The sequence below is a fragment of the Serinus canaria genome, chromosome 20, assembly GCF_022539315.1.
Source record: "Serinus canaria isolate serCan28SL12 chromosome 20, serCan2020, whole genome shotgun sequence".
In the NCBI taxonomy this organism is placed as follows: Eukaryota; Metazoa; Chordata; class Aves; order Passeriformes; family Fringillidae; genus Serinus; species Serinus canaria.
The window spans coordinates 1,411,306-1,553,859 of record NC_066333.1 but is presented as its reverse complement, the minus strand read 5'-3'; the positions used below and the strand labels follow the sequence as shown (position 1 = coordinate 1,553,859).

The following is a 142,554-nucleotide window of genomic DNA, read 5'->3' as shown; positions in this document are numbered from 1 at the left end:
GGATAGGTAGCAGTGGGAGAGTGAGGAGAGCTACTCACACTAACACCCTTCCCTTCCCTTCCTCCCTGTAGTCACAACACTGTTACACCTGGAAGAAGCCATGGGCTCCTGAGATACCCAACAAATGGATGGGAAAATGGTGGATGCTGACAGTGGTGAAGGAAACACTATCACTTGACTAAACATTTCCTTTGTTCTTAAAGGGATCCCTTCCAGGCAGGTGGGAAGCCACAGCAGACCACAGCCTGGAGAATGCACTGCTTCAGGGGGAAGAGGAGCAGCAAAGGTACAAGGAAGAATCATTTCTTCATACTTGGTATCCTGGATGCTCATGGAAGTGAGGGAAAATCTGTCGGTGCTACCTGGTCTCCCCAAGGGAAGCGGTTGGCCAAGCTACTTTGACAGGAGAAAGGTCCACAATCTGCTTTCTGTGGTGCAGTAATAGTGCTGTGTGCTGAGTGGCTCTGCTTTGAGTGGGGAAGTGGGGTCTGTATTCTGGGTGAAAGGTCCATTTCCAGCTGAAATTATTCTGTGGTTCAGCAGGTGAACAACTCTGGATAGTGCTATAGAAAAGTGATACATCCAGTGACCATCATCATGAAGAGGGGGCAAATTGTTACTTGTGGGCATCATCAAGGTTGAAGGGGAAACCAAAATCATGGATGGAAACTGAAGGCTCAAAGCACAAAGAAGCAAATGAGGTTTTCATGAGAGAGAGATCTTAGTTAACCCTTGAAGTGCTTTTACTGCCTCTCAGACACCAAAGTCAGTGTTAAGGGAGCTGGAAAATCTCAGGGATGCTGGAGAGGCTGTTGTTCATTGACCTCGTTGTTTCTCTTTCTTTCCAAGGCGTGAGAATCTGGCAGAAGTGAACACTCTCCTGCGGGAGCACCTCGATAAAGCCAGTGAGGTAAATTCTGCCCTCAAGGAAGATGTTGGGAAACTGACGGTGGATTGGATGAGAGCCCGGGAGGAGCTGGAGATGAAGGAGAGTGAATGGCGCAGTGAACGGGAGGTGAGGATGGGCCAAGGGAATTCCAGCGGGGAATGGGGATGCCTTTTGTTCCTGGCACAGAGAACTTGCTGTGTGAAGGCTGTGGCTCTGCTGAGGATGCACTGGTGCTGGTTAGGGGTGTAGGAGGGAGGAGTGTCATTAGAGGGTGCTGGGGGAGATGCCCACCTTCTGTGACTGCACTGCTTGGTCGAGAAGATAGAGCTGGGCACTGTAGGACAGTCACAGGAACACTTGTCTCTTTAATAGTTCCTTAATCCTTGTTTTGAACAATTGAGACTAGAGAGGTCTGTGTGTGTTTATATTCAAAGTGGCCAACACAGGAACAAGACAGGCCTCTTGTACTGTTGTAAGCCAACCTGGCACTGGGCTTGAAGGAGCTTGTGTTTGTGTTCCTCTGCTGGGACTTTGAGGTGGTGAATCACAATCAGCTTGCTTTGCTGCTACCCACTGCCACGGGAGAAGTGTGGGTGTTCCCTTCTGGGCAGGTGGGTTCCTTCTGTAGGCCTCTGTGGTGCCTCTTCAGTCCTTGATGGCCCTGGTGCAGAAGTTATTAAAAGTCACATGGTAATGGTGATTTACTCTCTCCTGTCTGAGAGATGTTACAGTGACAGTGAAGGCTGAATTGGCATTTCTTTTTGTCTTTGCACATTTAGCTTTATGACAGCTACTTACGGGGGGAGCACGCCCGCCTGCTGGGTCTGTGGCGGCAGGTGGTGACCTTCCGCCGCCACTTCCTGGAGATGAAAACTGCCACGGACCGGTGAGTGGGGGCTGAGCAGAGATCTGCTGCAGCAAACATGTGCCTTCCTTGCTTCTGGGTCCTGCCTTTTGAACCTCCATGTTGCATTAGTTACAGCAGAGGCAGGATTTCTCCTTAGGCAGTCAGAAGCAATGCCATTCAGCGTGCTTTGGGCTGGTCTCGGAAGAGTTGCTGGCTACTGGTCTTCAGATAAAGCTGAAGGGCTTGGGCCATGAGGGCAGCAGTGGTTCTGAGCAAGCAGTGACTGTGGTGATGTGTGGGCATGTGAGCACAGGCACAGAAATGCATGGACACCTGGGAAGAGACTCACTGAAGCTGTGCATGCAGCATATAGAGTGGTCCCTTTTATGAAATTATAAAAACCTGCCTTTAAAAAATCTTACCAGATTTCTTTTCCCACTGCTCCTAAGAGAAAGATGATTAATGTGTATTTTTTCCTTTTTCATTTCCAGGATACATTTATTCTGTTCAGTTTGTATCCACTTACTCCTCTTCCAGCATTACTGAGAGGAAGAATAGCTTCTCTACCCTGTTGCTGCATTTGTCAAATTTATTTTGTTTAGTTTGATACCTCTTTTTATGATTGTCTTCTTGTTCTTGGGCTCTCTGAAGTTCTTTTCTCCCAAGAAAAATAGTGTAGCCATAATAGTAACTTCTGGTGTCAACATGCACTTTCAAACTCTGGGTTACTGTAAGCCATTTGTCTTAATTGATTATAAGCCTTGCCTATTTTGTAGAATCTGCCTGACCTGCTATTTAGTCCTTGTGTTGTTTGTGCTTTTATGTTACAGCATTTCAGGCTGATTCTTGCACCACCTTTCTGAAATGTTTTATTATATAGGTGTAGTCTTGAGCTTCTTAGCAGCCCAAGTGGGGATCACAGAGCACTTAAGAGCAGAGTATATTAAAGCTGGGGATCTTGGTAAAATTCCTAATGTCTAGTGATAATACTGTACTTATCTAATGATAATCTAATTACAGTATGTTAACAAGAGTAATTAGAGGTGTTTCAGGCTTTCTGGCCTGTGCCATATCTTACTTCTTATATCTGAGAAGAAAATAGACTCCACACTTGGCTACCTGGTAAAGTCATTGCTCAGCTGTCAAGATGTTCCTGGTTCCCAAGTGTCAGATGAATAATTTGTCCCCAGCGAAGAAGTCACCTTGCCTGCCAGCTCTTCCTGATGCATGATTGCATGCTTCAGAAGTGAATCAGCTGATAAAGATGGTGGATTGAACATTGGCTCTTTCTTGGTTCCTCTTCAGAGATTTGTCCGAGCTGAAGGCAGAACAAATGAGGCTTTCTGGATCTATTCTTGTGAGCTGCTCTCGCCTGAACTCCTGTGTGCAGCTCAGGGAGTCCATCCCTCTGGGTAAACCTGTCCTGAAGGATCAGACAGAGCAGCAAGTGGAACCAAAAATAAACCAGACAGCTCAGGAAGTGATAGCCTTACAAGTCATGTGTGACATGGAGAAGAAAGAGCTTCAAGACAGGTAAAGGTGTTTTAACTTTGCTGTTACCAGCATTGTCTTTTGTGGCAGCTTCTTGGGTTCACAGATGGGCTGTGCTCACATTTAGAAGAGCCCTGCACAGCCCTGTGTCTGTTCCCAGTCAAACTCTTGCCTTCAACAGAAAGGATGGAAATAAGTATCTGCCTAACAGAAATTCTTCCAAATAAGACAAGACAGAAAAAGAGATAGTCTCTGTTAGTGGTTTTGCTGTTAACTGATTCTTGGTGAAAAACTGAATTCAGCATAAAGAGAGTTGTGTTTCTTGTACAGCCCTTTTACTTCTCCGGGCTGTGCTGAAGGAGTTGAGAGGAATTTGCCCAGGACCACCCTAAGCACTGCAGCACCTGTGTGCTGACAGTTTCTTGCAAGACTGAGTGCAGGCTTCTTGCAGAGGCCTTTGGGGCAAGAAGTGCCATTTTGCAACATCAAGCCTATTAACCTGTAGAGTTGAATGCTGCCTTTGCTGTGTTTCCTGGGTTGAACTTTGCTGTGCTATGCTTTGGGGAGCTGCTTGGCTCTTTAACAGGTGCTGGTGTGCAAAGCTTTTGGAATGGCACGTAGACCTTCTCTTCTCAGGGTGATGGAGCTCTCAGCCTTGCTTGTACAGTCTCAGAAGCAGAATGAGGAGAAGGAGAAGACCATGAAAACACTTAACGACACAGTGGAGATTCTAGTATGTTTTACCTTTACCTGGGAGATAGCCCAGTGTTTGCTCTCCAGCCTGAACACAGAGGTGTGGCTTCCTCAGGAGAAACAGTGGTAAAGATGCCCAGTGTATGGGAACATCAGGCACCTGGCCAAAATAAATATTCCTTGTGTGTTCAGCAGATGTGGAGTCAGTCCAGATGCAGGCAGTTCCAGAGGAGCTGCAGACAGTTCAGGTGTCTTCCTCTGAGAAGTGGCACCAATGCTCTTCTGCCTGTGATTTTAGATCGCTGGGGATCAGAGTTCCTTGGAACTGACCTTTTTATAGGAGTCTATAAAAACTAGCTTTTGGTCTTCCTAGTAGTTTTAGTAGAGAAGAAATGGAATAGTTGTGGACAGGAATATACTGGAATCACTAGAGCTGAGACTTAGCAATGTGACTGCTACTGAGGATGGGAATGCTACAGATGGGAGCAGCTCTTCCGTGCCCACCCTTTATTTATTCTGTTCTCAGGAATCAAGTTGGATAGAGAAAGAATTTGCAGCTTCAATGACTAACAGTGCCAAAGAAGAGAATCTTTTCCTTCAAAAGCTCATTAAAAATATCACTGAGGTGAGTACTGACCTGGTAGAGGGACCACATTCCTGTAAATTTGATTTTGAAGTATTTGAGGAAGGCAACAGACTGGCCTAAGGATTAGAGATACCTGTTGTGTATTATCTGTGTTAACTGCCATTGCCTGTTTAATTTTTAGACCACTTTTCTGACACAGAACCTGTTCTAGCTTGTGAGTTGCTGTACTGTGGCAATTCAGTGAGCCAGTAGAAGTTTCAGTACCTTTGCCTTCACCACCCCACTAAGGTCTCTCTTGGACTATGTTTTTGGAGTGTGCTACTTGACATTTGTGTTCCCATGTTTCTTGGGCAATTCCCTCACCCTCTTTGAGCAATGAGTCTGTTGTTCTTCAGATCTTTGTGAAAGGTCACTGACTCAGTTGATGCACTTGACAGCTCTGCTCCTTCCCTCAGTATTCACTGACCATTATAATCTCCCCAGAATCACAACTTTCAGGGGTAACCTTAACTTAGTCCTAAAGTTCTCTTAACAGAGAAGGGTTGAGTTGTCAGCTCTTCTACACAGCTGCAAGAAAAAGTGAGTGTTCAGGCAGCCTCCAGCCACTTCGCACTCATGAAGAGGAGCTGTATTCAGAAATCCCAGGAGTACATGTAGCCACAGGGACAAACCTTTGTGGACTGAAGAAACCAGAAAATTGAGTTTTTAATGACTCAGGGGTAAGGTGGGAGGAAAATGAGAACAAGATAAAGAAAACCAAGTAAAATGAGCAAAGACTAACAGCTGGATGTGGGCTTTCAGATGGTGTTAGATGACAGTGACAGCATGGTCAGCATTATCTGCACTGGCAGTTCCCAGCATGCAGACTCTGGGCACATCTTCTCAGCTCCGAGATCTGTTGATACAGGGCGTGCCTTTGGACTGGTTCTGGAAGCTCTGGCAAGGATGCGAGGGGCAACACAGGTGAGAGCTTTGTGTCTTCCCCAGTGGCCACAGGCTCAGTGCTGAGGCCTTGCTCAGCTCAACACCTTTCCATTTGCTCAGCCACTTGAGGCACTTCTTCGCACCTTCATACTCCTGCTCCTGCACTGCTTTGCTAGTCTTCCCAGCTCTGTGTTCTACTGCTTTTCTCTCCTTGATGTCCACCCTCTCAGCACAGCTTTTGCCTGCAGGGGAGCTGTCTCTGCTAGCTGTTTCTTCCAGCTCTCTGGAGCCACCTTCCCTGCTCCTTATTGCTCATTTGTGCTCCTTCCCTGCCTGTTCCTGCAGGCCCTGAGAGAAGAGCTTTCTGCTAGGCAGGACTCAAACAAATTACTGCTGCAGCAGCAAAGACATCAGGAAGAGAAGTGCAGGGAGGTGCAGCAAAGGCTTGAGCAACTGGAGGAGAAATGCAAAAAGTCCAGCAGCCACCAACAGCATCTTCAGTCTTTAGTAGAAACACTCAGAAGGTGAGTGTCTCCTTCTCCTCCTGCATTCCAGAGGCAATCTGCTTCCAGGTCTGGGAGGTCAGAGGTGAAGAAATCACCTGCCTACCATGTGTAGGCCTCAGTGTGACTCTTGAGCATCGTCCTCTCTGGGTTTTTCATGCTCTGCTGTGCCTCCCAAGGCTGTCTGGGAGATACAGAGCCATGCTGGAATAGAAGACTCCTTCTTCTTGCCGGGCTGCTTCCCTGAATTCTGTTCTTTGAGTGCCCCTGCCCAGCCACTGCTTCTCATTGAAGGCAGGCAAAATCCTGCTTTCCTTTCCCTTTCCCTCTGCAGGATTTCCTTGGGAGGGAAAGAGCAAGGTCTTCCTTAGCCCACTGCCCCCAGCTCCATCCTGGAGTGCTGAAAATGTCACTGCTGACTCTTCAGGCCTCTTGCTTCTTCTGACTGAGACTTGTCTCTGCAGTGACTGTGCAAACCTCGAGAAGTCCAGGGAAGAGCTACAGGAACAGCTTGGATTATGGGAGCAAGAAGCCTCATGTCTGCGTCAGAGTAACGCTGAGCTGCAGATGAAGGAAGAGTCAGCCCAGGCAGAAAAGGCAGAGCAGCAGGACAGGCTGGAGAGAGCACGCCATGAGCAGGAGCTCCTGTGAGTGTTAAAGCTTCCTCTGGCAGTGCTGGGCTTGAGGAGGCCCAGTGTGAAGGAACGAATGGTGCCTGCTTCTCTCTTGTAGCATAGACTGTTTTTCTATAAAAACCTCTTTCCCCTCCTCATAGAGTGAAGGACTTGGCTGCACTTGAGGAAAAATGCTCATTGCTGCAGAGTGAGTTGGTAGTCAAGAGACAGACACTGGAGAAATTGCAGCTTCAGAAGGATCTGCTGGAGCAAGAGAAGGATGAGTTTGCCATGGCTCTGGAGAAGGTATGGACACCTTACTTTTAGGCAGCACTTGTGGGAGTGGGAGCTGTGCCACCAAGATCACCTGAGATGCTGTTTCTGGCAGTAGAAGAGAGGGACATTATTATTCTTGGAAAATGGTGATCCAACCAGACAGGCTCTTTGGGATCATTGGTCCCCATGATCTTACTGAGAGCTCTGCCCTAGGAATAAGTCAAAGACACCCAGGGGTGATGGAGTGGCTGCCTGCAGTCTGGGATTTTGCTACCCTTGTTGTCCCATTGTTCTTTTGCCTCTCCAGGCAGAGCGGTCAGTGGCAGAGCTGACAGGGGCTCAGAACAAGCTGAATGCTGAGAGAGCTGATCTGCAGGCTGCAGCAGCGAAGATGAGCAGCATCAATGAAGCTCTTGCATTGGACAAAGTGCAGCTAAACAAATATGTGTGGCAGGTGAGCGGAGTTGCCAGAGATGTGCCAGATGTTTGTCTCCAGCTGCTGCTGCTTCTCAGTCTTCTTAGCTTGGCACAGTCTGCCCAAATGACTGTGGCAGTGTTCCTTTTGTGTCTGAGCCCATCTTTCATAGTAATTCTTCCTCTACTTTATTTCACTATGTTTCTGTCACTCCAGCTGGAGCAAGAGAAGGAAGTTTTGTCTGCTAAACTGGATGAGATGGAGAGAGCAAAGATCTGTGAGCAAGAGAAGTTGAACTTCTGTGAAAGAGCAAACAAAGAGCTCTGTGCAGAGAAAGCCCGGCTAGAGCAGCTACTAAAGGAAGCAGAGGAGCAACGGGAGGAGTTGTGGCTGGAGCTTAGGACACTGGGAGAGGAGAAAGCAGAAACCCAGGAGAAATTCCATCAGGTGACCAAAAGTATGGTGCATCCATGTGGGCACTGGGCTGCTTGGATGAGGGAAGCTTTACCTGGTGGGTTCTGCAGTGGTTTTGTCAAGGGCACACGTGATAGTGCTAGAGGTCACAAGGCTTTGCTTGCTCCTTTTTGGAAATGTGTGGGTGGCTTGCAGAGCTGTTCCACAGTTCTCGGAGTTGTCCTCTGCATCTACAGAGTCTTTCAGTTCTCCTGTCTTTGTTGGGCTCTTTTTTTGGCTCTTGATAAGTTGCAAAGAGATAATTGTGTTGTCCATGAATATGAGTGGGTGGCAGAAGAATCAAATTGTGGCAAAAGGATCAAAGTCCAGCTCTGAATCCTTTTTCTGAAAAAATACCAGGTCTGCACGTTTCTGTTGATGCTTTTTCTCATGAAGTTGGAGCACGTCCAGAGAAGGAAACAGAGCTGGGGAAGGGTTTGGGGCACAGTTGTGACCAGGAGAGGCTGAGGGAGCTGGGGGGGGCTCAGCCTGGAGAAAAGGAGGCTCAGGGGGCACCTTCTTGCTCTCCACAACTCCCTGGGACAGGAAACTGCAGCCAGGTGAGGGTCAGGCTCTCCTTGCAGGGAACAAGGGACAGGAGAAGAGGAAAGAGCCCCAGGGAAGGTTTGGATTGGGTGTTACAGGATGGCTGCAAGAGAAGGCTTTGTTTCAGAGTGGCTCTGTCAGACAGTCTCAGTTCTGGGGAATGTGGTAGGTTTAGCAAATGCACAGCAGAGGTTTTGCTTTGGCCACATCAGCCAGATGTCCACCAGTCACTAAATGTCTTCTCAGCACAAGAGCTGTTTCTGTGCCAAGCATCCTCTCTTTGTAGAGGGTCCAATATGTGAGGAGGGGACACTTGAATGTGGGTTTTGTTTTAGAAGGGGGAAATCCTGTATATCTTTCCTTGATTCAGCAAGCAAAATTGTTTTCCCAAACCTTCCTGAAAATGTCCAGCAGTGGAATAGATCCAGATAGAAATTTTGCTAGCCAAGTGGCTGTTGTGGAAGATGCAGTGGTTTAGGGTGACAACGCAGAGTTTGGAGTAGGGATGTTTATAGGGAAGGAGCTATCTGGTTCCAGACAAGGCAGTAGGGCCTGACACAGCACTTCCAAGGTAACAGTGCCAGAGGCTTTTGGCAGCCCAGGCTATCAGGGCTGCATAGGGCAGATGCTGTGAAACTTTGAGCCCAGGGCACAGGTGCTCCTTCTCCTCTGGCTGCCTGCAAGGTGGCACTGGCTGGCTCTGCACAGGGCTCCTGAGGAAGGGCTTGAGCTGTACCTTGTCCCATTTGCAGGTTTCCCAGGAGCAAGAGTCATTGAGCAGGGCTCTGGAGCAGCTGAGCCAGGAATCCTCTAACCAAGGGCATGAACTGGCCCAGGTGGGCAGAGAGAAGGAGCTGCTGGGCCGGGAGAAGGCTGCCCTTGAGGGCCGACTGGCAGCCACTGAGCGCCACCAACATGAACTTTCCAAGCAGCTGGCAGAGACCAGGTAAAGGCAGGAAGGAGGCCCTGGACAGGACAGGGCTGAAGAGCTGTAGTGATAAAAGTGGTAAACACTACACAGGGGTTTATTGTATCCTCTGTGCTTTTCAGATGTGGATTTGGCTTTTGAGGCCAGGTTGGGCTGGGCAGTCTGTGCTATGCCAGGCCATAAGGAAGGCCTGGGCAGTCCCTCAGAGGGCCCTGCTCTGCTCTTGAAATGGCCCAGATGTGCCTTCTCTGGACGAGTTTCCAGGTGACCCATTTCCCATACTCAGGTGTGGGGATCATGAGCCATGTCATCCTGGAATAATGGGCTGTGGGTGATTGGAGCAAGCAACTCATGTCTGTCTGTATTTGACACTTGTAGGTCAGCAAAGGAGAGCCTGCAATCCAGGCTGTTTGCTGCTGAGCAGCAGATATCACAGCTGGAGATCACCAGGAACCATCTGGAAGCTCAAGTGCTCATAGTCACACAGGCCAAGGAGGTGATAGAAGGTGAGAACCTCGTGTGCTTTGTTTGTAGTGCTGCCCCTGCCTAGAGAGGCTAAGCAGCCTGTAAAGCCCTCTCTGTCCACAGAGCTTCTGAGGAGTGGTGGGGCTGGAGGCACTGAAAGGGCCTGAGGTCAGTAAAGTCAGTAAAGACTCTGCCTCTTGCTCTTGATCATGTTTGCAGGAGAAGTGAAGTGCCTGCAACATGAGCTGGAAGCAGAGAGAGCTCTCAGGAGGCAGGAACAGGAAGACACAGCTCAACAGCTCCTGCAGGCAGAGCAGCAGCATTATGAAAGCCTCAGGCTTCAGGGAACTGCTCAGCAAGTGGAAATAAAGAAGCTCCTGGACGACCTGGTAGGGGACAATATGCTTCTGAATTGTCCAAGCCAACCCCGTGGGTTGTTTTAGCACAAGCAGAGGCTGAGGGTGTGAAAGGGCAGCAATCCTCTGCCAGAGGCCTCCTGCTGCTGGGCCGGGCAGCAGAGCCAGCAGCTTGGACTTGGAGGAGCGGGAAGGTGCCCAGGATGGTGCTGGGACAGTGAATGCAGCCACAGCTTCAGTGGGGGTGTAAGAGGAGTTCCAGAGCAGGTTGGGCAGTGCCCACCCAAAGCGTGGCAGCCCAAGGCAGGATCATCCCTGAATCCCACCTGCCACAGAGCAGATGCCAGCGTGGAGCAGATGCCAACAGTGCTGCTGGCTGCAGGCGTGGGAACTCGGTTCCTTTCTTGCTGTGCTTCCATGGTGGACAGAGGGATTCACTTTGGGCTGGAAGCAAATGGAACAGGCCCCTTGTCCCTGGTCCATCAGTGCTTGGGGCATCAGAGAGGGGAAGGTGACACCTCCTTTTCTGAGTGCTTGGACTCAATGCTTGGGAAGGTCTTTGCCAGCAGAGATTCCACACGTCTGTGATTCTTGCACCTGCTGAGCCTCCTTTTGAATTCCCTGACAGGACACAGTTCCTGGAGTGCAGAAAGCCAGTGCTGTTGTCTTTTCCAGCTGGGGGTTGTGGGAGGGATGGAGCTTCACATCTTTCAGCAAGGAGCTTCCCTGGGACTTCATCTTGCAAATTTTTCCTCCCCTCCTCAGGCAAGTGAGCGCAAAAGGCACCGTGCAGAGATGCAGGAGACGCTGGAGCAAGGGGAAAAAGAGAAAGCAGAGAGAGAGCAGGAGCACAAGAAGGTGCTGTTTGAGATGAGGCAGAAAGTTGCCACCCTGCTGGCCCAACAAGAAGAACTAAAGAGATCTGAAAGTGCCAAGCAAGAGGTAATGATTGTGAGAGGAGAACTGGTGTGATTTTTTGCAAGGCTGGAGCTGTGGGAGATGGCAGCCTATGGGACTGTGTGGAGCATGCTCTCCATGTCTTCTACATTGAATTAGGGGAGGTGAAAGCTGAACGGGGCTGTCTTTGGCACCAGGAATGAGCTCTCTCATAGGAAGCCAGGCAGAAAAATTTCAGCTTTCAGCTGAGATTTCTGTGCTACTCTTGTGCTCTGTTGTTCTAAGATGTACCTCAGGGTATCTTCACTGTTCTCTTTCTGCTCCCCTTTTGGTGTGTACTGGTAGATGTTCATGACCGAGGTGAGTTTGTAGGACTTTTTTTTTGTGGGCATGGGTAGGGTACAGCAGGAATGCTGACAAAAGAAAAATCTTTTTAAAGGCTTGCCTGGAGTATTTCTGAACAGTGACCCAGAGATATACTCTGGGCTGTGTTTAAGTCACTTCCTGGGAAGCTGTGTCTCCCCCAGGGCAGGCAGTGGCCCAGAGCAGCAGCAGCCAAGTGCTCTGGGAGCACGTGGGCCAATCTGTCTTTGCCCCTTGCCACAGGGATGTTGCAGGAGAAGTGTGAAGCTCTCCACTCTTTCCTTCTGTGCAGGTCCTGCTGGAAGAGCAGAAGGAGAAGAGTGCTTTAGCAGAGGCACTGCTCCAAACTCAGGGAGAGCTCAGCCAAGCCCGCCAGCAGCTCCAGCAGCTCAGGCAGGAGGTGAAGGAGCAGCAAGAGAAGGGGCAGGTAAGTGTGAGATGGCAGGCAACAGAGGGCAGGGCAGTGACCAAGGCACAAAAGGCAGCTCCTGGGACTGAGGAAGCAAGGGCTGCTTCAGGCCCTGGGAGCACTGAGCCTGGTAAGCTCCAGAGTGCAGCCCCAGGAAGGAAGGCTTGCAGTGAAGCAGAGCTGGGGAGAGAAGCCAGAAGAAGCAGCAGAGGGAATGGGATTTTGGGGCAGCACGTGGAAAGAGCTGAGCCTGAGGGCAGGTCCCAGGGAGTTACTCTACTTTTTGTTGCCAGACCATCAAGGCAAATCTGCAAGATGAGCTGCAGGAGGCTCGCAGTGAAGTCCAGGCAGTGCAGAGGAGGCATGAGGAAGAGCTACAAGGCCTCAAAGAGGAAATGAATCTCCTCCTCGAGCAGAGGGAGGCTCTACAAAAGCAGGTGAGTGAAACTGCAGTGACACTGCAGTCATGCAGCCAGGGGTCTGTGGCCTTCTTGCTTTTCCATGGAAGAGCAGCAGCTGCTGGGGTGAGCCCTGGGGCTGTCTCGTGCTCTGGGGGCTCCATGGCAGCTGCTCTGGAGGACACTCCATGCTCTGCTGAATGTCAGCTGCTGCTCTGGACAGCTGGGCTAGTCCTCTGCACTGCTGGCCAGCAACCACCAGCATGGATTCCTGCTGGCCTCTTCTTGCTAGCATTGGCTTGGCAGGTGCTTCTTCAGGTGCCCTTGGTGGGGGGCCACTGAGAGTCTGAAACAAGTTGTCCATATCCTTGGTGAATCTGGTGCTCTCAGGACAGGGAGAAATGGAAATTGTCCTTTACCTTTGCTCACAGCCCGTGCTGTGGCTGAGAGTGAGAAGCTGTGGCTGTAGCCTCTGACTGCTTTGTTCTCTTTGACTGGAGGTGGAAGAGCTGACATCTCAGCTGGCAGCCTCCCGAGAGTGTCAGGAAACCACTGTGCAGAGAGCCCAGCAAGATGTGAAGGAGGCCCAGGAAGAGTCCAGGAAGAAGCTGTTGGAGATTGAGCACATCCAGAAGCTGCTGGAGGAGGCAGAACATCAAAACAAGGAGCTGCAAGAGCATCTGGAGTACTTGGAGAGGGAAAGGAGTCAATGGGAAGAAGTGGCTCATCAAAATTCAGAATTGCAGGCTTCAGTGAATGCCTTAGAGAAGGAAAAAGCCAGGTAAATGAAAGCCTGTGGGACTCTGCATTGTGGTGAATGGATTCCCTCTTTGCCTGCCAGGGACTCTGGCAGCATTTCCTGAATGGCAGATTCTGAACTCTCCATGCAGACACTTCTCATTTTCTGGATGTTGAGTTTCATTTTCTTTTCTATTAAGCCTTCAGACAGAGTTTTTTCTGAAGACAAAAGCTTTTGGGGTAAGCTTTCCCTCTAGGGGGTATTGTGTTGTTAGGTGGGTGTGTTGACACTGCCCGAGCTGTGCTGTAAGGAGCTGGATACATCCATCAGCTCCACCTTGGGTCCTGTAACTTGAAGCCTTTGGGATCTGGATCAGCCTGGCATCTGATGCCTTTTGGTGATATAAGACATGTTAAACCGAAGAGAATCACTGAAAGGGTAAGGTTGGAGGCACCACAGTGGTTCATCTGGTCCCACCTCCCTGCTCACGCAGGGCCATCCCAGAGCACTTGGAACAGGATTGCATCCAGATGGTTCTGGAATGTCTCCAGTAAGGGAGACTCCACAGCCTCTCTGGACAATCTGTTCAGGGCTCAGTCACTGCACAGGAAAGCATTTCTTCCTCCTGTCCAGGTGGAACTTCCTGGGCATCAGTCCCTGCCCATGGCTCTGGTGCCATTGCTGGGCCCCAGGGAGCAGAGCCTGGGCCCTGCTCTGCCCCTCCCTGCGCACAGGCACACCCAGGGCTGAGGGCCCCTCTCTGCTGGGGCTCCTCTCCAGGCTGAGCAGCCCCAGCTCCCTCAGCCTTTCCTGGGCACCGAGATGCTCCAGGCTCTTACTCAGCTCTGCAGCCTCTGCTGGCCCCACTGCAGGAGCTCCTGTCCCTGCTGTGCTGAGGAGCCAGAGCTGGACACAGCACTGCAGATGTACCTCCCAGGGCTGAGCAGAGGGGCTGGATCCCCTCCCTGACCTGCTGGCAATGCTGTTCCCAGAGCTTCCCAGGATCCCAGTGGCCCCCTTGGCCACAAGGACCTACTGCTGGCTCGTGGAGAGTTTCTTGTCCACCGGGACCCCCAGGTCCTTCTCCACAAAGCTGCTTCCCAGCAGGTTGGCCCCAGCCTGTGCAGATGCCTGGGGCTGCTCCTGTCCAGGTGCAGGACCTTGCTGGATTTCAGAATGTTCCTCTCTGCCCATCCCCAGCCTGCTGAGATCCCTCTGAGGGGATGCACAGGGACCCTCATGGGGAGACATCGCCTGCCTCATCCAAGTCATTGATGGGGAAGTTCAACAATAACGGGCCAGGAGTGAGCCCTGGGGGACACCACTAATGACAGGCCTCCAACGAGACCCTGTGCCACTAATTACAGCCCTCTGGCTTCTGCTGTTCAGCCAGTACTCAGTCCAGCCCCTTGTCCACTCCTCCAGCACCCACTGCCTGAGTTTCCCAAGGAGGATGTTGTGAGAGACTCTGTCAAAAGCCTTGCTGAAATCAAGGTAAACAATATCCACTGCTCTCCCTTTGTCCACCCAGGTAGTTTCCTTGAAGAAGGCGATCAGGTTGGTCAGGCATGATTTATCTTTAGTAAATCCATGCTGACCATTCCTGATCACCTTGTCCTTCCACATGGGGAAGAGGGGACCTCCAGCATGAGGTGCTCCATCACCTTTCCAGGGATTGAGGTGATTCTGACAGGCCCATAGTTCCCTGGGTCTTCCTCCATGCCCTTTCTGAAGACCGGAATGATGTTTGCTTTCTTCCAGCCCCCAGGCACCTCTCCTGATCTCCATGACCTTTCAAAGATAATGGAGAGTGGCCTTGCTCTGGTGTCCATGAGCTCCCTCAGCACTATGGTCGCATCCTCTGAGGGCCCGAGGACTTGTTGATGTCAAGTTTGCCCAGGCATTCACTCACCCAGTCCCCCTTGAAAGGAAAGCCTTGCTAAGGGGTAGTCTTCCTTCCAGCATTCCTTTAGCCTGGTCTCCTGGGGCAGAGAACCCTAAGGGCTGGTCTTGTTCAGTACAGACCGATGCAAAGAAAGGCACTCAGGAATTCTGCCTTCTCTGCATCCTCTGTTACCAGGGTCTTCCCTCCGTTTAGGAACAGACAGAGACACATCATCCTTGATTTTCCTTTTGTTACTGATATATTTTAAAAAGCCCTTCTTGATGTCCTTGCCCAGATTTAATTCCAAGGCGGTCTTTGGTCTTCTTTGTTGGAGTAAGTAGAAATGAGACAATGTCTCTACTCATTCCAAGTGGCCTGAGCCTGCTTCCATCTCCTGTGTACTTCCTGCTTGCACTTGAGGAATGACAGGAGCTCTTCGCTTATCCACTCAGGTCTCTTGCCCCCTTTGCCCAGTTTCTTGCTCACTAGGATGCATTGTTGTTGAGCCTGGAGGAAGTGATCCTTGAATATCAGCTTGGACCCCTTTACTCTGCAGGGCCTGTTCCCATGTGCTTCTTTCAAGAAGGTCCCTGGAGAGGTTAAAGTTAGCTCTCATGGGGTCTGTGGCTGTAATCTTGCTTGCTGCCCTGCTTTTTCCTCACCTCCAGCTGTACTCCACAGTCTCATTCATAGGCCGTGCAGCCAAGGCTGACCTCAGGCTTCACATCTCCAACCCTGATTGTTAGGGTAAGGTTGAGCAGCATGCTGTTCCTTGTGGGATCCTCCACTGACTGTGACAGCAAGTTGTCATCAGTGCTTTCCAGGAACATCCTGCATTGTGTTGCTTCTCTAGCTAATGGCAGGGAAGCTAAAGTCCCCCACAAGAACCAGGGCCTGTGACTTTGAGGTTGCTTTATGTTGCCTGTAGAAAGCCTCATCTACTTCTCTTCCTGTTCAGGTGGCCTCTAGCAAACACCCACAGCAATGTCACCCTTACTTGTGTGTCCTTTTATTCTGACCCATAAGCTCTGGACTCACTCATCATCTACCCCAGAAAAATCTTGACACATTCCAAGTGTTGCCTCACATAGTGGTCAACTCCACCACCCCCTCTGAGGCACCCAAGGATATGAATGTCTCTCATAGCCATCTGTTGCCTTGTTCTACAGGCTGACTCTGTCTCTGGAAGAAAAGGATCTGAGCCTCAGAACCCTGGAGGAAGACAACCTGGACCAGATCAGTCAGGTGTCTGAGCTTCGTTCTGCCCTTACCCAGGCTGAGGAGCTCCACTCAGAGCATAGAAGAGAAGTGCAGGAGCTCAACACACAGGTAAGCTGTGCAGTGACATCCTCTTCTCCAGGGACACACAACAGCACCTTTGGCTTGGAGGCTCCAACCTCTTTCCCCCCACCCAGCATCATCCACAGCTACCCTGTTCTGCTCGCGGCTGCTGCTGCATCCTGAGGCTGAGGCTGGATTTGGTGTCTGCTGCAGAAGTTTTCCCCCATCCTCTCCAGGGTCCCAGCAGGAAGTCTGGGAAGAGAAGCAGCAGCAGACTCCTCTGGGGCTTCTCTGTCCCTCTGTTAGCAGTGTTGTCCCAGACAGAGTGTGTGCCTGTGCCAGGCACTGAGCAATGTGGGGACACAGAGGTGGCTGTGGCAGGCTGGGCAGGGCACTTCCAGCGCAGCCAGTTGAGCCGCTGTTCAGAGCTGCAGCCCAAGGATGCCCATTGCCTCCCTTACTTGTTTTCCCTCCATTTGTCTCCATTGGAATCCTTGCTTCTGTGCCTTCTGGTTTCGGTGTGTTTTTTGCCTGAAATCTTTTCTCCTTTGTTGCTCTCCCTGCGGCCCACTCTGCTGCCTCAGGAGCAGCCCTGTCCCTGAGGCTGTGTGCATCCATCTTCCAGATCAGGGCCCTGCAGGACGCAGTGCTGCAGATGGAGGCTTCCCAGGCAACTCGACAGAAGAAGCTGCTGAAGGAGCTGGAGGAGGCTCGAGCACAAGAACGCTCTTTGAGGGACTCTGTGCATGTCCTGGAGGCTGAGGTGTCTGAGCTGCATGTGAAGCTCCAGAGCTCTGAGGACAGAGCAGAGGCCTTGGCCACACAGTGTCAACAGGCCAGTGGTGCCCACCAGGAAACTCAGTCCCAGCTGGACAAACTGCTCTTGGATCTCCACCTCATGATCAGGGACAGCAGAGTCTTGGGCACTTGGAGCTCAGGCAAGTGTGGGAGGCTGGGTGAGCAGGTGGAATGAGGAGGTGTTCCTGGTCACCCTGGTATCACACACTCACCCTGTCAGTTTAGGCTGACTCAGCCTTGGGAAATCTTGACAGCTTGACTTCCCTGCAGAGACATAAGTCCATGTTTGTATGTAGAGAAATGATCAGAGTCGGAAGGGAGAAGGGACCAAGTCCTGTCAAGCCCATGCAAGGGCCAAGTCAATGTCAAGCCCAGGGCCCATGCAGTTGTCTCTGGGGCAGTGCTGACATTAGTGGTCATCAGAATAATGTCAGCCTGTGACACACATCCTGCTGCAATGCGAGCTCTAGGACAATGACAAAGGTACCTCCTCCTAGGTAGAGAGGCATTGTCTGTTGGAGACCACTGAATTAAATCTTGAAACAGAATGTCTTTTCTTTTCAGAAGAGGGTCATGTCAAGGGCCTAACTGCTTCTCAGGCCAGGGATGTCCCTGCAGAGCTCACAGTGGACAGAGTGGCAGCAGCTCTGCAAGACCTGCAGCAGCACCTGGAGCATTCCCAGAAAGATCTGGTAATGTGGGCCCAGTGCACCCAGAAATCCTGTCTTGCTGTTGGGCTGCTGGACAAGCACCGTGCCAAGGCCAGGCTGGGTGTCAGTCCTTGTAGGGGGTTGGCTTACTGGCATGGGGAGGAAGGAGGATCACAATCACATATACCAGTACGGTCCAGCTGCCCTCTCCCACATGGGCTATTTCTGCTTTAGTGTTTGTAGCCCTTTGCCTCCTGCCAGCAGTGGCAATGACAGGTGATTATGCTCCCCTTGTCTCTTCCAGAATGATGCAAGGAAGAAGATACTGGCCTTAGAGCTGGAGCTGGACACGGGGCAGGATCAGATGGACAGTCTCAGAGCCAGCAATCAGGAGCTGCAGATACAGTTGGATGAAAGTCAGGCAGGTACAGCTTTTCCTCTCCTACCCACTGGCCCATCCTGTCTCTCCAGTGGGTTCCTTGATGCCACACAGAGAAAAAAGGCAGTGCCCAGAGATGGCAGAGGGGAAAACCAACCAGCGGGAGATTTATCCATCTGAGTGCCAGTGAAAGCTTTCTCTTGAGAAAGATGCTGTGGCTGGCAGTGCCATCTGGCCGTGCTAGGGCAGATCCCGTGCACAGCTGGTGCCTCTCAGGTGCTGTGTCTGTGCTAAGGAGCTGTAGCTGGATGCCTCAGCTCCATTGCCCCAAACTCCAGGCCCTGCCAGAGCCTCCAGGCTATTGGCCCCACTGGAGCAGGCCTGCACAGGCATCCCCTCTCCTTCATCTCTCTTGCCTTGCTCACTCTGCACAAGGCCAAGAGCAAACACACTTTCCTATCCCTCTGAACCTTGCCCCTTTCATTCCTGCCTTTTTCTGGGCTGAGAAGTTTCCTTCATTTCTGTCAGCTTTGGAACCTCTGTGGGCTTGGGGCCTGGCAAACACAGGCAGGCAGAGAAGACAGTGCTGTTGTCTCTGCAGGATGCACATCTGTTTGCCTTTGCTTTGCTTGTCCCATTCTCCTTCTCCTTCCCTGCTGCAGCGATGTTGAGGGCAGAACAGCAGAAGACCTCTCTAGAAACTGCCTTGAAGGAAGAGACCATTGCCCTAAAGGAGGAGGCTGTGACTCTTCGTCAGGAGGTGGAATCTCTGAAGAGGAAATTGGAGGACCTGGAGAAGGAAAGGAAGGATGTGCTGGTGAGATTGGCAGATGCCACAAAGGGCCATTTCCTAGCTACGTTTGGACCTTGTGTTCATAGTTCCAAGGAGCACCTTTTGCAGTTTAACTTTTGTCATTCCATTCTTCTGACTAAGGAGGAGAAGATGCTGTAGTCATGGCGAAGGCACTTAATGCTGAGGCTGCTGATTTTCCTCCATGCTGGGCTTCTGTGCCCTAGAACCTTTAGTTCTCAATGTCCTCACTGTCCCTATTGACATTGCATGGTTTTGGGAATTCCTGGTGTCCAAACCCATGTTCAGATTTCTAGATATCTGGAAGGGGAGGGGAGAGTCCCAAGTTTGCTGTTAATAGAAAGGTGTTTGACCTTGGCCATGTGAGAGCAGCCAGTGGGGAGAGAGGAGAGGAAAGCCAAGTGCTGGTCCCTCCATCAGGACATGTGCCTGCAAGGGGAGAACTCGTCCTGAGTGGCAGCAGAGAATGACAGACTGACCTGGCCATTGCTGCTCCCAGAGAGGGCAGTGGGGCTCTGGGGGATGGAGCCATGGAAACTCTACACAGGAGAGAGTGGAAAAACACTCCTGTCAGCCCAGCCCCAGGGAATGAAAGGCTGGGGGTGTTTGCTCTTCCCTTCCTCCCTGATGGAGAGCACATCCTCGTGGTACTGCCTGAATCCTGCACCTGAAATCCTGGCTGCATTTCTGGCAGCTCGTCCCCAAAGGAGCACTGGAGTGGAGCTGCAGGAGGTCAGGGAAGGGCAGAAAGGAATCTGGGATGGGCTGAGGGAGCTGGGAAAGATGCAGCATCAAGGGGGATCCCAGCTAAGGTCTGCAGCATCTCGAGGGGCAGAGAGAGAGGGGCAGCCTGTGCCTGCCCCTGCTGCAGGAGTCCAGATCTGGTATGAAAAACAAACCAAGAGAGGGGATGAGTGACCCTTTTTCTCCCTGTTTTGGCAGCATGAATGGGACAGGCTGCAGGCAGATAAAGAAAAACTAGAGTATGAGATAAAACTTCTGGAGGAATCAGTCACAGCCTCTGAAACTCGAGCAAATACAGCAATAGACAAGAATCACTCCCTTGAACAAGAACTCCAAACTGCCCTGTCCATGTTAAAAATTAAAAATGAGGAAGTGCAAAACCAGGGGAAGAAAATGGAGATTCTTCAGAAAGAGGCAGCAGAGACCAAAGCTTTGCAGGAGCATCTCACTCATGTGACTGCCATGCTGTCAGAGAGGGAGGGAGAAATGAAGTTGTACCAAGAGCAGATGAGAATGTTGGAAAAACAGAAAGAAATGCATAAAACTGCTCTTAATCAGGTTATTAAGGACATAACAGAGAAAGAACAGAAGACAGAATCCCAACAGGAACAGATACAGGAGCTGGAGAAGCAGCGAGAAAAGCAGAGGATTGTTTTAAGCAAAATGAGCCAAGAGCTGGAAGAGAAGGACCAAGAGATCAGATCCCAGCAAGAACTGATAAGGGAGCTGGAGAAGCAGTTAGAATTGCAGAACTCTGCTGTCAGCAGGGTGAGCAAAGAGCTGGAGGAGAGACACCTGGAGATCAAATTCCAGGAGGAGAAAATAATGATTCTAGAACAGCATGGTGCAGTACAAGTCAGAAATCTGCTCGTGGATCTTGATGATATGAAAGGAAACCTGAAGGAGAAAAGGTTGGAACTTCTTTCTCTGACTCAGCAGATTCAGGAACTGGAAAAGGAGAGAGAAGATGTGAAATCTCTAAATGCTAGCCTTGAACACCTGAGAACTGTTCTGAAGGACAGAGAGAGTGAGTGTGACACTCAAAGGGAAGAGTTAAGGCTCTTGCAGCAGCACAAAGAACAGCAAGACAGGCATCTGCAAGAGCTTCTTGGTAAAGTAGAAATCATGACACTTTCTTTATCTAAAAAAGAGCAAGAGCTTGAGTCACAGCAAAAGCAAATGCAGGAAGTTGAAGAAGTAATGAAAATGCAGTTAAAGACTGTCCGTGACCAACTGGAGCAGACCTTAGCAACCTTAAAAGAAAAAGACAGACTTATGGACATCCAAAAGCAACAAACAAGGAGTTATGAAGAAAAAAAAGAGGAACAAATTAATGTCTTGCACAGAGACTTAGAATATTCTAGGACAATATTGAAAGAAAAGGATTTAATGATTGAATCTCAGAAGGAACTCATTGAGACTTTCCAAAAACAAAAGGAAGACTCTGAAGAGCAGAAGCAAATTCTGCATTGTCTTCAAGTGGAACTAAAGGAAAAAGAGCAGGAAATTTTGTCCCTTAGAAAGCAATGTGAGCCATGCAAGGAAAAGGAGGAAAAGCATGAAGCTGAGCAAAGAAATTTCCATGCAACAACACTGACTCTGAAAGAAAAAGAAGACAAGATTTGTGTTCTGGAGGACGCCATTACAAAGCTTCAACAGCAGAAGGAAGAGACAGCAGTGCAGGCTAAAGCCATACTGCAAAAACTCGAATTTGCTGAATCTTCTCTTGAAGCTAGACATCAAGAGATAGTGTCTTTGCAAGAGCATGTCCAGGACCTTCGAGAGCAGAAGGAGGTGGCAGGCAAGCAGGCCAAAAGTCTAGAGCAGGATCTAGACAAAGCAAGCCAGATGTTGAAGAAGAACCATTTGGAGCTCCTCAAGCAGACAGAGCAAATGAACATGTTCCAGCTTCGTGAAGAAAGCTTGAAAGTAGCACTAACATCATGCCAGAAACAAGTGACTCTACTTGAGGAAGTGGTGAGGAAGAAAGATGAGGACAATGATGCTCTTAGGCAAAAACTCCAGCATGTAAAAGAAGAACTGAAGACTTTGCAGAATCTCCCGCTTAGGCTAACTGAGAAGAATGAAGAGGTTAGACATGATGGAAAGCAAGAGTTCCTGAAAGAAACTTTCCCTGAGAGAGAAGGAGAAATCAAGGCTCAAAGTGAGCGAAAGCAGATAGAAGCGGAGATAAGAGCTCTTCGGGAAGATCTCCAGCATGTTCAGCAGACTCTGACAAAGAAGGATAAAGAGATCAAGTACCAGACCGACAAAGTTAAGTATTTAAAGAAGACTCTGATAGAGAGAGAACAAGAGCTTAGGAGGCAGAGTGAACTCCTGAAAGAATTGACATTGGCTTTGCGATGGAAAGATGAAGGGGAAACTATAAAGAAACAAATCCAAAAACTCCAAAAATGGGAGGAAGAGGAAGTAGAGAAGAGGAAAATTCTCCAGGAGAGAGACTATCTCTTGCAAAGGCAGAAGGAAATTTCCCAACAGTTAGAAGCTGAGAGGGAAGCCAATGACAAAGAGCTGGAGTGTGTGGCTGCTACTTTGAAGCAGAGAGAAAACAGAGCAGATGAATGGAGAGATAATGCTCAAGTAGTGAGTGCTGCACTGAGCAAGAGTGAAATGGCCAATGGGAATCTGAAGAAAGAAATAACCATCCTGCAGAGAATGATTTCAGAGAGAGACACAGACCAACTTCATCAACAGGTAGGCATTGGATTTGATCTTCAGTCCACTCCAGCATCCCTGAATTATTCCAATGGTGTTTCCCATGGAGAGGTGGGTCTCTATCCCTGTCAGTGCAGGCCTGCTTGGGTAAAGCAGCCCTTGCTGCAGCAGGCAGCCTTGTCTCTCTGCCTGGCTCCAGCCAGAGACCACTGACTGCCAGATTATTTCCTGGCACTCCTGGACTGACTGATCCAGCTCTGGAGCTTGCTGTTCAAATCAGCTCCAGGCCAAAAGCTGGGCATGGGGAGCTGCTTTCTCCTGTGCCCACGAAAGGGGAGGCAGCACCTGGGGGTTTGGTTGGGTGTGGGAAGGAATGGAGCAGGTGAGCAGAGTGATGGACTAAACCCAGCTGAGTTTTGTTCCGAGGGCTGAACAGCAGCTGCACTGCTGGTGCTTTGAGGATGCTTCCTGAGATGGACATTTCTGAGGGACAGCTTTTCCAGTGTGTTAAAAGAACAGGATTTCTTTTATTGCCTGGTCGGATTAAATGCTTAATTATGCATTCAGGACATGTTTGTACTGCAGTCTGAAAATCATGGAGGTAAACTTGTGTGTATTTTTCCAAAGTGAACTTATTCAGGTCCTGCTAGTGGAACAGTTGCAATAGCAACTTTGCCAAGAATTTTCCTGTGTTCTGGTGTCCATTAGTATATTGGCATGTAAAAAGTGCTACTAAGAAAACACTGTATTTATGCATTATACATTTACTTATGACTTCAGAAATATTACTTGCAGCCTGATCTGGGATGCTGACAAGTATTGAGATCTGTTGATGGGAAGTAAAGATGTGACAAGAGCAAGAAATATGAAAAGAGCATGAGATTTCAGTTACATCCATGTAGCTCAGGCAGGCAAGAACATTCAGTCAGGTAATGCAGTGGCATCCACACAGATTGGATTACTGCTGATACCAAGACTGCATTTATAGGTGCTCCAAGGAGCAGTTTGTGAAGAAGGGCAAAGAGGAGAAGGAGGAGGTGGCTCCTGACTAAGTTCCAAGCAAATCTTATGGTCTGATTAATAAAATGGTATTTTCAAAGAGCAGTTCTGTATGAGGATGTAACAGGTAAAGAGAATAGAGAAAAAAACCTGCACTGTTTTATCACTGCAGAAATGCATGCTTCACCCACATCTTGCACGTTGGTTGTCTAAGGACAGAGAGCAGAACTGTAGATAAGAGAATTTACAGTGATGATCAAAAAGGATGACCAAAGATGGTAATTAACTTCCCCAAGAGGAGTAAATGTTTATATATTCACAACTGACAAGAAATGGCTGAAAGAGGTGGAGACACTACAGAGCTTTGTAAAACCATGAAGTGGCTGGATAGGAAATTAATGCTTCCAGTCTCTGAAAACTAGAATGGGGAACACTGAAAAAAAACTAGCAGGAAGCAGATCCAGAACAAAGTACTCAACTTTCCAAGGGGATTTGGAGGAGGGTCCCTAGAGAGAAGGTGTGTTGTTTTGGCCTGTGGACAAGGAGAAGAAGAACCTTAGCACTGTCCATTCCTGCTGTGGTCACTCTCCCCAGAGTATCAGTTCTGACACCCTTCTAACCTTTATGTTGCACCAGCTCATGGAATCTCCTTTCTGAATGCCCAGCAGGCTATTGCTGAAGGGGAGCAGCTGTCATGGCTGTCAGAGAAGAGACTCATGTTGCAGAGCCTGGAATGTCTGCAGCAAGCAGTTGCAAAGCTGGAAGATGAAAAGGTGGAGCTCAGGCAACAAAACACTGAACTCAGGAGAACTCTTGAGCAGGTAAAATGGGCTTTTTCTGCCTCTGCAGAGCCTCAGGCTCCTCTGGAACTTGGCACCTCACCCAGGCAGCGCTTTGGAGACCTCTGCTTGTTCCCTTGCCTCTCCCTGTCTCTGCTGTGAGCACACCCCTTTGTTTGTTCTCTCTCTTGTGGCAACCCCTGGCTTTCACAAGGGCACCTTCACTCCACTGCCCCCTCCCTGCTGCCATGTCCCTGCACACACACACTGGCCTCTCTTGCACAGCCCCCTGCGAGAAATTTTTGCTCCCAGTGTTGTCTGGTGCAGTTCAGGGTCTCAGAGTAGGGATCTCCTTGCCTTGCTGTCCAGAGGTCCTTCCGCTCCATGTTTGCTGACAGCTGTCTGTGACCTTCTCTCCCATCCAATGTGCAGGTGGAACGCGAACGGAGGAGACTGAAGAGATGTTTTAGGGGTCGCTTACTCCCAGATGCCTCTGGATTTTCTCACTCTGAGTCTGACCAGTGCAAGTTGTTCACTTCTAGACAGGTGAGAACAACATTTTCCATGGTATGAGGAGGCTTTGGTCATACAGAGGAATGATGAGAAATCCCAGTGGCAGCAGCCTACCAGAGACCTAATAGAAGTCAAATATTGCCTGTGGTTGTGACCAAACAGACTGAAAGAACATCCTTTCCTTTTCTTCACAGGAGGAGTCTCATGCTCACTGCAGTCAGCACTTAGCTGAGTTACAGAACCAGGTGAGGAGTAGGAAAACTTTCCTCCAAAGGCTGCTGTGGCAGTACTCATGGGCACAGCTGTGCCTGCTTCTCAGCCTGAGTTGTGTTTGGCTCTCAGGAAATGAGTACAGCAGGTGTTGTCAGTTGTGCACTTGTTGGCAGCAACCAAACATCCTTTACCTTGGTCTTATCTCTGACTCTGACTTGTCTAAGATCAGGCGGTGGGGGAGAGAGATGGGATGAAATTCAGAACACTGGAAGTCAGCTGAAAATATCAGAATCATTGAATCATAAAATGCTTAAGGTTGGAAAAGTTCTCTCAGATAATCTAATCCAACTATTAAGCCAGCATTTTCAATCCCAACACTGAAGCATGGCCCAAAGTGCCACAGCCACATGTTTTCTGAACACTTCCAGGGACAGTGATTACACTACTTCCCTGGGCAGTCTGGACCAGGATGTTCTTCTTTGTTGCCTGTTTCCATTTTTCCTTGATTCTGTAACAGTGGAGCTTGCATTTTAGCAAAAGTCCAGGGACCTGTGGCAATGCCAGAGGCCTGTTATTCCACTGGGCTTAGTTGTCCACATTGTGCTCTGCTCCTTTGTGGAATGCTCTGAAATTTGGGAGAGGGAGAGTTTGCTCCCTGTCCCTCAGCTGCCTGTCCAGCAGCTCAAGTAAAAGAGTCCTCCAGGAGCATGTGGTGGCTGAGGGATGTGGTGGCTGAGGGATGGACGTGGGAAGGGTTTGCCAGCCTTGAGCTGGACTTGTTGATCGTCTGAGCTCTTTTCTGTCTGGGAGCCTGTTCCTTTCCCCTTGCCCAAGGGCAGAGTGTTGATGAGGGCTGGAGTTGGAGGCTGTGTCTGCCCCGAGAGCCGGAACCGTGGGGCTGCAGGTGCTCCTGCCAGCGAGGGCTTGTCTGAGCCAGGCCTTGTCCCTCTTTCAGGTGTCCCTGCTGCAGTCACAGCTGGCCCAAGACCGACAGCACCGGCAGAACTACATTGAGAGCTGTGCAAGGACCAGCCAAGAGCTGTCAGACCTTCACCAGGAGCTGTCCTGCTCCTTTGCAGCTGTGCTCAAGGAGCCCAAAGCTGCTGTTCTGGAAGAAGAGACTCGGAAGCTGGATCGGTCTCTGAACCTTAGCTCGGCACTGACAACCCTGGGCCTTCAGTCTCTGGAGAGACAACCGGGGCATCCAAGAGCCAGACCTGCCAGAAGCAATGATGACCTGAGGTAACAGCACCTCTGGTCTTCATTTGAATGGAACATTTTCTTCTAAGACAAAGAGCTCACCGATATGAGAAATGGGATCAGCTCCTCAGGGCAGGGCTACTCCCTGCCTTAAACATCCGTTGGTCTCACATTCAGCTGGTGTCAAACCTCACCTTATGTTGAGGATTAGGATCTATGAAACATTATTTCATGAAGTAGATGATTTCTGGGACCAAAATGTGAATTTGTGAGAACAACAACATCGGTAAGGAGAAGGAATGGTGTATGGAGAATGAAGCCCAAACAAAAAAATAATCCTTGAACAGTAAGACTTGTGGGTGACATCTGTCCAAAGGCAGCTACTTAAAAGGACACAAAGAGTGCGCTACAAACAATTCAAGTAACATAACAGTTGGTGGTGTTTGCATTTGCAAGCATCTCCTAGGAACAGGCATTTTAATTTTTTTTTAATAAAATGTTTTTCAGAAGAAAATTATATTCATTTTCACTGGCACAGTGAGGCTACTGCAAGCTTTTACACAATTTCCCTTTTTGAGGGCAGAGGTGCTCCTTGCAACAAGTAATGAGAATTTGAGGTGTTATCAAACAAAGGGGTGAAGAGTGCACAGCAGGGATCAAACTTCAGTGATAAATGGGGCTGCCCTTCCCTTCTCCCTTTTCTTCCCTTTTTCCCTTCAAAGCACTGATGGCTTTGCCCCAACAGCAACCCAAGAGTCAGCTCAGCTGCTCTCCACAGGCTCTCAGGGCCCAGCTCCAGGCCTGCCACAGCCCGAGGCAGCAGATGCACGGGGAGGGTGTCCTGGTGAATCATTAAAACCAAAAATCATGGACAAAGACTCTCTAACTCGTCAAAGTTAGAAAGTGGTATGTTTATTACGCCGGCAGGTGGCACCTTGGGGATTGTCCCCAAAATGCGTGACTGCACCGCACAAGGATTTTTGCCTTCCATTTATTTCCCAAAATAATACATATGCATAACCCCAGCACCTTGCATCCCCACTTTGTATTAAAATGAGTTCATTAGTCCTTCACATCTGTGCAATTCTTCTCTTGCATTGGGTGGGTGATCTCAAACTGGGTCAGTGGTCCCAGGGATGAAGTCAGGAAAGTCTTTGTCAGGTCTATGGGACCCTCTGGCACAATCCAAGCCCCCCTGCTTCATGATGGATTGACATAGAGTCCAGGTGCTGGGCTTTGTTCTACTGGTTTCAATAATGGTTCCTTTAATGGTTAACTTGCTCCACTTCCTTCTACAAATGAGTTCATTGTGGCCGCAGCTCTCTCCACAGAGAGCAGCAGGCACAACTTCCCACGAATTTTTCCTGGGGAAGGCAGTGAGAACCTCAGAGAAGAAGAGAAAACAATTTTTATTGCTAGTCACTGCTCCTGTTTTTGCACATGTGGAATGTGTTATGGAGATTGTTTACCAAAAGTGATTTGGTTAATTGGACACCAGTGAAAGTTGTTTTGAGTGATTAGCCAGTCACGCAAAGCTGTGTCCTGGCTGTCTCAGACAGTCACAGGTTTTTCTTGTATAGTATAGTATAGTGTATAGTCTAGTCTGGTCTAGTATAGTATAGTATCTTTTTAGTATGTAATTTAATCTAATATTAGTGTAATATAGTATTGCTTAATAAAGCAATTGTTCAGCATTCTGAATCATGGAGTCAGAGCATATTACTCCCTACCAGGGGATCACCTTTTTACCATAGCTCATAATATAACAATTAGCTTTAGCATCTAATAATCATGAACCTATCGTTGCTGTATCTAACTTCAATATGAATTGCTTCTAACCCTCAGCTAAAATCTTAACCCTTTAAAATCATGATTCACTGGGCAGGAGGAGCTGCTCTCCACCAGTGGCTGAATCTCCTCCTTCCTTTGCTGCCCACACTACTGGGAATGCAGCCCAGGATATGGGTACTTTCTGGGCCAGTTCAAGGAGAGGTGTCCTCTGACTCTTATCCTGTCAGAGTCTTATCATCTTATCCTCTTAGCTTACTTATCAGCCCAGAAACCCTGTACCTTTAGGGTCTCTAGGTTATCTATAGGGTCTCTGAAGAGCTGGCCAGGCTCCAACACAGGTGAAGGAAGCTGGAACCCCCTGCTTGGTCCCCTCATACAGCTGCTTTCCTGCCCTAAATCCTTTTTACTAGTTCCCCCAGGACATGACAGATTGCAGGGAGGAAGAGTGGAGCAGGATGTGGCTGGGGGGACGTCTCACCTCTCACCACCAAGTCCAGGGTGTTGCTGACAGCCGACCATTCTCTCCAAGCACTGAGGGCGTAGCACTGGCAGCTGTAGCGGCCGCTGTCACCTTTCTGCACGAGGGAGAAGCTGTAGTCCCCTTGTTCCCTGTGGAACTGCTGGGCTCGGATCTGGCCTTCCAGGTACAGGAAGCAGCCGGTGCTGGGCTGTGTGATGGTGCAGTGGAACATCACCTCAGCTCCCACAGCCACCTCGTGCCCAGGCAGGACAGAGAGGTCGGGTCTGGGCAGACGGAGCTCTGGGGGGACAGGAGAGGGAATGAGAAGGTGCAGAGGGCTTTGACATGGTGCCAGGATCTCTCTGAAGCCACCAACTGCCTCAGGCAGAGGTGAAGATGGTCCCCACCTCTCCAAGCCAGGGAAGAGGAGGAAGAACCCTGCCCATCATGTGAACATGGAAGACAAGTGGCTTCCAAGTACATCCTGGTGTGTGTGACCCTGTAATAAGGGAAACAGCACATCCCTCACCTGCATCACTATGGCCATACTCCTACCCCACAGCTGCATCCCCGTGGCTATGGCCTGGTGCCCCTGGGCCTGTAACTGTTTCCCCTTGTCCCTGCCCCGTAGCCATAGTCCTCTCACCATCCATTAATGTCTTCCTGCTCCTCTGCAGCTACTATTTCTGAGATAAAAAGCCACATTCCTGTGTGTGCAGCAGGGAATTGAAACTGTTGGGCCAAGAGGAGGTGCCAGGGCTTCAGTGCAGGGGGCAGAGCAGAGCGCTGGGTGCCAGGCACCAGGCAGCACCAGCGGCTCCAGGAGAGGGCAGAGGACCCCCACAGTGCCCACGATGGCCCTCAAGCAGCCAAAGGTGTGAGTGGGTCTGGGGGCATCACTGGGAGTTTGTGGGGGGACACAGGGCAGAGCTGGAGCATTCTGGGGTCACGGGGAGCTGTTGGTGGGGCAGGGGGCTCAAGGGGGGCTGGGGAGAACTGAAGGGTGAGTGAGAGAGGTGGGGACTGCAGCGGTCAGGGCTCACACGGAGGGTTTTCAGGGCTGCTGGATGTCTTGGTTTTGACTGGGAGAGAGAGAATTTTCTCCCCAGAAGCTGCTCCAGCGCTGTTTTTGGTACTCAAAGTGAGAACAACGTTGGTAACACGCTGAGTTGGAGCCCCGTCGAGCTCACTCCAAGTCAAGGACTTTTCAGTGTCCCATGCTCTGCCAGCAAGAGGGAGCATGGCCAGGAGACCTGACCCCAACTGGCCAGAGGGATATTCTGGACCACAGAACCTCCTGCCCACTACAGAAACTGGGAGGGGGGTGGGAGCCACCGATTGCTACTGGGGAAGAGGCTGGGCATTGGTCAGTGGGTGATGAGCGACTACTGGGCAATGCTGCTTTCTATTGCGTTCTCTCTCCTTTTCACTGGTCAAAAAGAAGTAGTAAAAGCAGTAAGAAAAATATGTTTAGTTTTGTCTCAATTATTAAACTGTTTTTGTGTCAATCTATGGGTTTTACCTCTTCCTAATTTCCTCCATCTCACCAGAGCAGCGAGCAGCTGCATGGGACTGAGTTCCTGGCTGGGGTTAAACCACGACAGTCCTTCTTGGTGCTCAGCTGGGGCACAAAGAGTTGAGATAACAACAGATCTGAGGAGAGTGTGTTAAAACACAATTGTAAGCATCTCTCGTACTTATTTAATAGCTGTGGGTCTCAGTTTGCTCTCGGAGTTCCTGCCCGTGTGCTCACAGGTGCATTTTATAAAACCCTGTGTGTGGTCCCGTGGGAATGTTCATCCTCCCTGGCCCTGGGCTAAGGGTATCATTCTGTTGTGGTTGGTAACACGGGGCTGTAGTACGAGAGGACGGCTGGAGCTGAATGGAAGCTGCCGGCCGTGCTCAACGTCGCCGTCCCCGCTGGGCTTCGGGAGCCATCCAGTGGGAACTGTCAATAATTACACCTTTGGGCTTTTCTCCTGCGAGAACCAAGCCATGAGACAAATCTTCGAGCGTGGTCTTGCCTTTGCCTTGCCTTGCCTTGCCCTCCCTTTCCCAACACTCTGCACCTACTCAAACGCTGAGGTCAAGTCCAGGACTCTGAGCACACAAAGCGGTCTGACAAAACTGGAGCTGTGCTTTAACTTCTTCCCTTCCCTTTTCTGCCTAGTGGCCTTCCCCAGCCAGGGCACCCAGCTGTGCCTGGCCCGGTTTCTTACAGGCAGAGCCCAGCAGGTGCACGGCCTGGGCTCTGCCCCAGCTCTCAGGCAGCCCTGTTGTTAAGGAAACTTCTCTTTCTGGGCATCTCTGAGGCTCTCTGGCAGTCACGCTCTCACCACCAGACTGTTCCTGCTGGGACCAAATCCTCTTTGCAGTGGGTGGCTCAGGTGAGCTGAAGGGCTCTCCCATTGACTCCCCGCACTCCCCCCACTCTCACACAGACCAGGTTTCCCACAGCAGAGTCTCATGTGTTTCATTCCACAAAACAATTTATTTGTGGCGAAGGAACACAGAGACAGCTGGAGGCGGTGCCTCCAGGGAGGCACTTTGAACCCCTGGGCTGTTATGCCTTCACAGTCTGAGCACAGCAAAGTCTCAGCTCTTCCTCCCAAGGCTTGGCATCTGCCCTGTCTCTGACCGTGCCACAGGTCCTCGGGCTCTTTGTCTTGCCAAGGGTCAGCAGGTCACGGGCTCTTCCCTTGGGCTCCTGCCAGCCAGAGTTCGGGCTGGAGCTGGCAGTGCAGCTGCACCCTGAGCTACCTGCACCAGGTGTATTCCTCAGCACCTGTGCTTTGCAGCTGCCAAGGAACTGCACTCAGGGCCTCCTATTTGGCCTCCGGGACCACAGGCTGGAGCTGCCAGAGCTGTCTGAGCACTGCCCCAGGTGCGGGTGTGTGCGAACGCACTGCAGGGCTCACGGCCCTAGTGGCTGAGCAGGACATGGGGCACAGGCAAGTGGGGCACAGACAATGCTGCTTCTCCCCTGGCCAAATGGAGAAGAGCTGCGGCTCGAGCATGTGCCAGAAATGGCTTTGGGAGCTGAGGAACACCGTCCCTGGGCTGTGCCCCTCGCTCTTTCCCAAGAGTCCCGTGGTGATCAATCACTGCACCTCCAACAGGTTGCTCTGCCTGTCTCTTGCCTTTGTGCAAAGAGCGAGGCTGGCAGGGCTCTGCAGGGTAAAAGCTGCCCCAAGGAACCAGACAGGCTGGAGGAACGGGCAGCAGAGACCTCACCAAATCCAGCCAAGAAGGGGTAGGAAGTGAGAGTGTCACCAAACAGGAAAAAAGAAACTTATCCAATACCAATTTGATGGGAATAAGCAGACACTTCTTTATTCAGGTGATGGCAACACAGGGATAACTCCTCTGGAAATGTGTTCCACTTAACAAACAAACCCCATCCATTTTATATACTTTTTCTGCTGAATCATCATTACATGTGTTCTTTTACATACTATGCATACTATGCCCACTCTAAATTTAACCTTTACATTGATTGTTTCTAATAGCTAATAACTTCATCCGTATTCTTATTCTAAAACAAACACCGGTCATCTCTCCTGAGGTCTACTGACTGGAATTCTTAATATTAAAACCAAGACGGGAAAGACAGTGGGTTTCCAAGCAGTGTTACTGGTAACCATGACTGCAACAGAAGGGCCCAGTAACTTCCTGGGGAGGTTTCTACAGTTACATTCCAAACACAGCACTCCTGATATTTCTATACCTTATATTTCACAATTGTCTACTTATAATCATAGCTAACCCTTTTATATTATCTGACTATTTGATCAAAACATTCATAACAAGAGCAGACAGGAGCAGCAGAAGCCAGGGCAGGGGAGATTGGGAAGGTGGCAGAGAGACATCCGGGCTGAAGGGCATCCCAGGGAAAGGGGAGGAGAGGGCTTTCCCTCAGCCCATGCTTCTCTTCTCATTCTCAAAACATGACCACGGAATCTCATGTTGCCAGAGATGGGCCAAACACCCAGTGGGCTGCAATTTCCCCAGTTGTGGCTGCTTGGCCATGACAAGGAAGGTCAAAAAAGGGAAAGGGGGAAAAGCAGCCCCCAAACTGGGCATCTTTGGAGCGGCAATTCCTCCCATTCCTTCCTGTTGGTGAGGAAGCTTTGCCTGACAGAATGACATGACAGAGGAGGGGGGAAGGGGCCTGTGGACAGGAGCTCTCACAGCTGGGTCACACCGAGGGGGTGGCCCACAGGGCTGTCCAAAGGAGCCTCCCCATGGCCCCCCCTCCCCCCAGGTGTGGGGGGCAGTTTCCATGTGACACAATGTCAGCACGGTGATGTCAGCACGTCACCATGATGTAACAATGCCCCATGGCTAGGAAATCTCTGGAGCACGAGGAGTCAGTGGAATTGCAGCACCACGAGAGCTCTTGGAAGGAGCTGTGGCGCTCCATCTCACTGCTGGTGTCCTGCCAAAAGGCAGAGGCACTGCTGAGTGCACTGGGAATTACGGGGAGGAGAGCAGCGGGCTGAGAGAGAGACCTTAGCCGGTGAGCCTGGGGCTTGGGGGTCTGCTCCAGGGCCACAGGACCCTCAAGACTCTCAGTTCCTTCTCTTGCACCTGCTGTGCTGGAGGCTTATTGAGCTCCTGCCCAAGTGTCTGTGTCTTCCCAGCTCAGCCCCAGAACTCCACATCTGGGAGACTGGGCCACCAGGCTGATGGATCCTGACCTGCTGGACCTCCCACTCGGAGTCAAGATCTATGTGAAGCCCAAGTCCAAGTTTGTCTTCTGCAGGGGAAAGCTGGGGGAAAAGGTAAAGGAAGTAAAAGAGTGCAGAAAAGCTCTCCTCTTTCATGGGGTCCCCATCACGCACAGAGTTCTTGTGGCCACCTCCTCTACAGCAGGGGCTGCAGCCTTACAGTCAGGCAAGGCTGAGCAGCAGAGGGAAGCTCCAGGCTCCCTGGAACGCAGAGAAGAAGCACTTGTCAGTCTCCTCACTGGTTTCTGGCACTGTGCATGTATGTGGCCGGGCCCCTGCCTGCAGCAGGCAGCTGTGTTTGTCCTGGTGCCAGGGCAATGAGTCCCTCCAGCTCATCCTGCCATGTCAAGTCAGGCTCTGGTGCACCTTTGAGGGACACTTCCACCTTCTCCTTATTCTGTTGGCATATTTGGAAGAGCCTGGGGAGTGCACACACTGTCCTCCTCCTCCTCCTCCTCCTCCTCCTCCTCCTCCTCCTCCTCCTCCAGCTTGCACTGCACCTTCCCAAGGCAGAGACTTGCCAGAGGCCAAGGCAGAGGCAGCTGACACAGCCCTTGAGCCTGCCTAACCTGAGGAGACTGGTTTCATCCACTCTCCACTGGCTGCATTTGAAGCACTGGCCTGACCTTTTTGGTTGGAAGGTTCATTTGTGGGTGGGTCAGCAGATCCTCCTGATGGCCTAAGGTGTCTATTTGCTGCTGGGGTTGCTGCTGGGGCTTGTCTTCTCTCCCTCAGCCCATCCCATCACAGCCCATCCTGGCCCAGCACAGCCCTGCAGCCTTTCTGTGAGGGTCTCTGTGTCTTCAGAAGGAAAAAGAGGAGTGTTGGTCTTCAAAGTACCTTGCTTTTCTCACAAGTACCACATGGCACCTCTTTGCTGCCCTCCTGCCTCCTTCATACTCTGGGAAATGTCTCTTACAGCTTTATGGGCTGTCTCCTTCTTTCAATCTGGATGATCCCTACATAAACCACCTGAACCTGCAATACAACTGCCTGCATGACCCCCACCTTCAGGACTACCACAAGCGCAAGGACATCCTGCGGATGCTGAAGAAACGGGGCTTTGTCACCAGTGAAAACAAGGTAGGTTTGGACATCAGGCTGAAGAACAGCCCTCTTCAAGCAGGGCTCCCACAGCCCTTGCTGCAGCCGCCTGCTGCTGCCTGAGGACAGGGCCGTGCTCTGGTGTCCCTGGGAGCAGAAGAAGCGCCAACATCCCCCCGGCAAGCCCCAGTCCTTACCTTCATCTGTGGCCCCAACACCAGGGTATGGGGGGAAGGCTTGGGGGCAGCTCCTCTCCCTCCCACTGGGCTCGGGCTGTTTTGGGGAAGGCCAACTGCATGGCTTTACAGTTTTTGGGGGATTCTGCCCTCATCCCTCCATAGGTGATTTGCACTGTGAAGGAGTTCAACGAGTACAGGCAGTACCTGACCAGAATCAAGATGGAGTTAGAACAGATCTTGGGGCAGGAAAAGGTAGGCAAAGCGTGTTCAGGGGCATGGGACTGTGCAGGGTGGTGCTGCTGGGCTGGGCACTGTGGTGGGGAAAGGACTCCGCAGCTGGGAGCTGAGCCAGTGCAGGGCACTGAGTTGGGCACAGGCAGCAGGGCCATGTGCAGGCACACACCGTGCTGAGGGAAGCCCTTCTCCCCTGCCCTCATGGCCTGGCTGAAGCAGAGTGCCGGCCTGGGCCTGGGGGAATCCTCAGCACGTAGGGGCTGAGTGCTTGTCCAGGCACCATAACCCACAACCTGGTGTCACCTTTGAGGAAGGGTTTCTGCCATTTTTGGCCACATTAAAGGATGGCCCCAAACTGCTGGGAACCACTGACACTTCCTCCTGGGCAGAGTGGCAGCTGCAGCCTTAGAAACCTTCTTGCCTACCTCCACAGAAAAGCAAAGAGACCACCCTGAAATCAAGGAGATTCAGAAGAGGGAAAGGAGATTTATTCAAGGGCCAAACCAACTCCACAGCTGAGCTGGGTCAGGAAGATGCCAGCGGAGCCACTGACACCCAGAGCGAGCTGGACAACACTGCTGATGGCCCCTTTAAAGCTGTCTTAGAGCAGCTGACCACAGCAGAAGCCCAGAAGCTACAAGAGCTGGTTAACACTGTTGTCTACAAAGTGTTTGGAAGGCTGAAGGTTCCTGGGGACCAGCGTGTCAGCTTTTTAAGGAAAACTGCTCAGGGGATCAGAGGAAATGGTTTTGGCAGCTCTGTGAAAACAGAGCCTGCAGAGACACCTCTAGACCACCAACAGGAAATAGAACTGGTGGCCAAGGAGCTTCTAGCAATGGTGTTGAAGATCTTGGGGGACCGTCTGGAGACCAAAGCTTCTGAGCCAAGGAGGGCAGCCAGGCAGAAGGAGAAGCCCATTGATGGAGAAACCACCCAAACAGACACATCCCAGGAAGCTGAAACAGACAGAGAACGTATACAGGCTTGCCTTGATGATCTCACCATCCAAGTTGTTAAGAATGTCCACTGCCTCTTGAAATCCATGATAGCTTTTCTATTTGGAGGAGACTCCAGCTGTGAGTACACCAGAATCCTGAAGCTTCCCAAGGGTAAGGTCTCCAACAGACAGATGCAACAAGCAATCTCTGGATCATCTGAAGAACAGAGCCAGGAAGAAAGCACAGGAGTAAAGCTGCCTGCCTTAGGACCACAACTCCACGCAGAAGGGACTGGCTATGCCAAAACCATGGAGCCTGAGGATTCTGCAATGGTGAAGGGGAGCTTGGTGAGAGAAAGGAATCCAGCAACTTCAGGCAACACTTTGCACATAAGGACCATAGCAAATCGTATTGTTCAGTCTCTGTTGGACCAGATTGCTCATCATGGGTCTGCACCAAACCCAGCCACATTCCAAGATGGAGAGGAGAGCTCTGGTGCTGAGGAAAGTCTCCCCTCCGTGGACCCACAGTTTTCCCGACAGCCCATCCCTCCAGAGGGTCCGAAGCCCCCTGCCCAGGCCAGAGCACGGCGCAGATCACTGCACATAAAGTTTGCCTGAGGCGAGCGAGGCGTGTGGCAGAAGAGATGAAGGGCCTCTAGACAGCAAAATTGATACCCTTGTTCTGTCAGTAAAGTGTTTACTCCTAAGGCCTTGCTTGTGCTTCCTCCAAACCAGGCCAAACTGCATCTGCTCATTTTTCCTGCTGTAACCTGTCCCATCCTCTTCCCTTCTACAGCCTCAGCCATACAGCAAGCCAATTTTACTGAGCTAGGGAGGCGAGGAGTAGCCAGCATTTTTGTCTTGTACAGCAAGCTTTGCTGTCGGGTGCGTGGAGGGATGCGTCCCATTGGAGGCAGCCTGGCTTTCACCTTGCGTGAAGGACAATGATGTCTTTGCCTTGCGATCCTTTTTGTAGGGCCCTTTCTGCTCAGACCAAGCTGCCCAGAAGCTCTGCATGGGCACTTGCAGTCGCTGTGCTGGTGATCACCAGCAGCATCTGCATCAAGACACTGCTCTGCCACCTTTGGGTTGCACCTGCCCCAAGGAGAGAAGCAGGGAAAAGGTGGTGGTCCAAAGTCAGTTCTGAGTTTTCTCCTTTTTTTCACACCCTGTCCTGGATTGGAATGGCCAACCCACATCCCCTCGGGGTAGTGTAACGCAGCTGCTCAGCAGTGGTGGTCTGTGAGCGAGAGCCGGTCTGGCATGGCTGGTGGAACGGTGCCACTGCAGGGGGGTTAAACGGGCTGGAAGCCAGGATGGCAGAGCGCAGCTGCCATCAAGGGCTTGTCCTTTCCCCAGGGGATAAGGAACAGCTGGGAACCTGGAAGGCAGCGGTTCCCGCCGCCTCCCCCGTCACTGGGGCTCGGCCTGCCCCGCAGGAAGGGCTTGGAGCCCGCCCAGCAGCCCCGGTCAGGCCCGGCAGGGCTCGTTCCACCTCCCGCCCCAAGCTGCGGGCAGGGGCCCGGCGGAGTCGCAGCAGCCCCGGCCCGGCCGCAGCTCCAGAGTGGAGAGGCCGAGGTGCCCCTGAGTGCGCTGCTCCCCTCAGGGCTGGCAGGGCCTCGCCCAGGCCCCGCTCCTGCCCGGGCTGCCTCGCCGTGCCTCTGGCTGCAGCCCCGGCTCCCTCAAGGCACGCGTGTCCCGCATTTACCTCATCAATGTGTGTGAACATGGAAACAGGCAGTGCCAAGAGGCTGGAGCCAGGCCCTGCTCGGCAGTGTGCAGAATGGGACTAGAGGCAACAGGCAGAAACCCTTAACCAGAAAGTTCTACCTGAACACGAGGAAGAAATTCTTTCCTGTTGAGAGACTGAGCACAGGAACAGACTGCCCAGAGAGGGTGGGGAGTCTCCCTCACCGGAGATATTCCAGAACTGTCTGGACACAATGCTGTGCCACCTGCTCTGGGATGACCCACTGAGCAGAGAAGTTGGACCAGATGAGCCATTGTGGTCCTTTCCAGCCTGACCTGTCCTGGGATTCTGTGTGAGCGGGAGCCTGGTGGTATTATCAGCCCCTCATCCCAGCCTAGGGAGCTGTGGCACCATCAGGCCAGTGTGTGGCTGCTTGCCCTGCCCTGAAGAGAAGTTACAGGGAAGATGTTGTCAAGCAAGCAAAATTAGGTACAAGAAATAATCACTTGCTAAGTTTGCACAGTTTTGTTGCAACTTTGCGGCTTTCAGGCAATTTGATGTGTTTGTTCTGTGAAAAATACACAGTCACCGATAAAACTGAACAAGAACATCAAAGTAAAACTATTTAATAATATAAACGGGTGAGCTGAGCTAGGTGTGTCTCACTGAGGAGGCACACCTCCCCCTAAAATCCACACACTTTTACGCCCTTCCCCAACCAGTGGGAGTCCCTGTCCCCTTTCCCGCTGGCTGGGTTTTCAATAACTCACATTCTTTCCAACCGCCTACCACGCTCAAACCAACACCTCCTTTCCTGTCCCCCTTCTCTCCCTAGTGACAAGCATTCCCCTTTTCCTCCTGCCTGACACTCAGAAAGCCTAGCGCCATGCTAGTTACATCTTTGCCTATGTGACATAAGTGTACATTCTTGTGCAGAAACAATGGCTGAAGCAAAACATTTTATCTCTCACAGTTCCAAGAACAGACTCCTTTATACAGGCAGATTGCTGTCTGTCAAGTTGTCTTGCTCATGTCTTCAAAGTTACCTTTATATTAGAGTTTCTTCGAACACAACACACCCTGCACACTTTAAATCAGAGCAGAATCATATTTGTATCCATTAATTTGACCTGTTGGCCATACTTGAGAAGGACTCAATCTTGAGTAAGATTGCAATCTCTACAATAAATAAAAATCTGAGTCTCTTTAATATGAAAGTCATAAATTGCTTCAATATTGAGCCAATAGAAGAAAAGAGATTTGACAAGCAGTTCCACCAGTCTATCTCTTTCAGGCCTTGTTTTTATTATACCTGCTTTTGAGTGCTTGGCAAGCTGGATGTGTTATCTACTATTAAGTTGTCACAGGGGGTTCCAAAACCTAGATGTCGTTGTCTTATCCATACCAGGATGGATATAGGATCCTTGTTGGAGTACATTTCAATATGACAGACCCTTTGTTCTGGGCTTTCAGATGGTTCCTTTTATATATAAATTCCTCTCTTACCATGCAGACATCTACACCAACTGTTTGGCGTGTGTGTGTGTGTGATTTTTTCTTTAAGCACATGCATTGTCCCAAATTATCTTTCAAATTTCAATGGGTAAAAATTCGTTTTCTCCTTTTCTGGTTATCGTGGTCCTGGCAGACTGTAGCCATGACTTAGCACAGATAGAGTTAGTGCTGTAGACACAGTTCTTGGAGGAATTCCTAAAGCATCACCCAGCCATTGGTGATCAGCACCCTGCTATTTTCCTGAGACAGAAAAGAGAGTTGAAGCAGACCACTGAGTGTTTCCTGAAATGGATCAGGAAGACTTTAAAGGTTGCTCTGTAGTACTCAAATAATTGCTTGTGCCTAATTTATTAGCCAGGCTTTCAAGATCAATAGTGTTCAATACCTTCTTCCAGGTTCTTACTGTACCAGTTACATCCCTTCTAAGGTCACGTTGTGTCCTCTCATTCTGCCAGGAACACCCTCCCAGAGAAGAGGTACCTATGAAAACCAAACACTTTAGTCTGGTAGCTGTCACCTCAGTTTGCATGGACATTTCTGCTCTCTTCAAGGAGACAATATTTGACAATATTAAACAATATTTGTTGTTGCTATCCAACGAATTTGACTACCTAGGGTCCAACCAGTGAGATGTTTGGGGGCAATTTTACAGTGGTTTTGATAGTTATTTATTTTAAGCACTTAGTTTACACAGTTGATTTAGATAGAAGTATGCTAGGTACCCTTGCACACCAGGACACACTCAAAAGGTCATAAGGTGTTTTAACTAGTTTTGTAATTTTTGATTTACAGTAGTTTAGGATCAGGGTGAGACCAGTGCTGTTCCATGTTTTGTGTTTCTGGTTGGCTGTGTTTTCTGTAGGTTTCCAAAAGACTTCTGCCTGATGTGGGACCATTTACCATCTGCAGACAAGGGCATCCTTGTAGACAGTTACAGATTGACTCATGAGACCTGTTGGGTGCGCAGCCCCACGCTTAGGGTGGCCTCTGAAGCATTTGAAGGATACTGCTATCCATGGCAGTGTTTCAGGTGTTACCATCAGGACGATGACCAATAGCAGTCATTGACCTGTAAAATAAACTAAGGTATCTTGGCAGATGCACCAGATTCGTTCATTTTCAGGAATTAAAACATAGGTAATATCCATCTGGAACTGACTCTGTGATGGTAGCCATTAGGGTCAGTAGCCACCTGGGAGTGTGGTCCTTGGACAGCTATTAAGAGTTATATGTGCAACCAGACTTTGGGGTAATTTGAATGTGACTGACTAGTCCATCTTCAGATTTCCCTGAAAGGATTCAGATTTATTCTTTGGGTCTGATTTGAAAGATCTGGGGCTCAGGAAAGCCAGAGATACAGGCCTGCCCATCAGTCCCTATCATTGTTTATCTGACACAGGGGGTAACTTTTCATCCCATCCAGATTTCTGAGCCTTCAGAAAAAGTTTTAACAGACCATTTGCAGACTCCACCACCACATTTCCGTCGGGATAAGGTATGGAAAAACCCAATCAATATACTTGTTTCTGGCCCAAACCAATACCAGGACACTGGTGACATATCTGTTATTGCTTTGTATATTATCTGAAACAGGTGAAAAAGAGACCCGATTGCAGATTCCTGACACAGCAGCTCTGACACTGATGTGTTTTAGCAGCCAGGTGGAGCCGAGGTAGCGCTTCCCCTTCGGTCAGTGTGGTAAATGGGTATGATTCGTGCTGACAAAATTGAAGCAGTAATCAATATTGATACAGTAATTAATATTTGGGAATAATAAATAGTTAAAAATGTAAGGACCAGAGAAAAAGGGAGAGGAGGGGCTCCAAACCCCCCTTACCTGCAGATGTTTTAGGCGGGAAGGAGCAAGAGATAACGCTTGCTAAAAATTACCAAGAAAGAAGGAAAAACTGGTTCGGTTTCAAGGAAATGTTAATCATATGATATTTATTGCTTTGATGCTTGGAACATGGTATTATGTTAGTTTTGGCTTACATTACATTAACTTGGCTCAAATTATACTAGCTCAATGTGCATGTGTCACCCAAAGGTGAATTAAAGGACAGTGACAAAGAAGAGGGGCCTTCATCCCAAAAGACCCCCGAAGACCACCTAAAAGTGGTGGAGCATGCACACTAAAAGGTGGTGATAGGGCGGAGATAGAGGTGTGATAAATCGAAAATGGGAGGAGATGGCTCCGACAGATAGGATAAAAGGGGGAATTTTAGTTTGGCACGCTTTGTACGTGAAGTGCCAAAGGGTCCAGGGACCTCTGGGCTCCATAACCCGCAGTAAAAATATTTTTGCTTATGCGCTATTATTGGAACCAAATTATTCCTTATCTTAACCAAATTGTATCTGATTTTGTATATCCTAAGCTATTCAATTAAAATTGCTGCTACTTTAAATTTTGTTTGGTTTTTTGTAATGGAGGGATAGTTGGACAAACATAACAGTCAGTATGTGCTGACACCTCTTCAGGGTCCTCAGAGCCCATGGGAGGACACCTAACAGGCAGAGTGGCAGCTGCAGCCTTAGAAACCTTCTTGCCTACCTCCACAGAAAAGCAAAGAGACCACCCTGAAATCAAGGAGATTCAGAAGAGGGAAAGGAGCTTTATTCAAGGGCCAAACCAACTCCACAGCTGAGCTGGGTCAGGAAGATGCCAGCGGAGCCACTGACACCCAGAGCGAGCTGGACAACACTGCTGATGGCCCCTTTAAAGCTGTCTTAGAGCAGCTGACCACAGCAGAAGCCCAGAAGCTACAAGAGCTGGTTAACACTGTTGTGCATGAAGTCTTTGGGAGGCTTAAGTTTCCTTGGGGCCAGCGTGTCAGCTTTTTAGGAACGCTGCTCAGAGGAAGTGTTTTCGGCAGCTCCATGAGAACAGAGCCTACAGAGGCCCCTCTAGACCACCAACAGGAAATAGAACTGGTGGCCAAGGAGCTTCTAGCAATGGTGTTGGAGATCTTGGGGGACCGTCTGGAGACCAAAGCTTCTGAGCCAAGGAGGGCAGCCAGGCAGAAGGAGAAGCCTGTTGATGGAGAAACCACCCAAACAGACACATCCCAGGAAGCTGAAACAGACAGAGAACGTATACAGGCTTGCCTTGATGATCTCACCATCCAAGTTGTTAAGAATGTCCACTGCCTCTTGAAATCCATGAAAGCTTCTCAGTTTGGAGGAGACTCCACCTGTGAGTACACCAGAATCCTGAAGCTTCCCAAGGGTAAGGTCTCCAACAGACAGATGCAACAAGCAATCTCTGGAGCCAGGATATTTTAGAGCATGCGTATTCCTTGGTTGTGGTTTCAGTCCATTCTTTCCATAACCTTCAATTTTTGGGCCTTGCTCCACACTGTTTTCAGATGGTGAGTGCTCATAGTTGGCATATCTGTATCGCATGTTCATTGGATGTTATCCCATTCAAGCAGACATTTTAACACAAGTATACTTATATCAGCTATTTCACTGCTATGTCTAAGATTAATTAACAACAGAAAAAAACCCTGTATTTTTATTAGAGAAATGACTGCTCACTTTAAAAATTTTTAAAGGGTTTATTCATCCTTAACAAGAAATATAACAAAAGGACTAAATAAGGAAAAACAGGCCTGGGAGCCCTGCCCCATGGCTGCCTAGCATGTGGCTCATTAACAACATGGCTGCTCTACATTTTTTACCTTTGATGTTGCATCAGGTAACCCTAGCCCCTCTCAAAGTCTGTTGGTTAACTTTTAATTCCTGCCCATTGGTGGAGACTGTGGGAGCTTGGCTTACCCATCCTGGAGATGAGGGGGCTCGGGTGGCCCTGGCAGCAGCATTGTGTGGGTGGTTAAGAGTACCCTCTTAACCACACGGGACAGCATCTGTCACAGCCTGTGTTAGCAGTCACCAAGTGACATGTTACAGTGTCATGGCTCTGGTTGCTGGTGGGTGCAGCGTAACTGTAGGCACACAGTTTGTGGTAATTGGGAGTGGGGCTGTGGCCGAGCTTCATCCCTAATGGGCTACAGCTGTGCAGGAGAGGTGAACAGAATTGAAGGTAATGAGACATGGAGTGCCAAGGTGTACTGACCAACCACAAAAGGGTAGAGAGAGCACACAGGTGCAATGTATGTAAGATGAAGGGTATAAAAGGTTGTACTGAGGCACAAAAAAGGGCTGATGCTTGAAGCCTTCTTTGGTGTCACTTGTACCCCCTACAGCAACATGTAACATAATGTTCTAGGGTGACTTTATGATGCTGAGTTGTATCCCCATTTGTCTGTTTAGCCCAGAAGTAAATCTTGCACCTTTAAAACTAGATCTGAGAGTGAAGGGGGGAGGAGAAGTGGTGGAATGTCTGAGGCAGCTGTATTCAAAAACATTTAGATAGGAGCTTCAGCTTTTCTTCCTACAAACTGTGTTGTCTGCAGCACAGGACAGAAGCACTCCTTTGCTTTCTAGTTGATTTTCTTAGCTGTGTTATTTATTTATTTATTTATTTTAGTGGGGTTTTTTTTGTTTGTTTTTTTTTTTTTTTTTTTTTTAACTGAGGCAGAGAAGCTCCCCAGACTGTGGCTTTTCTTTTTCTTGGAGCTGACTGTCCCTGCTCTGGACTGAAAACCCAGAAAAACACCTGGATCTCACATCTGTGGCCCCCCAGGGCCCAGAACGTGGCATTTTCCAGCACAGGAGGCACTGATAAGAGACTGAGTGAGTCATTTTCACGGGGTATGGCTTGGCTTTCTGAATCTGCCATCTCTTCAGAACAGCAAGAGGTTTTATTAATTTTATTCATTTCTTATGCTTGTGAATACTTTGATTGTTAAATAAACAAGGAAATCTTTTCCTGAACCAGTAGGGGGAGGGGCTGCTTGAATCTGCTTTCTAGAGGGACCTCTTTGGAAGTTTCCTCCCAAATTTACCCTAAACCAGGACACATGCAGAGGCTTGGCTGAGGTAACTGAGTGATGCTGTGAGTGCCATGCAGCTTCACCCCAGGCTCTTGCACAGCATTACTGTGGGTGGCCTCAAGATGAACAGACCAGCATCAGGATGTGCAGCTCTGTGCCGAGACAGATGGGGGACTGAAAGTGCCCTCTGAAACTGTCACACTCATCCTCAGGTCTTTATCCTCTCCTCTATCAGGAGGGAAATGATCAGCATTGCATTCGAATCTTTCCTTGCTAGTGCTCTGCCCTACCTGCCCTTGTCCCAGGCTCTCCTGCGTTCCACCATTCCCAGAGGAACCTCAGCTTCCTCCTGCCCTGGTGGTTCCGTCGTGTGGCATCATTCATACAGCTGGGCCACAACAGCTGCATGGCTCAGCTCTGGGTCAGGCTGGCTGGCTCCATCAGCTTTGGTCAGTCCTTGGAGCCAGTCTGGCACATGTATCATCCACTAGCCCAGCAATGCCTACTGCAGAGCCCAGAGGCATCAGCCCACAGAAAGCCCAAGCATTGGCTGTGTCAAAACACTCAGCACCTCCTGAGGGTTGCACATGAAAGGACAGCAGGGCGGGGGGGAGAAGGAAAGGGCTTATTTTCATCTCCCACATGGAGAAAAGGGGACAAGACAGCAGCATCCCCCTTCAGAGACCTTTGAGAACCTGCAGGTATGAGAAGCCAGGCCATGCAGATGCCAGCTAAATGGATAAACACAGCTGTGTAAGGGTGAGCAGGGCTGCTGGGTGCCCCTAGGGAGAGACTCCAGGTGTTACCTTTATTTCCAACTCACTGGGAGCTAAGGGCAGAGTGGAAGAACAGAGAACAGCAAAGAACTGTCTGGAAAAGAGTAAGAGGAGAGATCCTGGAAGTGGTCAAACCTCAAAGACAGTATCATGTGGGAAGCAGCCCAGTGCAGCCAAGTGAAGGACTTGGGGATGGTGGTGGATGAGAAGGTGGACATGTCCTGGCCATGTGTGCTGCACCCAGAGTCCCCTCCGTGTCCTGGGCTGATCCCCCAGTGTGGGCAGCAGGAGTGGGGGGGGATTCTGCCCCTTTGTCCTACTCAGGAGAGACCCCACCTGCAGAGCAGCCTCCAGCCCTGGGGCGCAGCACAGGACAGGCTGTTGGAGCACATCTGCACCTCCTTCAGCACCTCCCATGGGCTGACCTGGGGCTGCTGGTGTACAGCCCCATCAGCTGCAGCACCCATGCTGCAGGGAGGTGCACGGGATAGGATCCTCCCTCAGGGACTGGAGTTTCAATATCATGAGGCTGGTGCAAGGGGCAGCATCCACAGTGCTCCAGCTGTCAGGACCAGCAGGGCAGCTGTTCTCGCCTACACTGCTGGGAGCTGTGCTCCAGCTGGCTTCCAACATCTCCCTGCAGTGCTCTGTTGGATCTGTCCTTCACACCAGCTCCTTCCTGGATAGAGGATTCCCTGCAGGTGTAGGACAAGAACAGCACAAGTGAGCTGCAGCTCAGGCAAGCCCTAATCTTTCAGTGCCCAAACCCTTTTCTGCTGGGCCGTACAAAGGAAGTAGAGTGAGCTGAGGAGCAGGGAGACACTGACCAGCCAAAGGACCATCAGCTCCTGCCTTTGCCTGGAGAAAAGTCTGATGGAGGGCTCAGGATAAGCCACGATTTCCTGCACTGCTCAAAGCTTCCCTTAAAAACAAACTTTACAAATGCCTCCACCTCAAGTTTTTGTTCCTGGATGAGGAAGTTTAATTAAAGGATTAGAGACTCTACACAGGTAGGGCAAGAACAACCATGTTTCCTGTCACTATCCAGAGCTCTGTTCTCTTAACCCATCTTCCCCCTTTGTCCCAACCCCTCAGTCCCAACCAGCTGCTCTTCCACAGCTTGGATTAACCAGCTCAGAAGCCTGGGCAGGTACACACATACACACCAGTGACCATGGGGAACACACATCACATTTGATATACCAAAGACATTAACACAGACAAATGAGATGGGAACAGAACATTCCTACAAGACACAACTTGAATTTATGTTTATTTCATATATATTTATATATATATATATATATATATATATATATATATATATATATACCTTTGTATAGATTAAACTGGGGGGGATTTTATCATATACATTTTTTTTGGTATAATACATGAGAAACAGGAACAGGAACATAGCAAATATAAATCAATACATTCCTTCAGTGAACTCCTTGACACAGTGAGACTGAAAAACTGCATGCAATGGGGAGACAGAGAGAAGGGAAATCAATTTTATTAGAAAAAAAAAAAAAGAAACAAGATAATATAGATACAACTGCCAGCAGAGGAGCAGCACTATAGATGGCAAACCTGTATAAATTAAAAGAAAATTCCACTCTGACATCTACTATGCTTTAAAGTGCAATGAAGCCTGATTTATTTACCTACAGAATACAGGAAAGTTTCCCCCTCTCCCCATTCCAATCTATCCCTAAAAAAAAAAAACAAAACAAAAAAAAAAACAACCAAACAAACCCAAACAAACCAACCAATAAAATAAATCTAAAGGATATACATTATCCACAGTCCTATAGAGACGCCTACATCTACTCAGTAGCACCAAGAATCTGATATGGGTGTAATTAAAATCAATTAAAACTCAGGAGCAATGGTAACATCTGTTAGCTGCTTCTGCAGACCTCCTGCCCTTTGTGAGTGCCTGGGGGAGAGATGGCTCTCCCTGTGCTGGGTGAAGGTGGCCCAGCGGGTCTGGCAGCAGCAGAGCACACACAGCACAGCGAGAGCAGCACGGGGACAGGGGGACAGGGGCCAGGCCCCAGTGGGGTCTGCAGGGCTGGCTGGGGGTGTCACACACCTGGGCGGGCGCCTGGGGGAGCGGGGCTGACCTACACAGAGGGGAGGGGTTGTGCGAGTCCAACACGCGCCACGAGCCTCTTTGGTGACAGGGTGATGGGAAGGGAGGGAGGGAGCAGGGTCAGCACAGCCCCTCTCTTGTGAGCCTCTGGCTGTGTTGTCTTCCAAGGCCAGGGGCCTCTGTGCCACAGTTCATCTGTCTCCACATGCCAACTCCCAGCAGCCCTCAGAAGCCAAAGGTCTCCTGGGAAGCATAGACCATGTAGAGGAAGCCATCCTCATCCTTCTCCTGCTCGTAGATCTCCGAGATGGGGGTGGACACGCTGACCATGCTGTGCTGGTTCACCAGCAGAAAGAACGCCTGGGTGGGGTTCAGCTGCAGGCGGCGCCTGTGGGGGCAAGGCCAGGAGGGGCAGGGTCAGGGGGGTGCCCTGACAGCCAGCTCCTCTCCCCAGCAATGCTATTCCCTTGGGGCCAGGCCTGCACAGCCAGTGCCTCCTCAGGACCTCCTCCCACCACTCAGGACATGGTATCCCTGAGTCCAGCTGAGCTGCCCGAGGCTCCAAGGCCTCCTGAGCCAGGATTCTGCAAAGCCCCCTTTCTCCAAGGGCTACTGGCAAGGGCAAAGCAGAGGGGGCTCTTCCCTCTGAGCTGAAGAATAAAAAGAGGGGATAGGACCCCTTCATTGCTCGTGATTGTCCCCTTGAGGGAGAGACCCCAGCCCTTCACAATGTGCTCAGAACCTGCCCTCCCCTGCCCCCACAACAGTCTGTACCACACCCAAGGATGCTGCAGCTGCCACGTCCCCATCCCTGCCCTCAGCAGCTGCTCTGCCTCCCCCTGACCCCACCACCCTGTAGGGAGTGGCCTGTGGGTGAGGACAGGCTCTCAACGTGCCAGCTGAGACCACCCCACTCACCGGATTATTTTGACCAATTCACTCATGTTGACATGGTCTGGGACAAGGAACTTGGTCTTATCCAGCACTGGCAGCTGTTTCTCCCCTTTGTAGCGTTCAATGATGACCTGGGGGGAAGTCAAGGGCAGGATTAGTCATGTTCACAGTGCCCCACACCCTGGTCCCAAGGTCAGATACAAATCCAACTAGCATGGGTAGAAAATCTGAGGTACAGCCTCACTTTGCTTCACCCTCACAGGAAACAAAACAATAAAAGGACATGAGCACTGAGCACCAGGCTGGCTGCAGGTGGCTCTTCATCCATCACCCGTGCCTGAGCCAGGCAGTGAACAGTGTCCAAAACAATGAACTAAAGCACCAGTGCTCTGGCTGGCTGAGAAACAGTGGGCACCACCGGACTGATATAGATTCTTGTCCTCTGGCATGCAGGACATCTGAAGAGGAATGAAATATTTTAACATCACTTTCTGACTGAGAAAACCCACAGGTTTTGCTGGCTTGAGCTATAGACAGCTCATGATGCAGTTTCCTTCCTGCTGCCGTTCAGCATCCCTCTGCCTGCTCAGGAACAGCTGTGGATATTCCCAAGCAAGCAGTTTTCACAAGTCCCAGGGAAGCCACGCAGGCATTCCTTCAGAAAGGGGGTGTTTGGATTTCACCAGTCCCACTCCTTATGTTAACAGTCTGACACACTGACTGAGAAGGATCAGAAACCAGGGCCACCCCAGCTGTGCACTGAGCTTCCCAGGCACTCCTGCCTGGTGTTACCACGGGGATAACCCAGCCCGAACTCCTCTGCCAGACATCTTGCTTGGAAAAGTTCTAACCATCCCTACACTCTGAAATGTTTGAATGATGAATTCTGATCCTTTTCCCTGCTATTACAGTTAATGATTTTCTTCTGTGAAGCTGTTTGCTGACAGCTACAATTGCTGTTCTAAACCAGCCTGTAAAGGAACCTTTGTATTCTGAGAAACAAAGTGGCAGGAAGTTAAAATAGGGAATGTACTTTTAAGAAAAATGAAAATAAGTGAAAATTGTACAGCTTAGTATCTTCCCGTTGCAGTGATGCTCTCTCACAACCTGTTCCTTTCCCCACAGAGAGACTCTTGGATACTCAACAACCCATTATCCTCTCCCACCTGAGACTGAACATTATTTTTCACTATAAGGCAAGGAATTCCCATAATTTATTTTCCCAGGTCCTTTCCAAAAATACTCAAGAACTGCAAATGGCTTTTGGCAGAGGGACGGTGCAGAGAGGAGGATCCCCAGGAGATGGCTCTGTGGAGCCAGAAGGACCAGGGAACCTCTGGGAACACGGATTTCCCTTCCCTTTGTTCCCTGGTTGACACCTCAGCCTCTGGCCGCAGCAGCAGTAGCAGCAGAACTCGTGCCAGCCTCCCCCAGAGGTGGATCAGACACCCCAGCTGGAACAGTGCGGAGTCATTGGGAGTGGGAATGGCTGAGGAGCCCCCCAGGCTGGTCTGACAGGGCTGGGCTGCAGGCACTTCCCAGAGGTGGGGTGAGGTGCCTTGCTGGGAGCTCTGCACCAAAACAGCCACTGCAGAGCCCAGCCTGGACAAATCTCACCCAAGGGGAACCCAACACCTGGGCTAGCAGCATGTGAACACCAGGGAACCCTCTTTGGCAAAGGAGGAACTGATTAAAGAACCACTTTCTGCAACAGACTAAATCATGCATTGGGGTATCCCCCACCAACCTGTTAATGGCCCTTCATCCCCCCAAGGAGGGCACAGGGAGGACAAGATGAGCAGAACCATCCTACTGCATTTAACGTGAATCTTACAAGGACAGGTGAGTATTTTGGCTGTGGGGAGAGGAGAAGTCTTGAGGGGCTGAGCACTCACAACAGCCTCATACAAGGATGCTGCTGGGAAACACACAGGCAGCAGTGGCCCTGTTGGAACCCAGGAAATTCCTCTGGCTGCCCTGGAGGACTCAGGCCCCTGCCCAGGGGGCTCAGAGACCTTGGCACAGAGCCCAGGACCCCTGTGCCTTTGATTGTGCCCTTGGAAAAAACAATTACCAACCTTATTTGAAGAATTACAAGCCACAATAGTTTTAGTAGAATAATAATTAGTTTGTCACCGGGTGGAAAAATAGATTTTTTGGAGTTTTTTAGAATGGGGATTCAGGGGGCAAGATGGAGGAATCTGGGTGTGTCTAGCCTTTCTCCTTCTTCTTCTTCTTCTTGGCCTCCATCTTCTGCTGTGATGTTGGCACTTTTAGATTGGTTTAAAGTAGAAGCTCACTGTCTAACACCGGTGATGGGTATTGGGAAGTTATTGTAAATATTGTACATCTAGTTTTTAGTATAAAAAGATAACACTGTCCCAGGGGCAGGCAGAGTGCTTCTGTCTGACCTGCTGGATGGACCTCAGCAGACCAGGAGAAAGAATTTTAGAGACAAGAAACAATGAACAACCTTGAGACCGAGAACTGAAGAGTTCTGACTCCTTCTTTGACCACTGGGCTGGGAAAAGAGACTTTGTGACACATCTCGGGGTCACTGTGAGCAGCTAAAGCCCCGACATGGCCCCTCAGCTTTTTGATTTGCACAGGGAAGCAGGCACACAGCAGCTGTTTGTGCATCCACCTTTACCTGCAGAGAGGGCCCTGCACACCTGGATGATGCCTCAGTTCTCACAAGAGCAGGACCAGAGACTGGTGTCTCTCATTACCAGCCAGTTCCATCCCAAGAGGAACCACTCTTAGATTAATCCAAGAATGGGATGCAGTGCCTTTCCTGGCTCTTGGAGCAGCAGGTGCCTTGTGCCCTGAGCAGACACGGAGCCTCTCACATAGAACAGCTCCAAGAGTTTCATTTCCCAGAACTTGAGCTGCTATTTGGGTAACCCAGCTGTGAGAACAGGTGGCCAATGGACAAAACGTTCCTGTCTAGCTCTGGAGGGAAAAGCATGATCAAATGCTAAAGTTACATCCCTGTGGTCCCAGGGTGGGTGTGCACAGCCACCTCCCATCCCATATCCTCTTCCAAGCTGCTGCCTTCAGCCAGGGGTTCCTCAGCATGGGACACCTGCTCGTGCAGAGGGAAACTACCACAGATCTCTGCAGAAATCACGAGTGGGCACAGGTGGGGAGGGGAAACACTCAGGGCAGAGCCTGAAGTCCTGGTTCTGCTGCAAAGGGGGCTTGGACAGCGTTTATGAATACAGCCTTTGTTCTAGGGCCAGACTGGAGAGATGGAAAGGGAGTCTGGTAGGGAGTATGGCCAGATGGGGTGGTCAACAGAGGCAACGTCCAACCAGGAGTGAGGCTGGGAATGTATTCCCAGCAGGCACAGAAGCTCAAATGTGTGTATGTAACACCTCCCTGGCATCCGTGGCCAGGCACAGACTGACCCACACACACACAGACCTCACACAAGCACAGACTGCACCAGCCTCACCCTGTCCCCCTCTGGCAGAGCAGGGTGCAGGTGCTTTAGTGGCAGCAGACACAGCAGCCCTCAGTCAAACAGGTGCTCTGGTGTTGATCCATCCAGAGTCATGTCAGTGCTGGACACTGGATCTGCAACTCCCCAGAAAAGTGCTCCCAGGAGCCCAGAGAAGGTTGTCCCTTCCTCTGAGTCTGTAATTTGGGTTTCCATCCATCCCTGTGCCAGGGCAGGGCATTATGTGGGATCTCCCACCTGCCACATGCTCCTCTGTGGGTGCCCAGATGAACCCAACAGAGCCCCCTCTGCACAGCCCCAACACCCCCTCAGCCCTCCCTGCCCTCACCCCCCTCTACAGCCCCTGACTCACCAGGCCTGCCTGAATTTAGCACTGCAGGGCTTTGGAAAGTGGTTTGCTCCCATTGCTGCCCAGCACCAGCTGCTCCCCAGCAATTTCAGACTCTCTGAGGGTTTAGTCATCTCCAGAAAGGTCCCTGGGGCTGAGAGCAGGCAGGGACAGTGTGAGGGCAGAGGCTCCCTGTCCTCTAACAGGACAGAAGATGATTTTGAAAGCATGTATTGAGGCTGTGGATGGGGGTCCCAGTGAAAAGGCTGAACTTCTCTGCTTGCTCTGACTGCCCAAGGAGGAACTGCCCTGCGAGGAGCAGCTGGAGATTTCTTCCCAGCAGGCTGAGCGTGAGCAGCCCCTGCTACCACCACACCCATCTCACCTTCTCAGCAGGTGTGCCTGGGGTCAGCACCTTCTGCCAGAGCAGCTCTGAGAAATGCAGAGACAGCAAAGGAGCCCCTGGCACGAGGTGTACAGGGGAGCTGGCTCCTCCTCTGTCCTTCTGACACGTGCCAGAGGGGCATCCTGGGATGTGACTTCCCGTGAAACAGAAGCCAAGAACTCCACGTCAGTCCCTTCCTCAGCTTTCCCTGCAAGTTCACTCATGGAAACAGGAGAGAGAAGCTCTTCCCTGGGCACAAAGCCAGGCCATGCCCTCTGCAAATCCTCCTGGCCCCTCTCAAAGCAGAAGGGACTTGCCCAAGGACTCTGGCTGGGAGCTGGAGCTGCAGGAGGGCAGCAGGTGCTGCACAGCTTTGCCATGGCTTCTGCCAGCAGTAAGGGTGTGACCTTGGGTCTCCCTCACTCCCCTGGGCTGGGGGCTCAAACCCCTCTGCTGATTCCAAGTGCCTCTCCAGGGAAACCAAACACTTGGAAAACACAGCTCCTGTCTTTCACAGATGACCAAGACCTGCCCACAGCCAATGAGCCTGCAGTGCTTGGAGCCATGACAGTGCCCACACCAGGCTCCTGCACGAGGCTCTGATCACTGCCTAGCACTGGAACCTGCCCTGGGAGAGAAGAGACAGCACCGGGCTGGTGCTGGGGTCTAACAGGGACCAGGCCTTTAGAGACAGCAGTGACACAAACTTGGCTGGACCCCACAAACCTTCCTGACACTTCTCACCACCTGATTCTTTTTACCCCTCCAGCAAAACTTGTGGTGCTGACCCCAACACAAAGAGCACTCCAGCTCTCCCACCATGTCTCATTAATGCCATAAAACTCTGCCTGTGGATGCACTCTGGCCCCTTCTGTCCATTCCCCAAGCAACACACATTTGTATGCAGGCACCTGATACAGGCACATGTGTGCATTTTATGTACAACTCATTTATAGCCTGGCCTTGCTGCCAGAGCCTGAATGCACTGCCACAGCTCTGGAGAAATGCAGAGCCAGTCTAATGCCATTAAAACCACGTTAAAAGCAGAGGCCAGTCAATGTGTTGACAACCTGGAGCACCGGTGGCCAGGGTGCTGTGAGGGGCAGGCCCTGCTCTGCTGGGCTGGAAACACATGCACATCACATGAACCCCACAGTGGTGGTGGGAAGAGAGGAGAAGAAAGAATTCTTCTGGCTAGAAAACGCTGTGCTAAAAACATAACAAGAGTGAGGCACAAGTGGACTAAGATGGGCCAAGAGCAGTTTGAGACATTCAGTCCTGAAGGTCAAATGCTGATAGTCTACAATTTTAAGGCAAGGTTGATGTTCATCCAACACTGAGAGGGAGCTGAACTAGGAATCCTGTCTTTTTGGTCATAGATGCTGTGATATAGCAAACAGTAAGCAGAGCAAGCCCCAAGTACATAATTTCATTGAATCATGGAATGGTTTGGGTTGGAAGGGACCTTAAAGGTGAGCAGGGACACCTGCCACTAGAGCAGGCTGCTCCAAGCCCTGTCCAACCTGGTGTTGGACACTTCTAGGAACTGGATGTTCCTCTAAGTTCTCCATCTTCTCAGGAAGAGAAGCAGATACTCAGGCAGGAACTCAAAAGCATACTCACAACCAAAGAGCAACTGAGCACATTAGGTGTGACATGGGCAGGAAGAATTGCAAGTTCGTGGTGTCTCACCTGTGCCTGTCAACCGCAGGTGCTGGACAGCACAGAATGGATATGAATGATCCTAAAAGAGACTCTGTGCTTTCAGTGCAGCAAAGATCAGCCCACCTTTCTATGGGCAGAGAAATCCTTACCAGGTTATCTGGGACAAATTAGGCAGTTACTATTGCCAAAACAAAAGCCATTTCAGAGTTTTTTCCTATTGCACTCGCTTGGAAATAGATTTGAGATGAAATCAGTCCCCTGCCTCCAAGGCAGCATGGAGCTTTAGAGCCAGACTGTCCTCTGCCCTGCAGAGAACACGTCTGCTGTTGGGCAGCTGGCACACACAAGGCACTGGAGCTCACGAGGACCATCCTGTGTTGATTCCAGGGAGCAAAGTTTTGCAAGCTCCATGGAGGCTACCCAGGAGCACAGAGGGGTCCTGAGAACAAAGCCTGACCCAAGAGTGAGAACACTTCACTCACCGGGATCTTGTTCGGATGCTGCTCTCGGATCTGCTGCACTTCTTTACAACGATCCGCTGCAGGAAGAGAAGTAAAGAAATCAAGTTAGAAACACCTGTGTGTGCTAGGGCAGGCAGAACTGAGGCACCCACCCTGCAAGCCACAGGCTGACCCAGAGAGAAGGACATTTCTCAAGGAATGCACATTCTGCTCCCCAGGCCTTTTCTGAGCATGGTGTGCCAGATGTCAGCTTCAGAGACCGATGCTTCGTGGGCTCCTGCTGCCCCAACCCCGTGTCCCAGAGTGGGCTGGGACACACCACTCTGCCTGCTAAGACTGGGCAACACACCTGGAAATCAGGGGAGTGAAAGGACACCATAAAGCTAACAAAATTAACTTAAATCCACCCTAAGCACACGCAGCTCCTGGCAGTGAGTGCAGAGCAGCATTACAGCTTTGGGGGCTGTGCTCTGCAAGTTCAGGCTCCTTGTGTCTCCTGGATGCTTCCCCCAGGGAGACAATTTTCCAGCTGGGGCTGGGTTTTAGCCATTTCCTCCTGCCTGCTTCTCACTTCCAAGCACTCTCTGGCACGGTGCCTGGCTCCACTAGAGCTGCACCTCACCAAGGAGGACTCCTTCCCTAGCACACATCTGTGGAGCAGCTACAACAGCTCCTGGCCTGACAGAAAGTACTTCTAGGCCTGGAGGCAGGAAGAAAACCTTAAGCAAGGAGATGACCCACATAGAGAAAGACTTTTCCTGCAGCTGTTCTCACACTTTCTATTCCATTTTCCTCCAGAGTTTATTGACACACACAACAGGCAGCACACAAAGCTTGTGCACTCTTCCAGTTTACAGGAGAATTCCCATAGCCCTCGCTGCTTTACCAGAGGGCTCTCCTCTTTCCACAACCCACAGCAGCAGAAAGCAGAGGAAGAAGCAGTAGCAGAGCCAGGACATGCTCTCTCTGTGCATGCTCTTCCTGGGACACCACAAATCTGTCCTGCTCCTGGAACTGCCACTACTCCTGAAGTGCTTCACAGCCTACATCTGAAATGCCCAGAAACTAAGCCAGGGGGTGAAGGTCAATGACTAAGCACTGCCCAGAAAAGAGATATGGGTATTGCAGGATCTCTCACGGGATCATCCTGCCACACCCAGCTCCCCTCACCAGCTCACACAGCCCCAGTTCCCCATGGCCCACTGGGAGAATGGAGGGCACGATAAGTGCATGTGTCTGAGTGTTTTCTCCTCAGAAACACTGATAATTTCTCCTCTGAGCACTCAATAAATTTTTATTGCTTATATGTTGAATTTGGCTAGATATGACCTTGGGAAGAAACTGGAGTTTCTTCCCAAGGTCACAAAGCCACAAGACTACAAAATCACCAGATCATCCAAAGTTCTGAGCACCATTTCTGCCTCCTCAAGAGGAAAATATCACTCTGCTAGGAACTGTTAGATCTTTTATTCTGTAGGACTCCATAGGCAAGCAACACAGAGCAAAATTATTTGGATTTCATGAAAAATTCAGGCGTATTTGTTGGGTTTTATGACCAAAGCTGCAGCTTCTCATGTTTCCTTTTAATCCAATCCAGTGCTCCAGGGATCCAGAATCATCCTTGTGATACAGACAATTTTCCCCTGAGGTACCAATCAGCCAGAAGTCACACAGACATCAGCAGCACACGTGACACTGGCACAGAGACACCTCCCTGGCAGTGCTGAAGGACACGGTGCCAGCAGCACCCAGCCCACAGCACCCAGCTGGGGCAGAAGCAGCTGCCCCCTCCCACAGAGCCCCATTCCCACATGTTCACTTGTGGCCAGGATGGAGCATCCAAAAGGCTGGAGATCAAGAGGTCCAGAGCTTAACTGGGCGACACTGATTGCCATGGAAATTCTAGCAGCTTGGCTGCAGCCAGCTCAGACTTCTGGGTGTTAACAGAGCCTGCAGAGCTGTGTCCTCAGTCTGGCCAGTCATCCTGGCTTCAGTGTCACCCTAGCCTGCTTCTCTCTCCATAATGTCATGTGCATGAGCCTCCTAAACACCATGTGCTGCCCTGCAAGGTCACAGGACTGTTTGCACAGGAAGCCCCAACAACTCAGGTAATTGTCAGAACGACCAGAGAAGGAATTTGCTGAAGGCATGTTACCATGGCTAGGAAATGAAGGTAATCTTGGAGCATCCAACTAGCCCAGGCTGCGAGTGCCAAAGGGCAGCCACATGCCAGACATCCCTCCCTGCTCCCTGGAAGCATCACCAGCTACGGCACAAGATGACAAAAGCCATCACCACCTCCATTTACACAGTGGGAACAGAGGTGCCTCATGCCCGTTACACTGAAAAAGATGCCACACAGAGAGGAAGAGGGTCCATCATCACTCCAGCTGCACATCAGTGCCTCAGGATCCCACCCCTGGGACCAGAGTCCTCTGTTCCCATGGGGAGCAGATGGGGTGCCCTGGGCAGAGGGTGGCTGCTGCAGAAAGATCCTTTCAGGTCTTGCTGACTCCGTGCTCAGGAGGAATAAGGGCACAAGAAACCAGTGACAGAACTCTCAGCTACCCTCAAGTCTGCTGGGCCACAGTGGAAGCTCCCCTGTCCCACCCTTTAAAACCCGCCAGATGCCCAGGACCTGCTCCCTTTGGCCAGCAGGCCCAGGCCATTCCCCCTTCCTGACCTCAGGGGAGCCTGTGTCAGGAGGCTGATCTGCAGGTGACAGAGGGGAATGGCAGCAGGTGCTGCTGGGTCCCTCCAGCAGGTCCATGGACTGCAACTACAAACACCTCAAGCACTGAACTCTTTCATGTGGAATCGCTCTCTTAGGAACTCCATTCGGGAAGGCAGTTGGGAGCAATCCCACCTAAGGTGCTCAGGTTCCTGAATCTACAGGTAGAAGTTTCCAGGACACTGCTAAAGAGCACACTGTCCCATCCTAGCCTTGGAGAGCCAAGGAAGCAGGCTTGGCAATCAGGGAAAGCTGCATCAATCCCTGGGTGATTCCTGTGCACACAGGAGTTCAGGCACAAGAGATCTCCAGCAAGAGATAGTGATGGTCACCCACCCCACACCCTCCTCAGCCTGGGATGGGAGCCAGAGGTTGAGCCTGTGACTCATGAAAGCATCAACATCACACAGCAGGAGCAGCTATAAACACCAGCCTTAATTCAGTGTCTATACAGTGTAATCTAAGTCACAGGAATGCAGAGAAAATGGTTAAAGGGCATTTCAGAGAAACCTGGAGGAGGTGCCAGCCCAGCACCGGAGCCTCCACGGTGCTGAGGACAGGCACGGCCCCCCACCCCAGCACCTGCAGTGTTTGCACACTCGCATTCATGCACAACAGGCCTGATCTTACAAGCTTTGTTCTCCTCCTGCAGCTCTCCCAAACCGTGCTGAAGTTGAGACTTTCCCCACCCCTGCAGCACCTGGCCACAGTGAATCCTTGGCCAATGTGCAGAGCAAACCAGAGCTGTTTGCACAGCCCTGTCTCCATCCATGCTCTCCTCTTCTGGTCCCTCCTGGCTGCCAGGGCAGCGGAACACCAGCCCTGAGAGCAGCACAAGAGGGGCTGGGGGGCTCCATGCTCCTGCTGCTCCCAGGAGCTGAGCAAAGAGTGCTGACCTGCACGAGAGGGAACAGCCCCATCCCTGCTCCAGCTGTGGGCACCACATCTCTGCCATGAGGGAAGCCAGACTTCTCCCCAGTGCCAGGATGGCAGATCTCAAGATGGCAGCAAGATAAAAACCACACAATTTTATTGGCTATTCCCAGGGAAACCTCTCTGCTAGAGCCTATTGAAAGATAGGAGTATTTTTGTAGCATTGCATATGCCGGGAAATTGCTTATTTCTCCTCCAACTGCTGTTTGAACTGTTAAGTACCAACAGCAAAGCTTGCAAATTGCCCAAAACACCAGAATCTTAGCTGTTTTCTTGACTGGGGTCCTTCCCAAGCTGTGCTCCAAAAGATGCAAGCACACCGTGTATCCCATGGCAATGCGGGATGAGATCATTATGGCAGAACAGTGGAAAATTTTAAGGCGTGCTTTGCAAACATTAACCTTTTTTATCAGCTGTGCCCAGGAGCCCTGGCCACAGGAGCCAGGTCCCTGCTGTGCTGGGCACTGTGCAGGCACGGGATGAAAGGACAGTCCTGGATGCAAAAGAGCCTCAGCAGACAAAAGATACAGATGGTGGGACAGAAGGAAAACACATGCCCAGTCCTCCAACAGCGCTGTTGCATAAGGGGCACCATTTTCCAGGAGATTCTAGACAAGCAGTGCTCAGGCACTGGTGCTGCCCCAAGGCAGCAGATGGATAACAGGGAGAGGCCCTGCTGCCTGTGACCAGCAGGAATGCTGTCAGGAGAACACCAGTAAGAGCAAATACCACCTGGAAATGTCACCAGTGTGCTACCAGATCAGCAGCTCCTGAGCTGGGCAAGGGCTGCGTGTGGAGAGCAGGGACCAAAAATGCAGCCAGGAGCTACTGCTTCTCCCTGTGTCCCACAGCTCTGTAGTGTACAGACATCCCCTCCAGCAGGCTGCTGGCCCTGTGGCTTCTCCCTGCCATCCACACAACACCCTGCCAGCCAGCCCAAAGAGGGATCTGCCTAAGATTTGAAGCAGATGCAAAAATGAACATGTTTCTTCAAAAAGCTGCTGTGACCAGTCCCAGGGCAAAGTACTGCTAGAGCATGGACTTCTCTCCAAGAGATTTTCTGCCAGGAGAGGAGGAAATGAATGGTTTGAAATCAGGATGTGTGTGGGATCAGCTGGCAGGTGCTGGAGACACAGGCCAGTTATGCAGGTCATTCCAGATGAACACCAATGACTATTTCTGTAATATCACACCACCCTAAGGCCAGACACCTCTAACCACCAGGAAACACCCAAATTTGTGAGTGTGTCATGGCTCACCCAGCACCTGACCTGACCTGTCCTTCCCCAATGCTCCTTCTCAGGCCAGTGGTGCTGTGGGAGGAGTGAGAGGAGACTCCCACATCCAGGAAGGAAGGGTGCTTGTCCCAGGCTACATAGGGCAGCAGCACTGAAGATACCTGACAGCACTTCTGATTTTCAGGTTTATTTTATTTGTCTGTCTGCAAAGCTGGGTGCTCCAGACAGAAGAAATGACTCAGGACCAAACCTACACTGCCCTGAACCTAAAAGCTTTGAACTGATAAAAACATATCTCTGCATCATGGAATAGGTGGAGCCTGAAGCTCCACTGTCCCTGGAAGTCATTACCAGCATAAACATGGAGTAGTGGATGCTCTGTCTTTATTACTTTCCATCCCATCACTCCAGCTGCAATGCCAGATGTGCAGTGTCTGGGAGGACTTTGGAACGCCAGGTTGTTGGAGCCCTGTCACTGCAGAAGCATCTCAGCAGCCTTATTCATTTGCAAAAATTCTCAATCTTCCTGGCTCCAGAACAGAGCTTGAAAATGGATTTTAAAACACAAAGAGGAAACACCTTCATTTTTCTTAGCAGTTTAAAAGTGTAACAGGAGTATGATTTTGGGCCTGGCTCCAGGAATGAGCATTTGCATCTGGCAAATCATGATAAGGGCTCAGCTCGTGATCAAGCAGAGCCACAACTGTGAATTCTAAATACATGTCAAGACATTTGTCCTCTGGTTGTACAGTACCACTGGGGTGACAGGACAAGGCAGAATGGCATTAAACTGCCAGAGGGCAGAGATGGATGGGATACTGGGCAGGAATTGTTCCCTGTGAGGGTGGGGAGGCCCTGACACAGGTGCCCAGAGCAGCTGTGGCTGCCCCTGGATCCCTGGCAGTGCCCAAGGCCAGGTTGGACAGGGCTTGGAGCAGCCTGGGACAGTGGAAGGTGTCCCTGCCCATGGCAGGGGGTGGGATGGGATGGACTTTAAGGCCCCTTCCAAGCAAAACCATCCTGGGATTCTGTGATCCACCCCGGCCATGGACCGTGTAGGATGAGCACTGGACCTCCAATCATCCAAACAGCTTAAAACTCACTGCATCCTCTGAGCATGAGGGGGAAATGGGCAGCACCTTCTGTGTCATGTCAGGATGGCAAACAGAGTATTTACATCACACTTTCAGATAAGGAACTGGTTTTTTGCTCAACATGTAATCACAGTTTCATTATCCTTGGTAAAGGAACAGCAAGTTCCCTCTGTACCCTTGGGAGGCTGCTGTGCCAGGGTTTCCCTCTGCCTGCTGCATGACCTTCCACCTGGACAACCTTCCCACCTACCCCCATCCATCTCCAAGACAGCAGGAACCCTCTCAGATTTCTCAGAACTACTCAGGACACTTCAAACTGCTCAAAAAAAGGCCTGGCACTGCTGGCAGGACTGTATTCTGGTGCAGCCCAGCATGCACCTGCATGCACCAAGAGCCTTTGCCCAGCACAGTTCACTGCTGCTGTGCACAAACAGGCCTCCACATGCACAGATGCTTTGGGGACACGTGCCAGACACCAGAGTCTTGAACTCATTCCTGCATTTTCTCTCACAGCCTTAAACCACCTTCTGAGGACAAAAGGCAGCAAACAACAGCAAGACAGAGCTGGTAGTGTTTACACACTGCCAGTCAACCACAGAATGTCACCCGAGCAGGTGACACACTGTGAGACCTCCCAAGTGACTCTCCTGGCTGTGATCCCTGCTGGGACTGACCACAGAAGGAACACCAAAGCCAAGGGACATGACTTATCCATGGCTCATGGCTACTCAATGACAGAGGTGGCAAGGGCCTACCACCCTGACAGCCCCTGAATTCACCTGTCTCCACCCTTCTGGCTCAAAGGAAGATCTGAAGGTTTTATAGTGGGGAGAAAAAAAAAAGTAATGAACAAAATACACAGGTTTTATTATTCCTGGATGCCAGTCAGGACCTTGTGTTATATAAAACAATAATAATAAAAAAATCAAAATTTGTGGTCTTCATGTCGATCTGGCTTTTGTTCTGGAAGCCTGTTCAGTTCCTCAATGCTGATAATTACCCCCACATCCAGTCAAGTCACAGAATGTCCTCAGTAATTAATCCAAGACACAGGCAGCTAAGCAGCAGCTTGGAGCAGCATCCTCCTCTCAAAGAAATCCCAGAGCTCTCAAAGCACAACAGCCAGAGCACAGACAGGCAAGGACCAGCCAAGGGCCAGCAAGGGCTCACAGACCAACCTCACATCAATCTCCAGATGTTTTTTTCCAAGCCACCAACGAGCAGAACTGCTGTGATAAGCCCAGGATGGTGTGTGAGGCAGACAATTCAGGCACTGCTGGCCTCTCAGTAGGTACAGACACAGCTGGCTTGCACTGGATGTGTCCCCAGGGACACAGTTCCCCGGAGCCAAGAGGGGATTTGCTCCACACCCACCCTTGCCCTTCCTCTGAAGAGGAGTGGCTTCCCACAACCAAGGGCAGATCTCCCAGAGGATGGAACCTGGGATGGGAACACTCTGTCCACAGAGGCTGAGGTCAAACCTCTGTGTTTGTCCCCAAGCCAGGGGCTCCAGCTGAGCCAGCAGACACACGGAGGTGTGTTCCTGCTTCTGCTCCTGCCAGACACGGGGACATGGGACCGAGGGGCTCTGTGTCACCCGGCCAGGCCAGGATCCAGGCTGGTTTGTGCTGCACTGAAGGCACAGCTGGCAGCTGCTGCCAGCCCCATGCAAACCCTGCTCAGGAGCAGTGGGACAATGCTCCCAAGGACTCGTGCTCCTTTCGGGAAGTGCGACAGTGTCGGCAGGCTGCTGCACACTCTCACTACTGCCAGGACAGCCTGTTCCTCTGACACAGACCACAGCTTTGTTCTGGGAATTGTTTTGGACTCCTGCAACAGATCTGAACACGCCTCAGCCTCTGGGTTCAGCACATGGATGCAGAGGGTGCTGCCACATTTCACCCCCTCACCCACAGCAAGGACATTCTGCTGCCAAGGGCTGGTCACAGAGCTCACCTGCCAGCAGGGACAGCAGCGGAGGTCACGGTGGAGTCACTGCTCCCTGCCCTCCACACACCTCAGATCAAACCCCTGTGGCTTCCCAGCCAGGCCCCTTCTCAAGTCCTCAACAGTGATGAAGAGAAATCAGGAAATTTTACTCACGAGAGACCCAAGATCAAGCAAACAAACAAACATAAGGAATTCACAGAAAAATTCCAAAAATACAAGAAGGGGGAACACAGACATTGAGGAAAGCAGAATTAAGGAGCAGCAGCCCAAGACCTAAGGCAGCCACTTGCCATGAAACTGGAGCCTTGGTGCCTTTTGTAAACAGCCATAGCCCTGGCTCTGCCTTTTCACTGCTTTTTTGGAACCATTCCATTCCTGTAAAGTTTTGAAGCCTTAAAAATTAAGCCATTCTGAGGCTACAGAATCGCTGGAGATGTTTTCCACCAGCCCTCTCCAACTGCACTGTAAACAATCGCTTCCTGCTCCTGTTGTGTAATGATTCAAAGACAAAAACAAGCCGTATTTACTTTCTCCAACAGAGTAATTCCAGCCCTGACCCAAAGCAACTGCGGGGGCTGCCAGGCCTCCTCCTCCTCCTCCTCCTCCTGGCTCCGCTCTGCAGCTCAGTCAGCTGAGAGAGCAAAAGGGCAGAGGAAAGTACAGAGAAACAAGGAGCACTTGCAGTTGCCGGCAACAAACTCCCTCACCCCCTCTGTCCCTCCTGGGCTAATTTAATCCTGCTTTCTTTCAACTGCTCTGAGCCTCAGATTTTGTTTTCCTTCTGGCTCAAAAAAAGTCTGAGCAATCCACAAAGGCAAACCAGTCTCTTCTTAACCATAATAAGCTGATTCTCATCAGTTTAACAGTAGGTAGTCACTAAGGGGCTGATTTAGGACTTTGCTGGTTTGAAGACATAGCTTAGGAGAACACAGCAGGGTCCCAGCAAGGATCCCAAGCTCCCAGGCTTCGGTTGGTTCTTGTTTGTGCGTGTTCCCTTGGCTCGGTCTGTGGCAGGGGAGGGCTGGGTAAGCATTCAAGGCCAGAAGGGTTGTGCCAATAAAATACCAAATATTTACAGTTTCCAAGAGAGCAGCAAGGGGCTGGATCAGCAGTTTTCAGCAGACAAAAGCTCCAATTTTAAAACCCATGTAGGAAATGCCCTCACCTGCATTTGGACAGTGAGGCAAAATATGAGTGTTTTTTATGGCACGAAAACACTGATTTCAGCATTATACCGCGAGTAAAGCTCAAATGTTACCCCTTCTCCAGGAATTTAACCCGCCAGAAACACACACCTCTCCCTGCGCCAGCTGGCAAAGGTCAAGGGAAACAGTTGGTGTTTCCTCGGATTCCGCTATTGGGTCTGGAGATAAAAATCTGGGATTTTCTACTGTCACCTTCTCACCTTTTGAGCGTCCCCAGCACGCACCTCTGACAAAGGGGTGGGGAGGATGTGACCACTGACTCCGCTGTGTCTCGACAATCATCACAGCAGGCGTGCGACATCGCGGAACAACAACCGCCCCAACGCCGACGAGACGGGGAGCGCGAGAGGCGATTTTTGGGAAGGCCTTTGTGTTCTGACAGTCAAAAGGGACACCCGGCCACCACCCTCGTCCCGGGCATTCCACGGCCCCTTGCGGCCGCCACCGCGCCCCAGTGACCCCGGTTCCCCGGAGAAGCGGCGGCACGGCGGGGATGGCCCGGGCACATCGCGGCGCTCGGGCCGGGCGCGGTGCGGCCCCCCCGGAGCGGAGCGGAGCGGAGCGGAGCGGGGCCGGCCGGGATGACATCACCGCGCTGGCTGCGGCACCGCCGCCCCCGGCCCGGGCCCCGCTGCGCCCGCGGCCGCGCCCGGCGGGGACCCGCGGCGGCCGAGCCCCTGCCCGGGCGGGGCCGCCCCGCAGGGCAGCACGGCGGGAGCGGCGCAGGGCAGATCCCCATGTCCGTCCGTCCGTCCGTCCGTCCGTCCGTCCCTCCCTCCCTCTCTCCCGCGCGGCCGCTTCCGGCCGGTCCCGGCTCACCGAAGGTGCGGCGCTGCTTGAAGGGCCGGTCCGAGGGCATCGCGGCGGGACCGGGACGGCACCGGGACTGGGCGGCTCCGTCTGCGCTGGGGTTGCGGCGGAGCGGCGGTGACGTCACCGGGCACCGCCCATAGAGGGCGGGGCTTGATCCCTCCGCGGCCCCGCCCAGCCCCGCGACCCCGGGGCTCCCCCGCGACGGGCCCGCAGTGACCCGGGGGCCACGGACAGCACGGAGCCACCCCCGGTTTTGGACCGTACAGCTCAGCCCGTGCCACCCCTGCCATGGGCAGGGACACCTTCCACTATCCCAGGGTGCTCCAAGCCCCGTCCCACCCGGCCTTGGACGCTTCCAAGGATGGGACTGCCACAGCTTCAATGGGCACCCTGTGCCAAGCCTCGCCACCCTCGCAGGGAAGAATTCCTTCCCAACATATAATCGAAATCTCTCCTCTTTTAGTCTAAAACCATTCCCTCTTGTATTACTACCTGCCCCTCTCTTTTTTATAAGGCCCAGCATGGGAGAGAGCAGCTGGTGACACGAGGACGGCTGCAGGAACACCGTGGCAGAGCATCCCCATTTCCCGATGGGACATAATGGTTTATTCAGAGGTGACCCCAAACATGAGCATTTTTCCAGTTCTGATGGAGCAGATGACCCGAGGGCCTTGCTTAAGGCAGCAGAAGTACACCTGGGCTGGGATTTCCGGAGGTGCGCAAAGGACAGAGGTGTCTGTGACTCCAGCCTGCATGGCATCTTCTGCACATCTTGACTCAAACATCTTCCAAGTGTCACTAACAGCTCTGGGCAGCAAATGTGGCTGGTGTGAGAAGGGTGGAGAAGAAAGGATTTTGTGGGGATGAAGCCACAACAGCTCAGACCACAGATTCCAGCCAACAAACCTGGACATGAACTACTCTCTCACAGATACTCTGACATTTGCAATTCCCACATCTACCCCAATCATCTCCCCACTAACAAGCCCGTTGTTCTCCCTGCTGCATTCACAGCCATGACTATGCTGAATATATTAAAGCCTGCAGCATGATTACAAATAGGGCAGCTATTTCTGGAGCTGGTAAATGAATCAAAAACAACTGCAAACAGAGCGTCAGTATTTCGCCAGGTCTAATATCCCTCCTCACTGCACACCACAGCAGGAGCTGTGTCGTGTGGAGCGGTGTCTCATTGGTACAGTGAATTGGCACAAAAGAGGAGCCAACACAAAACGTTAAAGGATTAAGTACAACCTTGGTAAAAAAAAAAATAAATGGAAGATGCAGTTTTTAAAGAACTGTTTTGATTATTGTGTCACAAATTAAAATAAATATATGTTTAATGAGAATTGAAAAAATTCTTGTTTCCTTGTTGAGTTTACCCAAGAAAGAAAACACTTTCATGGCCAATATAATGGATTCTCCTTGACCAAGCAGAAGTTAAACAAGCACATACTGGTGAGGAAGTATAAACTCTTCAGATTCACTTTCATAATTAAGATACAAGTAGAGATATTAATCTCTGCTATAGGTCCTGTTAATCAGAGAATACTGAAGGGAAAGCAGGAAGGTTGAATCAGACCTGGCAAGTGATGATCCTTACAGACTTTATCCTCAGCAAAGGGACTCGCTGCTGTTGCTATAAAGTGTGAACCTCTTCAATGAGAGAAATATGAAAATCTTTCCCATTTACTGATGTGGCCCCTGGTTTTATCCATGCAGACTTCATTGCAGGACTGGGGCCATAATTCCACAGAATATTATTCAGACGCCTGGGAAGGGAGAAAAAACTCCATTTCATAGGAGCTCTGGACCTTCTCAGCATGTTAGTGTACTTCCAGAAGCGGGATATGGATCAAATAAGTTTGACTTAATTTATGCACTTCTTCCTTCAGCCCTCAGCTTCTTGAACAATTCTGCCCACATAAATGCCTCTCTTGCCTGGTCTTACAGATGTCACTGGCAAAACTCCTCATTTAAGGAGGTGCATTTCAGATCCAAGCCCCCCTCTCACCTGATCAGTCAAAAGTTTAAGGCACCAGTGAGCTGTTCTAACATGACCTGGAATCAGCAAGGAACTTTCCTCATGCCAGCATTCCACAGGGTAGCACCACTGATAAGGAGCACTCCTGGATCTTGTGAAACCACGGCAGTGAGGGAAATCTCCCTGAAGGAATCCTGTAATGCTGGCAAAGGAAGTGTATTTTTGCCAACGGAACTGTGTTGATGCTCAGGCTCCTGCTCGCCAGGGCAGTGTCTGAGCTCCTGCACCCCCAGCTGATTCTGCTTCTCCTGCAGCTGCTGGGTCCCGGGAGCTGCTGTAGCTCTCCTCACCTTAGCCCAGCCTCTCTTGCTGTGAGATCTTTGCCTTTGTCCCCTAGAGAAGTAGCTAAGACAAGATCAAACATAAATCACAGACTGGTTTGGCTTGGAAGGGCCCCTAAATCAGTTTGGGAAGGACAATGGGATGCTTGATCATGGCCAGAGGGGACAACGAGGCTGGAGAGGGACTGGGAGCACAAACCTGTGAGGAACCCCTGAGGGAGCTGGGGGTGCTCAGCCTGGAGAAAAGGAGACTCAGGGCTGCCCCCATCCCTCTCACAGCTCCTGAAAGGTGCCTGTGCTCAGCTGGGGCTGGGCTCTGTCTGCAGCAGCACTGACACAACCAGAGCTCACAGCCTCAGGCTGCACCAAGGGAAATACAGGCTGGATATTGGGGAAAAGTTCTTTACAGAAAGGGTGATAAAGTTGTGGAATGGCTGCCCAGGGAGGTGGTGCAGTCCCCATCCCTGGGTGTGTTTAACAAAGCCTGGATGTGGCACTGGGTGCCAGGGTTGAGTTGAGGTGCTGGTGCTGGGTTGGACTTGATGGTCTTGAAGGTCTCTTCCAGCCTGGTAATTCTGTGAATTCTGTAAATCTCATCCAGTCCCACCCCTGGCCACACTTTCCACTATCCCAGCTTGCTCCAAGCCCTGTCCAGCCTGGCCTTGGACACTTCCAGGGATGGGGCAGCCACAGCTGCTCTGTGTCCTGTGTGTGAAGGACACTCCTCAGCCACATAGGCAGGGGAGGAGTTACCTGCGAGGGCTCTGGAGCCAACACAAATCCACAGAGGGTGTCTACAAGCTCAGCTTTTATGGTGTTACCTCCACTCCTCTGTCAGAGCCATATCTCAGCAGAGGCAGCACATCCTTGGGCCTCAAGTGCTGCCCTTTCCAGCCCAGACCCATGCCCCAAACTCCCTTTCATTACCTTGTTAATCCATCAGGATTCGTTTTCCCAGCAGCAGATGTTTCCCCAGCCTTCAACAGGGATCCCCCAAAACCAAAACTGACTTTTTCAAGACAGCAAACCAGGCCAGTCTCCAGCCCCAGCACAGAGCAGCTCCAAGGTGAAGGTGGCACAGGCTGCTCAGGCCTCCTGTGATCCTGGCTACAAAAAAGGACTGGAACCATAATGCTCGTTTTTCTACTCTTCCTCAGTTTGGCAGTAGTTTTACCATACAAATAACCGGGCCCAGACTCACAAAGCACAGGACCAAGAAACTGAGCTCCAGCCATCCTTTTTTTTGACCCTGTTTATGATAAAGTAGGAAAGTGAAACCCTCCCCTAACTTTCCTACATGGAAATTGCTGCCAGCTCTGTGACCCTCTAATGGTGATGATCCAAAGAAACTTCAGTTTACTTTATTAGTTTAGTTACTATTTAGTTTAATTACTTTGTTCCATAGTAACTAAATGGAAGCTGTTGTTCTTCAGCTTCCTTCACCTCCTGCCAGTTTTAAAAAATAAATCTGAATTAATTTTGGGTGCTGGTGTAAAGGTGGCACTACATGGCCTAAGTAAGGTCCTGCCCAGATGGATCTGACCAACTCCTTGGCTCCAAATCCAGCTTAAGAACTTTTCATTCAAATTCCCAAGTATTTTTCATGCCAGGCCGCTCTCAATCCTTGAGAAAAAAAAAACCCAAACCAACCCCCAACCCTCCAACCAACCAACACACAGCAGGAGCTCAGTCATTTCACTGCAGGTTTGTAATCTCAACACAACAGAAAAGGGCCATGATCTTTTGTTTTGCAACAGGTTATTTATTACAGCTTGTTTTTAAGTAAAACCAACACTCAGCACTCTCTGTCCCAAGCTACTGTGACACAAAGCTACTGGTAGGACAGCTGTCATTAAGGAAGAGTCCAAAAGAATGCAGGACACTGCAGATTTTCCACTTTTCAGAGAAGTAGCACTGCCACCTACTTGGGAAAGCCAAAATCCATAAGCAGGTCACCACCTCCAAGGAAATATTTCTCTGGGTTACAAACTACAAAGAGAGAGATCACTGAGGTCACTTTTTTTTCTGCCTTGCCTCACTGTTCAGTTGTTACCCAAACTTCAGCTTGCTGGAGGTAATTTTTTTGGGAGGCAGCCTTCAATTATTGCAGATCTCAGGCATTATGTAACCTGCTGTGTATCAGGAGCTGCTCCAAAGGCCAGGCAGGATTCCAGACCCTATTCCCTGTTTTGATGGAATGGCTTAAACCAGACCTAGTATAAGGGGAGAAGCAGCTCATGAACAGCACCAACCAACATTGAGTCACAGAGGCAGCTGGGCCACCCAAAGCACTGGTGCTGCAGGGATACAGACCCCAACAGGCATTTCTGACCTTCAGGGGCATGGCCACCACCTAGAAGATTAGACACAGTCTGAAAATGCATGTCCAGGTCTGAAAATGCACAGAGAAAATCCCCAACATGCAGGTTACCCTGGCTGTTTGAGTCCCCACACTCCCAGCGTTCCTGGGGCTCTGAAAGCCACAAGTGCCCAAGACAACACCAACATTTTTACCAAAATCTCCACAGCTGCACTTCCTGTAGCACTCCCTAGCCCTGCCTTTTTTTTTTTTTTTTTTTTTTTTCCCCAGAAGAAAAAGTCCACTAAAATAACCCCTGAGCATTTGGAGTGATCGTGTGGGGGGTTATTTTGTCTTTAATGGCATCAATAAAAAACTACTAATAGAAAACAGCAGATCAAACTGGCTAGTGAGCTGAGACAGTGTGACATGTTGCATGGGTGGGCTCAATGGACTTCCTTAGCCATGAAAATTCTGTCTGGAGCAGAGGGAAAGTGGCAGGAAAACATTTCAACACAAGAGCCAACTGTGAGTGCACTGCACATGGCCTTGGGGCAAATCCTTGTTCAGAGAAAGCAACAGACAAACAAAAACATTCCTAGGAAGGTTCTGTTTTTTGAAGAAAAACTCAATAAATTGTGAGAAAACTTAAAATCTTCAGAAGAAAAACACGAAAGACAAAACCAGCTACTGGTGACACTTTTTTAATTTCTTACAGTCAGACTTTTTTGAAGTAAAACCAACAGAGTAAGACAGAACTAGAGGACAAGAATTCATATTTACAGCCATTCAAAACTAAGAGTGTAAAAGCAGAGCTCAGTGGTGAAAGAAGCTCAGAAGCATACAAAGAATAGTATTTTTTGGTTATTATTAGAATTTTATTATATTATCTTAGCTATTAAAAGAATCTGTTGCATTTTTTACTGCCCAATTCCAACTCACCAGCTCCCACTCAAAATGACTTGTGATACAAAAAGTGACATTTTTTGTTTGTAGACAACAAAACCACCTGCTTTAATTTTCCCAAACCTTACTGAAGAGTCACAGCACAGTTAACACTAATGCTCTATCTTTTACCATTAAATAAAAAATAAAACAGGGAAAATAAAACAGGCAAAGGGAAAAAAACCAGACTGAGACAGTGTAATCATTCAGTTGGATTCTGGATGACAATCAGGAAATAGTCTTTATCTGGAGAGGGAAAAAAAAAAAAGAAAATTATTCTTTCACTGCTGATATTTGTTCACAGAAACAGTAAGTTCCAACGCTTTTCACATCTCTGTGATGTGCTGTGAAAACTCCAGAGCCCTGACATTCATTCTCAATGAGCAAAACAGGCTCCAAGTGTCAGATCATTTATTTTATGGGTTTTACTGAGAAAAACTCTCAGCTTTAGAAACTGCACATTCCCAAGGCAGTTGAACTTCACCCAGTTTGTGCCAGGAAACTCAGTAACTGGCACGTGCCACACTGGTGCAAGGTGCCCACTGCCCTTTTCTCCCAGGCACACTAGGGACTGCAGCTGTTTTTTCTGGAGTAATGCTTATTCCTCTTTCCATCCTTCCTGTGGAAATCTGAGGCTGCCTCAGCACAGACCAGAGCCTGTGTTAAGATCTGCCCTGACCCATGCCTGCATGGGGAACTGCCATCCTCTGCTTGGCCCCTCCACCACTCCATCCCAGCAGGGAGCACGCAGGGACAAGGCTGAATTCCTGCCCCATGAGCAACCTGAGCTCATTTTGCTGCTTCCCAGTTTGGAATTCAACAAAATACTGAGGATGTTTCCTGAAAAGAAGGTTGCTGCTGCTGTATACCATAACTCATGATTACAGCTACAGTGTGCTCTAATACTTTTCCCAGAACTGGAAAGTCAGGACTGTCTTGTTTTATCACTCAGTCCACAGTTCTGAGTGGAAATTGCTCCCAGAATGTATTTCTTTCCAAATCCTAGGATTTTATACTGAAAAACAAAGCATGAGAGGGCGCAGCACCCTCTCAAGCATTATCTAATACTTTCTACTTTGATCTACACAAAATGAGGGAAGAGATTTGCCACATTAAAACATGACAAAGGAAACTCAGGTCAATGATAAAGCTTTCAACTCTCCAGAAAGTAGAACAGCTTCTTGGAGAGAAGGGATTATCCAATGTGAACACAAGCAGCAGGCAGACTCCTTCCAGGCTGACAGTGTCAGCTTCACGTCAAAACAATCCTGCTGCATTCCCAGATTGCTGCTTTCATCCTGCTCTCTCCTACCTGGAGCAACCATGATTTCATTTTTCTTGGAGCGGATCCGCAGGAAGGTGAGGTCGTTCTGGGGGTCGATGTCCCTCACGGTGCTCCTGGCCTTCATGATGAAGCTGTGCATGAGCCCAGCGTACTGAATGGTGGTGGAGTTATCTATGGTGCTCTTGATGGGAATACCTGCAGGAGAGGGGAAGCAAGGCTCGATGACAAACCTCCAGAACCAACCCTGCACTGGGCATCAGCGGGTCCAACCTCAGTTACCACTGCACCAGGGGTCAGGAGTGTTCTCTTTGAAGGCAAGAGGAAAACATGAAGAAAAATAAGAAATTAAAAGCTGAGATGTGGGACCACAGGTGTAGGTGAGAACGGTTTACCTCTAGTAGCACCAGTGCTTTACTTTTTCCAGAGTTAGAAATATATTAAACAAAACTAATCATCTGTAAAGGAGAGAAAAAAACACCAATGTTGCAGTTTTTTCTCCAGACTGGGGACACTTTTTTACTACAGAAAGGATCCCCAACACCAGATAAATGATATTGAGCTACACCAGGCTGGGATCAGTGATTATGGAGGACATCAGCTGCTGCATCACACAGTTCCAGGGCTGAAGCTCCAACATGCAGCCCTCAGAGGAGGTGCAGTCCTGGGAGGTCCCTGGTTCAGTGATAACCGGTCTGGAGGGCAGACACACTGTTCATCCAGAGCTTTACAGAGCTCCCTTACACTTCAGCCACCCTTAGATGTGACCAAAAGCCAGTCAAACCCCAGCTCCTGAGTCAGAACACAGCAGCCAAGTACCAAATTCTGCAGGGCAGAACCAGGTGTCTGTTCCAGTAACTGCAGCTGCAGCACAGAGAGCACAAACTACTCAACCATCATAGAAAAGCAGAGAGCAGGAGCCAAGCTGCATGATCCAATCCTCAGTATATTCACATGTAGCTGCTGTCATCTTTTCTAAGGATTACTTCTAGGAAATATTCAATTTTTGGGCTGCTCACAAAGTATTGAGAATGCTCTGAAGAAGGTGGTCTGTTGAACTCTTCAGAGACTCCACAAAGAGACAACTTGCTGACGAGTTCCACAAGCACAAGAGAGTCTGCCAGGCCAGCAGTGTTTTGGACAGGCCCAGCAGCAAGATTTCCATCTTGTGAGACCCTCAGTGTTACTGATGAAAGTTTTTACAGACTCAGTTTCAAACACTGCCATAATTCAAATATTACAATGCTTTTGCAAATTATTTAATTTCCTAAAATAATAATGTGAGCTTCCAGAAATTGGAAACCAATTTTCTTTTGCAGCCTGACTACTGTCTGTCTCCTTGGGCTGCAGGAAAACCTCTTCCAAAGCCAGACTCTAAGCTAAGTGCAAATCGTACAAGCAGAAGCCCTCAAAGGGAGTGGCTGGAGTTAGTGATAGGTCAGAGAAGTGAGGCTGACACGGCACCTTCTGAATTTACCACGATGATTCCCTGCACTCCCTTCTGGCTCTGGATTCGCTTCAGTGTTTCCTCCACCTCAGCCTGCAAGACAAAAGCACAAATCAGTGCAGGGTTACAGGGTTACGGCTGCTCTTTGCCTCCCACCAAAGCTTTAGGATAACGTGGCTGAACACAAAGCTGCACAGGGATGATTAAAAAGCCACTGCCTACACTGGTTTATGTCTGTACTTTGGTGCCACCTTTTCTGCATGACCTTTCCAGTTATTTTCCATCTGCCTGTCTTCTTCACTCTTTTGTGATTATCATCCTGGAACTCCCCTCTCTCCTCTTCCCCAAGCCTCCGGCTGAAGGCTTGCAGCTGGAAGCTGCAGTCAGACTGCTACAATTTAGGTGTCAAACAAAAATCATCTTTGAAAATGGACATAGAATTTATGAAAAAAGTAGGAAAAATATACATTGTGGGTGCAAGATGACCTTCCCTTTTAGCAAATGAATGCCAAAAGCAATTACAAATAAGAGAAGTGAGGTAAAAACAATGAATGAACACTCCTTGTTTGTAATTCTGATTTGTGCTAGGATGGCTGCAAGGCTGTAACCACTGCCAATAATTTACAACTTAAAAAAGGAAAAATGTAAACACAAGCCAAGGCAATAGTCCTTTGTCTGCTTTATAAAAACCATCAAAGGAGGTTTCAGTACCTTCTCCACAACTTTCCTGCAACAACACCCATCTAAATATAACTATGGTATCTGTAATAGGGTGAGAAACCCTCGCACCTGAGCTGATTTCCACAGCTGGATGAGTATTTGGCATTTTTTACTCCAATTTAAGGAGACAGAAACAAGTAGCATCTTTCAGATCCTGCAAGGCAGAGTCCCCCAGAAATGACTTAGGAAGGGAGACCAGAATCACCTGAACCAGGACAGGTGAGACCTACAAGGGGCATTTGGCCAAGGCTGTGTTCCCTGGACACCCTGAACAGCCCTCTCCACTTCCTCCCACAGCAAACAGGCACAAAGATGTCACACACCCTGTTCCCTGGGAAGAGACCTCATCCAACAACCAACACAACACAACACAGCACAGCACCAGCTCAGCCCCAGCACCACGAGTACTTTGCTCAGGGTGCTGTTGGTAACACGGCCTGTGGCTCATAAGAGATGGGAGCCCCTAAGCTGGTCTTTATGAAGCAGAAGTTTTTTCTGTGTGATCCAGCACAGAAAAATTCAAGTATTTTCAACAAAACTCTTGATTATTTCTGAATGCTGGACTGTTCTCAAATGGAACACAAGGGAAATTAAACAAAGAATGAAACAAAAGGGTGTACAAATGCTGGGAAAATACAGTGGCAAAATGTTAAATCTATTAAAAAATTAAGATCTGAATTCCTGCCTTCTTACTAGCTCCATTTAAGTCCTGATTAAATGCCTTCCTTCACAGGACCTCAACAAACCTTTTCAGATGCAAAGCAGCATCCATAAAGAAGGATACCAGTTCTTAATTTCCTCTTAACACCTTCAGCTGATCTAACTCTCAGGTGGGTAATCTGCTCTGACAGTTCCCTGCTGCTCATGTAGGAAGGTCCTGCTCATCCAATTCCTACACTGGGGCTTGTCCAGCACCTCCACAAGCCAGTGCAGCTCACCAGACCAACAAAAATAGTACTGAGAACAAAATTACATATTTAATTCAAGAAACACACAAACCCCATTTTAATGAAGAGCTGAATAACTACAAGAGATAGAACATGGAGGGGGAGAGATGCACTCTAGAAAAGAAGAATAAACACTCCCTCAACACCATTTTGCTGCTAAATATCCTTTGCCATATGTACAAGAGCAGCCGTTATCTTCTTGTTTTCATCAGGAATAACTGAACTCCTAGGTTTGCCTAAAAAATACATCTTATTAGATAATTTCAATTTTCCCTCCGCAACTTTGGTCAGCATTTATTTCTTTATGATATACATTTGATCCCCAATTTTATCAACATGCAATAGCCAGCAACACGTCTGAGCACGGAGAAGCCTCCAAAACAATCACAACAGAACAAATACAGCCCCAGTTATTAAACATCCAAAACCAGCCTCTTCTTCTTGACTGCTTGCAGCTTTAGGGCTGTGCCCTGGAAGCCGCAGGAAATGCAGGTTGCGCAGGGAGCGTTTCCCCGGCACGGAATGGGGGAAGGTTCGGCCTCTCCCCGCAGTGACTCAGGGCCGGGCAGAACCAGGGCAGCCCCTCGGAGGCAGCGCCGGGACCCCCAGCGCTCCCGGCCCGCTGCTGGGGAGGACGGGAAAGACCGCCGGGCTCGCCCCGCGCAAACACGACCCCGCCCGGGGGCCTGACACAGAACCCAACAAGAACCGAACCGAACCGGGCGCTCCCAGCCCCCGCAGTCCCCGCGGCCCGCAGCGGGGTCTCGCCTTTCCCCGGGCCCCGCCCGCGGGGCAGCGCCTGTGCCTGAGAGAGCCGGCACCGGCCCCGGCCCGCCCTGCGCCGGCCAGAGGAGCCCCCGAGGCCCGGGAAGGCAGAGAGACCCCCGAGGGCGGCACAGGGCCACGCCCGGACTCCGGACCGGCCTCACCCACCATGATCGAGCCGCCTCCGCCCCGTGTCGGCCCCGGCGCTGCTCCGGAAGCGCTTGGAGCGCGGGGCGGGCCCGCTCCCGAGACACCGCCCCGAACCCTCGGAGGCCACACAAATCCCCCCCAAGCGCCCAAGGCCGCTCCCGCGGACGCGCTGTCACTGGTCCCGCTTTAGGGACATCAGCGTGAAGCCCCATCCTTCCAGTACCTGAAAGGGACTTACAGGAAAGGTGGGACGAGTTTATTTACGAGAGCCTGGAATGACAGGACAAGGGGGGCTTGGTTCACATTGAAAGAGAGGAGGTTTAGATTAGAGATTAAGAAGAAATCCTTCCCTGTAAGGGTGCTGAGGCCCTGGCACAGGGTGCCTAGAGCAGCTGTGGCTGCCCCTGGATCCCTGGGAGTGTCCAGGGCCGGGTTGCACATTGGGGCTTGGAGCAGCCTGGGACAGTGGAAGGTGCCCATGGCAGGGGGTGAAATGAGGTGGCCTTTAAAGGTCCCTTCCCACCCAAACCATTCTGTGATTCCATAATAACAGGTTTGGGGAGTTCTTTTCCTCCCAGATGGCCGCAACCCCTCAGCTGCTGCTGGAGCCCCCCGGGACAGGGGCAGAGCCACTCCAAGGCACGGTGCACCCTAACGCCGGGGACCTCCCTGCCACAGCCCCGGGTTCCGTGAGTGCTGCCCGGGCCAGTGAGAAAGGGAGAGCTCTCAGCTCCCTTGCGGAAGGACTGGGGACGACCCACAGTCTGACTGCAAAACAAAATAACACATCCAAGAACTGCATCCCCGTAACCCCAGCTCTGTTCTACACACACAAAAGCAGCAGCTGGGACTTTGCCTCTGACCTCAGACTCTGCTAGAAGTGAAACAGAGAGTCCCAGAATGGTTTGGGACCTTTAAAGGCCATCTCATGCCACCCCCCTGCCAGGGGAGGGACACCTTCAACTATTCCAGGTTGCTCCAAGCCACATCCAAGCTGGCCTTGGACACTTCCAGGGATCCAGGGGCAGCCAGAGGTTCTCTAGGTGATTTGTGCCAGAGCCTCATGACCCTTACAGGGAAGAATTTCTTCCCAATATCCAATTTAAACCTACTCCCTCTATCAGTTTGAATGCTCCTTCTTTTGGGACCACAACCCCAGGTGGTCCCAAAAATCAGCAAACAGACACTGAGCTCCCACAGCCGTCACAGAGAGATGGTATTAGGTGAAATGTAAAACATAGCCTCAAAAAGTGTTTTTAGATTTTTTTCCCTCTGAAAGCCTGGATTTGACACAGCAGGTAAGCTCACTGGCCTCTCCAATCTGTCAGAGTCTGTATTCTCCTTAGAGAAAACAAGGTTTCCCCAACGAGCCCTGTCATTTGTGCACTGCTGGGCTGACAGGCAGAGAATCGAAATTGGATCAGGCATTGCCAGAGATCAGGAAAAAAATTCCTCTTCTAGTGGCTGTTTACAGCTCTGCAACCTAATTCAGTTAAATTCTAATCTCTCTTACCACTCTAGCAGCAAGTTTTACAGCTTGGCTACAAGAAGTCATTTTGCCATGGATTGATTTAATTTCTGGTCTGTGCAATGGTAAAATTTGTGCAGTAGTAAGGATGTGGTGGATAATTTGGGCAATAATAAGCAGTGCACAGCTGCCATCAGACACCCAACCAAACATGGGTTTGTTTAATCAACCATTCCCATCCTGCCATGAACAAAACCTTCAACACTCCCACCCAGGGCTGGTGCTGACATTAGCACCCTCATCATTAAAGCAGTAAGAAAAAAACCGCTGCAACTGAGATGTACATTTATCATACACTGCATTGTGATTATTTTTTGCCTTTTTAAAAACAAACTTCGGATGTAAGTGAAATACCCTTGTAGCTGTATTCATATAAAGCTGCTCAAAGCAGTGTCAAATTTTGGGGTTACACAACTTACTAGGATGCTTTCAAGTGGTTCCATTCAAAGCTTGGAGGAAGCGACTCCACACCAACCTCTCTGCTGCAGAAAAAGGCAAGTTGTTACTTGCCTGGCACAGAAAATCATCCTTGGGATTTGCTGCCCCTGACAAAATTGAGTTAACTGAGCCAGTGGGAACAGCTGGGAAAGTCAGCAGAGGGAAAACCCAGTGGGAAGGTCTGCAGCAGGGAATATCACCCTCAGGGAAGGATGACTACTTTAGGGACCATTTGACCAAACTGGACAGAATCATGTCCCTGAGACAGAATCACAAAATTAACTAGGTTAATTTTGGCTGGAAGAGACCTTTGAGATCATCAAGTCCAGTATTCAATGACCCTAAAACCTGACGGGACATCCCTGTGAGCACTGAGGGAACTGGAACCTCACTGCAAAGCCCATCTCAATTACCTGGGAAAGCTTGTGGCCATCAGGAGAGGCCCTCATGACAGGAAGAATCTAAATGCCACCTCCTCCAAGGAAGATCAGGGACACTACAAGGCTGGTTGGTCTCACTGGAGCTTTTCCCCCCTCCTTTGTGGCATTCTGCCAATCCAAACCACGTGCAGAGTCATTCCTCATTGTTGGTATCCTTGCACCAGTGCTGCAATGGGATGTTACAGCTGTGGCTCCTGCAGAACCTCCCTCCACCCCATCTCCCTCAGGCCTCAGCAGCCTCACAGCCCTCACTGGCTCCTCAGAGCAGCATCCACAAGCACTAAAAATCCACAAATTGTGTCCAGAATCTCCCCTTCAATATCCAGTGCTGGGGTGGACGAGATCTTGGGAAAGAACTACTCCTGAAGCATCCTAGTGGAAGGACAAGTCTAGGCAGCCTGACCCTCGCCCCCAGGAGAACACAGACAATTCATTTCCACCTGGATGTTCTGTCACACATAAGGAATAAGGACCAGACCACCAGCTCTTTAAGTAGTTTTATAAAAGTATTTGACTTACTGAGATACTGTTACAGTTACCTGAGTATTTGAAATTACAATGCAAGGAAATATCGACAATGAATTTCAGTACAGTATTTTACAATCCAGTGCTGCTGATCCCAATTTCTACATGAGTTCACTAGAGCACATATACACAAACAGTGATTCTCGGAGAAAATTTTTAAAAGACACCACAAAAAAGGGGGCTGGAGATACCAATATAACAGAGTTGAGATTACAAATCCAGTGCAGCATGTAATAAAATAAAATTTTTTAAAAACCGAACAAAAACCCCTAACCCCCTCAAACAATTTTTTTTTTCCTCAAAATAATAAAAAAAGGTTGGTTTTTTTAAACTCAAGCAATTGGATTCAAAAAACCCCAAACTTCCATACTAGATCAGATAAAGAATGTATTTACTGTGCACGTCATTAGTAAGTGAACAGTTCCTGAGCTACTTGCAACAATAAGGCTTTGTTAATTCTCAGTATTTAATTTTCTCATGTCATTCTCATGAAAGAAAATTCTAAATAAAATTTCTTTTAATACTTGGTAATTAGGATCAACTGACAGTTGCATATGAATGTACATTTGTGACATACTATGAATTTATGCAGCTCAGGTAGCTAAAACAGTTGAAGCAGTAGGAGACAAATTAATTAATCTCTGCTGAAAATCTCACTTGTAAATCCAATCCACAAAAACCTGTTATCTGGGATAGCAGCTGCTCTGGGCTCATTCCTGTATTGCTTCACCAGATCCCCAGAAAGAACTGAAAAGTGCACCAGTGGCTTGTATAATTCCTTTTAACTTCTACACAACATGCTGTAAAAATTTAACAGATTTGTTAGTATTCAAATACTAACAAAGTCAAATGCTTAAGGAATCTGAACTAGTGCCTTCAGAAATATTGTCAATGTAATGCTGTAAAGTTGCTTTAAACTTTTTCCATTTGGCCTAATCTGATGCTTCACTGATTATTTTTCCCCCTCAATGAATTCTTTATTTTCAATATTTTAAAATCATATCTGGTGCTTGGAATATCCAGCCCCCTTTCTCCCATCCTGGTACAGCAGAAAAGACATATAAACGTGCCATTTAAATTAAAGAAACAATGGAATAAGTGGAGTCCTGGACATCAAAAATATATACAAGCAGGTATGTTTTCTTGAACTAAACATTTCAACCATAAAAATATTCAACAGCCAAACCCTATAGAACTAGGGCTAAGGCTATTTCAATTATAACTACTCTTTATTTTAAAAATATAGGGCTGACAGCCTTTTGGGTGATATTTATACATGAACAATAGTTCTAGGTTCCCTACACGAATCGTAAAGCAATATGCAGAACATAGACTATTTTTCATAGCTTAACCTTGCATTATCTTGCTTAATTTAATCTCTCTTGTAAATATGTTAGATAACTACATTTCACTGTAAGAATTAATATAAACAGAAAATATATATAAGGCTTTTTTTTTCTCATGAGCTGTATACTGTCATAGATCCAAATACTGTGGAAGTTGGCAATTCTCCTCCCAGTTACACCTGAAGGTGAATTCTCACCATCGATGAAACTTTAAATGAGGGGCATTTCTGTATCATCAGCACCTCTCCCCAGGCCTTCCTTCAATTAAGCCTGACAAGTCCCACCCTCCTGCCTTCCCAAAGCATTTATCACTGAGCCCTGACACACTTGTGAAGTCAGTTAAAACCTGTAGTGCCTTGGTTCTTCTTAGGCCTGAATCAGTTTTTCCCTCTTGCAGTTTAGATAGATAAGACAGCAGGAAAAGAAATACTCTTCCAGACTGAATGTTCAGTTTTGTAGTTTCCCACTGTCTTGTTTAAGCTCTGTCATCTGAAAGATTCTTAAATGCAGCTCATGCCCCAGCGCTCAGAGCTGCAGGTTTGCTTTAGTATGTGCTACATGTTATTTCAAGTGTCACTCACTGTGGCTACAGCTCATTTCACTGGTGTCTGACTTCCTCCCTTCAGGGGAAGGGAAAGGGCTGACCAGACCCAAAAAGTGCATTCAGTCTAAAGGAGCAGTAAAATGCAAAATGTTATTGTAAACCGGAAAAGAATTAACAGATTCTAAGAGGAAATAATGTTAATTCAACAGGAACTCGCTACAAAAGTTACTAGCTGTAAGCAGCTTAGGGTGAATTAGCTTAGAAACCTCCCCAAAAGCTTTAGTTTCGAACTTTAGAGAGCTATTTACTAATGCTCCAGCTTCCCCAAAACCTGTAATCCGTGTCTGAACTTTCTAATCCTCTTGGCCTCAGCCAGTCTCACACATCAGTTCATCCACAGAAATGATGAGTAGGATCATTTTTTCAATCCAGCTGTTTTGTGCTTCTTCCTGAGAGCTGCACGAACTCTTCGGAGCAAACTGACTGCAACATGTAGGAAAAACACCGAGGGTAATGTCCATTAACACTGCTGACAAACAGCCTGCAAACAGGAACCTCAATGGAATCAGTGCAATACCAGCTGGGCTTGTCTTTTGCAAAACAAATGAAGTACCACAGTGTTAATATTGATTTCAAAGTTAAAATGTGTTACGCAGCAAAAGCTCAGAACCCTTCAGAGGGCACAGAGCAGTGTTCCAACAGCTCTGGGCAGGTGTCTCTTTTGCTGACAGGAGCAGGATTGGGATAAACCAAAGCGAAGCTATGCCCTGGATTTGTGCTGCAGTTTGACATCCCCTTAACAGCAGCTTCAGTCCAGCTGGCACATGAGCAGACTCCAGGCAAGGAAAAACAGTCTGGCCACACTTGAGTTAGAAAAAGGAGCTTAAGGATTGGAGCTGCTCACGGCACAGAGGTGCATCCAGGCTGGCTCTGACACTGCTGTTAGCAGGCTTAGGATGCTGCTGCAGCATTGCAGCTACCAATGAACTTCCCAGTGCATCAGTAGCAAAAATGCTACTAAAAAGGAAAGACAAAACTATTGTTAAAAATCTGTCAGTCATTAAGGACACATTCTAATTAATGAATGGTAAAACAAAGCAGAGCCCAAAGCTGTATTAAACCTCTACTTCAGTCATTAGTCACTTGTAGCCACATCAGATTGCTCATTTGATTTCTGAAAGTGCTCAGTAGAAATCCAGAGTTAAGGTGGATAACCTCAGGATAACATCCATTTATTTACACATTAGTACTGTTAAATAAATCCAAGTCATGTCTACTTTACAATGAAGCGTGCAACAAGCAGAAGAAGTGAAGCACATACATCGTGTTGGTTTCACATTCTTCAAGGTGCAAATTTCAGCTACTCTTGCCCAAATCCTTCTGTTTCTTCAATTGCAAATAACAGCTTTTCCTTCAACTGTTCATAATTTTTATATGGTGGAAGGTCTAAGCGATTGAAACTGCAAAATAAAAAAAATTACATATTGAGGAAAAATTCAAGAGGAACAAAAAATCCATTATGAATACAGGTGATTAGAATGTTTGCTGTGGAGATGGATACTGGGATTTATACCCTGAGAAAAGCTGACTACTGATATAAATGTATGTATTTCTGAGGGCAGAGGTTAGTATTCAAGTGCTGATACAGTAATAGTTTTCATTAACTTTTCCTAGTTGGAGGAAAAACAACCTCTAGGTGGTTAATTAGAGTCATCATTCAGATACAAAATTTTCAATATGTGGTTTTGCCTACCTGAAGAAAAGAGTAGAAGTGACTTTTTCTCTGGAAGTGTGTGAATGTGGCTATTTTACTAAGGAGTACAGTGATAACAAAAGATATTCCCAACCTTGTTAGACACTACTGGTAATGACTATAATTGTTTAGTAATATATTACACAAATCCATGGAACTCCCAATGGAATCTATTCCATGCCACAAGAGCTTTTCAGAAGTTCAGCTATCATTCAACAACATAGTTCATTGGCGTAATTTGGGTTTGCTTTCACAGTCTCAACCATTTCAGCATATTACCCATTTACTAAGACGTCACAGCAGACTGGTCATCAAAACCAGAGCAATAGCAATATTCTGATTTGTTATGTACTCACCAGGTATGACTTCTGGGTAACCAGTTTTCTTTTCCAACTTTTTCGATACAGAATTTCTGGGGTCCATTGCTCCCTGTAACAAATTCCAATAGACAACGCATAGTCCAGCTAACTTTCTATCACTGTAACACACCTGAAGCATGCAAGGCTTAAATAAAGACAGGATTACCATTATTTGCACAGAGAAGGGACATTTGTCTCACTCTACAGCTCTGCCTGGATCAAAGTGTGCATGTGGAGAAATGCATCAATCTGAAGTGATTTTAAATTGCAATAAATAGGTGTAAACATTCCTTCCATCTTTTTCCATCATAGCTCAAGTATATGCATGGCTTACAAAACATCATTTAATATAAAACTCTTTAAAAATGCCATAAATATATAATTAGGTTCTTTTTAGAAGTATGTCTCCTGCATTAGAAGGGTTATTAATACATACCCATGAGGTCAGCAAATCCTCCCACTGGCAATCTGCATGTTCCAGTCACAAACTGCAAGAGTCTCATCCTCTTCTCATTATCTATTTCTTTCACAAACTGAAAAACAGTAATTGAAATAAACATTTAGGGATAGATTAAATCTTCAGATTTTTACATCATCACCATCCATAGATGAATAGTAATGTGGCTGTTGGGAACAGCTGGGTTGGCAGTAACAGTTTCTATCTGCACTCTGCAGGTGCGCTCAGTGTTCTGACTACTGTTCAATGAGCAGTGTAACTTCTGCTGGTCTGAGAATAGAGCAAAATCTGCAAACCTGCCAGAACCACACAATCTGCCTGCTGGTCCTGGTGTAGTGCCTGTAGATGGTGTGTCTCTGCCAGTCATTCAGGTCAATTTCTTGCATTCCACAGAGAAGCACCTTTGGGGCAGAAAAAGGGAAATAAGCAGAGGAGTACAAATTTCCACTTTCCTACTGTGACTTTGAATACAGCAAGAAAAGAGAACAACTGGACCCCCACTTGTAGCGGACACAGGGCTTTCTCTCTCTCCTCTCTCTCTCCTCTCTCTCTCCTGCGTCCCTGGAAAACACTACCAGCCAGAGCCCTTAGCAAACTAAGAGCTGAAACTATCAAAGAGCTGAGATAACTAAGAGCTGACAATTACCGAGCTTGCTAAGGGTGGCCACAGCTATAGAGCAGTTTGGGTTTCAGACACTCAGCCTCCAGAGGGCTGGGCTGGCCAACCCGGGCCTGCCTACTTCCCAGGGCACCCTGCACCTGCAGGAATCCTGCTATCCAGCTAGAAGCAGCCCCTGTGGCTTTTTTCACACATTTAGCAGCACCTGCAAAAATGTGCACTTGATTTTAATTCTAAATTTCATCCAAAACTTCTATAAACTAAGACTGATTATGAAGTGGTTCAAAGACTGGTTCATGAAGTGTATTTGGAGAGGTCACAAATTAGAGAGCATCTCTGTTGTGAAAAATGGAGTAATAATAATAATTTGCAATTATAGGAATAAAATTCTCACCTGTGAGGGTGGGGAGGCCCTGGCACAGGGTGCCCAGAGCAGCTGTGGCTGCCCCTGGATCCCTGGATATGTTCAAGGCCAGGTTGGACAGGGCTTGGAGCAACCTGGGCTAGTGGAAGGTTTCTCTGCATATGGAAGGGGGCTGGAACCAGATTATTTAAGATCCCAATCCAAGCCATTCTGGGATTCTATGTAGACATTCAAGCCAGTTTATCTTTGCCCAGCCATACAATTCTTCACTAGGGATGGGATGTTTTGTTTTGATGGTTTTACTTTTCAAACTGAACACACAATTCAGAAAGTGTAATTTTGAGAGATCACACCCAAACCAAGAACTTGGCCCAATCTTGATGCAACCATTCACTGCTTATCTGGCTTTATCTCTCATTCTGTCAAGTTACTCAGTCTTTGAACAGAGGCAAATCAAAGAATCACAAAAATAAATTAAGAAATTTTTGCTGACAGAATCTTGGCATTTAGAAACATCTAAGTTGGCTGCAAAGAGGAAAGTTAAGGAAAACACACTAATCTAATACTATTCCATGAAGTTTCCCCCATATTCCCTATAAAACAGAGTTGTCAGCCTCAGTGAGTTCTGCTCTTCAGATGTAGTGATTGCAGTTTATTCTATGTGTAATGACCTGGATCCCTCAATGGCCAAGCAATCCTTTACCTCCAGTTCCTTTGCATCAAAATACTGCAAATACTGTTGTGGCAGTATTTCATTGAAGCCTTCAAAGAAAGCCTGTGTCTGCTCCTCAACACCTCGGGACAGTCTCCATTCTGCCACTAGCCTGGAAAAGAGGACACACCAAGATCATTTAAATGGCTCATGCTTACCCAAGTCACACCTTTACCTATTTTGAGATGAACTGTAAGCTAAGTTTAAAAAAAACATGGAAAGTCTGGAAAGTTCTGGGGATAGAGCACCATATAATTTTATCAGTAGCCTTTACTCTTTGCAAATGATAGCATTTTTCTCTAAATTACCCTAAGTGTTCAACTGTTCTGCTACAGAAGTATTTTAGACTCAAAGAGGAGGCAGCATCGCTTCACTGATTACATTAATAAGAGCATAGCAGTCCTGAGGTGTCTGAAGATTTTGTCTGATATTCTCCCCAGAAATCTCAGTTGTTATCCATGACAAGGTAAAAAACAAGTCAAGTTGTACTGGTGAAGAGCAGCAGGACTGCCAGCTTACCAAGCAGTGACTATGTCCATTTGGAAAGTTCCATATTTGTTTCTGTTAATCATGAAACTTTGCTCTGTGGCAGAAACTCCACTCTCCATTAATAAGAGGGTGAAAAGCAGGCAGGAGACCCGGAGAACCTGAACCCAGGGAGAAGCAGATATTATACTGAATTCAAGCCTAACCTGTCAGGAGCACTGGAGTCTAAAGGAGAGGTGGCTATTTCTCATTTCAGTCCTAGAAACTTGGGGGAGTTAAAGCAGGACTTGGAGTAAGGCAAAAGAATCTGAATGAAATTGTAAACCGAGCTCTCCCTGGGCTCCTAGGAACTAGAGAAGAATGATTTTCTGCAGATCCTCCCTCCTGCCAAATAAATGCCAGTATGTTTCTGGTGCAAACACCACCTCTTTTGTGAACCACTGAAGTGTCTGCAGATTTCTCATGTGAAGAAAACAGAGCCCACTCCCAACTCCCTCCCCCTGCCCATGAAAAAGCCTTCACAGAACACATCGTAACAAAGAGGAAAATTCTCTGTGATTCAGTTTAGTTTGTGCCTGCAATGTGATAACTCAGTGTGATATCAAAAGCTTTTTTCGCAAGCACATCCTCCAAGCTTTTATGTTGAAGTTCACACCTTAAATCAGAGCTGCTGTACTGCTGCACACTGAGGAAAGAGGGGATATTTCAGGACAAAGCAGGTCACTGTTCACATGTTTATTCCTTAATCACTCTTAGGCTCCTTCATTCTTAATCTACTGCTTTAAAACATTTTGGTGCTGCAAATATGATCCTTACTTGATGACAATACAAGCTATGATATCACTCAAAACACTGTTACAACAACAAGACCAGTTCAGATAAAACCAATAGCAATTCCATCTATCTTTGAAAAATAAGAATATTCACAAAAACATCCAAAAATGTTCTCAAAAAACCCCAACAGAAAACAACCCCTCAAAACCCCACATGAACCAGAAATGGCTGGCTAGAACATCAGCAGGCTATAATGAACAAATGTAACATTTCATTAAGTATATGACAGTCACAATTCTTGTCATGGTATTCTGCTAAACTGAGATAACTGTAGGAAAAAAGTGGACTGTCTTCTAACCATGATCTTTAGGAAAAGTGGATTTCAGAAATTTATTTCTATCAATATTCTTTGTTCAAATATGAGATCCAAACACTTGCCACTTTTTGCCAGCATCAGCAATTGTTCAGCAATGCTTTAGATGACACAGACAGTCTTTTGTTGCTAGAACTGAAAGAAAGAAAATGACAGAGTGTTTTAAAGTCTTCACTTATTCTTACCTGATGTAGTCTTCTTTATTTTCTTCTGTGACCAGAATGTTGCTACCATTTGGCTTCAAATCATGGCTTTTGATTTCACCTAGTATTTCTTTATCAACAGAAAAAAACATTTCCAAGCCACATTCTTCAATATCATTCTCTCTGGAAGGAAAAAAATACAGTTTTAAATAACTGTTGAGAACTTGCACACAGCAGAGGAGATGAGTATGAAGAACCTTAAGGTAGAAGGTCTGGAGTTAAACAGTGAAGATAAGGAAACGTTCCTTACACAGTAATTATGGCCTTGCCAGAAGTCCTGGAGTTTATATGTTGATTTATGCTTTTGAAAAGAGAAGAACTGCCTGTATATACAGAGGTTTTGATGATCGTTTTCCTCCGAAATCAAGTGCAAAATCCAGATATTTATCCTGACCCATAACACAGCAATACCAGTCTTGAAAACATAGCTGTGGTTTATTGAGCCCCATGATGCAACTGCACTTCTGAACTTCATCTTTCCAAAATATACAGTACTGCATGAAACCTTGGGTGAGGAGGGAAGGCTTCAGATGGAAGGCTGATTTTATTTCATCATCCATCCCTTTTAAAAGGAAAGCTACATGCTCTAGCTCAGTTTGGGCACTGAGGTTTGGCAGATGACCTCTAAAAGTCCCCTTCCAAACTCAGCCATTCTGTGAAATCCTCATACTTGTGGGAACAAGAAAAACAGTCCCCTGATACAAGTGCCAAGGAATGCTTCCCACAAAGTTATAAAATTTACTTTTTTGTAAGGAACAAAATTATTTCTGTCCTGACAGACATGGCTCTTCTCTCCTGTAAATGAGCAGTCCTTTCCTCAGAGTATCTCCAGCAGCACTACAGAAAAGCAGGCCCAGCTACAGTGAAGTTTGTGTCTGGACTGAGAGGACTCTGCAGCCCTTGAAGATCTGAAGCCTTTTCTCCAATTTTCAGATCCTTAAGTGATTTTTCAAGGAGCAAAGCCTTTTCTGCACTCCAGCCTAGATTTCTATCACTACAGAAGTTGCTTGGAATCAAAATGAAGGCAACATTAGCAGCACATCCATGGAGTGCAGAACACACTACTCTGAAAACCAAACAAAATTCCTATCTCAGTTCTTAAACATCTCATGCTGCTTTCTCTGCTCCTCAGTATTTAATATGAACCTTCCAAGAATCACCACTACAGATGAAAATCTTGGCTATTATATTTAGTTTTGCATTTCAAAACCCAATCTATTCTCACACCTTCTATGACGTTTTCAAACCATGTTTAGAACTATTCTTAGTGTGATTCGTAAGTGAAATGTTTTGTCTCTAGTCCCAAGAAAGACTAACTTTTCTGCAAAATTGTTTTTATTATAGCTAAAGAAAAAAAATTTACTCAGTTTGTCTTTCTTTTTCTTCTAATATATTTGTTAACATTTTTAACTGAAAGAAAAAAAAATCTGGGTTACTGAAACAAATGGTGCATATCAACCATAGATTAAAATATGTGGCATCTTCCTATGACAAAATCAGTACAAAATTACAATGCTTTAGATTGAAAGGGTTTTAAAAATTATTTCTTAAAATATCTGTAATTCATAATTTCTAAATAATTGTGGTCTAGAAACTCCACATCCTTTTTACTTGCTACTCTCTGGAGAGGAATTTGCAAAAGAGTGGAAGAGGAGGACTCCACAAGAGCATGGACATAGAGGTGCCTGACCATGCAGACATGGAAGGCTGCAAGTAGGAATGGTCTGGAATCATTAAGCTTGGGGCAAAAAATACCAGGGCAGCTAGAACTTCTTTAAAGCATTAAATCTTCAATACCAACCCTGAAGTCAAATTGCAAGTGTGACTAACAGAAGAATGGTGTGTCAGTAAATAATAAACTACATTTGTTAACTTCATGTTTTTGTAGCACTAAACATTTTGTTTTCTAACTAAACCAGTACTAGAGAAACATTAAATGGGTATTTCCTGATTTCTTTTCATCAGTTATCTGAGAAGTCTCAGTCAAATTTACTCAAGCCATTTTATTTGTAACCATGTTCAACACTGCCACATCTGTATGTCTAACTGGAATTAATAACAGCCAATAAAAACACAATACAAGATGCTGCACAGAATATTCAATGAACCAGAAAGGCTCTGCATGAACAAATCACAAAGTCACAGAAAAATTCTATACTGCTCTACAATGTTAGATATGTTCTTCTGTGGGGTTGTTAGTAATAGATTTACATCTACTTCCCGGCAGAAGTGAAAACCAAAAACATTGTATTGCTATTTCAAGAACAAAATGAAGTCAAACTCACTTTACCCAGATGAGAGAGTTGTAAAACTCTGGGTCAACAGATTCTAAATCCTTGAGTCCTACTGCCTTGTTTAGGATACGTTTATAGAATGGCAGAGAGAAACCAGTGTCAATGAACTTCCCATGGAACAAAGCCTGAGGAACACAAAAACAGACAAAATAATGCAAAGGATGCTTCAGTACTTAATATGACAACATTTTGTTCTTTGTGCCCATGAAATCTGACAGCCAAAGAATTAAACCAACCTGAGTACCATCACTGCCAATATGCTGAAGTAGCTTATATCAACAGGAGTTATAGCCAAAACACCTGATATTGTCAGCTCAAAAATGGCTTTTTTTCATTATCCATCTAATGGCACAGTACTTACAGGAAAATTAAAGGGCAGACCTGCTTCCTGCTTCAGGACTTACCATGGCAATGAACCTCCCGATGAATCTGAAGTATTTCAGGTGGTCTGGGTTGATATAAGAGGCTGGGTTTATCTGTAAGCAGTAGTTATCTTTCCCTGCATATTCAAACAGGCAATACATGGGGTTCAAGACTTCATGTGACAACAGAAAGAACCACTCCCTGAAATCACACAAACAATAAAATCACATTTCAAAATCAATCAGACACAGAAGAAATTACTGTAGCTTACTCATGTTGACTCAGGCCCTTGTTGAGCCTCCTTCCCCAAAGAGCAGCTGGCCCATACTGACACCAAAGGGAAACTACAGCAAATTACAAACTGAAATGCAAAGCTGCAATGATACACAACTGTCAGTGGCTTGGATAAATGAGCACATTACAAGTCTACCACTGATCTAAACACCCAGGGCCGGGAATGCCGATTAACATATGCACTTCTCAGTTACATTCCAGTCAAGACCTTGGATTTAAATGTAGATTTCTGTTCACTTTTTCAATAAACTCTATATTTGACATTAACAGTTGGGTCAAAGGGTCACTTTAGTTCAGTAAACTGCACCTCTTTAATCATGGAGATGATTAAAGTAACTCCTAATGGAAACTGAAAATCATTTTACACTGTTTGAAGACATGCAGACATCTTGCAAAACTGCCTTCCTCAGATGTTCCAATCTAAGGAATAAACTTCACTCCTATTGTGAAAGCACTGCAGTTAAATACTTTGGGGAAGCCTTCACATCACCACCAGTAGAACAAGTTATTATCTGACATTTCAGTGTAGTTTACCTTGCCACACCTCCATAATCTAAACCTTCTTCACCAGGGAAAATAACCCATAAACGTCTCCGGAGATCCTGAGGGCTGAAGCTCATTATCTTAGTGGAAGAAAAACAATCAATTATTTTAAAGAAAATTCTAACCAGTGCTTATAGCTGTTATTACTATTTTCTAACAAGCACTAGAGCATTTAATAATTTGTAAAATTTTTAATCAGGGTCTACAGACCTTAACAAAACCTTAATATTTTAACCTTAGGTCTACAGAGATTAGTAAGAATTTCACTCCTAATAATGCAAATAGAATTAATAATTTTTGTTTTTTTAAAAAAAATTACTCATTTCAAGACAACCAGACTAAGATCAACTTAATATACTGTTTCTATGTAGACCATGCTAGTACAACACATTGTGAGGAAAAATGCACAAACATAAGCACAACACAAAAACATCCTGAGAATGGGGTGCTAGTCTGCCCCAGCAGTCTCCTCAAAATCAACTCAGATTTTAAATCATTCTGAGGAAAAAAAAAAAAGAAAACAAAACCAAACCACCTTTGTCAGATAAATCAGTGCCAGAAGGACATAGATTAGCAGGATCTTGTAAGTGTGAATGCAGCCAAACTATTAAATTAATTTTTTTTTTTTGTTAGTCTAACTTAAGGTAACATTAGCAAGATATCAAAGGTTCAAAAATGACATGTGAGAATAAATTTAATAACACTACTTTTCATACCCATTACTCCCATGTTTTAACATAATACCTGCTGAAATGAGTCCTCAAATAATGTTTTCCTGCTCACTGTGATCTTTATGTGCTGTGGCATTGCCAGTTGCTGAAAGGAAATTTTTTAGATGTGAAGGGTACAATCACTTAAAGTTTCCACTACTCAGTTTGGACTGCTATTTGTCATATATATTAAAAAGTACAGTTGAATTTCATCAATCAATATAAAACAAACTCAGCAATCAAGGTATCTGAATTGTAATTTATTCCAAGAATAAATTGGTTCCAATACTGCTATCTACAGTGACATGAACACACCTCCAGATGCTGCTCAGAACAGGTTAAATATTGCACTCCTACAAGATACTGGAAACCATGAAGATCAGTAACATATCCCAGCTGAGGAAGCCTTTACACCCCAGAACTGCTGAGACACATGAAGAACCTCTCCTGTAAGAAAAGGCTGAAAGAATAAGGATTGTTCAGCCTGGAGAAACTTCAGGGTGACCTAACTGTGGCCTTCCAGTACCTGGAATGGACCAACAAGAAAGATGGAGAGAGACTATTGACAAAGGCCAGGACAGGACACAGGGAACAGCTTCCCACTGCCAGAGTCAGGGTTAGGAGGGATATTTGATATTGGGAAGGAATTCCCAACAGCTGTGAGGGTGGGCAGGGCCTGGCACAGGGTGCCCAGAGAAGCTGTGACTGCCCCTTAATCTCCGGAAGTGTCCAAGGCCAGGCTGAACAGGGCTTGGAGCAACCTGGGCCAGTGGAAGGTGTCCCTGCCCATGGCAGGGGGTTGGAATGAGATGATCTTTAAGGTCCTTTACAACTCAAACCATTCTGTGAGTCTATTAATTTAATAAAAAATTAGAATATTCAGGCTATACTGCACAAAATTCCAAGTGAAAAACAAGGCTGGTCTGTCCACTATTTTCAAAGGATACTTCAGTGACTCTTGAAAACTGGAACATTTGAACCAAAGACATTTTCCTAAACATCAAGTTACTTCATCTCTTGATATAAGGAGCTTAGAGGACCAAGATTGACACACTGGAATTTGATATTATGTCAGAGCACCACAGCATATCCCTCAATGCTTAGACATGTCTGTTGTGTTGCAAATGCCCTGCATTTTCTGCCAGAAGAGGATATTCATATGGAAAGCAGATGTTGTATTAACTCTAATAAAACTGTTCTTCCATATATTCCTGTATTAACAGCAGCAAGAAAATGCTATTCAGAACCCATCACTTAAAAAATAAGTGGAGAAATTGATGTTTTCCTTTATTCTAAAACATTTTAAAGCCAAAAGTTATATCACTTTAAAGCTTACATTAGCTTATACATTTCCTGCATTTAATCCCTCCTAATTTAACTCACCTTTAATCTTAGAATAGAGTTTGGTTCCCTTTATTGGAAGGCACTGAAGAAGGCATTGAAAGCATGTAAGCAAAAGCAAAGATGCAAGCAAATATTGCAAAAAAATGAATCCATACCTGACACCAGAATCTGAAATAATGGACCTTGGCCTTGAAATCACGCACATAAGCTATCTGGGGTCCATTGTCTCTGCAACCAAAAGGAGGAAAATAATGAATTTCCAAGTGATTTCGTAACTCAAGTAAAAGCCTGCAGATGTATTAGTTATGCAGCTGTATGGTCTAGCTGGCTACCCAGTCACATTTTTTGATTTTGGGGTATAATTTCTTGTTTTTAAACTAAAAAGAAAACTCTTTCTTTATAAACTGTGGAATGCTTAACAGTACATTTAAAACACTACCTGAACATTAACTGTAAGAAAATATGCTAACAATAAAGAAGGGATGGCATTCAATTAACTTGGGAGGTAAATTCTGGTTTCAACTTCATTCTGGTTCCTAAAAAAACCAACCAAACAAACAAAAAAAAAAACCAAACAAACAAACAAAAAAAAAAACACCAAAAAAAAACCAAAAAAAAAAACCCAGAAAAAAAAAGGGTTGGCTCCCTTTTAAAGAGAGAGACTAGTAACTCTAAGGAAGGGATTTGGTTATCAACAGGACAGATGCAGCTCTTCCATTACTCTCAAATCTCACAAACTATGTGGCAAGAAGGATTCTGCAGTGTTCAGAACTCTGCCTTCTTCAGGGACTTTCAGTGAATGAAAAATCCCAGGTAATTAAGAAGCACTGCTCCATGTAAACCTTCCTGCCTAATAATGTAGTAAGAGAAAAAAAAAAAATTTTCAAAAATGATGTGTGCTAAACTTGGCTTTTGAAACCTTAGTAAAATGTTAAGAAGACTTACAGAGCAGACTTGCCCGTGCGGGGATCTATGTATGTAGTGGTTCTTCTATTGTGATCCACAAAATAGGGAATTCCATCCACAGTAAATCGCATTTCCCAGCCCTCTGGCAAGGGCTTCTCATTTAACTGACTATGGATACAAGAAAGTACATGGTAACTGATCAACTGAACCCATTATGTCAATTGAGTAATACCTGAGACACTAAGCATCTTGGAAAATCTAGGAAGTCTACAGATTGAGAAAGTTTGTTTGGATTTATTTTAGCTTCCCCCCCAGAATTTGCAGTCAGCTCTCAATTAGACCAAAAGGACTGGTGAAGTAAACATTAGCTCCTTTGCTTGCAATACCTTAAATAAAGGCAAGAAAAAACCTTAAGGGAAAAATGTAAGCAAGGTTTATTGTTTCCTTCACAAAAACCAGAATTTTATCTTCTAACTATGAGGGTTTTACTCAAAAACTGATATCATTTTACTAAGCAGCTTTTGGTACCTCATGCATAATCACAGCAGCCAAAACTGTTTCAGAATGACAAAAATAAAAGGCAATGCAAATACGGATCATGCAGAATTTTTTGCCAATTTCCAATCATTTTTACTACACAGAAAAGTAGATCTCAACATATCTGGAAGACCTGAGTAGTATCACTGTGAACTGCTCTCCAGTGGCTGCCCTCCATAAATACCATGTCCTGATTGTGCATTCCAAACATTCTGTTGCTGGGCTGCTCCAAGAGTAACTGCTCTGCACAGCTGGCTGCTGCAGAGGTGAGTGGCTACAGCTGTGACCCCTCTCACACAGCCTTGACTGTCCCCCTTCCCCTCCTTCATGGAGGACAGGTGAAGTTGCTTCACCAAACAGACATTTTCTGCTCAAACAGCAGCTGGGACTGAACACACCCTCAACTTCCTGCCTCCGTTCCTTACCCCAAAGACTTGGCAGTGACAGAACCCAAAATAAACAGAACTCCTGTGTTTCTAGTAGTGCCTCAAGTTCTCTGTCTCCTTTATTCCTCCTTTTTTAAAGAGGTGTGAGGAAAGGTGCTACAGTTTTTTGGGTCTGTCTTCTTTCTGTCTCCTACTCATCCCAGGATGTGTCCAAGGCCAGGCTGGATGGGGCTTGGAGCACCCTGGGATAGTGGAAGGTGTCCCTCCCCATGGGGGTGGAACAAGATGGGCTTTAAAGTCCCTTCCAACCTAAACCATTCTGTGATTCTATGACTGTGTGGGAAACAACCAGTCTCACTCAAGACTCTGCACCATCCCATCATCCTACAAAGGAAATATTTTCTTCCTCTAATGACATAAATGTTTAGACAAATGTAATTGATTACTTATGAAAAGCAGAAGCCTTTCTACTGGGGAATGTATTTATTGCTTACTGTTGACCAAGGCTTTCCTGGAAACTGTAGGGTGACACAGTAATATTGCAACAGTTTCTATTTTGGCCAATATCTCAACTTTTTATTGAGCTCTCTGATGCCTGCATAGCATAATCCATGTCTCACCTGTGGGCAGCAATTCCTGGCTCACTCTACTCTCACTTACTTGGCTACATTTTAATTTAATTTACATTTTCATCATACATGCAGCTCCAACTGATTTCTTACCCCTGACTCCTGGGGTCTTCCCACTGAGTAATTCGTGTGTTGTGATTGACAAAATACACTCTGCCATTGCTGTCAGTTCTCTTTTCTGAAAAGATGTAAAAGGAGAACAAATTCAATTCCCTCTTTAATATATTGCTGAGACTACATCAGATATACAATATCCATCACCGGACCCAACCTCTCCTGCTCTCAGGTTTCTTCTCTGCACCTCCTCTGACCCAACACATTTTCACTTTCATTGACATTACTCCTTAACATGTAATTTATTTTTCAATTGTAGGATAAATTAATTGGAAACAGGGAAAACTGTGAGCTGTTTTGTTCACAGGAAACTTCAGCTGTGTCAAATATTGTGATGTGCCTGACAAGCATCACAGAAAGCAAACACAGAGGAGGGAACAGATATATACAGAAGTATCAAGAACATACAAGAGGGCTTCAAGTTCAAATTATAACAGGGAATAAAACACAGTCAATGTAGGTTCCAAGAAAACACGTTTATATTTTGTCTCAGATGAACCATGGGCATACACTGACCTAACACTGCCTATGAGAAATGCCCTAGCTTGCAACTCTGTACCATTCTGCAGCTCTTCATACCATTTTTATTTAGTGTTGCAAGAGAAACAAATTACAAAAATGGAGCAAAATCTGATTGCCACAGCTCAAAAGCTTCAGTTTCCAAGAAACTGAAGAGAATTCTGTAAGCAGGCATTTGCCTATGAGCCTGACAGCAGAATTCCACACAATGTGGAGACTCAGTTTACCATTTCCTGGACACTGCCAGCCTAAAGACCTTTCTGTGAAATGTTATTTATAATGTACCTAAGCACAAGAGTGGGGAACGACAATTTCATGGCACGAAGTTGCAGCAATACCAGGACTAAAAATCCAAATAGTTCTGTTTGGATTTGAAAAAGCAGGTGAACCCAAAAACTCAGGGCCAACTCTGCCAAGTAATTATTTGCTCCAAATTCCACAAGAGAATTCTGAGAGCTTTGCCTACATATCATAAAACTTGAACTTTTATATCTACTTGATAGTCACACCAGAAAGCAGTTTTACACTTCTATTTTTTATTACACCCTGCCAAAATTTGTATTAGTTGTAAATTCTCAACCCTGTAAAGTACAAGAACAAATTTATTCCAGCGAGAGGGCCAAATCAAGAAGCAGTTAGTTATCACTATAAAAAACATTTTCAGACCAACAAAACTCATCAAGAGTTGTCTTGGAGAGAGAATTTAGCAGTTTGATTTGGAGAGGATTTGGAGCCTGATTTAGCAGGAACAGGATGGTGGGGGGGAATGAAAAAGTCTCAAAAGGATGACAGTGTTAAAGCAGCTATTACACTTGTTACCAGTGGAGTAAACCAGAACACTTTATAGTTTCTAAACCACTTTGAAATGGCATAGCCTAGTCAGGATTCTGTTTTAATAGCACATTTGATTAGATCTGATTTTAAAATATTTTAAATGTAGATTTTAATTTTCAAAAACTAGCTTAGACCAGCTGACAAATAATTTGGCAGAAATATGCTTTAATGTTTAATTACATTGCATTACAAAACACATTCAAGTTAGTCTTACCCCATCCATGTGGCAGAGGGCCAAGAGGATCAAACTCTTTGTTCTGTGTGGATGAAAAATCCTGGTTCTGCAAGCCACACAAACAAATGAGGTATATTAATGACTAGTCATTTGCTTTCCAGATGTTCTACCATAGCCATCCTGAATTATTGAAGTAAATGCATTTTTGTTCATGTTACACATAAGCAAAGAGGCCAACTCTTTCTTTTTCCCCCCCACAGAGAAGGCCCCTTTTACTGACCTTGGCATGCTTAATTAACTACAGTGCCAAGAAATAATTATTCTTTGTTTAGTACCCCTGCCTAGGCAGGAGGAAATTAGTACAGTAGCACCCAATGCAATCAGAAGCTTCATTCCTGAACTCAGTACAATTCTCCCTACCACCACTTACAGGCTCCATTTTATTCTCACACGTACCGCAAATCAGAACCTCCATCATTCTTGATGAGCATGAGTAGCCTGAGTTAGAGTGATCTAATGTCTGCTAATCATCAGAGACAAATAATGGAGTAAAAATGCTGGAAGGATTATTTATTTTCAATTTCCCTGCTCTCCTAAAATTCATTGTGCATAATTTATTTTACCCAGAGCAGAAATGCATTGCTTACCTCCTGTGTGTTTGGCCAGGGTAATACAAGATACAATACAAAAAACCCAGCTTATTAGCTGTAGTATGTTTTGAGCCAAAAGCCTTATCAATACTGTACATAAGTTTTATCCAAGAAGCCCTATATTGAGGTGACAACTAAATCTCATGCGCTGACTGGAAGGAGATGAACTAACATTACAACGAGCCCCCCCTGGCATGCAACACACAGAGATACATTATCATAAACCATAACAGAATCTGCTGCCTTTATGGGGAAAGGTCACCCACAGGCATGCCCAAAACCACCCTAACCCTCAGTCACCCAGTATTCCTTACCCCATATATGAACCTCTGGTTGAACTGCTGCATGGCTCCCTGGAGCTGGCTGCGCTGGAGCTGCCACTGCTCGTAATTCCGGACGGACTCCAGTGTCGGCCGCTGCCACGTTGTGGTCCTGGTGAAGTGGTCAACGTAATAAATCCTGCCCATGTTGTCTACTCGGCGCTCCCAGCTTTGGGAAAAAAGACAAGCCACAGCTGTCAATAGCTGGCAATTTAAGCCTAAGAGGCACTTGGAGGCCAATGTGGTGGAAGGGAACAGAAAGCATGGGCTCATCAGCAGCTTTTTTCTCCTTCTACCCTCTGCTAAAATTATGCAAGAGCTAGACTTTTTTTATGAGAATCACTTTTATTTGTTGCATACTATACCAAGTCAGACCAACTCAATTTATTGTATTTTCAGGGTTTTTTGAAATAATTGTCAAGAGCTGTCTAGACCACTGTCAATACTTGCTGGCATCACTGCTGTTATCCCACCCAGTCTGTAACACAAGCCTCTTGGTTTCTCCTGAAAACACAGCAAACCCACTGACATTTTAAGATATTCAACACAAGACTTCCTCAGACTCTGATCTGGCAGAAAAGAAAGGTTTGGAGTTTTGTTTTGATTTTCTTTGGGTTTTTTTTCCTCATTTTCAGTTCATATGAGATCAGTATTACTGACAAAATTTGAAAGAAAACATTCCTATTCTAAGTAAGCTTAAGCAATATACAAATTTATCTGTTCAAAAAGTTCAAAATAACTTGAAATATGACAGATGGGCTCCATTTATGAGACTGCCAGTTTTTGTTCTTTAATAACAAGTTCTCTTTACCATCCCATGTTTTCACTTTGTAATTCTTTATAGTGTGTGAACCATTTGCGGATAAAAAAGTGCAACAGAACAACTCTTGTGCTTTTCTTATACTGTTAAAAAATAAGAAACAGCAACTGTGAGCTAACATCACTGGCTGCTCTGATGCCAAGAGCTGGAGATATTTAATACCGAAAGTTGGTTTCTATGTGCATAATAAATTGGCAGCTGGAAGCCCTGAGACAAGATCAAAGGCCTCCAAACAGTAACCTGTAAACGGGATAAGAGGTAACCAAGAGCATTCCTGCTCAAGCTGATAGTTACCTCAGTGCCAAAATACTTTTCTGTGGTTTTTATTCTTTTTTTACTCTTGGGGGCATCTACTGTCTTTAACTGAAATCTGTTTCTCGGTCAGTAAAGATGCACTTGCCTCATCTTTGACAGGAAATTCAGATTTGGCTCTTTTTGACATTCAACTCTTTTCCATATGCATTCCTTGGAGACAACCCGGAGCAACTGGGTTCACATTTCTGTTTTCAAATATTTGTTCCAGTTTTAGCAAACTGTCAGGCAATTAATTCCTGAAAAACCCAGATATCTGAGATGATTGTATGGCTGATCCTGGCTTACCTTGGAGGAAGAGGCTCTGGCCGATCCCACGTTGTTCTTTTTTCAACATGATCCACGTAGTACACTCGACCATGCTGGTCTACTCTTTGCTCCCAACTGAAAATAGATCAAAAGGTTTAATCTTCCTCCAGATCAAACTACTCCAACCATGCATCTACAGCACAAAGATGAGAAACATCTGCTTTCATAAAATGGTTATTTCAAAACAAAATGCTTAAAACTAACCCTTGGTTCACGAGATGCACTAGAACAGTGTGCAGCACACAGTGGTACCATTCATATTAACAGTGATTCTATGCCAACTAAAATTAAAAAAACATTGTACATGACTACCTTTCTGGGAAACAGAAGTTCAAATTCATGTCTAGGTGTAAAATTTTAGCAAAATTTTCTATTCAATATCAAGTGTATCAATAATCTGCTGAACAGAACCAACTACAGATCATAATCCCCTTTTAGAGTAGCATTAATCCAATACATACACATTTTTCAGTGATCAAGTATATGCAGAGATCACCATAAGGGCATTGGTCACATTTTCTGCACATGCAGTATTTGGGACAATGACTTACTCCTGTACTTGTTTCAGATGTAACATCACGGGGGGGGGGGGAAAGCTATTTGCCATTTCTGTTGAAATCAAAATGATAAAGCAACAGCTGCTGTTTTCAAGACTAATTCTTTTAAGACCATTCCTACCTTTTGCTTCCACTACCTGCAAATCAAGGCAGGTAATTCACCAAGTTCACCATTCACATTGGGAAGCTTTTCATTTCCCTCACTCAGAGAGTCCAGCAATGTTTCTGCTGCTGTATTTTAAAGTTGAGAGCTTTGAGGCAAGAGGTGAACCACCTGACAAATTCCATATGTACCCAAAGTACAGCAGTGCGTCCACACTACTCTTAGGAGCTGCAATATGAAATCCAAACCTTCAGGACTGCAACAGCAGCTTTTCTTCTACTTATCTGCACCAATATTTTCCTACCTGACTTTATTTTAATTTGAAGACAACAAGCTGTCTCACTATTTTAAACCTATGTTTCACTGACATGGGAACATATGATAAGTATCAGAAGTAATCCTTTTCTGAATGCTTGAAGATTGACCATACAAAACAGTTAGAAACCCTCCAAATTCATACTGGGGGATTTTTGTCAGGCAGCAGAAGGCAGATGTTATCTATGGTTTCTTACACCTACTGTAAGTAAAATAAAGTAAAACCAGAAAAGTCAGCACACAAGGGGAGAAAGAAGTCATTAAACCCATACCCAGGTGGAAGAGGCCCTTGGCTGACTGTAGTAAGAGCCTGAGGTGAAGGATTTACTGGCTGGACTTGTCTTGACACTGGAGGAGTGGTGAGTGCAGGAGTGGCAGGAGCTGTGCTGGCGGCTGTTGCCCCCTCAGGGCTCTGCTCTGAAGGTGTATTTGAGCCTGTACCTGCCAGTGATCCTGCACTGGCCCCATCACTTTCTGTGGATGTGGATGAAGGACCATTTGCACTTGCTATGATGTCAGAGAGAGAAGAGAAAAAGCCTTTAACTGACATTTATCACCAATCTATTGCAGAAGTTACACATTACAAAAGCAAACCTACCAGAACCACGTTTCCACAGCTCAAACAAAAACTGAACAGCAATTCTGTCTCACTGTAAAAATGCTTTAATCCAAGAACTGCCATCAACAGTATTTTGGTATTTCTGATAAATATTTACCTTGTCTGCATTCTGTAAACAATAAATGATGATAAAAAACTACTTCTTTGTACTAATGAATTAATTAATTTCCATTTATTATTTGGAAGAATAGTTTAAATGATGATAAGCATAAAATTTTCAAGAGGAGATTTGATATTGCATGGAAAGTAACAATCACAATGGGAGAGGAACACAGATGTTCTTTAAATGTTTTCAGTTTTATCTTAATGCCATTTGGTGGGTGGGGTAATAAGCTGAACACAGGTCAAGTCTCATTAATAAACTGCACTGGATTAATCTTTTAAAGTAATTACTGTATTGCAGGGCCCATCCAGACCCAGCATTTATCAATTGTAATAATGAGACTACAGAAACACGCATTGTATGGGGGGTAAAAGAATTACCTAAAAAACATCAAGTAACTTTTCAGAATTAGTGGCCTTTGGATAGTTTTTAAATAACTAGATAAAAAAAAAATCTATCCATTTCAGCAGAGAAGAATAATGAATGTTTTAAGTGCTGCAGCTTCACAGAATCTCACTGCAATTGTAGAAACCAGTAACTCATATCTCAGAATGCAGTATTATCAACTTGAGGCAGTTCTGTGAGCCTTCAGTGGATTTGATGCCACCCTCAGTGGATGCCTTAGTGCAGCAGCAGCACTCACTTGTGTTCTCCTGGTCTCAGCTCCACTCTCTGTAGCACCATCACTGACTGCCACCACCCCTGAGCAGACGTGGAAACAAGAAATTTCCAGTAACAGGAACAATGACTAAACAACTTGTATCAAATGCAAGCTAAAAAATACTCCTTCAGAAGTGACCTGCCAAAGAATTTACCACCCAAAGTGCAGTTAAACATCAGGAGCAAAAACAGTTATATTCACTCAAGGAGTGCCCAGCCCGAGGACCTACCAGCAACCGACGGGGGTCTGCGGGGAGTGGGGGGCGGGGGCCTGGCAGGCCTGGGAGGTCTGGCAGGTTTGCAGTTCCCATTTGTGAGCAACGGAGAGTCACTGCCATTAACAGTCTTGTTTTCACTGGAAGCAGCATCCTCACAGTTTTCAAGGCCATTGGAGTTAGTCCTTTTGCAGGAAAAGACACAGAGAAGTGTTCTAGTAGTGCACACGTGATATGAAACTTTGCAAATCACAGAATCATGGAAGAGTTTGGGTTGGGACAGGCCTTAAAGATCATTTCGTTCCAGCCCCCTTCCACTAGACCAGGTTGCTCCAAGCCCCATCCAGCCTGGCCTGGGACACTTTCGGGGGGGTTGAAAAGACATGTGAAAGACACTAGAATGCAACTGTTACAACTAGGTGAGATTTGTAACACTCACAATAATTCCAAGTATCTATACATCTGTATAAACACACTCAGAGTTTATCTCCTGAGGTACTTGAAACCTCAGTCGCTGGAAAGGGGGTGAAATACATGTATATAACATCTGTCATCAAAATCTCCTCTTTCATTTCCCAATTTGATACACGTGCCCTTAGGTCCAGGCTCTGGATTTTGCTGCTCAGCTATTTCTGCCCATGAGTCCCTAATGAGATGAGAAGCTAACACCTGAGAACAGCCTGTGTGCCTTTACTCCACAGGGCTGGCATATGCTCAGAACATACAAAATGCTACAAATTTTTAGAAATCTTACTTATGCATACATAGTTTTTCCTCTAAACTCAATTCTGGAACAGGCTGGAGAATTTAGCATTAAGGTTTTGACTAGCAGATATGAATATAATAAACTGCTCAACATTACAAGAATTAAGAAACTACATAGCAGTACTGACCCATGCTGGGCTGCTCACTTACACCTAGCAAATATTATTCTGATACATCTGTAGCTCCTTAAGCAGAGTTAGAGGTATCTACATCTTCAGTCTAAAGCATTTTATTTTCAGAATGCGTTGGGCAAAACAAAAAGTTAGTCAACTAAAATTCTAGTGGATTTACAGGTCAAGCACATAAGCCATCACAAATGAAAGAAGAGGTTACAGTTTCAACCCAGTACCTTGAAAATTACATTCCTTCAAATGTACACCAACAAAAACCCAGTAGGTAAGGCTAAATAAATCCCAAGTTGTAAAGGACCAAGTAAAATCATGTTGATTTAACCTCAGTATCATGGTCAAACATGCTTTTGCTCTATACCAGGTATGCTGCATGTAATTCATACCGCACCAAGAGCAAAATAAACAGGTCCAAATCATTAGTGACCTCAAATCTGTAGGAGATTTAGCCCCAGTTTTTCAGCCATTCCACCTTGTTCTTTTACATCATGCCCTTGTAGAAAGTCACTTTCCTGATCATTTACAAGATCCTCACAATGACCACAAGAAGCCCCCTGGATGATACCAAAACTGAATCATTATAATTATTATTATTATTATTATTCTATAATATTCAGGTATTCTGAATATCCAAGGCTTCTAAAAATTCATTCAAACACAAAAAGAAAACAGAAAAAAACCCAAACTTTCAAGGGAATATTTCAGACAACACAGCCAAGAATACAAACTACTGAAAAAAAGAGTGAAATTTAGCTTGGTTACTCCAGATGTCATCCAGACAGGGCTGTGTCTTGTACAGATCCTTAAAATACTCGTAGTACTGGGAACTAATTAAAGTAACATGGTTAACATGGAACTAATTAAAGTAACATGGCTGGGCACTCTCTTATCCTACCAGGCAGCAAGATTCATAGTCTGGTATCAGCCTGAGAGCACTGTAAGTGCCAGACAGATTTTGGGATCTTCTTAACAAAGCTAAATATAATTCTGATATCTCCATACTATAAAACAAACCAGTGTAAAAACAACCAGTGCTTTTTTTTTTTTGGGGGGGGGGAGGGGGAGGTGTTTAAATATATATTTTACTTTGGGTAATCACTGGGAGAAGGATGTGGAGCACAAAGAGAAAACACAAAAAGATCAGACAGGTATGGAGGCAAAACTGCAGCCAGACAATGGAGCTGAGCAACAGTTCAGTATTTTTGTTTAGGGCATCCTCAGATCTTAACAGATACTGCTGTGGGGCACATTCATAAATTTTTCATTGTCTTCTTTACAAAACACACAATTCCTCTCTTTCAAAACTGCAGATACTAAAAGACAGAATTAAAAAAAAAAAAAAAGAGAGGAAAAAGGTCTTACCGTGCATCACTCCTTACTCTGGAGCTTTCACTCTGTGTAGGACCTTAAATACCAGGAAGAAAAAGACAGCAGAAGCATCAGCAACACCCTGCATCATTTCCAAGGAAAGGAACAGCCTTTAATGCTTACACTTCTTTCAAATGTGGAGGTGAGACACTATGTGCTGCTTATCTACTGGGTTTCAAAGCTGTACATATTTTGCATGTCTTTATTTGTGTGAGTGAATACAATTTTTTTTAACTACTGCCACTGTAATACTTCCACCTAATGGAAGATGTGACAGAACATCATTTGACTGTGTGAATATTCCCAATTACACACACTGTCTTTCTAGCAGTATAAAGCAGTGCTCATTCTTTTAAATGGAGCTGGCTTTTCATACTCTCTCAGTGATGGCAGGCAGAGCAGAAAGGGCAAAAACTTCACTGAAATCCCCTCTCTGGTTGGCTGGGGGGCTTTGTTTTCTGGGGCTCTCTAGCCCAGACCCTTCCCCTTCTCAGTAAATTATTTAACATAAAGGCATTGAAGCAGGTACAAAATATGGCTGTACTCCAAAAGCATTACAGCAGCTCAGCCTAGATTTGCAAATGTTTTGCAATTGCTTATTCAGCCAGCTTGGAAATATTTGCCTTTTGTGCCAGCATTTGCAAACCTTGAATATGCAGCACAAAACTGCTTGTTCATGTAGACAGCACCAATACTTTATTTCCATAGAGTTAAACAAATGTCATTAATAAAGAAATCAGTTTTTAGTTCTGATGGGAACTGTGGACAGATCTAGGCCAAAGACAAGGATGTAGTCACAGAAAGTCTTAGGATAATGAGCTGTTAGTGCACTGTGCATGGAAGGAATTAAATCCCGGCAAGAGAAATCTTAAAAGCAACTCCATAAACAATGTATTTGCCTGAAGTGCCTTTAGCCTGTACAATGTGCTAGACTACTTTAACATTTAACTCCTTCCTTATGTGCTCCAGTTCCCTGATTATCTGGGAACCTTCTGCTGAACTTGGGGCTTGCTGTGCCAACCCTGTACTCAGTTTCACTGCCTGCATGACTTTTCCCACCTTTTCCTCAGTAGGTGAACTTTGGGAAATCCAAAAAAAGCACAGATGAAAACTGAGTATTACGTAAAAGGAAAATTTGGAACTTTCACTAGATATTTCTATCCCTATACCTCAGTCCCACTCTGTAAGTCCCACAGAATCCCAGCATCTGGCTTTTACTTACAAACAAAATTCCACACAATCAGTCTGCGCAATTGATCCTTTCAACAAAATGCAAAGAAAATGGACGAAAAGATCTAAGAAATAATGCTTACAGAATTTGTGTATTAGTTCCATTTTTCCATGATACTCAGATGAAATTTCAAAGCTGCTTTCTCTAGGACTTTAACACTCCCCCAGCCCAGAAACCTAGAACTTGCCAATTAAATGACCAGCTGGTCACTACTGCTGACAGTGTCTCTTGTTGTTTTCTAGGAAAATAAATCTTACCTAGTTCTACTTCTCAATGTACAGTATTTCAGAAATGCTCCACTGTCCTGCTCCAAGGGAATTAAAATTACCTTTTTATTTTACTGCAATTAGATATTTTACATGAATTCAAGTCTTCAGTTTAAAAAACTGTACACACCAACTAAACAGAAGGTGGATCCTTCTCTGCAGCTCTCCACAGGGAAATAAATCTATGAATACATTTAAATGAGCTATTTTAAGAAAAATTAATATAAACCCATGCCTCCTAGTAAGCAGAATACTTATTACGAGGATGATGATGAGATCAAACTAACTTTGCATTTCTTCTGTTAATGACATTATTAAAATTCAGGGAAGCTAGAGACTTTCATTAACATTTAGGATCACTAGACCAAAGTTTGCGAAGTCCAGAAAATAAAGATGCTGATCTGGTTTTTGCTGCAATGAGGCTGAAAGTCTGCCCTCTGAACTATGACTCCACCTCAACAACGCATGAGATTTCTGATGCCTATAAACAGAAAGTTACAGAAATTGCTGTTATTGTGCTTATTTAAAGACTGTTAAAGCTTCTCCAAAAATGGCTTTGCATAGCAGATATATGTAGATTTGGACTTAAAGTTACTTACTTCTTGTACTTGAGGCTTCCCCATTGGTCAGGAGCTCGGGGTCGACCTGCATCCCATCCAGACAGACCGACAGATCTCCCACCACTTCTGCTGGCTCCCTGTCACCAAGCAGGTGCAATGTCACCACTACCTGCTCCACTGGAAAAGAACAAAGAACAAAGGGAGCTTATCTTACTGCATGAGAAAAAAGAGCCTTTTATTCAATGAGCCAATTGCAAACCTCAGTGATCGGGGGGGAAAAAAAACCCCAACTCCCCCCAGACCTACAGCTCTACCTCTCCATTATATTTTGTGCAGTAAAACTGAGCATTTTCATACATCATTAGAAAGTTATTGTTTCTACAAAAAGGGTAAAACTGGAGCATAATCTTGTTGCTGCCTAGAAAGGATTATCATGACAGCAGAGATTGACTCTCACATTTCCATAGCAATTAATGCACCTGCCCTCAATATAGAGTTAGGAAGTGTAATTCCCTTTATTGTTGATTAAGAGCAGATACAATTTCTGTCTTCTGACTAAAAAGCTTCACATTTACCTAATGACATCCAGATTCACATTTAGAATGTGAACATTTTCCATCATATCCCCAGACCAATGGTATATTCAGAGGTTTCAGTGAAACAGAACTGTAAATAAGCATTCTTGATGAAATGTTTGAAACAAACCCCAGTGAGCTCCTACAGGTGCCTGGCGTCAGACAGCAAATGCACTGACCCATGGGGATTTTCACCCAGATTCAGCAGGACAGACACTGCCAGGAGAGCAGCTCTCACTGCTGTCAGCATTCTCCATCTGCAACACCCATGTGTGACAGCTGGGAAACCAACACTTCCTTAAAGGACAGAAGAGAAGCAGAACAGCACAGTGCTGCAGCTCCCTGAGTGCTGGAATGGGTCTGTAGAATTCTGTATTTCTCCTTCAAGCTGCCCAGGATGCACATACTGCCCAAAGCCTAACTAGATCCTAAATTAATGATACAACATACCCCTGTAGCACTATTTAGAGCAAAAATAACTTTACACATTTCCTGTCTAGCATCAGAATCCCAACCATAGTTTGAATTTTTAAGCTATATAAAAGAAACACTTTTCTTTCACTCAGTCTTGCACGCACTAGCAAAGCAAAAATCTAATCTTATTTCCAGGGACACCATGGCAGCCTGTGTATAACCAAAAAGATGAAACTAACTGAAAAAGTAGTAGGAAGCTCATAAAAGCAACCAGTAGCACCCAATGGAACCCTTAAGGGCCATTTCCAGAGGTGCACACAGCATTCATGTTCACTAACAGACAGTTCAGAGGCACCCTCCATCTCAGACTTACATTTCATACTGTTGGATTTCAGCGTCTCATGAATATCCAGAGCAGCACTTCCCAGCAGGACGTCAGACTTTAATGTTTGATGGCTCCAGACTCGAAAGTTTAATTTACTTACAGGAGTGACAATTCTAAAAAGAAAAAGTTCAGCACTGTGAGGGCATTTGTTGCTGGGCAAGGGAGTGAACTGAGCCATCTACTTCCACTGTCACTAGAAGTAATTTAAAAACAAAGAAATAACGGTGGTAACATCAAACCATTTCTAATTATCACATTCTCATGTCACCTGGATATGTCATGTCAATCAAGACTGCTGCAAGACTGTTCATAGACCAAATACATTTTTTATTATTACCTTTTAAGGGAAATACAGAAAAACTACCAGCATATACAACACAGTCATACACAGTAAGTTCCGTGACAACAATGTCAAAGTAATTTTTAATGCTGATATTCTTTTTCTATAATGAATACTCTAACATTTATATAGTTTTAAATTATTTTCACTGTGAGTAATGAGTACAAATGACCGCTTATTTTCTCAGTGGATAATTTCAGCTGTATATGGTTGATGAGTCCAGACTTGCACAGTCAGCCAATCCCTTCAGAAGATCACCTAACAGACTCCATGGAGAGGAACCCCAAGAGGGTTTACCCTCATTTGCAGAAGCCACTACACTTTTCCTTTTTGTCCTGAATCTGAATATAGGCAGCTGTGCCAATATATTTCCTAAAAACCAAGTTACTTCACTAAGCTCCATGCAGCTTTAGTGTAATTTCCAATGAAGTTGATATCCAGGGGGTGTCTGTGCTCAGCTCTTACTCAACAAGAGCAAAAATGGTCCAGGTATTATTGTGTGGATTTGCACAGCACAAACTACAAACATTCCCATTAGAAAATGAAAGAGAAAAAGGAAAGCTTTAAAAGGTAAAAGAAAATTCTGCTCTTCTACATTTACATGCATATAAAGCGCAAGATTTTCTGTTTCTTAATATATCTCAGTGCAAAGTAAGGTAGTAAATAGTAGTAACTAAAACTTCACAATAATTTAAAGTACAATAAAAAGACAGATACAAAAATGGTTTTGCTCAGGCAATGTTCCAGATGCTTCAAGAAGAATAATCTACAATTTAAGTACAAGTAAATCACATTACTTATGTATGAATGGTTTTGCATTAAAGGGACATTATAGCCTGTCTCATTCCACCCCACTTTCTGCTATCTCAGATTGTTCCAAGGCTCATCCAGTCTGGTCTTGAACACTCCCAGGGATGGGGTAGCCACAGCATCTCTGGGCAACCTGTGCTAGGGCTCAGCACCCTCCCAGGGAAGAATTTCTTCCTAATATCCCATCCAGTATGCCCTTGTGAAAAGTCCCTGTCCAATGTGCAAGCACAGACTGATCTTTATCCCAGAGTTCCATGTGACATTAAGAGAAAACTAAATTTTATGGAACTTGTGTGTCTTCCTTATTCACAACACAAATACTGGGCCAAGCAACTATCAACAGCTGTATTCATCTTGAATCTGATGTTAGTTTTGTACTAGCAATTTGCATAAATTGATTGGGAATTTTGGATTTGTACTTGAATTTAGAAGTGCACAAGACAGAGCCAAATACCTGTGCTATGGCATGGTACACCACAGTGGGACACAAAGAACAGCTCCTTTAATATGCCACACATAGCAATACAAAATATATAAGCACAAGCAGTGTAATAGTTTGTAAATATCTGTTTCGGACTGTACTATATTTACTCTAACAATTATACAAATGTCACCACCTCATGCAACATTCAACACCTTGCTTAAAATAAAAACACAGTCTTCAAGCCCACTGTCAATTGCTTTAGTTTAGCTCAAATAAATTGGAAAATAAAATCAAACCTACACTGTAAGATGCTGTTTCCACTTTGGACTATTTGTATTGTTGCATTTTTCTGTCTTCTTTGACTGTCCATCTACTGAGACTTCCACATAAGGGCTAGGTCCAAACCATTTATTCTTTTCTTTTAGTTTTGCTGAAATAACTGTTAAGAAAGAGAAAAAACAGTAATTTACTCAGGAAGATTTCAATTAGAAATAGTATTTTTCAGTTGGGTGCTTCAGAATTCAAGTGTCAGATCACTGATACCTCACAGTAACACTCAGGAATAACACTGCATTACATGGATAAAAACCCTCTTGCATTCCAGCTCATTTACACAATGCCACAGCTCACACTAATGCCCAAAACATGCAACAGTACTTTTGCAACATCAGACACTCTTATTAATCATAACTAGTACAAGATGCACAGAAGTGCTTAGGTGTTGAAAGAGAAAATATCCTCCACAAGCTTCTCCTGTCTATCACCAGCCAAGAGAACTCCTGGAGTTTATTACACTGCTTGTTAAAAAGCTCAAAACATGATCTGCCTCTCATCAAGGCACTGTGGAAAATTGCCACAACTTCTCATGGACAGAACATCACTGAGAAAATGAATTCTGTGTAAAGTTTTCTGCAGCTAAGCAAACTTACTGAAGAGCTGAATCCAAACCCTGGGTTGCAGTAGCTACTTCCTGTTCTAGCAACAACAAATCTGGGCAAGACTTGCAGCTCTAGAGCTTTAATTTTGGTGGGGAGGGGGTGTGGAGGGTGGTTTTTTTTTTTTTCTGATGTTTGGATTTTTTTTAAGCATTCAGTATTACTGACTGCAGCATTCCCATCTTTCCAAACACGACTGCTAAGCTGCCTCCTTTACAATGTGTGTGTCTACCCTGATATTTGAGTCCCAGGTGTCTTGGATTCACTGGCAACACTGAAGTCACAAAACAGTACTGAAGACAAAGATATTATCATTTCCAGTTGGCCCTTGAATTCACTGTTCTGGCGAAAAAACAACTTGCTCTTCTGTGTGTTTGCCACCCACCACAGCTTCACTACATCCTTAAAAAGAAATGACTAATTCAGGCCCATCTGGCTAATCTCCCCAGATTCCCTTTATAGCCTATGCTCCTTTAGAGATTTAGAGAAGTAGCTTAGTATAAACTGCTCTGAAATGCTCCCAAGGAAAACTCTTCCTCTGTGTATTACAGACATCTCACAGAATTTAACTCATTAATTTTCACAAACAGCTCCCTATCCTTCCCCTCCTGTCTCCAGTACTTCTATGCTATAGCACCTCATACCTGAACATCTCTAATTATCTCAAAGACCTGCCTTGGAGCAGCAGCAATCAGCAGATTTGTACCTACTTTCCAAGTTTGTTCTTACCCAGACACCCTGAAACTTCATTTAAAACTAATGAGGGCAGCAGAATGGAGCTCTGAGGGTAGGGCAGGAGGGAGGTAGCACCAGCAACAGTGTGCTGCAAATCATGGCTGAACATCTACAGAAATTCAGACCTGAAATTCAAATACCTCAGTAATCTCAATTCCAAACACTGAGGCATTTACTCACTGTCTTTGTGTGAGTCTCAGGCCTTTAGTGGGGAAAGCCTTGGACAGCAATCACCACTTCAATTCTTGGCTCTGCTCTCCATCCCTGTGTGGAGGAGGTACCTCTGTGAAAACCTCTTCCAATTTCTATCCAATACCAACTTGTAGGGACAAGATTTCTCTACAGCCTCACAGCCTACTGAGGAAACACAAGCTTGTGACCTCAGAGGGACAGCTACAGCCTGTGTAACAGTGAGATCCAACCTTCTTCCTAGTCTAAAGATTTTTATCTATTTTTGACCATTCCTTTCATCCCCACAACATCCCTTTTCTGAAACTACTGCATATGCCCACAGGTCTTCACACTGAGGGTGCAAAATTTACTCTTGATGCTTCTAAATAGAGATCTGCATCCACTCCTGGATTGCTCATTCAGTTCCGATGCCTCAGTTAAATTTCCAGAAAACAGAAGTGAGGAAAACTTGATAAGTAAGTTTCAACTGCTGCTCTGTTGGTAAGGCACTACAAAAAGCAAAGGCTGTAATGTAAATCCATCTCCAAACAATCCAGAGGTGTTCAATTACAGTGATATTCTCACCAACACTTTTATTACATTTTTTATCCCCTTTTTAATCCATTTCAATGGTGGCCATAAAAACATGTAACAAGGGAGAAGCCATAAGTCAACTTCAATGAACAGCAGTATCAGGAAAAAGTGTTAGATTTGATATTATGCCAAGTTGCAGTAAGTGCAAGCTGTATCATAATGCACTATTACATTTCTAGGAGGACTGTCTGTACAATTAACAGCAACCAAAACCAATGATTCCTTTCTTTTTTCTTTTTCACCAGTATGTATCATTTCAAAATGCATTTTAGATAAAACCCAGAATAAAGTAGTTGCTAAGTAATGATGGCCTAACATCAATCCTGACTTTTCTTGGGTGTTTTAAAATGCAAAACTTCCTGAAATGCAACATAGTAAACTCTGTTTAATTCTGAAAAAAACGCTGTCACATTTCTAAGCAGAAAAGACAGATAATTTCAGAAGGCTCACCAGTGATCTGAAGCTGCGATTTCATGGACAACCCACTGGCTGGTCCTGATCTGGACCCACTGCCAGCCATAATATGGGCTGGATCTTGAATCTGCATGAAGAGAGAATGCAAACATTTCAATACTCAGAAGCTCAAAAATTCATCTGGCTTTTGACATGTGGATACATTATTGTGCAAAAAACCCCACCATACTTGGCTTTTGTCTAGTTCCTTTCCATTTCCCAAAGTACAGAAAATTCTTTACAAAGGGCTCACAGTCTCTATTACATGACCTGTAACTATTCAGGTTCCAGGCAAAAGAGGTCTTTCGATTTTGTCACTTCAATCTGTGAATTAATGAGTGAATAATGTTTCTAATTCCAAAGTTTGCTGTACTTCTTATGTCTAAAACATCTGCTTGTCTTGGTGTCATAAATCCTGGGTAGGTTTATCTTTCTGCGTCAAGAACTACTTGGTTTGTAAAAATAAACAAACACCAAAATCCACAAGCATAGCAAAAAGACTGAAAATAAATTATGAAATTAAAAAGGAAATTTCAAATTTAGAGAAACCTGCTTTTCTATCTTTTTTGATTTTACCTGGTCAGAGCAAGTCTACAGACAGAGGCAGAAACACTACAAAGCACTTAAATAAAAAAGGAAATACATCACTTTTGAAAGAGAACAAGACAACTTTCAGTTACTTCACAACTTTTCTTGGCACATCCCAACTCTTACACCAAGGCTAGTCTGATCCTCCCAGCCCAAGGCACAGGTTCCCCTTGCAGTATTTGGTTTTGGGGGGGCAGACAAAGTGGACAGTGAGCATCACAGAGCTTCCAGAGAAATTAAAGAGTGTACTATTACATTAAACACCGTCATCAGTCTGGAAATACCAAGATACCTCTATCACCTATTCATTTTTAAAACACATTTCACCTCAGCATCTCTTACCAACTGAACTCCACTGCAAAATGAACAGCCTGCTGGATACACCTCCCAGAGCACTCGCTGCATTCCTGTCATGCCTTGTTCCCTCCTTCCACACCATCTCCCTGCTCAGAATCTACTGCAAACCATTCCTGCACCTCTCTGGGTGATCCTCTCTCGTGGGGCTCAGCTGCTGTGGCCAGGGAGCTCCTCTTCAGCCCTGAGCCCCCACCATGCTCTGCTTTGGGCAGCCACCAGATGGGATCCCAATGCAGAGCAAACATCTCCTGCCAGCTCTCAAGCACTTTTCTGCACACATGACTTCCAGCAAGGAAAGGAAAGTACTAGGTTAGGCTGCTGCTATCTGTATCATGAGTCAAAAAACTCCATTAATGAACCTACAGCTGATAACACCACAAGCAGTTTATCTAACCCCAAACATGTTCAGCCACACCAAGTGTGAAAAACACCATTCACTTTTCTTAAAATTTTAGAAGTTTAATAGTAATAAAATAGTAATAAAAATTAGGACAATAAGAATTGGGACAATCAAAGTTAGGACAATAAGAAAACAAAAAGGCAAAGATTTATGGACATCTGGGTGCTTTTGCATTCTGCCACAAAAGCACACCTTGCTAACAAAGGATTAACCCTTTAAAGCAATAGCCTGTTGCATATTCATGTATCTCATACATGATTTAAACATTCCTTTCAAACTATGGGCATTTCTGCTTAACTTCAACTCCTCCCCCCCGGTCTTTTAAATCAATTGCTGAGGTTCCTCGAAGTCTGGGAGAAGTCAGGGTTGTCCTGATAAGAAGGTAACAATTCTTCTCTTGGAATTCTGGTGTCTTGTTGCTATTATCTCTATGCAAAGACTTTCTTGATTATCTTATCCATTCCTTGAGCTAGTTACAATAAGTATCTTACACCACATAGTTTCTATTTTAATATTATGTTATAGCCTAAAAACTATAGCCACCACACTACTTTTTTAAAAGAGATTAATACAGCATAACTTTCCAACATAACACATATAGTATTCACTTTAGTATTTGTGAATAACCAATCATACAATATGCATTTTTCAAACCAAGGAAACCAGAATTTGTGCAAGGAGATCAGGTCTCAATATGGAAACTTTCTTTTTGGAGGCTGTGATTTGAAGCAAATGTCTGTGACAGTGACTTTGGAAACTGTAATCCCATAGGTGTGTGAAAGTTGTGAAATGGATCATTCTTGCATCATGCAGCTTTCTGGTGCCAGTGTTTCCTACTGCAAAATGTGACACCACCAAAAACAGTACTAATGACTTGCTCAAATAGTATTTGGTGTTATTAGCATAGTTCAGTGCTGTTACTAAATTTCAGATGTGAATCACACAGATTTAAATCATGTTAGAGTGAAAAAGATTTTAACATAAGTTTTTAAAAAGTAGCCTAAATTTAAATGACTTAGAGGGCAATTTTTAATTCTGCTCCTGTGACTGGTTGTACCAACCTCCCTGGGTATCCTTTATGCTGCAGGAAAGCAATCAGATCACATCGAGACCAGCACAGACACACTGGATAGTCTGAAGGAGTTTGGATTTACAAAAGAGCTGCCAGTTCCCACCTGGAGAAATAATACTGCACAGAATACACCTGGAATCCCTGAAGGGGATCCCTCTTTACTGAACTCCCACACTAAGCACTTACACCACACAACACTCATTCAGAAGCACGTGTTGAAGCCAACTTTGATTTCTAACCCAGCAAATACACTCATTAAAATTATTTTAGTAACATTTGATCATTTTCATTGAGAATATGCAAAGAAAATCTAGCAGCTTAACCACATCTGAAATGAATGTCCTGCAAACACCCACTGAGTTAACACATGTGGAAGTGTAAATGTCTATGATGGGAGACACAGCCTTCACCAACAACCAGATTAAGGAAAGTTCCAGGAATACACTGCCTGCCAAAACTTCTAAAAAAAAAAAAGAAACTGTACTACACATTACTTAGTTCTCTCAGCTGCTAGAAAGTTTCTAATTATTTTTGAACAATAAAACTTAGAGACTTATTTTATTGTACTCTTGCTAAAATCTAGAGGCTGTACACCTATGGTAAGCTTCATTAATTAACCAGGAAAAGCAGAGTTCCACAGGAAGAAGAAGGAAGCAACAGTTTACCTCTGCCCTGCACTTCAACATCCCTACCTCTCTTTCCATGTTTTCCAATGACTTGACTCCAGTTCCTCTTCTACTCCCCCTAAGTGCCTGCTGAGAAAGACTCCACAAGCAGAATAGCTGGTTCCATGCCAAGCTTCCAGCAAGGAATAATCACAGAAAACACACTGTAGCTTTTCTCTCAGCTGGGCACTAATTTAAGTCCCTTTCCTACCATGCATGTGAATACTTTATCTGGATTTTTCACAACTCATAGAAATTTCTTTTAACTTCTCTACCTCCATCTCCATCAGTTTTTAGCTGGAATGGATTAATAATTTAGAAAGTCTGTAGTGCAACCCACAGGAAAATGGGAAGAGAGAAGGTGGAATTATGTACACCTAATTCTGTTAGGAAACTAAGCTAAAATATACTGATTAGCCAAAGAAGAATCTGTGGTGATTAATGAACTAGACTTGGAAGGAAGCAAAAGAGAATGCAAAAGGCAGTAAGGCCATCAGTCACACATATTGTCTATTTACACTTAAATTTTAACATTTTACTCCTCTTTATTTATGTAACAAATACACCAAACAGATTTTGTTTGTGTGTAAAAACTCTATTAAAAGCTGCAGATGATTTCAACTCAGAATCGGCCTAGGGCTACTTGTAAGCCTAATCACAAAATTAAAAAACCACTCCTCAATCATTATTAAGTACTTCCATCTAGTTTTAGTATAATAGAAATGGTGCTTAGGAATGTGAAAAGCAAATATCTTTATTAATTCAATGTAATGCTACAAGCACTTTCACAAGTTAAAACTGTCATTCCAAAGCTGAGAATGCATGTTGAGTTTTTTTTCTGCAGTAGAAAATCAAACACATCTTCATGGATATTTAGGGACTTTGTGTCGTTTGGGCTGGGTTTTGAGGGGTTTTTTTTGTTGGTTGGTCTTTTGTTGTTCTGGTTTTGTTTTGTTTTAAATTATAGCAAACTCCTATTGTCATTTTTCTCCCAGATGCTGCAACTCACTTCCAAAAAACTGTCAGAATCTGAAATTTAGGAACATCAGCTGAAAGGTTTGAGAGCTGCGACAGAATGACTGGAATGACAATCCAGCATAATGGATGTATCAGGTAAATATGATTTTCTCAGAAATGAACAAGACAAATTGTTTGGCATATAAAAAGACAAAATAGAGAGGGTATCTTCTTGCAACTAAAAATAAACCATTGAAATAGTTGTCTGAACCTCCTCAGTGGCTGCATACCTGCTCCAAGGGAGGTTTGGTTCTATAACATCCTACAATATTATGTAAATTATTAGATAAATTATACTCAGCTTCATAATTGCATGCACCACTGTTGGTTTTCAGGCAGGTTTGAACAAATACTGCTTAAAATAAACCTGCCTCACAGCAGGAAACTCGGACCACGCATCCTTTTGGTCCTGTTTTCCGAATCCCACCTGTAGTGCTTTCCCAGCAGCTTCCCTCCTGGCCTGACCCAGTGCTGCTGGGGTATTTTCATCCAAGACAACAAATTTCCACCACAGTTTACAGTGCGAGGGGTAAAAAAAGGAGGAGAGTGCAACCCAAATGCTACACTGGGAGAAAGGAAGGCAGCAAAGGAGGATCTCAGTTATTTTTCTAAGAAATCACAAGAAAGCTGCTTTTTTATCCCCACCCTTTTTAGTGCTTTGTGGTTAAACCAAAGGAAGGGAAGAGCTGGGCAGGACCTCCTCAAACCACAAAAATCAGGGAGTATAGGCAGGAAAAAAATTCTATCAATGGATTGAGAGACCTTCAGTGTCACACCAATTTAACCTGGGGACTTTATTCAGCACTGGAATTTATCTGGTAAGGAACCAGCTTACTTAAGAAAGTTACTTTGTTTTGTATTTATTTGAAAGGAGACACTGAGGTGAGAATGAAACCCTGTGACAGTATCACACACGCATAGCTTTGGAAATATGTTGGCCCATGCTCTTTATAATTTAAAAAATACTGAAATAATTGCACATTGTTGGCTGCTTTAAGTCTTATGTTTAGTAATTAATTTTAAGAATAGGCTGAGCTGCTCTCTACAGGTGTTCCTATTCAAAGTGCATTTGCAATTTCAATAATGGAGAAAGAAAACCTGCATAATGAAAAAAATTCTATTAACATACCCAGTAATTTTAAAAATGGTTTTGAGAACCTCACTATGTAACAGGACTACAGACTTTTGGAAAAAAACATAAAATATACACAATTTTTAAAAAAAACTGCATGTAAAATGTAACATGTCCCTTTTGTCAACAGCATGTGATAAATACATGCACTTTTTAGTGTGTGAGAAATTATAGAGATGCTTCTTCTCCTGCCCCCCAAACACTGAAGCCTCTTCTTAAATGAAGGCATGCATACTGTCAAAAAGGTTTTTCTCTTTAATGTTAGCTATAACTACACAGTGAGCCCAGAGAGAGACAGGGAGTTTGGCAACTTACTTGCTTAGCAAATTTGCAGTTACTTTAACTGTTCAAGTTTCATCTTTAAAGTACAATGTGGTTTGTTTGACAAAGCTGGTTTTAGTGGTTTACACATTTTGTTCCCCCTAAAATAAGTTTTAAGGACGTGGTCAGGTTTGCTCAAACAAGTCAAAAGACAGAAAGGAAGAAACTGCTGAGTAATCAACCAAGGAGAAAAGAATAGACACAGATTACAAGAGCATTGAGTACACGTTGGAAAGGGAAGCAATTACGAGGTTTGCATCACAGGATATTTATATAAGGAATGGATCAGAGAGGTTCAACACAGAATGCAGCTTGGCTCCCTTTGGTCATTACTTTGCAAGCAGCACTACATCCATTCACCAAGAAGTCTGGAGAATCCAAGCAGTCTGTGCCAGAATACAACTGCTGGAATTTAAAATGCCCAAACTGGTTTTTGTACAAATGTCAGATACATGATGGGTCTGAAAACAGGCTGTGGACTGGATTACTACTGAGCTGTGTGGTCCTGTCTTCCCTGCCACCAGAGCCAGCACAGGCACAGCTCCCTGCAGCTTCCATGCTCAGGTTATCCAGGTACAAACCAACGTCCAGCCAGCTGCTCTGAGAGAACCAAGTGTGATCCTGACTGAAAGATAAAACTGGAGCCAATTCAATACACAGGCTAAAAATATGTTTGTGGGGAACACAGTTTAATTGGTTTGGGAAGCAAACCAAGTGACATGACCTTCAGAGGCTGCAAGGAGGGACAAGCAGGATATATAAACCACAAAACAAATTAAAAAGAGGCGCCCAACTTCTATCCTGGCCTTTCAGTAGACTTCCTAATGAGAAATCCTAGATGCTGAAGTAGAAGCTTCTTCTACTATCCTGTCTTAAAATTGTGTGCTTTTTCCAATATCTGAATCATATATACAATATATATGACCTACTGTACTCCTGACTCAACACAGGAATCACTTTCTTGTTACAGCTCCTTACAGATAATTTCTGCACCCTTTTCAAGGACAGTGGTATATCAAGAGTCAGAAGTTACACCTTCTCGAAATCAACAGGTTTAATTCTGCAAGTGAGATTATCTGAATGTGTTCTCTAGAGCCACCATTCTGAACTTTTCTATTGAATGTTTTACTGCTATGAACAAACATACCTTATAGAGAATATAATGAAGATGCTAAAATGAGATGAACAAAGTAGGGATGAAAACATGCATAAATCAGCTAAACAAGAGATAAAATGGCTTTGATTGATAACAAAGGGCACTTCTTGCAAGAATAAAACAGGACTGTTTGTGTCAAGGCCAGGAAGCCTTTACTCTGATAAGACTCCAGCACAGATGCCTGACCAGCAAAACAGCCTGTGCTTCAAAGAGGAGAGCGCCAACAGGATTATGTCACATCACATATGTCATTCCACTTCCTGTCAGCCCAACAGGAAAACAGACTGTAGCTTTAAAGATATGGATATTCCAAATAAGGAAAAAAACAAGCAGCATTAGCCTCCACTGAAGATTTATGGAAGCTGAAGTACACCAGATTCTGGAGCAAAGGACTAGCAAACAGCAACTCTTGACTCCCAGAGGATATAAAATATCCACATGTGAAGTTGTTTGTTATCACCAACAGGAACCTGGAGCACAATTAACAGCGACAGACACCATTAGAGACACCAGCTATCCCACCTCAACACCCAGAAATGTTCTGGTGTCTGAGAGTACACAAGTGAGGGCATGAGTTAATGAAATGTGTGAGAGGGTATAAGTAGTGTGAGATTTTAAAGACAAATTTCACGTTAACTGTGGTAAAGAGAGTGAGACTCTTTACTCTGTAAACTCAGTATGAGTTCTGTTTATCTAACTTCCTGTGACCTCAATGCAACATGAATGATGAGTGTGACACTATACTGATATACACAATGGCATAAAAAAATGATTGTCACAAACAGATCTTAAATTACAGCAGCAAACTATAAGAAATTACATACCATCAACCTTAAACACCTTTTCTAGAAACAGTTATTTATGAAAAAGTAATCCTCAGTGCTGATTCCTTGTTCCTAAATACCTACCACTTCAAGAGAGAACTGAGCTTGGGAAACTCTTCTGAATCTGAAGTTCTTAAGTTGGAAATGTTGAAAAACATTCATCCTGCCTACCAAAGCAAAAACACTGCCCAATGAAAGGCAGAATAACTCTGGAAACGTTGTAAGCAGACACCCAGCGATACTTACTTTAACTTTTCCCTGAATACCTGGGATCACCAGGTAAGGCTCCTTGTGCAAATGGCACAGGTTAGAAAAACTGGTCTATCAACTTCAGCCTGAGGAGAAAAATGCTTCCAACACTGCTTGCAGTCCAAATTAAACTGTCTTCAGGCCTCCCAAACTGGAGACTTACAGCAAAATTATAGAGAATTCAGTCATTAGCATTTCTCTGCAATAAGCCTGCTTGTAAAACCTGCACCTCAGCAGAAATAGTTCACAAGACTTTTTTCCACACACATGTAGCATTTGATTCTGAATAAAAGAACGGGAAAAAGAAAATGTGTAAAGAAACAGAACTGCAATATAAAAAATTCCAAGAAAGACAAGCTTAATTTGACAGTTTTTCACACTTTCAGTAGTACATCAGAAATTCCCCAAACACAAGCTGTTCTTAGACTGAAACTGTGGCAGGCAGAACAAAAGGGAAAAAACTGGCATTGCCACCAACTCAGACAACTTCCCCATGGATTTCCTTCCTAATTTGGAGGATGTTAGCTTTTACTAAGTTTTAAGAAATGCTCAAAGAAGGGAAAAAAGGAAAAATGTACATGAACACCATATGCCTTTTGCTTCATTTCCAAAAGCCTGGCAAGAGCAGACACTGCAGAGAGCTGCACAGGATAATTAAAACCATTTGTAGAAACAAAGAGGTGGTCTATTTTTGTTTCAGCCATTTCCTTCTCATGGTACAATCCATTTCAAAGAGGACAACAATTCATATATGCAAACCACTAAGCTAAAACTGGTTCACTGCTGTAATCTTCGAAATACAGCAATACTTAAAATGCCTGGTTCTTAAACGCTGCCATTGGAAAACATCTGTGAAACTTGGCATGCATGGTAACCCCCAGTACACAGAATTAAACTAGTATTAAGATGACAGAGGAGAAGGCAGTGAAACTGGAATAGTTGTAAGTCACTACCACAAACTCTAAAAGTTTTTTGAATTACTGGATTTACCCATATTAAGTGGACATTAACTGGATTAGCTCCTGCGTTTTCCAAACCACTGCATTTAGAAATTAATTTTGGCCTTTAAAATTCTTTGCAAAAAATCTTTGGTAATCACACTGTTACAACACAATACTGCACTGACTCAGAACTATTTCATTCTGATGCTTCTGTGATGAGGCTTCAGGAAAATTTCCCAGTGGGAGTTCACGACCAGAACAAAGTCATAATCTGCTGAGTGGAAAGGTAAGTAGTCACCTTGCTACCTGCACAACAAGACAAATTGCTTTTCATTCAAGAAACCAGATATTCAAGCCTGTTCCTTTATAGATGAGAGTTCCCAGGTGTTATCATCATGGGCTGGCAACACACAAAGTAAAAGCTCATTTACAGGGGTCTGTGCTCTTTTATCTAGTTCATGATGGGCAAAACTCTTTCCTAGGTCCCCTTTTCTGGAAGGTCAAGAGTTTTAATTCACTGCTGGCTGCCTTTTCTCAACGGGCACTCCTAAAGGTGTGGGCACACAAGAGTTTTACTTATCAAACACACCAAATCGTATTTGGTTGAGGAGGCAGAGTGAACACCTGGCAGCCAGCCACGGCTAACCCACCCCACTGCTCTGCTGTGACCATCACATTTCTTACAGAATGGTTGAAATGAAGTCCAGCTTGCAAAACACAAATTAAACCCACAATCTGAAACCCACCAGGTGACAGTATTGTGAGCAGAGAGTTTATGCCCTTAAAAGGTGAAAGTCCTAGAATTGGGAATGATTTAACTATACAGTGAACCAACTTCTCAGAATGAGCAATACTCTTCTTCCATAGGCAAATACCCTTTTAGCATCTCCAAAATCCCTCTGACCTTAAATATTCCTGTTACTAGGACTGTTAGATGTTATTCTAGATCTCTAACAAAAAAAGGCATCAAGTTCTAGCAATCAGAACTCTCCTGTCTTGTAGAAATAATTTACAGCTTCCCCTCTTAATTCTTCCACTTCCTTGCACTGTGAGCCATGTCCTACATGGACTTTTGAGGAAACAGAAGTTAAAGAAATATTCTGTGCTGTATGTTTAAGGATATCCTTCCTCAGAAATAAGACAAACTGAAGCAAAGTAATCAACAGCATGTATTTCCCTAACAGGCAATAAAACATTTTGTATTTCACTTAAAAAAACCCACAACGGCTACATTTTGAGGTTGCTATAAAGAAACTACCTAGAAAGTATAAACAGTATTTTTTCAGTAGTAACCTTAGAAGAGAGTTTTCTCCAGGGAAAAGCACACAGTGTGGCCAGACACGTCCAAGCAGTTACTGTTAAACTGCTCTGACATTAACCTGACCAGGTATCTGAGAACATTTAGTGCTTTCTGTAAACTGCAGCTGCTCAATAAACACAATACCCTGCAGCACACAGCCTCAGTTATGGCTCACCAAAGCAACACCCCACCCTGGCTGTAGAAATACATTTATCTGTTTTTCTGTAATTCAGAGATCAGGTTTCCCAACTCATATTTTATCAGAAAAGACAATTTTGAGCCCAAAGAAGCACTGAAGTACCACGAGGTAGTTAACAAAACAGTTACCAAAACAATAATGTTTTGTTTCATCTGCCCTGTCAAAGCTTATTCAGCCCTACAGCCATGTTTAGCCTCAGCTGGCTCAGAGGCAGAGAGGCTCCTACAAAGCAAAAATCCCAATCTTGAGCATCTCAAATATTCATGGTGCTGCTCACAACAGGTTATTTTTGACCTTACCACAACAGCAAGCAAAGGAATCCTCTGAAGAACTTCACCCAAAGTCCCTTCCTGACTGTTGCTATGGGAAGGGGAAGGAAAGAATTTATCTGTAGGCCTCTGCTTATCACTGCTTCAGCTGCATGACACAGTAGTGAGAAGAGACAGTCACATAAATCCACAAGCTATAAGCTACCTATTCATGTTATTCAATTAATTTTTGATTAGGGCAATGAAATAATCTTAAAGTGATCACTCAGAGGAAAAACATTAAGTCAAAATTTTACATTATTTACCTTCCTTTAGGCAATTTTCTTTACTTATAATCTATTAACTGATGACTGCCTGGAAGAGGTATTCCAACAGTTTTCCGGCAATCCAAGAAGCTAGTAGAAGCAGTACGGAAAAACGCAAATTAACACTTATGTATTTAAAACAAAGGCATTCATGGATTAAAACCACAAAACATAACACATGAACAAAACCCAAAAAGATTAAAAGACACCAGAAAAAGCCCCACCATTTTTCCTGCACCCAGAAAATTAAGGACAAGGAGACAAAATACACAGGATAGGCACTGACTTTGAAGTCAGGGTACCTAATCCTGTGAAAACTTTCACTGAGGATGAGAAAAGCACGCTTGACTTAACTCTTAGAGATTTCTGAAAACAGTCTTAACAAGTGCCAAACTACATTTATATCTTTACCTCTCAGATCCTTTCCATATATTTCTGCTCTTCCCTATGTTGTGCACTTAACCAAAACACAATCTAAAAATGAACTGAAAATAACATAAATGAAAATGGGTTACTAAAAGAGCATATAGGAGGATATCTTAAAACAGGAACATTTCTAGGAATTGCTTTCAATTTCTTCCTTTTTTTTTTTTTTTTTTTTTTTTTTTTAAATAGAAACAAACAGTATTTTGGCCTGGAAAGGGCCTCTGGGGGTAATCCTGTCCAATACCCTCCAAAACAAGGAACATCAGTGTTAACTGAAGCTGTTTAATCTACTTGTAGAACTGTTCACTGCACTCAACTAGGAGCAAAATACAAGTTGTAATAAAGGCATCTTAAGAGATATTCATGTTTGCAGTGAGTGGCTCTGAGGCTCTACACAAACACATGCTATTTTACTAGGGCATGAATGTGCATAATGCCTTCCATCCTTAACATGTCAGCCTTTCACATCTCCCTGCCACACTGCTGCTGAAACCTACCAAGGAAGCTAAAACATATTAAAAATGAAATTACAAAAAGATCCCTTCCTTAGAAATTTTATTCCTCTTGATATTGGCAATAACATGGTAAGAGATTGCTCACAGTCAAGATTGCTTACTTCTGTCAAAACTTCACACCACAAATCAAGCAGCTTCTCTAAAACTACAGGAAAAATCTAACATTAAAACAAACAGCCCAAACATTGTACATGACAAGATTTATTTTGTTACAGGATTTAATTCTTAGAAGTGCAATAATTTTTTCAGTGTATGCTTGTACATTCATTCATTTCAGATGGCTTTCAACTGAAAGACTGAGAAGAGTTTCCAAGCTAACTCCTTTGGAAGGATTCTCCTGCTCAGTTTTTCAGCTACTCCTTTAACACTTTAGGATGTGTACTTCCCTGCACCTTTTATTAATAACAATCCATATAAATGCTTCACTTATTCTCAATTTAGGTGAGTTTGGTTTTTATTTTTTTTTGGGTTTTTTTGGGGTTTTTTTTTGTTTCGTGGGGTTTTTTTTTTTTTTTTTTTTTTTTTTTTTTGTTGTTGTTGTTGTTGTTTGTTTCTTCTTGGAGAATTTCACTGCTGCTTCATTTTCAAAACTTGTTCATATAGTTGCTGGAAAAACAAAAACTTGTTCACATTCAGAAAAAAATTTAAAAAAAAAGAATAATAAAACCTGTATTTAAGACTAAGACTACTTCAGCTTATCCCAGATAATTGCACTGTCATATGGCTTCTAAGCTCCACTGTGGGAATTTACTTGCCAAAACAGATTCCTATTTTCTTACAGACCCATTTGCACCTCCTGTACTGAGATTTTTTTAAAAACTCTGTGCCCACACCTTTCAGAATTACTGTAGTCAACCTGTCTCTTTTTTGCTGCAGCCCCTTTCACAATGGCACAGCCTTTTCCAGTGATGGTCTCTGAACTTCCCCACGAGGTTTTGCTGTGCCCACACCCACAGGCAGTGCAGTACAACAGGAATGGAACCAGGCAGGAAGGTCTGCAGACCTGAAACCCACATGGGATATGTTCTTGGAGTTTTAGTTTGGAACAGCTCCAGTGGGATCCCACAGTTCAACACGAGCAATTCCACAGCTTCCAGTTTAGTTTCATCCAAAAGCAACTCAGCTTCCTTGATCCAAGCTGATTTCACAAGTCAAATCAAGTGCAGTCTATGAGAACATTCAGTGGATTAATTTCCAAAGTGCACTCCTTGTCCAAATTAAAATAATTAAACCACTAATGAAGACTGTTTCTTTTCCTGTTCTCTCTAAGCATTCTGGCCACAAGGAAAACCTCCACAGGTCTCTCACATTCACTGACTCAAGTTCACTCTTTTTGCATTACTTCTGTTCTTCTTTAATTCTCTGCACATGGACAAGAGTATTTTCATGTGTGACCTTGCTGTGACACTTTGTTTCTGAACTGCCACCTTTCATTCCATTCTGACAGTTTCAGAGGAGATTATTTTTCGGAATATTTTCCTTTATAACATTATAAAAAGGAAATCCCAAAGTTTCTCACTCTCCATCAGTGGGACAGATGTGCTTTTTCCCTTCTTCTATGCAAAATCAAGGCTAGAAAATTGCTTCTACAAAGCTACTAGAAAGTTTTAACTGCTGTGCTCTGGTCTAAGAAAAAACAGAGTATTTATTCAAATAGATTAAGATTACATTTGGACTATATATCTATTTAATATGAATGATGAATGCTATAGGTAAAAAAAAAGTCTGTCATAAAGCACAACATATTTGTGTCATCAAACAGGGTAAAATTGTCTCCCTGAGGCCTAAGTGATGAGCCAGACTACAGAACTGCTTGTTTCATGTGGAAAGAGGAGCAGGCACTGAGTACCACTATCTGTGTAAGCACAAATGGTTTCTTATCACAAGGAGTATAAATTTCCAGAAGTATTAAGCATCTAGAAAGACTGTGAGGAACTGAAGTTTCTTCTCCTGTTCATTCTATGCATTAGAGAAAATCAGGGAAGCCCACTCTGTGCCACACTGAAGTGAAAAGTCCAACTCCAGTGAGTGACTCTCCACATTCCTGGTACTGAAAAAAAACAAATGACACTCCTTTCCTTGAAAGAGCAAGAAGGATGATCCAAGATAGACTGAGCATCTGAACTCCAGGGAGGTCAGGGAGCAAATTCTCATAGGAGCCATTTCCAAACGTAATGTGGACAAGAAAGGGATTTGTATCAGTCAGCATGGCTATAGAAAGAGGAAATAATATCTGACACCATGTTGTCATCGTTTGAGCCTGGCGCAATGCCAGCGCCCCCATGAGAATACCTCCTTCCCTGGCATCCACTGCAAGATGCGATCAGAGACAGAGCAAGGCAGGCTCCAACTTGAGGTTGAAAGGGAAAAAAAACTTTATTAACCTAAACTACAAGAAAAAACACACACAGGACACATAGAACACAATATGAAAACCTTCCAAATTCTTCCTCCTCCCCCCACCAAATTTCCAATTCCATCACCACCCTTTAGATAACCAATTCTCAGTTCCTCGAGAAGAGAGGAGTCCCTCTTGCACCACACGTGACCTCTTCCTTCCATGTCCAGTGCTCTCACCACTGCACATGGATCAGAGCTGCTTCTAGGGTTTTTCCCTTTAAGGATACTTTGTCCAGCTCCAAAGAGAGCACAGTCCTTCTCCTTTGGGACACTTGTCCCCCCCAAATTTCAGCCCCTGGGGCTGAGGGGTCTCTTGAACAGAGATCATCTTCTTCTTCCTCTTCTTCAAAGACGAAGGGCACCACCACCACCCTCCTCACCCGTTGTCTCTGTTCACACACCTCCACATCGCCGCACTCTCCTGGCTCTGAGCCATTGCCTCCCCCTAGAATGCAGTCTCTGTGTCACAGGAACACCAGTAGTTCTGCTGTGGCTATACAAGAAAAGTCCAGCCAAAGGCCACTCCATCATCTCCTCCCACCTAGAATTCTTCTCAACATCCTCTCAATCTCATCAACTTCAGGAGGAATCAGCATTTGCAAGGTTCCCATCTTCCTCAGAAGGGTTAAAAGTCCCAGGCTCTGCCAGTTTGCTCCATGAACTTCCACGCCTGGCTGCCCTGCCGGGCACCCCCCCGCTTCTCCTTCACTCCAGCCGCGCTATCACTGTCGCAGGCTCTCTCTCTCTCTCCCACTCTCCAGGGGGGGAAAAATGGGGAACAGCTGCCCGAAGCCTTGCAATGTTCTCCTCCACCCTTCGGCCCAGGCCTGGCCTACCTCTCTCTGGCCGCATGACTCCCCTCCATGCCCTCAAAGCTGGGCAGGGGGGTCTGCTCAGTCCCAAAGCGGAACTCAAAGAGGAAATTCCCCTGGGAGTTCACAGCTTTTAACCCCCTGTGTTCTCAGAGGCGCATCCATGCCCTCAGTGGACAAACCAGGTGCCAATATTAAAATCTGAACACCAATTGGCTTGACCACACCATCACAAAAAAACTTCATTTCCTCTCAAACCACGACACATGTCCTATAATATCCACACACAAAGGGATGAAGCAGGGGCCAGGCAGGACTAGGGGGTAGACTGCAAGCCTGGATGAAGGGCAGGGCTCCCAGGGCTGGGATCAGAGGTGCACTGCCCAGTTAGAACCCAGGCATTGGTGCTGTAGCCCAAGGGTACAGACTTGGCCAGCACTGTTTAAGTTCCCCATTTATGATCTGGACCCAGCTCACTCTCAGCAAATATGCTGATGGAACAAAAATTCCACAAGGGGAAGCACAAAGTTCTGTACGTGGCGAGGAATAACCCATGAACCAGTAAAGGCTGGGGGACAGCTGGACAGAAAACAACTCTGCAGAAGACACTGGTGCAGTTGCACATCAACTAGCAATGCTTCCTCACAGTAACAACAAATAAAAGGGTTGCCAGCATCCTGGATTAGGAAAAAAGCATCACTTGCAGCATGAGAAAGGTGATCATTCTCTTTCATTCTAATTCTAGAATTAAAATTAGGCTCCCCACTCTTTAGGCTCCCCAAATCAATAGTGACACAGATGGACTGATGTGACACCAGCAAAGGGCTATAGAGACAATAAAGTGATTGGGAAGAGGATGAGAAAGCTGGGATTGTTAAGCCTGGAAAGGAGAATGATCAGGAAGATCTTATCAGTGTGTATAAATACTTGAAGGGTTAAAAGGCTGAAGGCAGACTCTCCCTAGCAGTACTCAGGGATAGGACAATAGCCAGCAGGCACAAATTAAAATCCAGGAAATTCAGCTTAAAAACAGGGGATGGAGTAATTAATTTTTCTGTGGGGTAATTGAAGAGCAGAGAACTTGTCAAGGGAGGTTAAATCACAATTCTCAGAGCCATTCCAAACCTGACTGAACACATTACTGACCGCCCTAACTAGCCTTGCTCTAACAAGATGAATTTGGATCAGGCCATGTCCAGGAGTCTCCTCCAACTTCAGGTATTCTGTGATTTTTTGAGTTCCCTGAAACAACCTCAGTAATTCCTGTTGTACCTGTCCTGTTTTTCTTTTTGAGTCTCTGTCCTGTAGCAGATTCCTCCTCTAAAGAGACATCTATCAAACTGGTCATATAGACTATTTTTTTTCCAAACTGAGGATCCCTTTTAGTGCTCAGTTATTAATACAGTTTAAGTTTTACTAGTTTGAATAGAAAGGCACAGATTGCATAAATCAGCATTGAACTTTCCTCAGGTTCAGTAATGTTCATCTTGAACATCAGGACTTTCATTTCTACAGCTTTTCCTATGTCCTACACTAAAATTCAATGCACAAGTCTACACCAGGTATTTTCCTCACTTTTAACAACTACTTTAATCTCCCTTATTGCTGCTGTGTATTATAACAAACAGAGCAATACAGCTTTAGTGAATTTCCTACACGTCCAGCACTACACAGACCCAAGTGTTAGCCAGCTCCAATCCAGGACAATCAGGTTACATGAAACTGAAAGACATGCAAAAGTCAACTGGATCAACTGTCCCAACATAAAGCTGTTACTGGACACTTCGTATGCACACTGGTTTCCTGGCTTATCTTCGTTTTCTTTTGCCCCAATAAGAAACCTCACAAAAAATTCACATATCACTGCCTTGGAGCCTGTGCTATCCCATTGTTATAAAAACAACATCAGAGACGAGAAAGTCATTAAATATCATGGGTTATACTCTGTTTATTCAAAAAGATATCATAATTTGTTGATGTTTTCATGTATTTCCTTCTTATAACTTATATGGCTATTATTTACCCAAGCAAATCCGGACAGTGACCTGTATGTTGCTTCATATCTCCCCCATGCTCCTTTAAAGCTGCTGTCCTGGTACTTTCAATCAAACTAATTACTCTCTTTTACCTAAAAAATGTCCTATCAGTGACAAATTTAGGCTGAAGAGTCACTTAAAGGATCCTCTAACAGTTTCTAAAAGCTTCTCCTAAGTGTCTATATAAATTAGTCCAAACCTCAGTGGGAAAGACTGGCACTGAACTTCCACTTATGATACTAAAACTAAACAAACATGATGCTATCAAAAATTCCCACAATGTCTACACAGGCAATTTGATTTTGGAGGTATAATATAGCTGCATAGCATAACATAGCTGCCTTTCCCATCAATCTGCTCCTCGACCACTTTAGCCTGATGATTTTCACATATCCACTGACCTTCCCTCATCTCCCAGTGCCCACATTTATGTTCCCTATCTCATTAGTACAGACATACCCACACAGCCTCACAGCTCACACTACTGCTTTAAGTTATTTTCCAATTAAAACGGTGGAAATAGTCAACCTTCATGAGCAAATTTTAGAAACTGTAGAACTTAATTTGATGCTTATGGGAAGAGATAAAAGACTGGTATCACTGGATATGTTAAGAGAACCACTTGAACTTTAACTAATTTGACACATTATTTTGTGACTTGTCATTGGAAAAAAATCCATAGATTTGTATTAGAGCTATTTTTAAAAGTACTTCAAAGACATTTTGAAGTTCTACCAATTGATGGGGGCAATTTAAAGGACAGACACCAATGGAAAGAATGGTCTTTTTTGACAATGAATATAGAGGCAACACAAAAGTAAAAGAATACATTCAATAAAACTACACTGCTGGCTTTAGCAACAAGCAAGAAGAAGCACGGTAATGCATCTAATAATTGCTATATGAGAGACAGGATAACGACTGAGAAAGATACATCACCAATTGCCTAAATACTCCACCATCATCCAGAGCTCAGTCACTGGGGAGCCCCATTTTGCAGGAACGACCTGAAGAACTTTTCCTGGCAACTGGGAAAAACCCACGTGGTGCATCCAGCCACAAGTGAGGTCTCCAAATTCCCTGAAAATGGGTCCAGTTTTTATAGGCCCAAATCAGCAAGTCAAAGTGACTTGATGATATTTTTAGCACAGAAACTCCTGCATCTGATGGCACACTTCCCAACCAGCAGGAGCCAGAGCTTGGCCAGAGCCCAGGCCTTGGCTGGGAGGGTTTTCCCAAAAATACCCTACAAACAAACCTCTATTCATGTCAGTTGGGAAAGTTTCTTAAAATGATACATTTCTCTCAGATAACTACACAAGGTTATAGACAGCTAGCATAAGCATCTGTGTCATTTATTTTTAGCTAAATAATACTGATGGTGTTAGCCACATAATGCCCAGGGTTCATTTTTTAAGTCAACTCTGGCTGAGGACTGCTGCTCAGTCCTAAGCAGATCAAAGTGTCAATAAGAACCATTTTCTCTGTTATACAGTAACACAGTAAAACAAAATATGAGGCCACCACCTTCTCTTTCACCATCCACCTTGCAGCTCAAGGTAAAAAGGAACTTGTTCTGAAGGGAACAAGTCCCTTCAGAAGCAGTTACACATTCAGTTATTAACAGAGGGCAGCACCTACAGAGGATTTCATAATCTCCGGCCATTAGTTTTACCTCTTATTTACAGCTCAGTACTTGCTTCAAATTATTTCCCCATTCCTTTCTCAGAGCTACATTTCATTATCAATGGTTCACACACCTAAACAATCCTGCAAAAAGCTTTTAACTCTGGGGAATGAAAAAAATCCGAAAGCTTGACCATTCAATTACCCAATTACCTGTAGTCATTACTAAGAATGACAACTTCAGCAGCCATTACAGTTGTTGTACATGTTTATATGATTGTAAAATTGTACAGCTGTAATGTTTTTAACAGTAGCTTCTGGAAAGACTGTTGTCTACCAGCAAAATGTCAGCCCTGATCATCTCATCTAGAAGCCTCAAATGGACCAGATGCAATTTCCAAAAGTGCAGTGCTGGTGTCTACATAAACCTTGACAGGATTTTTCAGGATGTTCTGTGCAGGACTGTCCAGTACACAATGCACCTTGTTTTAAGCGTCCAACAGCACCAGTGAAGGTTTAATGAGCACAAAATTATCTCCCTCTGTGGGTATAGCAATGAAGAGAGCCCCAGACACACCCCCACTCCTTTGCTCCCAAGAACACACATTAAAAGGCCTGTGGAGCTTTCAGGAGATATTGCCCATAAAAACTTGCTAAACTGATCGTCACTGTAGGAACCTGAACAATAAACAAAATCGAAACAGACTGCACAGCTCTGCAATTCAGCCTGACAAAGGCTCATCAAAGAAATGATGAATCATTCCCTACTACCAGCAACAACCACATATCTGAAATGTGCTGATGACTTCAAATCTCTTGAAAAAGAAAGCTCTTTGTCGCTTGCTGCTTGTACCTGCTTCAGCAAAGTGGATGGTGTAAGGCAGTTCCTGTTGATTGACTCAGCTAGTGGGAACAAGAGCTGCTGAAGACAACGCAGTGAAATTCTGACAGGTAAGGTATGACTACACATGCACTGCCCCCTAAGAAAAATAAGCTGCTTCTCTGAGTATTCTTAAACAATAGAATCAAAGAAACTAGAAGTGGAAAGCCAGTACTTGGAACAAAATGAAGTAATATTGCTGTGTGCAAAATTCAGTGTCAGCTGAAAACAACTGTTGCATTTTTCCAAGCTAAAGTATTTATTACTAAAGTAAATCCAAAATATGAGATGGAAATTACAATTTCAGGGAGGGGAGAAAGTACTGAGATTATTTAAGTCAGCCCTGAGGTATCTGAAAGACTGCTACAGGTCACTGTCTTTACAAAACTGCAAACTGCCACAAGCAAAACCTTTAGTTCCAGAGGAGTAGTTTTCATGTTTTCTAATTTCAGCAGAAGTCCATTACCTGCTTCCTAGGAATTTTTTACAAGTGACCAGATGGCAACATCAAAGTACAGCAATGGGTGGACAACAAAGCCATCCCAACCCTGAAAAAACTGACTGCTTGCTAAATTCCAGCTCATGCCTCTCTGTAAAATAAAACAGAAACTATTGGAGAAAGGTGACCCAGAACTGTACCACTAATACCAATATTCTCAACACTTCCATTAAACTTGGGTTTTCTGAGACTGCCCTAAGACTCCTTTGACCTTTATAAAAAAGATAAAGCAGATGTCAGAAATTTTAATTTTTTCAACTAAAGTAATAAGTAAATTCCTTAAACAAAAGTTTCAGTCTTTACATCCTAGATCTTCGGTGTGAAAAACTGACAATTGCACATAAAATAAAAACAAAATAACAAGATCATCTTCTAACAACAAACATTGACTGCTTTCTTCAATTTCAAGGGACCTGCCTTACTGCTGGGACACAACTGGAAGCCCACAGGTTGGTGAAAAAGCACAGGACTGGATCTAAACTGAAACCTGCAAGTGAACCAGAGGTAACTGCACCACCCACATGTGTCAGCAGTGCAGCTATTGAGCAGTGCAGATGGGGAATTATCGTCCTGCAGCTGGATACTGCCCAAGGAGTGAGCCCCCTTCCCCCTGACACTCCCGTCTCACAGTCCTTCCCTATCTTCATGTCAGTTCTAGTCATAAACTGACATTCAAGGACCTGTTTAATCCAGGAAATCTTCAGGAAAAACCCCTAGGGCCCCTGATGACTGTGAAACTGTGTATATTTTAAAAACAAAATAGGCATACTTTGCATGCCCTGGCAAATTATTCTATGCAAGGAGAGTAATTTAATGTGAACACACTATACCATATATCCCCCCCTTCATGGCTTCCCTGGCCATACACCACGTGGAACACCAAAACGGAACCCACACACGAGAGCAAAATAACAGGCTCATAGGGTTATATTGACCACCTTAATCAGCAAAACATCCTTACAGATACAAACCCTGAGTCTGAACCATGTGAGGAGTTCTGACAATTTTCTTCAAATTTTGTTCAGACACTTTATGTAGTTTGCATTACTGTGTGTGAGATTAGAAGTCATGAAGGCAGAAATATAGAATATGAAGTATAGAGTTTACTATTTTTAAAACAGGAAGTGAAATTCCAAAAAGCAAAGAAATCCCAGCTGTGACACAGACTCTCTTAGAATAAATCTCATCCCTATTATTACTGTCTGTAAGTCTCCTCCTCTGTCACCTCCCACATCAGCCACCTGTAACTATGAATTTCACTTCATTGGTGTCTTCTCCACTCAAACACAGAGTGCACTGGGCAGCTTCCAGCCTCGAAACAAGCATTAGTCTGAAAATATTTTCACCTCTAATATGCCCCTCAGGACAGTATTTATTTTGTTCACATCACAGATGTGAAACCAAGATGTTGCTTAAATGTTATTTTTTTTCTTTAATAACTCAAACTCTCACTAGTGCCTTAAATCTTGCAGTTCAGAGAGCCTCATGATGAGTCTCATGAAAAGAAGGGAAAGCAGAAAAAAAGTCATGATATGCCATGCCACACCCCACAGGGCTATGTTTAAAATCTTTAAACCATGGAGAATATCAAATAAACCACCAGCAATGTCAACAGGTCTCCACACAGAGCAAATCCATCTGCCCAAACCAGATTTTAGAACAGGAGTTAAACACCCTGATTCAATGGGTGCACAGGAGAACAATGAGAACACTGCTGCCTCACAACAGCTTTTTCATTGACCTGAACTCAATTTGGTTCAGGCAGATGTTTAATAAATGCAGCGTTGCCCTGGAAATTGGTCTTTTTAATATTCACAAAATGCCCCCTTGGTATAAGGCAAAAAAAAGATATTCAAAAATCTTACTGGTAAACTCAATTTAACATGCTCAAAGTGGAGCATGCCAATTACATGCAGGATTACTGCGCGTGGAATTTAATTTTTTTTCTGTATCTTTAGGTGATGAGCACTCAAATGGAATTAGAAATGTTACACGTGGTGAGTATCCACCTGGAAACACGGGTGAGAGCTGTTTAGTTGGGTAGCTATGAAAACTTTTTTCAGGTAGAGTGAGGTGATCAAAGTATCTTCCTTCAGCATTTCCCTTCTCTTTCCCATTACCATTATACACATTATTTCCCTTCAAACAGCTGGAATAAGAAACTGTTCTCAAGGCTTCATCATTGAAGACATCACACGCACTGGGTCTATCACAGAAATTCAAGAGCCAAAGCAGCTTTGTGATCTTTGAACTGGTGTCTTTAATGTTACTTCCAACCCAAACCATGCTGTGATCCTGATACAAAAAGCAAGTCAGTGTCACAAGCCTCAGTTTTTATCTTCTAAGCTCACAAATTCTCTTTTCTCACTTTTTTTTATAAAGTGCCCTTCACGTGCAGGATCGCCCAGGAAGTTTTAATCTGAACAGACAGGAAAGGGTGTTGAGGTAAAACCTGGTGAAAATATGCAGCTCACCACTTTCACAGAAGTTAGCAAGCCTAGTTAAAGATTAGGCCAAATACATTACCATTTTAAGAACATTTTTATATATTGGTCAACACATTTCTTATCTAGTCTCTGAAATTATATACTTACAGCAGTCGGAAATACACATGTACATATACAAGGCACATACAATTGTAGATACAAGCTTTATTAAGAGAAATTAATCAGAGTGATCCACAGATCACTGAATTCAGGCTCCGATAAGCCAAAGTAAAAGAAAAAAACTTTAAAGGTGACGAATCCCTATAAAGAGCAAACTTGCTCCATCTATCTGCTTTACAAATAGATGAAAAGACCAACACTGACAGAGCAAAAACCTCAGGGTGTGAGAAAAGTACAAGAGGAATATTCAGAGCAACAAGTCTTAATACATTCAAGTGTTTATGAAGCCAGCAGTGAATAAAATAAAAATCTGGATATCTGAGCATTTTAACTGTTAAGCAAGACTAGTGATTATTAATACGTAATTAAAAGTTAGCTAGCACAGGGGACTGGGAAGGCACTAAGCATGGATACTGACCAAAAGCATGTTAAAAATTAACACAACCCACTCTTCTGTGTCTCAGTCCATCTCTTCAGCTTGCTCAGCACTGAGCTTTCCTTCACTTTTTCCACTGAATGAGGCAAAGCTAAAAAGGGTAGTAAGTTATGAATGATTTGCCCAGACAAAAGTTCCATCCCAATCACATGAAACTGAAGGGATCAAAGAGCCTATTTTATTTTTCTGAAAATTAACATGCTTCCAGTCACAAATTTTATATTCCTAATGGATATTTCACTGTAAATGGCTATTTATTTGATGAATTAATGAATAAATCAGAAGCAGACTGCAGACCTGTCTTACCATGTCTTTTTCTGTTTCAATATCACCTAAACCTTTCACCTGATCCTTCTTTTCCTTAGTAAAAAACTTCAAAAAGATTTCTAGGTACCCAGTTAATACTTAGAAAGAAAAAATATATCTCAAGGCTACCATTGAAAGAAAAATAGACCTATAAAGAATAGAAAACTGAGAACATGAAGATTTTATACAGGCTGATAGCAACACTCCTCTTGAAAGCTCCGGCTTCCGTATCGTGGGCTCACAAATCCAGAACCTGAGACCTGCACATTTCAGGTAAAGAAAGGTAAGTCACCTAACTTTCAGGTCCTGATTAGAAACAAGGTTTCACACAATCAAACTGGAACAATCCACCTGAAGTACACAGGCCTTTTCTTGCTGAGCAAGAGCACCATTTGAGTCTGAGCTCCAGCTTGAGAACCAATGGTGTAAATACAAACATGATAGGAGTTCTGTGCCTGACCAAAACACCTGGCCTCTCCCAGCAGCAGAGTTAAGAATCGCTTGGGCAGGTGGGTGGAAGGTAGGAATTATCGGTTCCTGAACCGGAGGACTAAAATAAAATTTAAAAAAAAAAAAAGAAAAGAAAAAAAAAAAAAAGGAAAATAATAGCAACATACTGCCAAGTTTGAAAAACTATTTGAATAACCAGAGCAACAAGATGTGGTATTGTGTTTCCTCAGAGGGGAGAAAAAAACCTGCTGTGCTTTGGTATAGTAAAAGCAGAAATTCCAGGCATAACTTGAGAGCTGGTCATATGAAACAGGGCCTTGGCTTCTTCAAAACACTCTTTCCCAGTTTATTGCAATACTTCCATTTCTATTATGTGTAATTTGCAATTCTTATGAAGAAAAATATCAATCCTTCAGCTCCAGCAACCCTGCACTAAAACCTGAGTGTCAGTCACCTAAGAAATTGACCAAGTCTCTATTGCTTTAGTCTTATGATAAAAGGATGAAGAACCTTTCTCTCACCAAAATGTGCACACAGCATTAGCTCAGCTAACAGTCCAACCAAGCCCAAGAAGGACTGCCTACAGTCTTTAAAAATACTCAAGTTATGAGACAGTAAAACTAAATGTCTAGAATACTCCCAAGCTAGACTATAATCATGGCTTGTCTACTTCCTCTTCTGAGGCAAGCACTCACTTCAAAATGCTTCTGCAGCTGGGCAAAGTACAGTTACAGTAAGGAACTGTGGCCAACAGTCCTCTGGGTTACGCACACACCTTTATTTTCCTCAGTTGTGAGGGGACAAAGAAGTTCCTGCAATTACATTCAAGTACAGCAGAATGACAAAAACTAGAACATTACATGAACATAACTGGAAACCCAAACAGAAAAGCTTAAAAATAAACTCCCAGAAGTGTCATTGTTACCATGTGCAAGGGGTTTTTCTTCTACTCTCACCCTGCAGACTCTTTTCCTTGCTTTTAAGAAGAAATCAAATTGGTTTTATTGCTTGAAAAGTACTTCACTATGGCTGAATATATTTATCACTTTGTTTAAACAGCTTAAACTCACAAAAGATGTTTATTTAGATGCTATCATTGACTGATACTGATAATGCTGCTGACAAACATCTCTTTCATGTGTTGTAAAATAGCATAAAGTTACTTTGTAAATCTCTCATGAAACATTTTTCAAGCAGTCTATGACAAGCTCTCCTAAAAAAATTATAAATTTAATCTCCTCAAGACAAACACCATGCTACTTTACTGCCTTTCTTCCTATTACCTTATGCTCCAGTTTTTTCCAAACCATTCTGAAACTGAAAAACAAAGAAATAAGATAACTCATGTTTCAGGTCTGTTTCACAACAGAAGAAACAGAACTTTAAGAAGGGAGAGAAAACTGAGGGAAGAAAAAGAGGTGATGCTGCTTAACTAATAAATTCATATAAATAATCTTTCTCAATCTCTCTTAAGCCCCAAAATAACTTTAATCTGTAAGAAGCTTTCAAAGTTAGCACTCAGAAGTCTCAGTTATTTTCCACTCCAAAATCTCTCACATTTACTGTTGTTGTTTTACAGACAAGAAGACTCACTTTGGGTCTGAATGCTACATATTATTCCAAAGATCATTTGGAGGTGAATGCATTCAGTGCAGTCATTAAATGTCAGCTAAATCACAACTAAGAATGCACACTAGACACAGTCCACATTTAAACAGCTGTAATGAACAGCAAGGTAATTGTAATTAAATTGCAACTGCTATGGACTTGAAGAAAGCAGAAAAGAATTTACTTTTTTTTCAAACAATATATTTTTAAGCATTAAAATCCTCAGAACCAAAGATGGCCTGTGATTCGTTTCATTCTTAAATGCCTTTGCCTTTTCTCAGGTAAATACAAGCAACTGCTGGATCTACTGTCACTCCCTCAACACAGAATGCCTTCTTTCAAATACCAGTCCAGATTTCTCTCCCCTTCTCTTCGAAAAGGTTGACAGGCAGGGTAGCAGAGACCAAGCAAAACAATGAGAAACTCACGACAAAAAGCAGCAATATATTAGGAAAAGACCGTCTAAAATAGGCTGGCTTCTGAATTCTTCAAGCCTAACTAAGCTATAAAGGTAAGTTTTGCTGGGGATATTTCCTGAAGCATCAAGGGTAAAGGCTGCCACAACACAGGTATCCCAAACGCTACACCTGCCCCTTTCTCTGCATCACACACAGATCAGAAGGTCTTCTGACAATTTAACATCACAAATTACAGCAATTAAAACAAGCTGAATTCTCGAATATTAAAAGGAAATTAGAGAAAGCCACCCTCAAACACCTTTGTCTGCTTTCATCTCGACAGCATGGGCACACAAGGTCAAAGAAAACCGGCGTGGGAGCAGAAGAGTTAACAGCCAGAACTTGTCCGTGTTTCCAAAATAGAGCGGTGGCACCAACGTTGCCATTCTGCCGTGTTTACAAGAGGGAACACAGTTCGGGACAAACCTCTGGATGTAGTGACGCTTTATCGCTAGGACACATTCCTTCAATGTCCGGCTGTACCCGGCCGAGATAACGACACCGAACCTCCGTACACCTGGAAGGAGCCCCGGGACAGGGGGGGACACACACGCGGAAAGGAAGCTGTGCTGAAAGAGCTGCGGAAAGCACAGCCCTGAAGGGAATGAGCCTCTGAGAGGGCGAAGGTTTAGGGGCAGATCCTGGCGACCAGGAACACGGAGAGGCTGGCGGGGTCCGGCCGGGCAGGGACGCAACACTGCCGGGGACGGCTGAGGAAAGGACTCGGAACTGGAGGCACCGGCGAGGGCAGGTGCCCCTCGGCAGCCGCGGAGGGGCGGCGGGGCCAGACAGCGCGGGGGTCCCGGGACCGCCGCCCGCGTCCCGGGGAGGGAGCGGTGCTGCCCCGCTCCTGGAGCTGCCCCGCGGGGCCCGGGGGTGCAGAGCGGCGGGTTCACCCTCAGCGAGCCCCTCCGGATCCGGGCCCGACCGCGGGGTTCCCGCGCCCCCCTTGTCTTCCCGCCGCCCGCAGGGTCCCGTCCCCAGCGCTACCCCCGTGCCCCCTCTCCACCCCCCGGCCCCGCTCCGCTCACCGGCTGCGGCTCCCCAGTCCCTGAGGTCCAAGATGGCAGCGCGGCCTGCCCGGCCTCCGGCAGCGACTTAGCAAAGTCGGGCGCGATGTGCGCAGGCGCCGAGCTCCCCCGCGCAGGGCAAGGACTACAGCTCCCATCGTGCCCCGCTCCAGGAACTGCCCGTGCTCGGCGCGGGCCACGGGGTCGAGAGGCAGGGGAGGGGCCGTGAGGGAGCGTGAGGTGTGCGGTGACGGGAGGGATTCCAGATCCTCTGGAGCCAGCTTAGGGGTGCTCATCCGGGGAAGAGAAGGCTCCAGGGACAACTAAGAGCGCCTTCCAGTGCCTAAAGGAGCTCCGAGGGAGCTGGAGAGGGACTTTGAACACCGGCCTAGAGTGACAGGACAAGGGGCAATGGCTTCCCACTGTCAGAGGGCAGGGTTAGATGGAATATTGGGAAGAAATTCTTCCACAAGGGTGATGAGGCCCTGGCACGGGATGCCCAGAGCAGATGTGGCTGCCCCTGGGATCCCTCGAAATGTCCAGGGCCAGGTAGGACAGGGCTTGGAGCAGCCTGGGACAGTGGAAGGTGTCCCTGCCCACGGAGGGGGTGGAATGAGATCTTTAAGGTCCCGTCCAGCCCAAATCATTCCATGAATCTATGATTCTGTAAACAGAGTATATATGTGTGTGTGTGTGTGTGTGTGTGTGTGTGCGCGCGCATACATGCGCTGCAGTAAAAATCTTGGATAGTCAAGGCAGCCCTGAGGGCTCAGCTGGTACAAGAACACCTTGAACCTACGGCCATCCCTGGCCCCAGGTTACTGCAGTGACAGCAGCAATAGAAATCTCAGACCACAAAGGGACATCCTGGCTTAACGTGAGTGTGTAATTAACAGTCAAGCAGCTGGGACATCACTGCTGTCACTGTGGGCTTTGGGACACAAAATAAAGCCCTTTGAAAATAAAATAACTTTTGTGATTTTAAAGTATCTGTTGCAGGTGATAAGCCACTGATATTATTTAACCTTTACATAAAATCTTGCTTCAAGTGTATTTTTTCTTAACCTGAACGCACTATTGCATAAGTGAATGCATAGAAATTAAGTACACCTCTTTTGACAGTGAGGAATGAGAGTCTACACTCTGAAATCAGAGGAGAGAATACCCAGTATTCCGAGAGTAGGAGCATATCCTCAATAATTCTTCAGAAAAATTATACACTTTCCAAGTGCAAAGTTTAGCATTTTCTTACAACTGGTAGGGATGTGAAAATCCATCATGTCTTCCACGCATAACTCCAATAAGATCTCACAGCCACAATTAAGTGACTGTTTCTGTTGATAAGGCCTAAGCAAGAAAACAACTGTTTCCCTGACAGACCAACACCCGTTTCGATGCCAATCAGCCATCTGTGGTTCCGACTGACCAAGGTACATGTGCACATCACTTCAGGCACAGAAATCACTTTAATTCCAGCACAGAGCAATGTGTGCTTCTCAGCTAGAGGCTGGGTATGGAAAAATCAGGAGCATGCGGCTTTGTCAGAGAGGTGGGAATTCATGGGAAGCAAGTTTAGAGCCAAGGTTACAGCCCAGTATAAGAAAAAGCTAATTGATCAGCTGAAATGAGGTCTGGAGGGTTTTTTATTTTCTCTAAACACTTTCTATGCACCTTTAAGTCTTTATGTTCCTTTAGAGATATTTGACCCTGTACACATACATTTAAATTTCCATAGTTAATGTTCTATTCAAATTAATAATGATAAAAATGAGTTCTACAAGCCTTGCTTAACAGAGATTTCTGTCTCATGCATTACCTACATAAACAGTGGTCTCTTGTCCAGTTCCTGTCCTGGCCAATGATGCTCTGGCTGACTGCAACTGGAGTTCCACATCTGCCCAGCTGGGCATCCTTTGCAGTGGGTTTGTTGTCTCCCAGCTGGCATATAATGTTGGGGAAGATGAAACAGGAAAGCCTTATAAATATGATTGCCTGGCAAAAGATTTTGGGAATATGGGAACTATAAGCGAGATTGAAATGAAAGCAAGCTTTGAGATACCTTAGTTACTGAACAACGGGAAAACAATGAAGGCAATTTCCTTGTGATGAAACAATACCCTCTGCTTGCAGGCAGGTCCGAGGGTCAGAGCAGACCCTGCCAGCTTGGCAGAAGGGGCCCAAAGAGGAGTTTTTAGGGTTTAAAATGTAACACAGCATGGCAGTGTAATGATTCTTATAGGCTGTATGTAAATGCTGCAGGATTTGTATCTTGTACTAGATTGGTTGGTGAAAATTAAAATATTCAACGCAGAAGAAAATGTATTGTGTTGTAATGGGAACATTACAACACAAAAAAGTTCGCTCTCTTTCCCTCTTGCTTTTATTCTTCACTCTCTCTCTCTTTGGGGCTCCTCTTTGGGGCCTGCTCTGAGCTGTGGCTGGCAGCTCCCAGCAGGGCCCTGCACCCATGCCCTTTGCAATAAACCTCAATTTCCAAGCCCTGGCTTCAGAGATCTCTCGTCTCTGTCCATCCTGACTGTCCTAGCCCCTGCCCTCCTACACCATAACACTGTTTGGTTTTGCAGATTGCCTGTGGTTTGATTCCCAGTGGTGGGAACATTGAACTGTACCCTTCTCCCCAGCCACCTGGGTTCATTTTACCTTTAGCAGAGTTGAGTGTTTGCAGGAAGAAACTGAATGCTGCCCAGAGGACACATCCCTGTAGCCCCTATGGAATCCAGCAGGTGTGCATATAGCCATCCCTAGGGCAGCGTGGCCATTTGCAGTCTCTTCTTGTTGTACTGGATTTTTGTAGGTAAAGGTTGCTAAAGCAGAAGTGAATAACACTCAGTGCCTCTTTTTAAGAACATTACATCAGTTGTCCTCTGATTTAATGTCTTCCCCCTCCTTTTTCCAACTGGCATTTCAGACAAAGTGCTTTTTTTTCAACCTCAGCAGCCCTGATCTCTTTGTTTTCCAGCTTCTGATGCCTCTAGTCAAGTCCCATTTGTTCCATCTGCTCTGTAAAATTCATGAGAAAAAAAATGGATTCCAGGTGCAGAGTACTGATCAGTTTGTACTTGTCAGGACAAGAGGAACGCAGAGCAATCCTCACATTCACACTCTTTCAGATATCATTTGCCCTGGTAAAAGCCATGGCCTGTCAGTGAACTGGAAGAAAAAATAAATAATTAACACAGAATATGTGGTGAGTGAAGATGAATATAACTGAGTGGCAGAACTATGTATCCAAGATTTTACCTTTGGGGAGAGGAGTAGAATGCTTGAGAACTGTCTTTTTTCCCCCCTATGTTTTTTATAACTACAAGATACTCAGGCAGGATGGAATTTTCTTGCTATTCCCTATCCTAGCTGGGACAAGACTGTGTAAACAGAAGCAGTGAACACTTATTATTCTCCTATCCCTAGAGTACAGGATTCCCTCTCCTGAAATAGATCCTGCCTTCATTCCCTCCGTTTTTCCACTCTCAACCAACTCCACTGACCTCACACAAGACAAACCTCTTCTTTCCAACGTTACATAATTTCCTAAAGGTTGCACACCAAGTCTCTTGTCAAACTTGGAAACAGGGCTGGGTTACATTGCTCCTTGACAAGTTTAATGGTTTTTTAGTTTAGTGGTGTTGGGGTTTTTGTTGTTGTTGTTATTTTTGTATTTGGTTTGCTTTGGTTTTTGTGTGAGATACACAAAAATCCTGACAGAATCACTTAAATACAAAATAATTCAGGTAAAAGGGAACCTCTGGAGGCCTCTAGGTCCACCCCATGCTTGAACCAGAAGCAACTTACATAATGCAGCACAGGTAAGAGATAAATACCTTCAAGGCTGGAGATCGCACAGACCCTTCATGCCCTAGTTCAATGTTTGATGCCCTTTAGTCCATTTTATTTCCTTATATTTATTTGTGATTTCACAGCTCTGCAAAGAGTATAGCTCATCCTCCTCACACCTTCCCAGCAAGCAGTTTTAGGCAGCAGTAACCTGCCACTTTGCCTTCTCTTCTCCAGGCTGAACATTCAGCTGTCTCAGCAGCTACTCATGTGTCCTGTGCTCTGTCCCTGATAGCTTGGTGGCCTCCTCTGGACTCTGGTTCATCAGTGCCTAGATAGGACAGGCACCAGGGAGCTTGCGCTGGTCCCAGCACTCACAGGTGAGTTCTTACCACTACAGAGTAAAAGGTGATGCTCCTCACCCCGCTGGCTGCACTCTTGGTGACACAGCCCTGAATGTACTTCTTTGTCACAGGGCGCTCAGTTGGGGTCCTAATCAACTGATGGGGACCACAGCACCTCTTCCACCAAACTGCTTTCAAGGCAGCACCCCATGTTGTGTTGAATTTGAGTTACTCCCTCCCAGACCCAGAACTATCTTTGAGCACCTGCATTTGTCTTTGCTGAGTTTCCTCAGAGTTTTTTCCACCTTCTTGTAGGACCTCAGTCCCTACTGCTGATTAACTTGACAAGATGAAGCTGGTGCCAGTACTGGGGAGACCACAGTGACCCTGTCTCCATGGAGGCAGTTTTGGTAGTGTGGATGTTTACCTGTTTTGGGATAGACACAGCCCCGAGCAAGTATCACACAATGACTGTGGAACAGTCATCAGGTGTCATCAGCACCAATTAGTGCCTAAGCAATTGGCAGTCTTTAACTATGGCTTAATGCTGCTGTCTGATTTAAGGCTGTGTAAAGTTTGTGATTTATAAATATAGGGGTACTTTGTTTTCACATCCTTTTTCTGTACTGTTGTTAAAGCACTTTGTAAGTACTATAACGTCAATCTTCTTATTCTTCTGGAGCATTTTGTTAGTTGGGTAATTATTCCAGGAAGTGCTTTATATTTTATAATCTGACTTCTTGTCTCAAAATTGTCATTCCTAGAAGGAGAAACTTTGTTGAGCTGCCTTGTAAGGAGAGTCTGATTTTCATTTCACTCATGAAGATAATGGTGTAGTGTCAGAGTGTATCTATTTCTAATTGACTTCAAAATCAGAATTGATTCATTTGATTTAGGACTTAGAAAAATACCAGTAGGAAAAGACAGATTACTTCCTGTTATCTGCAGAGGGAATTAATGAACTCTTCAGGTTGGCGAGAAACTATTATTATTTCCAAGTAATCTAATTAAAGGGTATAAAAAAAGCTATGTGGCTATTTAATTGTTTTATGACTCAATTGCTCTACAGTGCATAATCAGAGAAGTGGGAGGGAGTGATTAGGTGTCTTGAGAACGGAAATGACACAGCCAAGATATGTAGATGATTTAAAGGAAGGAGAAGCTACTGGGGAAAATTGAACCTCTCTTACCCACGCAAAAAACTGAAGATTATTTTTCCCTGGGAGTGAAGAACATGACACTGTAAAAGTGCTGTGGGGTTTTCAGAAGCAAACATGAGATGTTGGTGCTGGGAAAGGTAAAACACACCAGGCAGTGCTTAACTGGTTGCTCTGTCCAACTCTTGTCTCCACAGGGGCCTTGCAAGCAGAGTCAGCTGGGCCCCTGGGAGGCATTACAGCAGATCTGCAGGGTGTCCACAGGCACCACTTGGGTCCCAGTTACAGCTTTGCCCTCTGGATGATGCATTGAGGATGCACGATGGGAGCAGATGCTCAGTGTCAGTGTGAGTTGCATGCCTGCTTCTGCCAGGCTCTTTGAGAAGAGTTTTTGACATGCAGATGTTAGTAGAGACAGAACTTTTTGTTTAGACCCAGGTTTATTTTGTTCCACCCTGATCATCTCCCTCATTTATACAATTGTGAATTATCTATATCTGAAAGGCTGACTCATCCCCTGAGTGGTTTGCCTCCTTGCAAATTGCTCTGCTATAAATCAGCTTGTGTTTCAGAGCATAACAGG

The 142,554-nt window shown here is 45.6% G+C and overlaps 4 protein-coding genes across 9 annotated transcripts in view; 1 reads left to right on the top strand and 3 right to left on the bottom strand.

Annotated features, from left to right (window-relative positions):
• The window catches only part of LOC103823680 (centrosome-associated protein CEP250), a 28,614-nt gene extending 1,272 nt beyond the window's left edge, over positions 1–27,342 (top strand). Inside the window, 29 exon segments of the mRNA XM_050982074.1 lie at positions 204–286; positions 850–1,015; positions 1,669–1,775; positions 3,042–3,269; positions 3,864–3,960; positions 4,447–4,545; positions 5,308–5,469; positions 5,776–5,954; positions 6,398–6,580; positions 6,709–6,853; positions 7,131–7,277; positions 7,455–7,685; positions 8,990–9,183; positions 9,544–9,671; positions 9,850–10,019; positions 10,752–10,928; positions 11,539–11,673; positions 11,949–12,092; positions 12,554–12,834; positions 15,847–16,006; positions 16,584–16,896; positions 17,321–17,448; positions 17,711–17,831; positions 18,448–18,602; positions 19,539–22,055; positions 23,681–23,836; positions 24,227–24,340; positions 24,502–24,552; positions 25,476–27,342. Of these exon segments, the coding sequence (XP_050838031.1) occupies positions 204–286; positions 850–1,015; positions 1,669–1,775; positions 3,042–3,269; positions 3,864–3,960; positions 4,447–4,545; positions 5,308–5,469; positions 5,776–5,954; positions 6,398–6,580; positions 6,709–6,853; positions 7,131–7,277; positions 7,455–7,685; positions 8,990–9,183; positions 9,544–9,671; positions 9,850–10,019; positions 10,752–10,928; positions 11,539–11,673; positions 11,949–12,092; positions 12,554–12,834; positions 15,847–16,006; positions 16,584–16,896; positions 17,321–17,448; positions 17,711–17,831; positions 18,448–18,602; positions 19,539–22,055; positions 23,681–23,836; positions 24,227–24,340; positions 24,502–24,552; positions 25,476–25,766 (7,062 nt within the window). The 3' untranslated portion in view covers positions 25,767–27,342.
• An 18,108-nt stretch (positions 27,343–45,450) lies between these two features.
• Positions 45,451–63,353, bottom strand: MAP1LC3A (microtubule associated protein 1 light chain 3 alpha). The gene is made up of 4 exons (XM_009092925.4): positions 63,236–63,353; positions 53,287–53,342; positions 46,988–47,094; positions 45,451–46,457 (listed from the first exon to the last, which is right to left on the bottom strand). The coding sequence occupies exons 1-4, from the start codon at positions 63,273–63,275 to the stop codon at positions 46,295–46,297; spliced, it is 366 nt and encodes a 121-aa protein (XP_009091173.1). The 5' UTR covers positions 63,276–63,353; the 3' UTR covers positions 45,451–46,294.
• Positions 63,354–68,541: 5,188 nt separating this feature from the next.
• Positions 68,542–74,336, bottom strand: DYNLRB1 (dynein light chain roadblock-type 1). Its single transcript, XM_009092927.4, is given in 5 exon segments — positions 68,542–69,044; positions 70,111–70,278; positions 71,545–71,620; positions 74,128–74,222; positions 74,225–74,336. Coding segments are annotated over 5 exon segments (480 nt in total). The 5' UTR covers positions 74,322–74,336; the 3' UTR covers positions 68,542–69,000.
• A 2,664-nt stretch (positions 74,337–77,000) lies between these two features.
• ITCH (itchy E3 ubiquitin protein ligase) lies at positions 77,001–136,846 on the bottom strand. Of its 6 annotated transcripts, none has more exons than XM_050982056.1 (25): positions 110,746–111,006; positions 109,813–109,903; positions 107,228–107,366; positions 105,342–105,466; positions 104,019–104,156; positions 101,917–101,959; positions 99,677–99,846; positions 98,337–98,571; positions 97,069–97,164; positions 95,643–95,817; positions 94,718–94,784; positions 93,130–93,214; positions 91,524–91,652; positions 90,734–90,806; positions 89,269–89,340; positions 88,516–88,604; positions 87,729–87,888; positions 87,316–87,449; positions 85,013–85,153; positions 83,186–83,306; positions 81,796–81,900; positions 81,479–81,575; positions 81,040–81,112; positions 80,252–80,390; positions 77,001–79,471 (listed from the first exon to the last, which is right to left on the bottom strand). In XM_050982056.1, exons 1-24 carry the CDS (start codon positions 110,815–110,817, stop codon positions 80,291–80,293), a joined length of 2,730 nt encoding a protein of 909 aa, XP_050838013.1. In that variant the 5' UTR covers positions 110,818–111,006; the 3' UTR covers positions 77,001–79,471; positions 80,252–80,290. The 6 variants fall into 6 exon arrangements, with proteins under 6 accessions (XP_050838013.1, XP_050838014.1, XP_009091176.1 ...); XM_050982057.1 differs by having other exon boundaries at positions 77,001–79,413; XM_009092928.4 differs by lacking the exon at positions 110,746–111,006 and adding an exon at positions 136,700–136,846 and having other exon boundaries at positions 77,001–80,390.
• Positions 136,847–142,554: the final 5,708 nt, after the last annotated feature.

Excerpts from the sequence above, each read along its gene's own strand:
- MAP1LC3A (XM_009092925.4), bottom strand. The coding sequence starts at position 63,275 with ATGCCCTCGGACCGGCCCTTCAAGCAGCGCCGCACCTTCG. Across the intron at positions 53,343-63,235 it reads CAAGCAGCGCCGCACCTTCG|CGGATCGTTGTAAAGAAGTG; the intron begins GTGAGCCGGGAC and ends CTCTTCCTGCAG. Across the intron at positions 47,095-53,286 it reads AGCATCCGAACAAGATCCCG|GTCATCATTGAACGCTACAA; the intron begins GTGAGTGAAGTG and ends ACTTCCCCCCAG.
- ITCH (XM_050982056.1), bottom strand. The coding sequence starts at position 110,817 with ATGACAGGAATGCAGCGAGTGCTCTGGGAGGTGTATCCAGCAGGCTGT. Across the intron at positions 97,165-98,336 it reads CAAGGGCCTCTTCCACCTGG|TTGGGAGCAAAGAGTAGACC; the intron begins GTATGGGTTTAA and ends ATCTATTTTCAG. Across the intron at positions 93,215-94,717 it reads CCCTCTGCCACATGGATGGG|AAAAGAGAACTGACAGCAAT; the intron begins GTAAGACTAACT and ends ACATCTTTTCAG.